The sequence below is a fragment of the Lepidochelys kempii genome, chromosome 1, assembly GCF_965140285.1.
Source record: "Lepidochelys kempii isolate rLepKem1 chromosome 1, rLepKem1.hap1, whole genome shotgun sequence".
Classification (NCBI taxonomy): domain Eukaryota; kingdom Metazoa; phylum Chordata; order Testudines; family Cheloniidae; genus Lepidochelys; species Lepidochelys kempii.
Genome location: NC_136380.1, coordinates 218,090,938 through 218,233,590, shown reverse-complemented (window position 1 = coordinate 218,233,590; position 142,653 = coordinate 218,090,938). Strand labels below are relative to the sequence as shown.

Here is a 142,653-nt window from a genome sequence, read left to right as displayed (position 1 = left end):
GTTGCTACTAATTATGAAGAATTAGATGATATTTTACTCTTACTTTACATAAATGACCTGTCCCAGGTGAATAAGTCAGGGAAATATTGCAAGGCAGGTTTAATGAGGCCTCCCCTGGACAGAAAGATGGAAAAAGCCAGGAGAACATGAGTTCCAAATGCTAGTGTATCCTTGGCTTCCGTCAGCTGGTTCTTCCTAAGGGTGATGTGTCTCCATGGCAGAAGCCCAATGCATGGCCTTGCTCCCTTGTGCCTGACTGATCTCTGAGTGGGCTGAGTCCACTGATGTCTCCTTCAGCTCATAAGTGAATAGGTCCATTTTCCCAGATTATGATGACTGTTGGAGAACATTTGTCGATGATGAGGACAAGTATGAAGATGATTATTGGCCCAGGCACTTCGCTCCATGGATAATGCTGTATTCTCTCGAACTCCAGTCCATCCTTCAGGTCAGTGGAACTTTAGGGAGGGGGAAAGTGCATCCAGAAATGATCCACAGTCGCATGCAGAACCCATTTTCTGACCTGGATGTTTCCTTGACCTCCTTCGAAATCTCCTTGGTTCTGTGAGAGTTTTTCCTGCAGCTGAGCTATAACGTACAGTGATTCCCAAATGAGGTCATGGGGTTGCTAAAAGGACAGGAAAAGGTTCTTCACATCTTTTGTCGCATTTAAAAAACACCTCTGTGGTTTGCTTTATTGCAAAGCTGTATAAATGTAAAAAGTGTCCAGTCCTTTTAAGAGACAAACACCAGCAGGGTTTTCCTCAGCCAAAGTATAAAGCAAAGGTCTAGAGCAGGGTTTGGCAACCTTTCAGAAGTGGTGTGCCGAGTCTTCATTTATTCACTTTAATTTAAGGTTTCACGTGCCAGTAATACATTTTAACGTTTATTAGAAGGTCTCTCTCTATGTCTTTATATTATATAACTAAACTATTGTCGTATGTAAAGTAAACTAGGTTTTCAAAATGTTTAAGAAGCTTCATTTAAAATTAAATTAAAATCCTGATCTTACGCCACCGGCCCGCTCAGCCCGCTGCCAGCCTGGGGTTCCGTTCACCTAGGCCGGCAGCAGGCTGAGCAGGGCCTGTGGCCGGGACCCTGGCTGGCAAGGGGCCAGCAGTGGGCTGAGCGGAGCCAGCAGCCGGGACCCCAGACCGGCAGTGGGCTGAGCGTCTCAGCCCGCTGCCACTCAGCCTGCTGCCGGTCTGGGGTTCCGTCCGCCGGCTCCTGACAGCCAGGGCCCCACTCAGCCTACTGCCGGTCTGGGATCCTGGCCCTGCCCACATAGAGTGGGTACCTACCTTCTTCCTGGTTCTAGCCCATTCTCTTCCTCTCTCTCTCTCTGCACTGAGCTGAGGCTGGGAATGCACTGAGCACAGGGTTGGGGGTGAAGGAATAGGTTGGAGGTTGGGGTGTAGGGTCTGGCCAGGAGCTAGAATGAGGGAGGGGGCTCAGGGTTGGGGCAGGAGGTTTGGGTGTGGAGTGCTTACCTGGGCAGCTCCCATTTGGTGCGAGGGGTGCAGGTGGGAATGTGGGGTGGGGGTAGGGGGGTGCAGGAGCTCCTATTTGGTGCTCAGGGTGGGAGTGGGAATGTGGGGGATGCAAGAGTCAAGACATCGGGTGTGAGGGGGCTGGGTATGTGAGGGGGGTGCAGGAGTCAGGGCATTGGGTGTGGGGGAGCTTGGTATGTGTAGGGGTACTGGAGTCAGGACTGGGGTCATGGGGGGTGCAGGGGTCAGGGCAGGAGGCTGGGGTGTGTGGGAGGTGCAGGGGTCAGGGCAGAGGGCTGGGTGTGTGGGAGGGGGGTGCAGGGATCAGGACAGAGAGCTAAGGTGTGGGGGGGTGCAGGGATCAGGGCAGAGGGCTGGGTGTGTGTGAGGGGGTGAGGGGGGAGGAGAAGAGCGGGCCGGGGCAGGCAGGACTTTTAATGGCACGCTGCTGCTGCCTGCCGGGGTCCCGGCCTGGGTTCGGCAACGGGCTGAGCGGGGCCGGTGGCTGGGACTCGGCAGGCAGCAGCGTGCCATTAAAAATCGGCTTGTGTGCCGTCTTTGGCACGCGTGCCATAGATTGCCAACCCCTGGTCTAGAGCATGGCTAGGCAAGTTCCAGAGAGGGAAACCCCCCAGTTCTTCTCTCAGATCCTGTCCTCAACCTAGAGACCTTTCTTCCTGACCCTCCCTTGCATACTCGACTTCCAGCTGTACACTGCACATCCTTCTCTCAGGGCCCATCGACACTAGCAAAACTGTTGTCAGGCCTCCCATCCCCCAACCAGAGCTGGTTAACCCCTTTCCTTGCCAATGTCTGGATGGGGTTTATATATTCCCTCCCAGTAACGGGGCCATTGAATGTTTCATTGAACTCCCCTAAAGTCTCCTCCATTTCCAAATCACCAGTGTCAGCAGTTGATATGTAATCTATAATCAGTGCATGATGAGTAGAGCTGGTCAAAGAATGGAATTTCTGTTCTGTGGGAAATAACAAGATTTCCTTTCATTCTACTTTGGAACAATCCTGAGGCCTTTTGAAATTTTTTTATAACCACTCCCAGGAGGTGAAAGCAAGCAAGCACACCCTCTGCAAAAAGACAATGGCCTGGTGACTAGAGCACACCTGTGGAAGACCTAGGTTCAAGTCCCCACTCAGCATTAGACAGAGTAGGGAGTTGGACCTCAGTCCGCTATATCCCAGGTGAATGCCCAAACCACCAGGCTATTGGCTATTCTAGAAGGGCATCCTCTCTCTGTCTTTCCCTCTTTAAATGACATTCTGGCCTTGAGAAAACCTTCCTGGCAAAAGCTTAATCATAATTGATATATTTCTCCAACACATTTTGGTTTTGATGAATCTGCATGTTCTGATGAAAAATGTTTAGTTGGAAAACTCCCAACCAGTACTAATGACTCCCTGTGACCATTAAGCGTGCCATGGAACTCCTTTCAACTCACCCTGGTTCTGAATGAGATTTGAAGCATGGTGATTGCATTTACAGTGAGTTCCTGCCATGTCCATTAAATCCCAGAGTGAGTCTAGAGTGCAAATGTTAAACTGCCAACCTCCCGAAAAGAAATTAACTTCAGCTCCCATTTTTCTCACCAGGACATTCCCTCTTGCTTAACAATTTCATCAGGTAGGAACCAGCCTCCAGTTTTCAGCCTACATGTAAATAAGAAACAGAAAAGAGCGCTCGCATCAGCCAATCCCTATTAGCCGCCAGTATCCTGGCCTGGGCAGCCAGCCAGTCTCTGGAAGCCGTGAGTGTCTTGAACCAGCCATCAGCTGCTAAGCAACAGAAACCAGTTGACAGGAAACATCACCCACATTAAAACTCCAGAACTGGGGGAGGGGAAGAGGATGCAGCGAGGATGGGTGCAAGAGAGTGACTGTTTTGCGATCACAGCATGTTTTCTCAGTTGGTGGGTTGCTCTTGCATGAGCTGAAAGCCCATTAGAATGTTTAATCATTTCAATTTGATTTAGTTACTCGTAGCCATTTCCTTGCCATTGCTTCAGCTTGTAGCCTTTTGAAAAGTGAATCCTGTTTAAATGTGTAATGCTGTACAGGTTTCAGAGCGATAGCCGTGTTAGTCTGTATCCGCAAAAAGAACGAGGAGTAAATTTGTTAGTCTCTAAAGTGCCACCAGTACTCCTCGTTCCTAATTCTGCACAGTGACTGAGTCGTGTTAGCACCTTTGTACGTGTTTATTCCATCACAGCTAACACAAGAGTATCTTGCTTATTCTGCAGCCGATGCTGTTTCACCAAGGGAACATAAAACTATAAGATTTGCTTTGTGTAAGCAGTTTATAAGGAACTAACTCGTTATGCAATAACATATATAGAGATCTTAGAGAGGATTTATTTTCTGCGGTTATTTCTTTGAATTATGTTTCTCTTGTAGATTTCTAGATATTACTTTGTGTCATTTGTCAACATAACATTTGAATAAAATATCTATAAGGAAGCACTGCCTTTGTTTGTTTGTTTTTTTACATTTTCAAAATGTAAATCATATGGTACTCCTTAATAATCTCTGGTCAGTGCTAACATAAGAATGGTCCAATGTATGGCATCACAGATTGTTCTAAGAGTTGATTAAGTGGTGGGGGCAGTTCTTTAAATGAATTGACATTCCAGAAATTGGCTTTACCAGTGTTTAAATTTTCCTCTAGGCTTTCCCGTGGTCCTCACACTCCATATATTGTGTTCCTTTGTGAGATCATGGAAGGCTGACCGCATCCTACAAATAAGAACTTCATATATATGCAGACATTAACATGTATTTACATAAAGAAGATATGGCAGTGTACAAGGACAGCAAATTGTTGCAGAGAATCTCTGCAGCTATTGTAATTGTAGCATCTCCCAGCAGACTGATGCTGGGGTTAGGGAGCTCCCAGTTATTCCATTCTTGGCCTCTCCCAGCGGAAGGTGATGTGGAGAAAAGAGCAGGAGACTCAGAGCAACTCTATTTCCTGCTCTTGCAGCTACAGGTGCTGTAGGGCCCAGTGTTTTGAAGTGGATTTGCCATGGAAGCTATGGCTGAAAAAACAAGCTACAAGTTTCAAGTGAAATTTTCCCCCTCTATATGTCTGTCTGTGTCTTTCTCCCCTCTCTGTCTCCTTTATCCGTCCTCCCTCTCTTTTCATTCCCTACAATATCTCTGTCTCTCACTCAGTTACGCACCCATGAGAATTTTGGGAGATTCCCACATCCCTAACGAGAGATCATCAAGACTCTACAGTGTCCTCTGTGTGCCTAAGTTACCTCCGCAGGAGTCCCTATATAGAACTCTGATATATTTCTCATTTCACCTCCCTTACATTCCAGATGACACACTGGGCAGATATGAGGCAGTTCCCTTTGATCCCTGAAGTTTTAGTGACCAGGAATAGAAACAGAAAGAATAACATTTAATAAAATCATCCCACAGTTCCAAAGCCTGGCAAGATAGTGAGAGGAACTCATGACAACAGTGTCTGTGTGTGTGTGTTTGTGTGTGAGAGAGAGAGAGAGAGAGAGAGAGAATCACTCCCTTGGGAGTCAGCTAAATTGAAAAGCATTTGTAGTGGCTTTTACTGACCAAGTGATGTTTAATTTTTAAGAGTTAATTTTCTAGTGCTAAATTTATCAGTGAACATGAATTAATATTCAGTGTGCCCATAACTGAGAATTTCCATACTGTTTCACATTTCAATATAATGCTATTTTATAGTGTTTCTGTAAGTGGGGAATAACATGTATTAAATAGTAATGATATCTGAATTTTTTTCTGGTCATAACTAGGGCTGTCGATTAATCGCAGTTCACTCAAACGATTAACTCAAAAAATTAATTGCAATTAAAAAAATCAATCACGATTAATCGCAGTTTTAATTGCACTGTTAACCATAGAATACCTATTGAAACGTACTAAATATTTTGGCTGTTTTTCTACATTTTTATATACATTGTATTCTGTGTTGTAATTGAAATCAAAGTGTATATTATTTTTGATTACAAATATTTGCACTGTAAAAATGATAAACAGAAGAAATAGTATTTTTCAATTCACCTCATAAAAGTACTGTAGTGCAATCTCTTTGTCATGAAAGTGCAGAACAGGCATTTGCACGGCACTTTTGTAGCTGGCATTGCAAGGTATTTACGTGCCAGATATGCTAAACAATTGTATGGCCCTTCATGCTTTGGCCACCATTCCAGAGGACATGCCTCCGTGCTCATGACACTCGTTAAAAAAATAATGCCTTAATTAAATTTGTGACTGAACTCCTTGGCGGAGAATTGTATGTCCCCCTACTCCGTTTTACCCGCATTTTGCCATATATTTCATGTTATAGCAGTCTCAGATGATGACCCAGCACATGTTCAGTTTAAGAGCACTTTCAGTGTAGATTTCACAAAATGCAATGTGGGATTTTTAACCGACCCAAGGTTTAAGAATCTGAAGTACCTTCCAAAATCTGAGAAGTCTTAAAAGAGCAACAACTCCAATGCGGAAACTACAGAACCCAAAACCACCACAAAGAAAATCAACCTTCTGCTGGTGGCATCTGACTTAGATGATGGAAATGAACATACATTGGTCTGCACTGCTTTGGATTGTTATCGAGCAGAACCCATCATCAGCATGGATGCATGTCCACTGGAATGGTGGTTGAAGCATGAAGGGACATATGAATCTTTAGTGCATCTAGCACGTAAATATCTTGTGATGCCGGCTACACCAGGGCCATGCGAACACCTGTTCTCACTTTTAAATGACATTGTAAACAAGAAGCGGGCAGCATTATCTCCTGCAAATGTAAAGAAACTTGTTTGTCTTAGCGATTGGCTGAATAAGAAGTACCACTGAGTAGACTGGCAAGCTCTAAAATTTTATATTGTTTTATTTTTGAATGCAGTTTTTTTGTACATAATTCTACATTTGTAAGTTCAACTTTCATGATAAAAAAATTGCACTACAGTACTTGTATAAGGTGAATTGAAAAATACATAAATACAAAGTGAGCACTGTACACTTTTTATTCTGTGTTGTAATTGAAATCAGTATATTTGAAAACATCCAAAAATATTTAAATAAATGATATTCTATTTTTGCTGAACAGTGCGATTAATCATACGATTAATTGTGATTTTTTTAATTGCTTGACAGCGCTAGTCATAACCAGCGGAACAGAGTTAAGTGTAGAGAGGTAACCTGTAAAATGTAAAAATAACATATATAAATTCAGTGTCAGCACAACGTAGGTACTATAAACCACATGCTACTGACATAAATGGGCCTTACATTTGGTATCTTCAAGAAACAGAATCATATGATAAGTGCATGTATTATTCACTGTAACAAATGTACAGTGTAATTAGGGCAGCGGATTTTATGGTAGGTGTATGTATTGTGATACAGCATGGCCAGAGGGCAAAAGGAGAATGTTAGAAGGGAACCTTATTCCCTGTAGAGGGAAGAAAGTTTGCTATAGATTAATTAAAGCACCTGAAGCCAATTGGAGCACCTGAAGCCAGTCACATGATAAACCCCCCGGCTTCAACTGGACAGGAGGAGGAGTTGAAGCAGAGTGGATTGGTGTTGGAGCAGAGAGGAGTTTGGAGGGAAGCAGAGGAGAGTTTGGAGAAGTGCTGTGGTGGGCTAAGAAGACCAAGACCCTAGGTAAAGGGACACCTGGTTTGTGCAGAAGGAGGGCAGGAAGCCCCACAAGCTGAAGGACAGGAGAGGGAAGTAGCCCATGGGAAGGAACTGCTAGTTTAAGCTGTTTACCGCTATCCCTAGGGCCCCTGGGCTGCGACCTGGAGTAGAGAGCGGGCCCCAGTCCCTCCCTCTCCACTCCCCTCTTCTAGGACACTAGTGGGGCAGTTAATACCCCAGTGCCCTGAACCCCCCCAAGAAGAGAAAGCGTGAGACTAATCAAAGTAGTGCCGGCAATTTGCCACACGTGGTGTTAGCAGTGGGATCTACGTGCTTGGGACTTAAACTAGGATAATCAAGTTGTCTGATAATCAAGTTGGGCCATTTCCAGCACAAATCCAGGTTTTCTCACCCCCCCCCCCAACTTGATTATCATACACATTGTAAGAAGAATGATCACTTTAGATAAGCTATTACCAGCAGGAGAGTGAAGTGGAAGAAGGTATTTTTTCATGTTTTGTGTGTATATAAAAAGATCTTCTACACTTTCCATAGTATGCATTCGATGAAGTAAGCTGTAGCTCACGAAAGCTTATGCTCAAATAAATTGGTTAGTCTCTAAGGTGCCACAAGTACTCCTTTTCTTTTTACGAATACAGACTAACACGGCTGTTACTCTGAAACCACACAAAACTATGGTGCTGAGGGTCAGACTGAAAGCTGGTGGCTTCCTGCCCTCCCTTATAGTGGTACTGACAGTTTTAACCACTATTCAAGCATGCTCCTGTTAAATTTTCAGAACTATATGAAAACTGCAGGTAACAATTATAATGTAATCCAGTAAGTGTTATTTACACATTTTTACCAGTTATCCCTGCTATTCAAGTATACCAATGGACACTGCCAGTTTGCTATAGCTCAGCCATGGAACAGACTCACTCTGAATGAGGGGAGAATTGAGGGGAGACCCATGAGAAGTTAAATGGCATCATGAAGCCACCAGACCCAGAATGCATTACAGATCAGCTACGGAACCGTGGGGGTGGAGGGGTGGCTGTTGGGAAATGTATTTCTCTGAGGTTGGCTCTGAAATATTCTCTTTGGCTGCCAAGGGTGGAATCAGTGATGAGTGACCGTGCTGCTGTCAGGGACAAGGAACTGGGGTCTGCTCCTGGCTATTCCTCCCATACCCATTGTCATCCTCCATGATCCACAGAGAAGAGTGTCAAAGGAAACAAGGCTGTGCCTGAAAAAACAAACCACAGGTTTCAAGTAAATTCTTTCGCTTCTCCCACCCATGAGTATCCTTCTGTTATACAAAGAAACCTCCCTAGAGGTTGCTGGAGGATCCCTGTCCCAATTATAGATGACGGAGTCTCTACCCAGTTGCCTAGGTCAGCTGACAAGTGCCCTCTGCAGGGTGCTCTCTACACAAGTACCCTCCATGGTGCCTCCTTTCTGTGTGTTCTGGGGGTGGGGGGAAATTTCAAGGGCAGTTCTGGGCCTACACTGCCTTACCACGCAGGGAGCAATGCCCAGTATTGTGGCAAAGGATATATTTCTTCCCTTGCACTAAATATTACTAATCTCCCTTCCATTCCTGCCACACCTCTGGGTGCCTATGATAAGTCCAATTTGTCACAGTGGGGTAAAAGGGCTGTTTCAAGCTGGTGAGCCATAAGTACATTTATTCCCAAAATGACTAAACTGCACAATCTAAAGAAACAAGAAATGGAGGGGTCACATCTTAATAACTGTCTCTCTTGATGTCTCCCTTAATAACTGTCTCTCCCCCATTCAGGGACATGACTCCCACTTTTTAAATCATGGGTTTCCCTTAAAGTTACATGAAGACTTCAGAGAGTTTAACCACGGAATCAATTTTTGATAGGAATACTGTTGGAATTCTTTGTGTGAGCTTAGAACCGACATTTTGCTCTAGAAAGAGAGAAGGGTTAAAAGAAGAGGCTCCTGGCTCAGCTTTTGCGGTCAGATGCTTTGTACACCACTTCTCTTTGAGAGCCTAGAAAAAGAATATCTTCACATTCCTTAACAAGGGGTAGACGTTCCCTTCCAGCTTTTCATGCCTGTGTCTTACCGACAGAAAGCACAAATTTCCTAGGTTTCTTTCATTAGCCAGAATATTTCATTTAATAAAACAAGCAACTAAAACATCAATACGGAAGCTATTATTCTCCAAGCCCCATGTATATCTAATAAGTAAAAAGAAAAGGAGTACTTGTGGCACCTTAGCGACTAACCAATTTATTTGAGCATAAGCTTTCGTGAGATGCATCCGATGAAGTGAGCTGTAGCTCACGAAAGCTTATGCTCAAATAAATTGGTTAGTCTCTAAGGTGCCACAAGTCCTCCTTTTCTTTTTGCGAATACAGACTAACACGGCTGCTACTCTGAAACCTGTCATTACTTATAAGTAGTTCTTTAAATTGAATAAACATGCAGGCAAATCTGTAATGACCAAATATAAGAATACATTATAATAATTTTATTTATAAAATGTTTTTATTTATTTATTTATTTATTTATTTTGCATCGGTATTGAGGTCTAGCCTCTACGAAATACTGTGAGCCTAACTTCACAGAGCTGAGCCTAACCTCAATGGCTATGTACAACTTGCTTCCGCACAATCCATGTCTCTCAGCTTGTCAGGGAGTCTCAAAATGTTCTTAGGTTTCTGTTCTGAGGAATAGAAACTGAAAGGGAGAAAATGCACCAGTAAAACAAACAGTCTCAGAGGCTGTAGTGAGAGAAAGCCATGGCTGCCGGTTGGAACAGAGGTAAAGGTGCAGGATTAGTGTATATGTGTGTGTATGTGTTTGCAAGTATACGTGTGTGTGTGTATACAGTATTTTAGTGCATTTACGTGTGCAAATGTCTATATCAATTTATGGGTGAATATATGTATGTGCAGCTCTATGGGCGTCTATATGTATGCCTATCTGTGTGGCTATTATGGCTCTATGTATATGAGATATACATAGATGGTAAACAAGTTGGAGCTGTCTATCTCTGTTTTACATCTAAAATGTGTTTTTAGTTTCTAACTTAGCAAAGATAAACAAAATCACTGACAGTAAAATGATTTTCTTACATAAGTACTAAAAGAATACTTCTTACAAAGACAAATGGTGAGCTAAAGCTGTGGTAGATTGTACTGTGTTGTAGTGGAAACATATCCTGGTTTTATCAAAGTTATAACAAAGATTTGGTTTTTATTAGTACATCCCATTGGCCCCCTCTTTCTATAAACAGTTCAGATTTTTCTGTGTGTCTATGAATATGTGTTTGTGTGTGTCTGTATAGGCTTGTCTGTATTTGAAAACTTACCTCAGTGTAACTACGTAGTATACGTATGTGTATAATATATGCATATGTGTTCTTTATGGGACTGAACCAGTGCCTAATTTGTACTGGGGCTTGGCCCTGGCACCTCTAGACATGGCAGTTCATAGCCCTGGCACCTCTGGACTCCTGGCCATCAACCGCTGCTCTCTGGCCACCCAGCCAGTGCTTAATTTGTGCTGGGGCTTGCCGGTGTAATGATAGGGAGAAAATTGTGGATGTTTTCGACCACAAAACCCCATCCCTCCTAATTCGCAACCCCTGGACCAGGCGGTAGCAAGTCCTGAGAAGTAGCCAAGAAGGTCATGTTTGCCTGATGGAAACTGCAACTAGCAGCAAAACAGGAGGGTTTCTTTGTGTGACGCTACACCTGGCTGAGCCCCAGCATCTCATTCATTACAAATTAAACACTGGATTGAACCACATTCCATGGAAGTCAAGGGGAGTCTTTTCACTGATTTCAATAGACTTTGGTCCAGGCTGTAGTTGAGTATGTGTTTGTGCATGTCTTGAACTTCCCTGCGTGCCACTATCTTAGCTTTCAGGTTTGAGCTGAAAATGATTGTGGCATGAAAATGGTGGCAGAAAAAAGCGCTGATCTAGGAATTTCAAAGACATGGGGATTTGTTATTAAGTCCTGGCACATAGGTTGTAATGAAAATTTTAAATGTGTCCTACATTTTAAAAAGTTTGTTCTCAATGGTCTTGAGCCATATTTCTCTAGTTTTGTTTTCCAAGGTTCCTAAAGAAAATAACAAGGGACTGTTATTTTTTACCAAAACAGAAATAACATAACTATATCTCCTGGGAAATATCAAATTAAAAATTTAAATTAATAATGATTATTAAGTTTATTTTAAAATATTAATCAGAAAATCCACATTTAAAGTAAAATAAAATAAAAATAAATGAAAGAACAGTTCTTTGGACATTGGTAGGCTCTTACAGTTATACATAGAATTGAGAGCCTGAGTCTGATTGATTTTAATGAGCTTTTGAAAATGTCCTAGATATTTATTATTACTTATTAATATGATTATTTTTATTTTATTTATTTATTTCACTGTTACTTAACAAGTAATGGGCATTCTCCCTCATGTGCACATGGTAAAATTAATGGCCATATTTGGGACCAGGATGATCACTTATCACCTTCACTATCCTCAGGATACTGCACATTAGCAAGGAACTTCTTCAATATTCAGCAGTACTGAATAGGAATTGTCCATTGAGAAGGAACAATTGTAGGCCACATGGTCCCAGGGAGGATGCATTGAGAGGCCTCCCTTTCTCTGTCTTCCCCTATGTTTCTCTCAGTGCACCAGGTGACTCTATTCTCTTTCCCACAGATCATGTATGCAGAGGCATCACAGATGGGTGAGAATGAAAACTCCATACCCACATCCTCCACAAGATTTACAGAGAACGTGGGAGCTGGGAAGGTTCAGATCTCATTCCCCTCTCTTCAGTGTGATACTAGATTTAACTCTCCATCTTCCCCACTCTCTTTCTTTTCTCCCATCACTATCTCTAAGTCTCCCTCTATCCTTCTGGGAGTTCCCTTTCCATTTATCTGTGCCTCCTTCCCATCCCTCTCATTTTTAACTTTCGGTGACTGGCAAGCTCTTAGCGATAAAGCTGCAGTCAATTACTCTTTGGAATCTCTCTCATGTTTCAGGGGGAAGATACTCCAGGAGACATTTATAGACAGTTATGACCCAAGTGTCCTTCGAAGGGTGCAATACATGCTCTACGAAATCAAGTGGAGCACTAGCAAAAGGCTCTGGCAGAGATGTTGCCATAGCACTCGCATGGAGCATGCTGAAATCCACTTTATAGAAGATGTCTTTCAGGAGCAAAGATCTCATCCTTCTGTCCACTACTCCATCACCTGGTACATGTCCTGGAGTCCCTGTGGGGATTGCTGCAAGCAAATCAGGGATTTCCTGAAGGAACAGCCTAATGTGAATCTAGTTATTTATGTAGCACGGATCTATTGGCACAAAGAGGAAAACAATCGTCAGGGTCTACGGAGCCTGATGAACATTGGAGTATCCATCCAAGTCATGGACCTCCCAGGTAATGACTCATGGAGTTATGTGGACTAGATGGGATAGAAATGGGACATGGGGCATTTTTCTTCTAGGTCTCTGGTTCCAATTCAGCCCTGGTCAGTGGCCATGGATGACTCCATGGAAGTTGTAGAATGGATTATGGAATCTTTTCCCTTCTAGGTCTGTGGTTCCAGCCTGGCCCCAAGTCTTGGGGGATAGTGCAGTGGGATACAGAGCTTTTGTCCTTTAGGTCTCTGGTTTCAAACCTTCCCCTGAGTGTCAGTGACTGAAATGCAGTAGCTGACAGCCATTTTTTGACCTATGTGAAATGTGCTGGTGTTTGCAGTCCAGTTCCTAGCAGTACAGATAAAAATCACTAAAATCTCCATCCCTGCTGGCACTTGCTGATCCCTTTGTCCCAGCAGAGAGGCTGAGGCATAAATGAGCCATGAAGAATCAAGGCCCCTTTTCCTGCTAGGGGTGGGAACTCAGAGCTGAGGCACACTGGTGAGCCGTGTGTGTGGGTGAAGCTGGTATGATACTGCCACTGTCTCTAGGGTTCTAGTCAGGGAATAAACAGAGAACACCAGCCTCCTTCCCGGCGCAGTCCATCTCCCATCTTTCACTTTCATTTGAGAACACAGTATTGTATTTAAATGTAAAGGGGATGTCTTTGCAGCTTTTTTCTAATCTACCCCCAGAGTAAAATCAGCTCACGCATGGAGAGTATCCTCCTGCTGCTACTAATCAAGAAGAAATAGATGATATTTTACTCTCCCCTCAATACATAAATGATTTGTCCCAGGTGAATAAGTGAATGAAATGTTGCAAGGCTGGTTTAATGCGACCTTCCCTGGACAGAAAGATGGACAAGGCCAGGAGAACATGAGGCCCAAATGCTGTAGTCTCCTCAGCTGGTCCTGTCTAGCAGAAGCATTCTGCATGGCTCAGATTAGTCTTGCTCCCTTGAGATTGACTGACCTTTGTGTATACTGAGTCCACTGATACCTCCTTCAGCACATGACTGATTTGCTCCATTTTCTCAGTTTATAGCTACTGTTGGAGAACATTTGTCAATGATGAGGACAAGGATGAATATGATTATTGGCCCAGGCACTTCGCTCCATGGATAATGCTATATTCTCTCGAACTCCAGTCCATCCTTCAGGTCAGTAGAACTTTAGGGATTAGGAAATTGCATGCAGAAATGATCCATAGTCACATGCAGAACCAGAGGAGGATTAAGATTTATTGGGGCCCTCCCCGACACCATAGGGCCCCATGCCCTGCTCCTCCCCTTCCCTCAAGGCCCTGCCCCGTGGCCTGGCCAGAAGTTGGGCCCTGGTAAGAGCTGCCATGGGAACCTGGACTGCTGTGGGGAGCCCCAGACCCTCCACCTGTCCTGGGTGGTGTACCTTGAGGAGCGCAGGGACATGGGCTGTGGGCTGCTCTCAGGCACACCCCCACCTGCCCAGGACAGGTGGCAGGCCCAGGACTCCACACAGCTGCCCAGGCTCCCTGGGAGGCTCTTACCACAGCTTAAGGCAGTGGTCCCGTAAGGGGGACACACAGGAACACTTGGGGAGATGTGGTGGGGCCTAGGGTCAGCCCCAAAGGGGGTGGGCAGGGAGCACCACCCAGCCCTGCTGTGCCCCCAGGTCCACTCTAGCCCTCCGCAGCCCTGCCTCCGGCCCCAGCTATTGCTCTGCTCCCAGCCATGGCTCTGCTCCTAGCTGTGGCCCCAGCTGTGCCTTCAGCCCCGATCCCAACTGCAGCCCCTGGTTCTACCTCGACCCAGGCTCCTGCACGCTTCTCTGGCTCTGTTCCTGGCCCCAGCTCCCAGGGGGACACAGACTGGGTAAAGGGGGGGTGACTGAAAAAGTTTGGGAACCCCTGGCCTAGGGTAACCATACATCCCCTTTTGGCCCTGGACATCATGACTTTTTTGGCAAAACTGGGCATTTGTCCCATTTGCTCTTGTCAATTGATCATCAGCTGGCAAGAGCAAACAGGACAAATGCCCAGTTTTGCCAAAGGAGGGGTCGGGGTGTGTGGCAGGGCTCAGGCCAGCCATGCACAGGGGAGGAGGGGGCTTAGATGAGTGGCTTGGGCCAGCTCCGTATGGGGTGAGGGAGAGGTTTGAGCCAGCAACATGAGGGGCAGAGGACAGGAGCTTCAGCCAGCTCTGCGCAGGGACGCAGCAGGGGGAAGGGAGAGGGACTCTGGTGAGCAGCTTGCCTACCTCCGCATGGGGGACTCCCTACCTCATGCTCCGTCTTCTGGCCTGGCCAAGGGCAGGGGCTCAGGGAGAAGAAAAGCAGGGAGGGAAGGAGCATCAGGGGGTGGAACCAGAGTTCCAGTGTGCCTGTGGGGGCCCCCAAATTGGCCGGGGCTTCTGGGCACAGGCCCCATTGGCTTGTGCGGTAATCCGCCACTGTGCAGAACCCAGTGTCTGAGCGGGACAGTTCCTTGACCTCCTTGGAAAGCTCAGTGATTCCAAGAGCTGAGCTGTAACACACGGTGACTACCACATGAGCTCATGGGGACACTAAAAATGTGTTGGAAAACTCTCAGCACCTGAGGAGATCAAAGAGCTGGTTGGTTGGAGGAGAAAAATGGGTCTTCACACCTTGGTGGAGTTTAAACACCTCTGTGGTTTGCTTTACTGCAAAACAGCATACATGTAAACAGTGTCCTGTCCCTTTCAGGGACAAAAACAACAGGGTTTTTCCTCAGCCCAAGTACAAAGCGAGTTCTAGAGCATGGCTAGACAAGTTCCAGACAGAGAACCCCCCCAGTTCTTCTCTCCCCTTTCATCCCGTCCTCGATCTAGAGACCCTTCTTCCTGACCCTCCCTTGCAGACACAGCTTCCAACTCTACACTGCACATCCTTCTCTCAGAGCCCATTGACACTTGCAAAACTGTTGTCAGGCCTTCCATCCCCCCACCCAGAGCTGGTTAACCCCTTTCCTTGCCAACATCTGGATGGGGTTTATATATTCCCTCCCAGTAATGGGGCCACTGAATGTTTCATTGAACTCCCCTGAAATCTCCCCCATTTCCAAATCACCCGTGTCGCAGGGTGATCTGTAACACGCAGTCAGGGCGTGAAAGGAAGAGCTGGCCAGTAAATGATATTTCCGTCCCATGGGAAATTCCAAGATGTGTTTTCAGTCTGCATTGGAACAAACCCGAGACCTTTTCAGTTTTTGTGTGAAAACCACAAGGAGGTGGAAGAGAGTGAGTGAGAGCACCCTCCCGAGAGTAGCCACCAGCCCGGTGTGTAGGGCACTCACACACTCCTCTGGGACACCCAGGCTATGTCTACACTACAAGCGATGCAGCGGCGGTACTGCAAATACGTCGCTGTAGCTCTGTAGCATAGACACTATGGTGACGGAAGAAGGGTTTCTGTTGCTGTGGTAAATCCACTCCCTCAAGAGGAAGTAGCTATGGCAACAAGAGAGTTGGTTAACCCACTGCGCTGCATCTACAGTGGGGGATAGGTTGACCTGAGTACATCACGCATGTTATGAAATTTTTCACAGTTTTCGATGTAGTCTAGGCCCCAGGTTCAAATCTCTGGTCCTGATTGAGACATAGCAGAAACTTGAACCTGAGTCTCACATATCCCAGGGGAATGGCTATTTTGAGGTGGGGTCGCTCGCTCTCTCTCTTTCCCTCTCCTTTTCTCCCCTCCCCTCCCCCCCCCCCTCCGCCATAGTGGACCTGAGAGATGTTCCCAGCAAAAGTTTCTTCACAACCGATATATTTCCACAAGACATTTTGGATCTGACGAATCAGCATTTTCTGATGAATAACCGTTTAGTTGGAATACTCCCAACCAGATCTAATGATGAGTCCCTGTGACCATTAAGCATGCTTGGGAACCCGTTTGTAATTTGCCCTGGTTCTGAATGAGATTTGAAGCAATGAATATTATAGGTGATTGCAGTTATAGGGAGTTCCTCCCCTGTCCATTAAATCCCAGAGTGAGTCTAGAGTGCAAAGGTTAAGCTGCCAACCTCCCGAAAAGAAATTAACTTCAGCTGTTGCTTTTCTCACCAGAACATTCCCTCTTGCTTAGAGATTTCAACAGATGAGAACCAGACTCCAATTTTCAGCCTATGTGTAGAAGATGAGGAACAGAAAAGAGCACTCACATCAGCCAATCCCTGATAGCCGCCAGTATCCTAGCCTGGGCAGCCAACCAGTCTCTGGAAGCCATGAGTTTATTGAACCAGGCCATCATTGGGGAGGGATGTTGATAGGACACTAGAATGTTTAATCATTTCCATTTGATTTAGTTACTCATAGCCATTTCCTTCCCATTGGTTCAGCTTGTAGCCTTTTGAAAAGTGAATCATGTTTACATGTTTAATGCTGTACAGGGACTGGGTCATGTTAACACCTGTGACTCAGTGTACAGGTTTATTCCATCACAGTTAACACAAGAGTATCTTGCTTATTCTGCAGCCAATGCTGTTTCACCAAATAAACATAACGCTATACGGTTTGCTTTGTGTAAGCAGTTTATAAGGAATGAATTCATTATTCAATAACATATATAAAGACCTTAGAGAGGATTTATTCTCCAGGATTATTTTTCTGAATAGTTTTTTTCTTAATAGATTTCTAGGTTTTACTTTCTCTGTCTTTTGTCAACATAACATTTGAATAAAATATATATAATCTAAGGAAGCACTGCTTTTGTTTGTTTGTCTGTTCATTTTCAAAACGTAATTCATGTGGCACTGCTTAATAAACCCTTGTCGGTGCTAATATAAGAATGGTCTAATGTATGACATCACAAACTGTTCTAAGAGTTCATTAAGTGGGAGGAGGAAGAGTCTGGTGATCACTCTTAAAATGAACTGACATTCCAAACTTTAGCTTTTCAAGCCCATAATTTTCCTCTAGGCCCTCACCTGGTCCTCATACTCCCTATATTGCCTTTCTTTGCAAGATCATAGAAGGCTGCTCTCATCCCACACACATCACATAAATGCAGACTTTAACATGCATTTATACAGAGAAGACACAGCACTGGGCAAGGACAGCAAATCTTTGCAGAGAATTTTCCCTGCTATTGTAAACCTAGGCTGTGGCGGTTCAATACAAGACAGGACACGGCTTTAGGCAAGCAAGCAGGCTGGTCTGCTGACAGGATTGCCCCTGTCAGCTTTTCCACCTCTCTTTTATTTCTCTCCTCCCTGCGCATTACATACTCCGACCACAAAAGGCATCAACAAAGGAAATAATATGACTTTGATTAATATTCTTATTTACCAGCCTCTATCTACTATAATCTTTGTTCTCAGGCCTTGAGCCCAGGCCAAGGAAGCTTCCCACGGTTGATGTCCTTTAATTGACTTCCCAATGGTCCATGTTCCCAAGGTCCATGTCCTTGGATAGAGCAATGTGTGCATCGCTCCTACACAATAGTCAGGGTGTGCCCTGACTGTTCCTAGGTGCATGAACGCTACATGAACCCTTCATCCCCCCTTTTTTTGTTATTTGTGCTCGGCCATCTCATGGTAGCCATCAATTTGCTTTTGCAAGCTATTTAACTCCCGGACAGACAAGGACATAACTCAGGGAGCCTGCCAGGGCGGGTCTCTACAAAGCCTTAGCAAAGAGGGAATACATTGTATACAGCAGCAGCAAAATATAAGCCCAACAATTACAAACACAGCATAACCAAAAAATTGTCGCAGCCATCCTAGAGAGGGCAGCCAACCTGTAAGCCAATTCCAAAAGCCCTCAAATCCCAAATCTTGGCGTATGTGTGCCGTAAGATTGGCCAATTCAGCCAGTCTAGTTTCTATGGAGCGACTATTATCAGTTAAATTAAAACAACACATATGCCGAAACGTGGAACAGCCTAGATGGTGTTTCAAGAGTAGAAAATCAATGGCTGCTCTGTTATCTAAAATTGCATCCCTTAATTCGTGTTGCTCTGTGTTAAGTAGGGCAATCGCCTGGGATGTTGTATTAATTGCCTTTGCCGCAAAACACGCCAGGGTATTCAAAGTTCTGGCTGTATAAGTGGCAAGCCCGGGACTCCAATAATAGAGGCCGCTAAGGCGCTATACTCAGTGCGGCTGAAAAGATCGACATCTGCAACACAGTCTTCTGAAAGGGGTACACCTCTTTTACTGCGCTTTTGGCCGGCAAAAGGTAGAATGAGTGTCATTCTACTGAGGCAGCAAAGGGTGCCATCGCTTAAATTTGCGGGAATATAACTAAAGGTGTGTGAGCCGCAGGTAAAAAACCACCCTGATGGTAGGATGATATGGCCATAATTGTACGAAACATTCACAACGTGGGAACAATTTAAAAAGGGTTGAGATATTTGCCGACAGCCCAAGGGCACCTTTGTACTAGTGCAGTTAACCACATGTGCACAGGTGACATTGTTGGCCCCGGCCGGATACAGTGTGTGGAGGGATATGGCCGTGTGAGGCAAAGTATAGTTGGCCGGGCCCCAATTAGCCATGCCAGAGTACTGGGAAGATAGATTCGCGTAAGCAGCGAGCATCGTCTCATTCCCTATTTCCTCAGGGTATGTCTACACTACGGAATAAGGTCGAATTTATAGAAGTCGGTTTTTTAGAAATCGGTTTTATATATTCGAGTGTGTGTGTCCCCACAGAAAATGCTCTAAGTGCATTAAGTGCATTAACTTGGCGGAGCGCTTCCACAGTACCGAGGCTAGAGTCGACTTCCGGAGCGTTGCACTGTGGGTAGCTATCCCACAGTTCCCGCAGTCTCCGCTGCCCATTGGAATTCTGGGTTGAGATCCCAATGCCTGATGGGGCTAAAACATTGTCGCGGGTGGTTCTGGGTACATATCGTCAGGGCCCCGTTCCCTCCCTCCCTCCGTGAAAGCAAGGGCAGACAATCGTTTCGCGCCTTTTTTCCTGAGTTACCTGTGCAGACGCCATACCACTGCAAGCATGGAGCCCGCTCAGGTAACCGTCACCCTATGTCTCCTGGGTGCTGGCAGATGCGGTACGGCATTGCTACACAGTAGCAGCAACCCCTTGCCTTGTGGCAGCAGATGGTACAGTACGACTGGTAGCCTTCATTGTCATGTCCGAGGTGCTCCTGGCCTCGTCGGCTGGGAACGCCTGGGCAGACATGGGCGCAGGGACTAAATTTGGAGTGACTTGACCAGGTCATTCTCTTTAGTCCTGCAGTCAGTCCTATTGAACCGTCTTATGGTGAGCGGGCAGGCGATACGGACTGCTAGCAGTTGTACTGTACCATCTTCTGCCAGGCAGGCAAGAGATGAGGATTGCTAGCAGTCGTATTGTACCATCTTCTGCCAGGCAGGCAAGAGATGAGGATGGCTAGCAGTCGTACTGTACCATCTTCTGCTGAGCAGCCATGAGATGTGGATGGCATGCAGTCCTTCTGCACCATCTGCTGCCAGCCAAAGATGTAAAAGATAGATGGAGTGGGTCAAAACAAGAAATAGACCAGATTTGTTTTGTACTCATTTGCCTCCTCCCCTGTCTAGGGGACTCATTCCTCTAGGTCACACTGCAGTCACTCACAGAGAAGGTGCAGCGAGGTAAATCTAGCCATGTATCAATCAGAGGCCAGGCTAACCTCCTTGTTCCAATAAGAACGATAACTTAGGTGCACCATTTCTTATTGGAACCCTCCGTGAAGTCCTGCCTGAAATACTCCTTGATGTACAGGCACACCCTTTGTTGATTTTAGCTCCCTGAAGCCAACCCTGTAAGCCATGTCGTCAGTCGCCCCTCCCTCCGTCAGAGCAACGGCAGACAATCGTTCCGCGCCTTTTTTCTGTGCGGACGCCATACCAAGGCAAGCATGGAGGCCGCTCAGCTCACTTTGGCAATTAGGAGCACATTAAACACCACACGCATTATCCAGCAGTATATGCAGCACCAGAACCTGGCAAAGCGATACCGGGCGAGGAGGCGACGTCAGCGCAGTCACGTGAGTGATCAGGACATGGACACAGATTTCTCTGAAAGCATGGGCCCTGACAATGCATGCATCATGGTGCTAATGGGGCAGGTTCATGCTGTGGAATGCCGATTCTGGGCTCGGGAAACAAGCACAGACTGGTGGGACCGCATAGTGTTGCAGGTCTGGGACGATTCCCAGTGGCTGCGAAACTTTCGCATGCGTAAGGGCACTTTCATGGAACTTTGTGACTTGCTTTCCCCTGCCCTGAGGCGCATGAATACCAAGATGAGAGCAGCCCTCACAGTTGAGAAGCGAGTGGCGATAGCCCTGTGGAAGCTTGCAACGCCAAACAGCTACCGGTCAGTTGGGAATCAATTTGGAGTGGGCAAATCTACTGTGGGGGCTGCTGTGATGCAAGTAGCCCACGCAATCAAAGATCTGCTGATATCAAAGGTAGTGACCCTGGGAAATGTGCAGGTCATAGTGGATGGCTTTGCTGCAATGGGATTCCCTAACTGTGGTGGGGCCATAGACGGAACCCATATCCCTATCTTGGCACCGGAGCACCAAGCCGCCGAGTACATAAACCGCAAGGGGTACTTTTCGATAGTGCGGCAAGCTCTGGTGGATCACAAGGGATGTTTCACCAACATCAACGTGGGATGGCCGGGAAAGGTGCATGATGCTCGCATCTTCAGGAACTCTGGTCTGTTTCAAAAGCTGCAGGAAGGGACTTTATTCCCAGACCAGAAAATAACTGTTGGGGATGTTGAAATGCCTATATGTATCCTTGGGGACCCAGCCTACCCCTTAATGCCATGGCTCATGAAGCCGTACACAGGCAGCCTGGACAGTAGTCAGGAGCTGTTCAACTACAGGCTGAGCAAGTGCAGAATGGTGGTAGAATGTGCATTTGGACGTTTAAAGGCGCGCTGGCGCAGTTTACTGACTCGCTTAGACCTCAGCGAAACCAATATTCCCACTGTTATTACTGCTTGCTGTGTGCTCCACAATATCTGTGAGAGTAAGGGGGAGACGTTTATGGCGGGGTGGGAGGTTGAGGCAAATCGCCTGGCTGCTGGTTATGCGCAGCCAGACACCAGGGCGGTTAGAAGAGCACAGGAGGGCGCGGTACGCATCAGAGAAGCTTTGAAAACCAGTTTCATGACTGGCCAGGCTACGGTGTGAAAGTTCTGTTTGTTTCTCCTTGATGAAACCCCCCGCCCCTTGGTTCACTCTACTTCCCTGTAAGCTAACCACCCGCCCCTCCTCCCTTCAATCACCGCTTGCAGAGGCAATAAAGTCATTGTTGCTTCACATTCATGCATTCTTTATTCAGTCATCACACAAATAGGGGGATGACTACCAAGGTAGCCCAGGAGGGGTGGTGGAGGAGGGAAGGAAAATGCCACACAGCACTTTAAGCACAGCACTTTAAAAGTTTACAACTTTAACATTTATTGAATGACAGCCTTCTTTTTTTTGGGCAATCCTCTGTGGTGGAGTGGCTGGTTGGCCGGAGGCCCCCCCACCGCGTTCTTGGGCGTCTGGGTGTGGAGGCTATGGAACTTGGGGAGGAGGGCGGTTGGTTACAGAGGGGCTGCAGTGGCAGTCTGTGCTCCAGCTGCCTTTGCTGCAGCTCAACCATACACTGGAGCATACTGGTTTGGTCCTGCAGCAGCCTCAGCATTGAATCCTGCCTCCTCTCATCACGCTGCCACCACATTTGAGCTTCAGCCCTGTCTTCAGCCCGCCACTTACTCTCTTCAGCCCGCCACTTACTCTCTTCAGCCCGCCACCTCTCCTCCCGGTCATTTTGTGCTTTCCTGCACTCTGACATTATTTGCCTCCACGCATTCGTCTGTGCTCTGTCAGTGTGGGAGGACAGCATGAGCTCGGAGAACATTTCATCGCGAGTGCGTTTTTTTTTCTTTCTAAGCTTCACTAGCCTCTGGGAAGGAGAAGATCCTGTGATCATTGAAACACATGCAGCTGGTGGAGAAAAAAAAGGGACAGCGGTATTTAAAAAGACACATTTTATAAAACAGTGGCTACACTCTTTCAGGGTAAACCTTGCTGTTAACATTACATACATAGCACATGTGCTTTCGTTACAAGGTCGCATTTTGCCTCCTCCCACCGCGTGACTACCCCCTCAACCTTCCCCCCTCCCTGTGGCTAACAGCGGGGAACATTTCTGTTTAGCCACAGGCAAACAGCCCTGCAGGAATGGGCTCCTCTGAGTGTCCCCTGAAGAAAAGCACTCTATTTCAACCAGGTGACCATGAATTAGATCTCACTCTCCTGAGGATAACACAGAGAGATAAAGAACGGATGTTGTTTGAATGCCAGCAAACATACACTGCAATGCTTTGTTCTACAATGATTCCCGAGTACGTGTTACTGGCCTGGAGTGGTAAAGTGTCCTACCATGAAGGACGCAATAAGGCTGCCCTCCCCAGAAACCTTTTGCAAAGGCTTTAGGACTACATCTAGGAGAACCGCAAATGCCAGGGCAAAGTAATCCTTTCACATGCTTGCTTTTAAACCATGTATAGTATTTTAAAAGGTACACTCACCAGAGGTCCCTTCTCCGCCTGCCGGGTCCAGGAGTCAGCCTTGGGTGGGTTCGGGGGGTACTGGCTCCAGGTCTAGGGTGAGAAACAGTTCCTGGCTGTCGGGAAAACCGGTTTCTCCGCTTGCTTGCTGTGAGCTATCTACAACCTCCTCCTCATCATCATCTTCTTCGTCCCCAAAACCTGCTTCCGTATTGCCTCCATCTCCATTGAAGGAGTCAAACAACACGGCTGGGGTAGTGGTGGCTGAACCCCCTAAAATGGCATGCAGCTCATCATAGAAGCGGCATGTTTGGGGCTCTGACCCAGAGCGGCTGTTCACCTCTCTGGTTTTCTGGTAGGCTTGCCTCAGCTCCTTCAGTTTCACGCGGCACTGCTTCGGGTCCCTGTTATGGCCTCTGTCCTTCATGCCCTGGGAGATTTTGACAAAGGTTTTGGCATTTTGAAAACTGGAACGGAGTTCTGATAGCACGGATTCCTCTCCCCAAACAGCGATCAGATCCCGTACCTCCCGTTCAGTCCATGCTGGAGCTCTTTTGCGATTCTGGGACTCCATCATGGTCACCTGTGCTGATGAGCTCTGCATGGTCACCTGCAGCTTGCCACGCTGGCCAAACAGGAAATGAGATTCAAAAGTTCGAGGTTCTTTTCCTGTCTACCTGGCCAGTGCATCTGAGTTGAGAGTGCTGTCCAGAGCGGTCATAATGGAGCACTCTGGGATAGCTCCCGGAGGCCAATACCATCGAATTGTGTCCACAGTGCCCCAAATTCGAGCCGGCAACGTCGATTTAAGCGCTAATCCACTTGTCAGGGGTGGAGTAAGGAAATCGATTTTAAGAGCTCTTTAAGTCGAAATAAAGGGCTTCATTGTGTGGACGGGTGCAGGTTTACATCGATTTAACGCTGCTAAATTCGACCTAAAGTCCTAGTGTAGACCAGGGCTCAGGGTGATGACATACTAGAATAAAGCATGTACCTAACAATTCTCCGGCTGCTACAGAATCAGATAAGTAAAAGTGGGTAACATTTGCTATTGAAGCCAATCTTTCCCATAGGTTATACGTCATTCGGGCCCGTAACGGAGAAAGCACTTCCAAGCCAACCCCTACAGAAAATAGCAGGCACAAAAGGCATACAATCAATACAGAATTAGCAGTAATTTGGGCGAGAATTGCCACAAACAAAGTCTCAGGAGTCTCTGGCTGTTGGTTTGCTGCCAGTCGTCGTTGAGCCGCGGCGACCAATGCTTTTACTGCTCCCCATGTCATGGGCTGGCTTGGGACGCTACGCCTCTTCTGTTTCCGTCCCGTCGTTGTCGACCCGGGAGGCACTGCGCTCTCCTCCAGGGTCAGCTGAAACTCCGGTATGGGGTTCGATAGTCCCTGGAGCCACGCCATGCTGCTTCAGTGCCGGTCGCACACACCGGGCCGGAACCCACAACGGTCCTGCAGGGAGAGACACAGCAGCATATCCCCGACCCCAAGTGATTACAGGTACTGGGCCCAGCCATTGCGGATCGGGCAGCTGACGGTAATAGACACGTGGTCTTTCCAGTACCTCGGATTTATGAAAATGCCGATCCATGGGGGTCTGCTGATCTGCGTTCAGTGTTAAATTATTTAAAGTGAACAAAAGGATATGCAATTGTTGCTGAATGTCTCCTAAGGTTCGGAGACGCAGCTCCCCTTGTTTTAATTGTTTGTCAAGTAAGGTTTTTAGCGTGCAATTTGCACGTTCAACAATGGCTTGGCCCGTGGAATTATAAGGGATCCCGTGTGTGAGACGGACGTCCCATTGGGCACAAAAGGTGGAAAGGGCTGTGGAGCAATAGGCTGGGGCATTATCTGTTTTTATCTGGCTCGAGCGACCCATAACAGCAAAACAGGCTAGCAAATGGTGAATAACTTTGGGAGTGGCTTCCCCACGCTGTGGGGTCGCCCAGAGGAATCCTGAATAGGTATCAATGGAAACATGTAAAAACGAATAGGGGCGAAATTGTGGCACGTGAGTGACATCCATTTGCCACAGCTGATTCGCTGCGGTACCTCTGGGGTTAACGGCATAAGAAAAGGTGGGGGCAGCAGGGGCACAGTGGCGGCAGGAACGAACAATAGAACGTGCATGATCAGCAGGAATGTAAAACTGCCGGGCCAAAACAGAGGCAGACTGATGAAAAAAGGCATGGCTTTCAATGGGGTCAGAAAAAAGGGAATTTACCTCACCACGTAACGCGCGATCAGCGCGCGCATTGCCCTCAGTGAGTAGCCCAGACAGAGGGGTATGACTGCGAATATGAGCAACAAAATAAGGGAAATTACGAGTGGTGATGAGAAAAGGAGTACTTGTGGCACCTTAGAGACTAAGCAATTTATTTGAGCATGAGCTTTCGTGAGCTACAGTGGTGATGAGGACTGTAAGGACAAAAACAGGCGAAGGAGGTCTGCATCGACCTGAGGGGTAATGAGGGCTAGGGGTAAATGATCAATTACCTGATAAGCATAATGGGTGTCCACAATCAAATTAAAGGGACAATCAGCAAAAAGTTGAAAGGCCAAAACAACAGCAGCTAGTTCTGAGCGCTGCGTGGAACGCTGAGGCAGCGTAAAACGAGAATGCCAACGAGGGGGGTCACCTAATTGATAGGTGACCACACCTCGACGTGGAGAGCCATCAGTAAAAAGAGTGACAGCTGAAACAATGGGTTGAGAGTGGCTAAAACGATGTACGATTAGGGGCACCTGTTGGGTAATTACCAATCGGGGATCTTTTGAGGGATTATAAGAGATCTCTCCCACATAATCACAAAGTGCAACCTGCCAGACCAAAGAGGTGTGGCACAAGAAATCAAATTCACTACGGGACAAGGGGAACACAGTGGCAACTAAATCAGTGCCCGTGAGTTGTACTGCATGGTGGCGGGCTTTACAAACAAGATCGGATAAGGCTTCTAAATAAGGATAAATGTTCCGAGGAGGAGTGGATGACAAATATATCCACTCTATGATAGAGATGGCTGTGTCCGTACGAGGTACAAACAGAGCTGCAGTGGGCGTATGAGGGGTGGCGAGGAGAACCAACCCCAGGGGACGGACCTAGGTGAGTCTATCCACAAACTGCTGACTCAACACTGCATTGAGCTGTTGAATGCAGGCAATGTGCTCCTCAGTGATGGCAATAACTGCGCCTGGTGCCTGAGCTCCACGTAGGAGCTCGAACAACGGCTGCAGCATTGATGTGGGGAGACGGAAGTAGGGTCGAATCCAATTTAAATGACCCCAAATCTGTTGTAATTTAACAAGGGTTAGGGGTTGAGGTAGAACCAATTCTGGGCGAACAGGGGCAGCATAGGTTTGTAAAACCTTATGCCTGAGGTAGTGGTAGGGATAAGAGCATTGGATTTTTTCTGGTGCCACTAATAGGCCATTTTGGCTGAGAATCTGGGACAAAGATTCAAGCTGTTCTGCCGTGACCTGGGGACCACTAAGCAAAATGTCATCCATATAATGGTAGACCTTTAGTGTGGGGTACCGGGCACGAAAAGGGGCGAGGGCCCGATCCACAAAGAGCTGACACAAGGTCGGACTATTTTGCATTCCCTGGGGCAAGACTTTCCATTGATACCTATGAGAGGGTTGCTCATTATTATATTGTGGCACTGTAAACGCGAATTTTTCGCGATCTTGTGGGCAAAGGGGGATGGTGAAAAAACAATCCTTTAAATCTAACACACAAAGCTGATCGGTTTGAGGAATTAAATTTGGGTTCGGTAAGCCAAATTGTAAGGGGCCCATGGGTTGGATGCGTTTATTTATTTCCCTTAGATCATGTAACAGCCGCCATGCACCCGATTTTTTCTTAATAACGAACACCGGGGTGTTCCAGGGACTAGTGGAGCGTTCCAAGCGCTGTGCTTGCAAATGTTGCTGCACAAGCGACTGAAGCGCTTTCAGCTTCTCTAGAGGGAGGGGCCACTGGTCAATCCATACAGGCTCTAAGGATTGCCACACCAAGGGTAATGCTGAAGGCAAGGTGGGTGCGGGAGGGTTTTGGGCCATTAGATATTAATATCGAGGGTGGTGTCCAGCTTTGTAAGCAAGTCACGGCCCCAAATATTGAGGTGGACAGGGAGCACAAAAGGGCGGATTGTAGCAAGGGCACGGCCTCCTGGCTTGGAGACCGTGACCCAAGACAAAACTTTGGCACCCGGGTTTACTACCCCCGATCCCCCACAACTCTTTAGAAGGAACAGTTGGCCAACTGACCGGCCACTCCAGATAGTAAATCACCATAACGTCAGCTCCAGTGTCCACCAGCCCTGTAAAAGGAACATTATTTAAGAGAAGCGTTAACTGAGGTTTCGAGGGGCGGACCGACATTGTTAGAGCAACAAGTGGAGAGGACGTGTTGAGAGGCGGCGACTGAGCCAGCGTCGATCCAAAGCCGCCTCCGCCCCGGGCTCGAGCCTCTGCAGCTGGTACCTGATAGGGGACTAAAATCAATTGCGCAATTGACCGTCCACGCGGGAGCGACTGTGGAAGATGGGTCCATACCTGAACCTTAATAAGTAGTCGGCATCAATGACCCCTGGGATGACAAAAAAAACCTGTTTCCCAGCGTGTGAGCGAGGGAGAACCAGACCCACAAATCCGGCAGGGAGAGATCCCGTCACCTGGGTAGGTATGGCGCAAACCTCCCCCGGCAACCAAAAGTCAGCGTCCTCCTGCATAATCAAATCAAGCCCTGCACTTCCGGCAGGCGCCGCCTTCATGGAGTCTATGGGTTTTAAAGCAGAGGAACAGTTGTCTGAGTGGGAAACACCCCCGTTTGGCCCTGGGTTCAGGGGGGACCCGTCGTGCGGTTTCCCGACCCGCTACGACACGGATTAGCCCAGTGATAGCCCTTCTGACACTTGGGGCACTTCTTTGAGGGGCGAGCTGGCGCCGCCGAGGAGCAGCACTCCCACTGAAAGTGATCCTCCTTACCACAGTGGTAACAACGCTTCCCCTCCTTCCTGCTTCTCCGCAGGGCGGCAGCCAGAACTCCAGCCTTATGGGCTTGGGTGCCGATGTTTTGGCACGCCCGCAGCATGTCTGACAGCTCTAGAATTCCAGAGGCTTGTGCCGCCTGGAGGGCACGGCGGCAATCCTCGTTCGCATTTTCAACTGCCATTTTTAACAGGATCTCCTGAGCTGCTGCAGGGCTATCCACCTGTCGCAGGATAGCCTCCTGCAATCTGTTGGTAAAATCCATAAAGGACTCTGATGCACCCTGACGGATACTGGCAAAGCTTTTGGTAGGCTTGCCTGAATCCGGGACCTTCCAGAAAGCATGCTGGGCGCAGGTGGAAATAATGGGGAAGACAGCCTGAGGGAGTTGAGACTGCAGCTGGACAGTAGCAAACTGGCCCTCCCCTGCCAAGTGCTCATAAATGACACCTTGCTCTCTATACACCTGGGCTTGGCGTTCCGCCATCTGCCGAAATTCACTAAGCCAAATAACATACTGACTAGGTGTCAGCATCATGCACAACAGCGCCTTCCAGTCTTCAGGGACCAGGGAGTACCCAGAACCGAGCCCTTCAATGAGACCACGCACATACGTGCTAGTCAGGCCGAACTCGCGAATCAAGTTCTTTACCTCTCTGATCACCGAGTACGGCAAACTGACCCAGTTTGCAACCTGGTTGCCCTGGCCATCATCCTGCCAGGTCACCGGACAGACTGAGACCAGCTCAGCCAGCTCCTCTGCTGTAAGATCTGAGCGAGTCTTCGCTGTGTGAACCATTTGTTGCACCAGCGAAAGCCCCTGAGCAGACGCGGACGACCCCCCGGGGGGCCCCGGAGCATGGGGCCCCACGAGAGGACGGTAATCACACACTGATTCCGGTGGGGAAGGCAAGGGAGGTGGTGGTAATAGAGGCACTGGGGGCGAAGTCGGGGGAGGGATGGTTGCAGGAGCGGACGGGGGTGGCGAGATCGGCAGCCCCTCTGTTGGTGCGGGAGAGGGCCTTTCCGAGGTGACACACTGTGTCACATCGCTAGGAGGGGGGACGGCTGCAGGAGCGGACGGGAGTGGCGAGAGCATCAGCTCCACGAGGGAGGGCCTGTCTGAAGCGACACGCTGTATCGCGTCGCGGCAGAGGTGCCGGGCATGTAAAGCCTGCACGGGCGCCCGAGGCTCCTTGTGCAATGTCTGGCCCAACCGCTCCCAGTCCGCCAGCTTAAGGGTTCCAGCTTCAGGGTACCACGGGCATTGGGCACTCACCTCCTGTAGCAGGAGAGTGAGTTCTCGAGTGGGGCAGTCATGCTGAGCCTTACGCAGCAAATACTGTAGCTCACAGGGGTGTTGCACTTGCAAAGCAGAGAGGGAGCTTCCCATAGCTCAGTGGTTTGAGCATTGGCCTGCTAAACCCAGGGTTGTGAGTTCAATCCTTGAAGGGGCCATTTAGGGATCTGGGGCAAAAATTGGGGATTGGTCCTGCTTCAAGCAGGGGGTTGGACTAGATGACCTCCTGCGGTCCCTTCCAACCCTAACCTTCTATGACTGAATTTCCATACTTACCACAATGAAAAATACTCACCGGGATCCACGAAGCAGATGAGTGACGCGTCTGAAACCCTTGCCAGGCGAGGTGAGTGCTGAGGGCCCCAAGTTTGGGTGCCAGCTGTGGCGGTTCAATACAAGACAGGACACGGCTTTAGGCAAGCAAGCAGGCTGGTCTGCTGACGGGATTGCCCCTGTCAGCTTTTCCACCTCTCTTTTATTTCTCTCCTCCCTGTGCATTACATAGTCCGACCGCAAAAGGCATCAACAAAGGAAATAATATGACTTTGATTAATATTCTTATTTACCAGCCTCTATCTACTACAATCTTTGTTCTCAGGCCTTGAGCCCAGGCCAAGGAAGCTTCCCACGGTTGATGTCCTTTAATTGACTTCCCAATGGTCCATGTTCCCAAGGTCCATGTCCTTGGACAGAGCAGTGTGTGCATCGCTCCTACACAACAGTCAGGGTGTGCCCTGACTGTTTCCAGGTGCATGAACGCTACATGAACCCTTCACTAGGCTCTTCGACCAGACAGATGCTGTGTTTAGGGAGCTCCCAGTTATTCCATTCCTGCCCCCACTCAGCAGAAGGTAAAGTGGAGAAAAGAGCAGGAGGCTCAGATCAACTCCATTTCCAGCTCTTGCAGCTACCGACACTATAGGGCGGGGTGGCCAACCTGAGCCTGAGAAGGAGCCAGAATTTACCAATGTACATTGCCAAAGAGCCACAGTAATACGTCAGCAGCCTCCCATCAGCTCCCGCCCCCGCTCCCAGTGCCTCCTGCCCACCAGGAGCCCTGCCGATCAGCGCCTCCCCTTCCCTCCCCGCACCTCCTGATCAGCTGTTTCGTGATATGCAGGAGGCTTTGGTGGGAAGGGGGAGGAGCGAGGGCACTACAGGCTCAGGGGAGGGGGCGGGAAGGGGTGGAGTGGGGGCAGGGCCTGTGGCAAAGCCAGGGGTTGAGCAGTGAGCACCCCCGGCCCATTGGAAAGTTGGCACCTGTAGCTCCAGCCCCAGAGTCGGTGCCTGTACAAGGAGACGCCTACTAATTTCTGAAGAGCCGCATGCGGCTCTGGAGCCACAGGTTGGCCACCCCTGCTATAGGGCCCAGTGTTTTGAAGTGGATTTGCCAAGGAAGCTATGGCTGAAAAACAAACTACAAGATCCAAGTGAAACTTTTCCTTTCTCTATATGTCTATGTGTTCCTTTCCTCCTATCCCCCGTCTCCCTTACCACTACACACACACACTTTTCTCTCTTTGGCTATCCCTCAATGTGAGGATGATGTCTGCCAAGGGGGTTCATTGGTGGGTTTTTAAGTAGCTGAGAAGCCCAATTTGTGCCTTGGAGGTTTTCCCACAGAAGTGACAGGTGTAAACTTGGAGAAGACATAGTTAGTTGTTGGCTGGAGTGTTGTGCCCTTTCTTTCCTCCGTTGTCGCTTCTCTGTCTCATGAGCACGTCTGTTCTCCTCAAAGTGAGCGGTGGCTTGGTGTATGGTGTGGTGCCACTGTGTTCTGTTCTGTGTCAAGTCCTCCCAGTTTGTTACGTTGATACCTCCCTTTTTAAGATGTTCTTTCAGTATGTCTTTGAAATGCTTCTGCTGCCATCCACAAGCCCTTCTTCGCTGACTTAACTGAGAGAAGAGTACTTGCTTTGGGAGGCGAGTGTCAGACGTACATACACAATGGCCAGGCCAGCGGAGTTGGTGTTTCATGACCTGCACTTCTATACTGCTGATTTTGGCTGTAGAGAGAACGCTGATGTTAGTGTGTCGGTCTTCCCAGCTGATCCTGAGAATCCTCCTGAGGCAGCGCTTTTGAGATGTTGTCTGTAGGTTACCCAGGTCTCACACCCATAGAAAAGGGTGGGGATGACAACTGCCTTGTAAACCAAGATCTTGGTGCCTGTTTGTAGATCCCTATAATTGAAGACTCGTTTGAATAGTCTTTCAAAGGATGTGCTGGCATAGTGGATCCTGTATTCAATTTCTGAGTCAATGCTGGCTATTTGGGAGAGGTGGCTACCAAGATATGAAAAACGGTCCACATTTTCCAGGGGTTCTCCACTGATGGTGATTTGTGGTGAAGAATAGTTTGTGCAGATGAGGGCTGGTAGAATACCTTGCTTTTCCCGATGTTGAGAGAGAGACCCAGGTTGTGATAGGCATCTGCAAAAAGTTTTAGAGTACTTTACAGGTCGGCTTCTGTGTGTGCTATAATGACGCAGTCATCTGCATACTGAAGGTCAGAGTGATACCAATTCTTATGATCTTAGATTTTGTTTGGAGATGTCGGAGATTGAGGAGTTGACAATCCATACGATACTCAATCACGATTCCATCAGGAAGGTGGTCACAGATGAGAATCAGGATCAAGGCAAGGTAAATGGAGAAGAGTGCTGGAGCAAAGACACAGCCCTGCTTGACACCGGTGCGAATGGTGAATGGTTTGGTCTCTGAGCCGTTGCACAGAATGGTGGCAGTCATCCCATCATGTATGTGTAGAGGCTTGTAGGGGCTTTGTGCTGGGAGAGAAGCTGAGCCCTGATTAGGGGGCGGGGCTTCACTGACTAGGGGTCCTATAAAGGTAGCAGCCAGTCAGGCAGCAGCACAGACAGCTGCAGCAGCACAGGAGCTAGCAAACAGAGCTGTAAACAGGGGAGTTTGAGTGGGAGTTCTGTTGGAGGAGAAGGTATTTGTGTTTGTTTGGCTTTGTATTGGTAGTATTTGTATGTGTAGAGGCTTGTAGGGGCTTTGTGCTGGGAGAGAAGCTGAGCCCTGATTAGGGGGCGGGGCTTCACTGACTAGGGGTCCTATAAAGGTAGCAGCCAGTCAGGCAGCAGCACAGACAGCTGCAGCAGCACAGGAGCTAGCAAACAGAGCTGTAAACAGGGGAGTTTGAAAGGGGAGTTTGTCTTGTGGTGCTTGTGTGGGGTTTGGTTTTGCTGTGGGTGGTGGTGTTTTGGTGTGGTTTGTGTTTCCCAGATTAACAGGATTTAGGTGGGAAGGCTATGACAGATTCAGAGGTGGCAGTGGGAGTGACCCATGTAGCAGATGACACAATGAAGATGACTGGATGTGGAAGCTGTGGTATGTACATGATCCTGGAGGGGGCACCTGGTAAGAGTTTTGTCTGCATGAAATGCCGTCTGATAGAGCTGATGGAGGAAAAGATCAGAGGTTTGGAGATGCAGGTGGAAAGTCTGGTAGAGTTTAGGAAGGGGTTTGAGCAGATTATGGAGCAAAGACATGAGGTATCTGAAGGGAAAAGCTCAGACTTGCAGATGGAAGCAGGACTAGGGAATTCTGAGGGGAGACTGGGTGAGGAAAGTGGTCAGTGGAAGCATGTGACTAAAAGAACTAGGCAGAGGAAAAGACGGGCTAGTGAAGGAGAAATAGAGCTTCAGAATAGGTTTGCAGAGTTGGAAAATGAAGAAGGGGCTCAGCAGGTAGTCACTGAAGGTGACAGGGCAAGGAAGAAGAGAAGAGCGGTTAGTCCTATAGGAAAAGGGGAAGAGTTAATGGAGATTACACCAAATATGAGCCCCAGGAGGATACAGGATGGGTTAAAAAGGATTACAAGGGAGAATGGGAATGGAAAAAACTTGCAGCCAGAGGGAACAGGGAATAGACTGGAGAATAGCACCGTCACTAGGAAAAGGCAGGTCTATGTGATTGGGGACTCTTTACTGAGAAGAATAGATAGGCCTGTAACCAGAGCTGATCCAGAAAATAGGAGGGTGTGCTGTCTTCCAGGTGCTAAGATACGGGATGTAGACCTGAGGTTAAAAAGGATTCTAAAGGGAGCGGGAAAGAATCCCCTAATTATCCTTCATGTGGGAACAAATGATACGGCTAGATTCTCACTGGAAAGTATTAAGGGAGACTATGTTAGGCTGGGGAGGACGCTTAAGGAAATTGAGGCTCAGGTGATCTTTAGTGGGATTCTGCCTGTTCCTAGAGAAGGGCAACAAAGGTGTGACAAGATTATGACTATCAATAGATGGCTTAGGCAGTGGTGCTATAAGGAGGGCTTTGGGATGTATGGCCATTGGGAGGCATTCATGGATAGAGGACAGTTCTCTCGGGATGGACTTCATCTGAGTAGGGAAGGAAATAGACTTCTAGGATGGAGGCTGGCACAACTGATTAAGAGAGCTTTAAACTAGGAATTTGGGGGAGATGGTTGGGAGATGTCCAGGTAATCTCCACGCCAGAATTTAGCATAGAGTGGAAAGAAAATGAAGTAAGAGTGGATACAGCTGTAGGTAGGAGGAAGGGCAGTGTAGATACAAGTCTAATAGGTTATACTGGTAGTAAAATAACCGTGCCTAATAGGGTACAGAATGTGAGTGAGGCCAAACAGCAAAAATTAAGCTGTTTGTACACTAATGCAAGGAGCCTAGGTAACAAAATGGAGGAACTAGAGTTACTGGTGCAGGAAGTGAAACCAGATATTATAGGTATAACAGAGACCTGGTGGAATAGTAGTCATGACTGGGCTACAGGTATTGAAGGGTATGTGCTGTTTAGGAAAGATCGAAATAAAGGTAAAGGTGGTGGAGTAGCACTGTATATCAATGATGAGATAGAATGTAAAGAAATAAGAAGCGATGAAATGGATATGACTGAGTCTGTCTGGGCAATAATTAAATTGGGGAAGAAAGCTATTAGAGCCTCCCCTGGGATAGTGCTTGGGGTGTGCTATAGACGGCCGGGATCTAATTTGGATATGGATAGAGCCCTTTTTAATGTTTTTAATAAAGTAAATACTAATGGAAACTGTGTGATCATGGGAGACTTTAACTTCCCAGATATAGACTGGAGGATGAGTGCTAGTAATAATAATAGGGCTCAGATTTTCCTAGATGCGATAGCTGATGGATTCCTTCAACAAGTAGTTGCTGAACCGACTAGAGGGGATGCCATTTTAGATTTGGTCTTGGTGAGTAATGAGGATCTCATAGAGGAAATGGTTGTAGGGGATAATCTTGGCTCAAGTGATCATGAGCTAATTCAGTTCAAACTGAATGGAAGGATTAACAAAAATAAATCTGCAACTAGGGTTTTTGATTTCAAAAGGGCTGACTTTCAAAAATTAAGGAAATTAGTTAGGGAAGTGGATTGGACTGAAGAATTTATGGGTTTAAAGGTAGAGGAGGCCTGGGATTATTTTAAATTAAAGCTGCAGAAGCTATCGGAAGCCTGCATCCCAAGAAAGGGGAAAAAATTCATAGGCAGGAGTTGTAGACCAAGCTGGATGAGCAAGCATCTTAGAGAGGTAATTAAGAAAAAGCAGAAAGCATATAGGGAGTGGAAGAAGGGAGGGATCAGTAAGGAAAGCTACCTTATTGAGGTCAGAATATGTAGGGATAAAGCGAGACAGGCTAAAAGTCAAGTAGAGTTGGACCTTGCAAAGGGAATTAAAACCAATAGTAAAAGGTTCTATAGTCATATAAATAGGAAGAAAACAAAGAAAGAAGAAGTGGGACCGCTAAAAACTGAGGATGGAGTGGAGGTCAAGGATAATCTAGGCATGGCCCAATATCTAAACAAATACTTTGCCTCAGTCTTTAATAAGACTAAAGAGGATCTTAGGGATAATGGTAGCATGATAAATGGGAATGAGGATATGGAGGTAGACATCACCATATCTGAGGTAGAAGCGAAACTCAAACAGCTTAATGGGGCTAAATCGGGGGGCCCAGATAATCTTCATCCAAGAATATTAAAAGAATTGGCACAAGAAATTGCAAGCCCATTAGCAAGAATTTTTAATGAATCTGTAAATTCAGGGGTTGTACCATATGATTGGAGAATTGCTAACATAGTTCCTATTTTTAAGAAAGGGAAAAAAAGTGATCCAAGTAATTATAGGCCTGTTAGTTTGACATCTGTAGTATGCAAGGTCTTGGAAAAAATTTTGAAGGAGAAGGTAGTTAAGGACATTGAAGTCAATGGTAAATGGGACAAAATACAACATGGTTTTACAAAAGGTAGATCGTGCCAAACCAACCTGATTTCCTTCTTTGAGAGAGTAACAGATTTTTTAGATAAAGGAAACGCAGTGGATCTAATTTATTTAGATTTTAGTAAGGCGTTTGATACTGTGCCACATGGGGAATTATTAGTTAAATTGGATAAGATGGGCATCAATAGGAAAATTGAAAGGTGGATAGGGAATTGGTTAAAGGGGAGACTACAACGGGTCCTACTGAAAGGTGAACTGTCAAGTTGGAGGGAGGTTACCAGTGGAGTTCCTCAAGGATCAGTTTTGGGACCAATCTTATTTAATCTTTTTATTACTGACCTGGGCACAAAAAGTGGGAGTGTGCTAATAAAGTTTGCAGATGATACAAAGCTGGGAGGTATTGCTAATTTAGAGAAGGACAGGGATACCCTACAGGAGGATCTGGATGACCTTGTAAACTGGAGTAATAGGAATAGGATGAAATTTAATAGTGAGAAGTGTAAGGTCATGCATTTAGGGATTAATAACAAGAATTTTAGTTATAAGCTAGGGACGCATCAACTAGAAGTAACGGAGGAGGAAAAGGACCTTGGAGTATTGGTTGATCATAGGTTGACTATGAGCTGCCAATGTGATATGGCTGTGAAAAAAGCTAATGTCGTCTTGGGATGCATCAGGAGAGGTATTTCCAGTAGGGATAAGGAGGTTTTAGTACCGTTATATAAGGCACTGGTGAGACCTCACCTGGAATACTGTGTGCAGTTCTGGTCTCCCATGTTTAAGAAGGATGAATTCAAACTGGAACAGGTACAGAGAAGGGCTACTAGGATGATCCGAGGAATGGAAAACTTGTCTTATGAAAGGAGACTCAGGGAGCTTGGCTTGTTTAGCCTAACTAAAAGAAGGTTGAGGGGAGATATGATTGCTCTCTATAAATATATCAGAGGGATAAATACCAGAGAGGGAGAGGAATTATTTAAACTCAGTACCAATGTGGACACAAGAACAAATGGATATAAACTGGCCACTAGGAAATTTAGATTAGAAATTAGACGAAGGTTTCTAACCATCAGAGGAGTGAAGTTTTGGAATAGCCTTCCGAGGGAAGTAGTGGGGGCAAAAGATCTATCTTGCTTTAAGATTAAACTCGATAAGTTTATGGAGGAGATGGTATGATGGGATAACATGGTTTTGGTAATTAAATATTCATGGTAAATAGGCCCAATGGCCTGTGATGGGTTTTTAGATGGGGTAAGATCCAAGTTACCCGGGAAAGAATTTTCTGTAGTATCTGGCTGATGAATCTTGCCCATATGCTCAGGGTTTAGCTGATCGCCATATTTGGGGTCGGGAAGGAATTTTCCTCCAGGGCAGATTGGAAGGCCCTGGAGGTTTTTCGCCTTCCTCTGTAGCATGGGGCATGGGTCACTTGCTGGAGGATTCTCTGCTCCTTGAGGTCTTCAAACTACAATTTGAGGACTTCAATAGCACAGATATAGGTGTGAGGTCTTTTTTTGGAGTGGTGGGTGAAGTTCTGTGGCCTGCATTGTGCAGGAGGTCAGACTAGATGATCATAATGGTCCTTTCTGACCTAAATATCTATGAATCTATGAATCATGGAGTAGTCAGATGATGGAAATGAATTTCTGTGGACAGCCAAACGTACACAGCACCTTCCACAGGGCATCATGATTGATAGAGTCAAAGGCCTTGGTTAGATAGATGAATGCTATGAACAGTTCTTGGTGTTGCTCTCTGCACTTCTTCTGAAACTGTCATGCCACAAAGATCACGTAAGTTGTGCCTCGGGATGGCCTGAAGACACACTGTGATTCGGGGAGGAGTTCCTCGACAAGGGGAGAAGATGGTTTAGTCGGATCCGGGCAAGGATTTTCCCTGCCATGGAGAGGAGAGCAGTACCTCTGTAGTTCCTGCACAAAGATTTGTCCCCTTTCTTGAATATTGTAACAATGTTGGTGTTGTTAAAGTCAGGTGGAATTTCTTCGCAGGTCCAGATTTTGTTGAGAAGTTGGCAAAGTTTGTGCTGGAGCATTGTTCCACCAGCTTTAAAAACCTTAGCTGGGATGCCATCTGGGCCTGGTGCCTTGTGATTTTTTGTCTGGGTGATGGCATGCCGGACTTCCTCAGAAGATGGGGGATCAGCAAGGTGTTCCATTGCTGAGTGTTGAGGAATAGACTCGATGGTGTCTTCAGAGACTGTGGATTCACGATTTAGTAGGCTCTCAAAGTGCTCCTTCCAGCATTGTTTAATTGCCCCATTGTCCATGAAGAGGGTGGAGCCATCCTGGGAACGTAAGGGGGTTGGACCTTTGGAGCTTGGCTCATATATAGCTTTTGTTGCTTGAAAGAAGCTTCTCATGTCATCCTGGTCTATGAAACCCTGGATCTCAGAGGACTTCTCTTGCCACCACTTATTTTTGATGTCATGTAGCCTCCTTCGGACTTCATCTCTGAGCAGGTGATAAGCCTCATGTTTTCATTGGTGAGAGGAATCATTTTGCCAGTTACAGAATGCAGTTCTTTTCTGTTGAAGATTTCCTTGTTGTTTTTGTCAAACCAGTCTTGGTGCCAATGAGTGGAATATCCTATAGTTTCAGCACATACACTGTTGTTGGATCATATTAAAGAAGTTCTGTATTAAAATCACAAATGAGTTTGATTCCCCATAGTTTAAATTCCAGAGTATTACTAATTAAGAGGTCTCTTGGTTTTTGGTACTGTTTCTCTCCCTCTATGTGTGAAACTTGCAAGTTGCTAATTGCGTTAGTACATTCTAAGACAGAGTCTGTTCTCAAAGCAATTCACACAGAAAGAGACTCAAAGCAATACTCTGTAACAACAGAAACAGCACCCAGCATCCCCGCCCTTTTGTTGTATTAACAATTATGATTAAAATAGAGAGAGAGGATGTATGTGGATGGATCCTTGGTGTGGATAATAACTGAATGATCAGGGAGGTGCCAGCCTAAGAATCCAGTGTCCTTCGGCCGAAGAAGGCATCAAGTGGAAATAACCAGAGGACCCCCGGAGGACAGACTGGAATCCACCCAACAGCCTCAAGAATGGGAGAACCAAAGAACAAGATAACATCTAGCAGCACGGAGCCATCAGGAATGTGCTCTCTGCTGATTGATTCAGCAACAACATGATGAAGCAATTCCCACAGACTGGCCTAGGAATAACTTCCTATAAAAATAGATTCTAGAAAGTGAGAACTTTGGGGGAGATCTGATTCTGCAAACCAACTTCCAGGAGCATCAGATGAGCATCTGACAAGGCCCTGCTCCCTCCTCATGTCCAGGCCACCTGGCCAGTGGCTTGGTATGAGCAACTCTAAGGCTGGTAACTATGATAACAACCTTGCAGAACCTCTGTGTGTGTGTGTGTGTGTGTAAGAATGAATGAATGTGTGAATAAATATGAGATTGAATGGAATGTTCTAACTATAACTAACCGCTTACTATGATTCTTTCTGTATTCACAATAAATGTGGTATTTTGCCTTTTCCCCTTTAATAAGATCCTGCTGGTTTTTATTTTATTGGTACAACATTTTGGTGGAGAATTGCAAAAGGGGGAATATTGGTAAAAAACTTCAGTTATTGTAAATATTGGTGTGCACACCGCCAGCTCTATTGAGCTAGGCATTTCTATTAGATTAAACCAGACCTCCTGGCCTCCAGGAAGGTAGCAGGGGACCTGCAGGCCTCTGAGAAGGTAGCAGGGAAAACAGATTAAACTAGACCTGCTGGCCTCCGAGAAAGTAGCAGGGAAGAACAGGTTAACCAGACCTGCTGGCCTCTGAGAAGGTAGCAGGGAGAAACAGGTTAACTGGACCTGCTGACCTCCGGGAAGGTAGCAGGGGACCTGCTGGCTCCAAGAAGGTAGCAGGGAAAACAGATTGAACCAGACCTGCTGGCCTCCAGGAAGGTAGCAGGGGATCTGCTAGCCTCCGAGAAGATAGTAGGGAAAACAGATTAAACCGGACCTGCTGGCCTCCAAGAAGGTAGCAGGGAGAAATAGGTTAACCGAACCTGCTGACCTCCGGGAAGGTAGCAGGGGACCTGCTGGCCTCCGGGAAGGTAGCAGGGGAAAAATGCATAGATTAAGCTATGATTTCAGAACCTAGGCTGTGTCACTTGCTAAGTAATACTAGCAGTGACAAAGAGATTGAAATATCCATGTTAAGATGTTTAAAAGAAAACAGGGTAAGCCAGTACCAGAGGGAGGAATGGAGTCAGAAGGAACTCCAACCTCACCTTTTGTTAAAGAAATTACACCTCTTAAACAAATCCTTCAAAAATTTGGGCACAGTCCTTGGACTAAACAAGCCCTAGCTGATGTCTGCACTATTTCGGACCTAGAGGATAGATTGGCTCAGTATATCCTCATATACAAACCTTCTAGTGCTGCCAAAAGAGATGCAGCAGCAATTTGGTTGTTGTGGGAGGCATGTAAGGATTCTTCCCTCCGCTTGTCCTCATGTAAAGAGGAAAAGGCACAAACGGAAAAGGGAGCAGACAATTGGAAGGTGCTGTCTACAAATACCAGAAGCCAGCTGAAAATAGTGAAAGAGGCACTCCAGGAATACAAAAAGAGTGAAAAAGTTAACTCTGCAGAGGCTGGAGGGAGGCAGGTAAAGGGGGAGAAGGTCCTATGTACGGCACCCCCAGGCATAATTACAAAGAGAAAAGAGAGTAAAAAAAAGGTAACTCTGCAGAGGCTGGAGGGAATTAAGCAGCTAACTTTGTGAAAATGTTAAAAAGGAAAAGTGTTAGAGGAAGAGCATTCTTGGTTTCTTTGCAGCCATTCTGAAGGAAGAATGAGCCCTTTTCCAAAGGAATGTCTGTAAATTAGCCAGGCAAAAATAAACTATCTGATTAAAATAATTTGACTGGACAATTTAGTCAAATTTGCTAAAAGAACATAAGGGAGTTCTATTGGAACTTAACTGCCTCAGATGTATAGAGGGAATGTAAGATGTAAAAAACAGAGCAGTTTGGAAGGGATGTTAAGGAAAAGAAAATGTGTATGTATCTATCTGTGTGTGTGTAAATATGTAAAGTTCTAAGGACCAGTTGGTTTTGTTTTTGTTTTAAATAATGCCACTAAAAATCCATTTGACTCTTTAATTCAAAGTTGCAAAACTGACAGACCTTTTTGCTAGACACAGGTAATTAGTGTTGTTTGGCTTTGGGATTTGGCATTTAACCCTTAAAAGGTAACTCAATGCTTTACAAAATTTAAAATGTTTTTAAGTTGTGGCTGCAGCAGGGCAGTCAAAATCAGGAGAATAGAAAAAAAAATTCTGGATTCTTTTTGTTTGTTTGTTTTTTGTTCGTTTTTGTAACAAAATAGCAGATGAGAGTTGTAGTAAAAAAAAAAATTAAAAAAAGACAGTGCCCTTCTGAAGCAACAGCAGGGCTGAGGTGCACAAAACAAAAAGAAGCAATGTTAGAAACACTGAGTCTTAAAATGGCTCTGAGTAATCAGACTGTCACTTTGATAAAGGTACATGAAAACTCTGTAAGCAAAAAAAGAAATAGTGACACCTTATGTAAAAATTGATATGGATAATGTTATAGAAGTTAAACCTATGGAAGGAATGTGCATTTGCCCCAGAACATGTGCAGGGTATATTGTAGAAGGGGAAAAGAAATGCAAACATACCATGCTACTTAATTAAAGTGCTATTAGGGCTCCAAAGGGAGCCACAGTAGGTTGGGTTTTCTTTTTCAGATTGCTGTGTGTTTTGGAAGCAGAAGTTAAAAGTAATCAAAACTCTGGTGAAAGTTGATTGTGTCCCTTTTAAGATAGAGTCTCCGAGCTGCTGATGGCTTTAAATCCAAAAGCAGGAAGTGTCTGTGAAAATGCAAATGACCTAAATGATAAAGGAAGGAAAGAACTAGCAGCACAAAGGAGCTACAGATAAAGGACACACCTGGTCAGCAAACAAATTGTCTAAATAAAAGGCATGATATAACAAGATAATTTTAATAAATTTAATGTTAATAAGTACCCCTGTAGCAATGTATAGTGTGTATGATTTTTGGAAAAATCTTTTAAGGTCATATGGTAATGATGCTTCTCAGCTATTACCTGTAAATAAACTTAAAGCTTAACACAGCAGGAAAAACATTATAAACTTGGTCTGCTATATAAGAAGGAAAACTGAGGTACCCCACCTCAGGGATTTAACGACTAAACAGTGGGATAATTTCCCCATAACCCTTAAAAGATAGAAGCCATTGAAACCTGGCCTGCCTATAGAACAAAAACAGGAAAATGTGAGGGCAATTCCTCCGTTTTGCCTGCAATCAGCAAGGGTATTTGTAAAAGAAATATTTTAAGCAATAATCTGCCACCCCAAAGGGTTAGAAACATGTTCCTTTTGTCTTTAAGAAAATCAGGAAAAGCTGATGTCAGCTGAAGAGCAACCCAATACCATGAATCTACTGTCACAATAGAAATTGTGTTTTGTGTTCTATGTTTTGTCTTGTGTTTTGTCTTGTTGCTAGCACTGTTGTGTGTTTAAAAAAAAATACTGAAAACCTGCAGGTACTTAAAAATAAATTAAGCTCTCTGTCCCAGCTACAGGACAGCCTGATACAAAAACAAGTACATGCCAATGTAGACTTGGTCCAAATTGGTCTGGGTAACCTAAAAGGCCGATGGAATCTTTGGTAATGGCTTAATACGACCACATGGCTTATCCATAAGAAAAAAAAATTTAGAAATAGGAAACTACACAGCCATAGCTATGGGATGCACTGAAATGCAGATACTTGCACTAGCTACTTTGGAACACAAAATGTTCTGGGTCATATTGGGAAATATTAGGGGTTTGATGCATTTGTTAAAACAAAGAAAGAGATCATTGTTTGACATTTATCAATATGAATGAATGCAATATGTTTCCAGTATTGTAAAACCAGACTTGTTAATCGGAGAAACTGTTGTCAAAATTGCACACCAACAGTCCCTGGAGGCAAAGGTATTGAAGGTTAGCCCACTCCCCATATTACACCTGGGATCCTTCTGGCTACCCTGGACCTCAAGCCAGCGGGCTGGGGAGGGAGGGAAGCTATTGGACACTAGAGGTTGTACTGAATGGACTCCTCAAAAGTAGGTGTGCCTCACCTTGCCTGTTGCCCCAGAACCTTGTAGTAAAGACACATCACTAGGATCATGTATGTGGGATAAATTGGAATCACAAACTCAAATTGCCTCACAGTACCTTCTCTTGAATAGGCTACATAGAAAGTGACACTGACGATTATAAATCTTAGTGTCAAAAGGGGGATTATGTTGGATCATATTAAAGAAGTTCTGTATTAAAATCACAAATGAGTTTGATTCCCCATAGTTTAAATTCCAGAGTATTACTAATTAAGAGGTCTCTTGGCTTTTGGTACTGTTTCTCTCCCTCTATGTGTGAAACTTGCAAGTTGCTAATTGCGTTAGTACATTCTAAGACAGAGTCTGTTCTCAAAGCAATTCACACAGAAAGAGACTCAAAGCAATGCTCTGTAACAACAGAAACAGCACCCAGCATCCCCACCCTTTTGTTGTATTAACAATTGTGATTAAAATAGAGAGAGAGGATGTATGTGGATGGATCCTTGGTGTGGATAATAACTGAATGATCAGGGAGGTGCCAGCCTAAGAATCCAGTGTCCATCGGCTGAAGAAGGCGTCAAGTGGAAATAACCAGACGACGCCCGGCGGGCAGACTGGAATCCACCCAACAGCCTCAAGAATGGGAGAACCAAAGAACAAGATAACATCTAGCAGCACGGAGCCGTCAGGAATGTGCTATCTGCTATCTGCTATCTGCTGATTCAGCAACAGCATGATGAAGCAATTCCCACAGACTGGCCTAGGAATAACTTCCTATAAAAATAGATTCTAGAAAGTGAGAACTTTGGGGGGGGGGGTCTGATTCTGCAAACCAACTTCCAGGAGCATCAGATGAGCATCTGACAAGGCCCTGCTCCCTCCTCATGTCCAGGCCACCTGGCCAGTGGCTTGGCATGAGCAACTCTAAGGCTGGTAACTATGATAACAACCTTGCAGAACCTGTGTGTGTGTGTGTGTGTATGAATGAATGTGTGAATAAATATGAGATTGAATGGAATGTTCTAACTATAACTAACTGCTTACTATGATTCTTTCTGTATTCACAATAAATGTGGTATTTTGCCTTTTCCCCTTTAATAAGATCCTGCTGGTTTTTATTTTATTGGTACAACACTGTGAATGGTATTTTCTCTCTCTTTCACACACACACACACACGCACACACACACAAAACCTGCCTAGAGATTTCTGGAAGAGTCCCTCATCCCTAACTACAGATTATTAAAGCTCCATGCAGTTTGTAGAGCAGCTGACCAGTGCCCTTTGTGCATCCAAGGTGCCTCCTAAGGCTTCCCTGTATCGAAGTCTGATGTATTTCTCATTTCTCCTCCCTTACATCCCAGATAACACCCTGGGCAGAAAGGAAGCAGTGTCCTTTGAGCCCTGACATTTCAGTGACCAGGAATAGGAACTCAAAAAACAGCATTTAATAAACAGCCCAAGTTAGCCAAAGGAATTCATGGCTTCTGACACAGAGACAGATAACAATGCACTCATGCGCGTGCATGTATGTGAGAGAGAAAGAGAGAGAGAGAGACGTGTGTTACTGTGTTGGTGTGCTTTTGTGTGTGTCACCAGTCCTTGATGTGGTCTTTCAAAGGTTCCCTACTGCCCCCGACTGGCTTTTTCTGTTTGGCCCCTGGCCTTTCTTTAGGCCAGTTGGTCTGCTTCAGCCTCTTTGGGCTGTGTGTCTAGAGACAGCCTGGTACAGCGCTATTACCCCTTCACTCTCTCAGACCTTTCTGCCTCACATCCCTCGCTGAGCTCTCTCCTTTCATAGCAGGCCTTGTTTCCCCTATTGGTCGCAGCTGGAAAGAGTTTATTTCTAGCATAGGACAGATTGAGCATTTAAACTGAGATGAAGGATTTGCATATTCAAGGAAATAAGACTGAGTGGCAAGCCCTCTGCAATGCTTTGCTCTCCATTCCCTGCAAATCAAGTTACCAAGAAAATTATGATTAGTGGAGAGTAATCCTGCACTGCTCCAAGGAGATGAAATGGATAATCTATTAGGGCTTTCCCCTTTCTATTAGATGTGATCATATGATACATTTCATTATGACAGTATTGGGGAGATGCTTTCATTGGTGTTTCTGTGTGATGAGGTTAAAATGTCAACTGCAAAAACTGATATAATTTGTAAAGCAGAAAAAGAAATATTAAGCCATCAAAAAGCAGAATGCGGTAACATCAAATGATACAAGTCATGTCTGACAGAGTGCCCAGTCATGGGAGGTCCTCATTTTCCTCCATAAGATGGAAGGCACCAGCTCTGCCCCTTCTTTCAATTGTGTTTCCTCAGTGTTACAGTGGATAGAGCTTTGGCAACCACCTGGATGAGGATCATAGCCCATGGCAGTCAGAGCTAATCATTAATTACACAATTAGTATTCAGGTATATCTTTAACAGAATCCACTCTCCGGGGATTAAAGTAAAAATAAAAACAGATAGTTCCTTGGACAACAAGGCCCAAATTCTCAAAGGTATTTAGACAGCTAACTCCCACTGATTTCCATCAGAGTGAAGTGCCCAAATATCTTTGAGAAATTGAGCCTAACTGCATCCCTGGTTATAAAGAGGATTAGATACTTCACTAGAGGCTTAACATACAGGATTAAACTGATTACCAGAACTGGAGATAAGAATTATTTCCCCTTCCCTAAGGAGTATATCAGATTGTATGTCAGAGGTACATTCTATTTAGCAGCATTGAACATAGGTCATCCGTTAGAACCATGCAACTGATTTATCTGATCACAAAAAGGCAAAGTTGTGGGACCTTTGTTCTTCCTCTCTGTTTCTGCCATCACGCAATAGATGACTTTCTAAAGATCTTTTCTAATAGGTCACTTGGCTGAAGATGCCATGTAGAGGTAAGAATGACAATTCTATATCCCTAAATCTGACCAATCCCATTAAGGGTTCCAGAAAGAGTGGAGGATGGAATACTCCAGATAGCCTTCCTCATTCACTTTTATTCCAAATCTGTCTCTCTCTCTCTCAGTGTCTCTCTCTCTCTCTCTCTCTGTGGGTCTCCGTCTCTCTGTTTAGTCCCTGGATTTAGCTATGTGGGAAAGGGCTAGTGAAAATGCCATTGGTGGACAGAACATTTTCTCAGTGACTCACTAGACTATTTTTCATGTTTCAGGTGGAAGATATAACCAAAGGTGTATCAAGAAGGTTTATGACCCGAGTGCACGTTCCAGGGTGACTTATCTGCTCCATGAAAACAGCTGGGGCAGCAGCAGCAAGATACAGAGAAACTGTTGCCAAAACACCTGCATCCAGCATGCTGAAATCAACTTCCTGGAACCAGCCTTCAAGGGAAGATCTCTCAGTCCTTGCCCCACTGCTCCATCACCTGGCTCCTCTCCTGGAGGCCTTGCTGGGAATGCTCCTGATCTGTGGTAGAGTTCCTAAAGACATATTCTGAACTTAGAAATGCATGTTGTATGGCTCTTTAGGCATGAAGACAGAAACAACCGTCATGGTCTTTGTGACCTGGTGATGAATGGAACCACCATTAGAGTCATGGTCTTCTCAGGTAACTGTTCATTTAGTTTCCAAGGAGACTGAAAGAATGAAGTGGTTTGGGGGACTGCACTATGGAGCCTTTCACTTCTATGTCATTGGTTATAACAAGGACATGTCTTTGTAATGAGCAAACGCCATTTTCCTCAGAGAAACCAGCACTGCACTGGCATTAAGGGTCCCCTGTGTCAGCCTAGATTCACAGAGGTACTCTGAGCATCACAACAACTAACTTTTAGGTTCCTAGAAAATCACAGGAACACACTGTGATTCACCAAGCCTGAGTTAGGCACCTAGGTTTCCTATACAATGAAGAGAGACAGGCACCTTAGTCTGTGATTCCCAAAACCAGCATGTTATGGGGAGAGATGTCTAAGCTAGCCAATGGGGGATGCCAAAGAGGGGGGTCAAGGTGCTATGCCCTGCCCCTCTCTCGGAGATAGGTGCCTAAGTCTGGGCTGCAGGGAAGTGCCTCTCTCTGCTAGTGACTATCAGCTGTGAGCCCTCTCTCGGTGTCTGCGAGAGCTGGGGGAGGGAAGTGAGGAGGCGGAAGCCCACTCAGAACTTTGAGCCCAGTGGTAATACATTATACAATACATTAACTTCCTCCAGAGGGCCTAGCTCTGACCCAGGTATCTCGTGGTGCCAACTGGCAGAGGGCACAGGGGGGCATAAGGGTGCAAGGAATCCCCTGGGTCTGGTATTTACATCTCAGTTCACCAAAAAATGTCATGTAAGGGTCTCTACTGAGTCACACCACTCATCATAATCCTTGTGAAATGTATGTGCGACTAATATGGAAGGAGCTGTGTACCGATATAGGAAGTTATGTTCTTAAAGTTATGTTCTTGAAGTTAAAGGCAGGTCACCCAGAAGAAGGGAAGTCCTTTGGCTTGGCTGTATCTTACTAGACAAGAGGGCATCTTGTTAGTTTGCTTTAGGCTCTTGAATGTGTGTTATGATTTTATTTGATCTGTAACCCTTTTGTTCCAATATTTCTGCTTCCTATCACTGCAATCTCTGGGCTTTGTTAAATACACGTACGCTTGCTTTCTCTATAACCAAAGTGAAGTGCTGTGTCTACGAGGAGCTGTAGTGGCCTATGGGGTAGCTGGTAAGCTGTGCAGCACTGTTCCTTTGGGAATGGCAGATCTGGGAATTCTGTGAGTGTCCAGTGGATCAGGGACTGGGCACTCCAGGGAGATGCTCGGAGGATTCAGCGGTTGGTGTGTACCAATTGCTGACCTGCAGAGGGACAGTGGAGCCTGTCTGAGCTGAGCTGGGAGCTGACCCCTGGCAGCCACAGAGTGGGCTTCCTCATGCTAAGGGACGGAGGTGGTGAGGTGCCTCACAAACCTGGGTACCTCTGGGCAGCATCACACTAGCTCATGTCACCTGCAGATCTCTCGGTGCTTTACAAAGGTAAGTGTCATTACTCTTATTTTACAGATGGGTAAACTGAGTCACAGAGTCATTCAGGACCCACAGTGTCACTCAGTTATAGTGGCACAACAGGGATTTCTGATTCCCAGAGTCATATCTTAACCACAACGCAGACTTCCCTTATAGGCTTCCCATCAGCCTTGAAAGAGTTATGCTCCACTGTATACTATGGAGACAAGTGACCTCTGCTGGTGTATAGAGCCATCTGAAGGGTTCCTATATGTACATTACACAGGTTAGGATCTTTTTGGATGAAAGAGTCAAGAGAAATGTACAGTAGTTGTCTCACTGTAGTACAGCAGCTCAGTTTTGCAGACCATTTATGGGTGTGCTGCCCAGCATTGGAGCTCCCTGAAAGCCACCCTCCAAGAAAACTGATAGATTAAATTCCTGGGGATGAAATGTGCTCTTGGTGACCAAAACCAAGTGTCATACAGAACCTGTTCTTCAGCATTGAGATTGGGTGTATTCCTCATTAAATGTCCCTATAAATGTCCCTAACTAGCCAGATGTGAATGAAAAAAAATATTTAGGGCACAACTGCTACTTGATTTTCCAAAATTAGCTGAGTATGCAACAGAACCCACAAATATACACCTTATTTACAGAAAATGGAAGCTAGCCTTCTCCACCAGAGGGGCAGATTCATACATACTGTTTTCTCTTGATGCTTCCCCCGGCATCACTTCTGTCTTCTCGGGGCTGAGCTTTAGCCAGCTGGGCCTCATCCAGACCCCCGTCTCCACTAGATGCTGAAAGAAAGAAGAGACCTCACTGGTCTGATTAAAAAGAAATGTCATGATGAGTTCCAGACACATACTGATGGTGTCATCATCCAAACTGTTTCACGGTCTCTTTTCACAGCCTCACGCTGGACAGAAGGAGTGACAGGATGGAGCCTGGTGGCGGCCCACAGATAGCTTCTGCAGAGCAAAGGCAACAAACACAAACCTGTGCTGGCTTAGGCTATGTCTACACTAGCACTTTTGTCGTTAAAATTAGGGACAACTACAGTGCTATGATGATGATGATAGTAATGATAATAATAATAATCGTAACAACAACAATAATTAATAATGTAATAAAATTAATATGTAATAATTAATTAATATTCATAATAATTTCTCATTGATCATCTCCAAAAATAGGATGGTGAGAGAGGTGGTGATAACTGATGCAATGATCAGCTTAAAGAGCAAGGGCCTAAATATTGCTTTTAAAGACACCTACAAATACAATGGTGATGATAGATCGATAGATAGATACTGTCATCTTGCCCTCCACCAGAGGGGCATTGACAGTTTCTATCAGTAAGGCACACAGCATCTCCCTGTTTCATTTTCAGAAACTGCACATGAAAACTATGGTACAGTAGGTGCTGGTTACATGTTTTCAGCACTTAACTGCACTATTCAAGTATATCTCCAATGGACACTACCTGTTTCTTCTAGCTCAGCCAGGACCTGAGTCACTCAGAACACAGGGACAATTTAGAGGAGAGACTCCAAGAAATGTTCAACAGTGTCATGAAGTCACCAGGCACAGACTGTATTGTAGATCAGCCCTGGAAAGAGATCACTCAGACCCACATGGGGATGTTGGGAAAGGTTTTCTAATATTTCCCTCTGATAGCCTAGTGACCAGGAATCAGTGACCAGTGACTGTGTTGATGCCAGGGACAAGGAACTGGGTTTTTTCCTGGATATTGCTCCCATACCCATTGCCATCCTCCATGATCCTCAGAGAAGAGTGTCAAAGGAAACAAGGCTGTTCTTGAAATAACAAACCACAGGTTTCAAGTAAATTCTTTCGCTTCTCCCACCCATGAGTATCCTTCTGTCACACAAAGAAACCTCCCTAGAGGCTGCTGGAGGATCCCTGTCCCAATTATAGATGACAGAGTCTCTGCCCAGTTGCCTAGGCCAACTGACAAGTGCCCTCTGCAGGTTGCTCTCTACACAAATGCCCTCCATGGTGCCTCCTTTCTGTGTGTTCTGGGGGTGGGGGAGAATTTCAAGGGCAGTTCTGGGCCTACACTGCCTTACCACGCAGGGAGCAATGCCAGTATTGTGGCAAAGGATATATGATTCCCCTGCACTAAATATTGCCCATCTCCCTTCCATTTCTGCCACACCTCTGGGTGCCTGTGGTAACTCCAAGTTGTCACTGCGAGCTGAAAGGGCTGTTTCAAGTCGTGAGCAACAAGCACATGTATTTCCAAAATTACTACATTTTATAGTCTAGAGAAACGAGAAATGGAGGGGCCACATCTTAATAATTGTCTCTCTTGATGCCCATTGAGGGATGTGACTCTGTATTAGTCACATGGATTCTTAATGACACAAAGACTTCAGAGTGTTTAACGGCGGAATCAGTTTTTGATAGGAATACTGCTGGAATTCCTTGTGTGAGCTTAGAACTGAAGTTTTGCTCTAGAAAGGGAGAAGAAGGGTTAAAAGAAGAGGCTTCTAGCTCAGCCAAGAAAAAGAATTTCTTCACACTCCTTTAGGAGGAGAGACAACCCCTTCCAGCTTTTTGTGCCTGTGTCTTGCTGGGAGAAAGCAGGCATTTCCTAGGAGTTTCTTGGATTAGCCTGAACACTTCATTTAATAAAACAAGCAACTCAAATATCAACAGAGAAGCTATTATTCTCCAAGCCCCATGTAACAGCCAAGTTTGTAACAACCTAACACAACAAGAATACATTAAAATAGTTTCATTAAGCACAATTTTGCATCAGTGCTGAGGTTCATCCCCCACATCACTCAGAGCCTCACCTCCCAGAGCTGAATCACCAATCACTGGCTGGTTTCACTAATCTCTTAGGTTTCTTCTTCTCAGGAATAGAAACTCAAAAGTGCACCAGTAACACAAGATAGCCTCGGAGGCTGTTGTGAGAGAAAGCCATGGCTGCTGGCTGGAATGGAGGTAAAGATGGAGCAGTTGTGCATATGTCTGTGTACAGGTTTGCAAGTGTATACATATATCTGTGCATTTGTGGTTTTATGTCTATACAGTATATGTGTACATTTATGTGTGTTCATGCCCTTATGAATTTAGGGGCATATATATGTATGTGCATCTGTATAGCTGTTGATCTATATATATAAGATATGTATATTTAATAGCTATCTCTGGTTTGTTTAGCTCTCTGAGTGTATTTATAAACATATAGTGTTTTTAGTTTCTAACCTGTCAGTAAAGACAGACAAAATCACTGACAGTAAAATGGTTTTCTTACATCAGTACTAAACAGGTATTTCTTACAAAGACAAAAGGTGAGAGAATACAGTAGAGCAGAGGCACTCTTGGTTCCAAGTTATAGCAGATGGCCATACTGGTTTTATCAGAGTTAAAGCAATGGTTTTTCTTTGTAATTAGTACATCCCATGGGGTCCATCTTTCCTCAGACAGGTCTGATTTTTGTGTGTGTCTACACATATATGTTTGGTTTCAGAGTAGCAGCCGTGTTAGTCTGTATTCGCAAAAAGAAAAGGAGGACTTGTGGCACCTTAGAGACTAACCAATTTGTTAGTACTCCCTTTCTTTTTACATATATGTTTGTGTCTGTCTGTCTGGGTTTACCTATGTTAAAAAAACCTGCACCAGTGTCACTGAATAGTGATATTGGTGCAAAACCCCCACTCCGGTCTCTGCTCATAAATGTACCTTATGGCCCTGATCCAAAGTCCATCGACGTCAAGGGGAGGCTTTTCACAGTTTCAGTGGGCTTTGGATCAGGCCCGAGCTGACTGTGTGTCTGTGCATGGCTGAGCATGTTTCGAAATTCTCTGTGGGCCCCTGTGTGGGCTCTCAGATTTGAGTTGAAAATGTAAAGTGTCCTGAAACCAGCGCACAAAGAAACTGCTGATCAAGGAATTTTAATGACACGGGTTTTGTTTTGTTTTTATTAAATGTTAACTCCCGATGATTAGGAGGAAATGAACATTTTCAGTGTCTCCTAGATTTTTAAATATTTGTTCTCAGTGGTCCTGAGCCCTGTTTATCTAGTTTTGCTTTCCAGGTTCTCAGTGCAAATAACAAGGGACTCTTATTTTTTTTCCAGAATAGAAATAACCTGAATATATATCCTGAAAAATCTCCAGTTAAAAAAAAATTAAATTAATAATGATTATTAATTTTATATTCAAATACCTATATGGGACAATCCACATTTAAAATAAAAAGAAAGGAAATAACAGTTCATTAAATATTGGTAGGGTCTTACACTTATAAATGGGAACAGATGGCCAGAGTCTGATTGATTTTAATGAGCTATGCAGGTGTACTAGATATAATAATAATTAATAATAATTTGGGCAGAGGAATAGCTCAGTGGTTTGAGCATTGGCCTGCTAAACCCAGGGTTTGTGAGTTCAATCCTTGAGGAAGCCATTTAGAGATCTGGGGCAAAAATTGGGGATTGGTCCTGCTTTGAGCCAGGGGGTTGGACTAGATGACCTCCTGAAGTCCCTTCCAACCCTGAGATTCTATGAATATGTAATAATTATTATTTCACTGTTCCATGGCAAGAAATGGGCATTCTCCCCCCCACATACATGGTTAAATTAATGGCCATATATGGGGCCAGGAAGAACCTTTCTCACCCCCACTCTCCTCAGGACACTGCACCTTACCAGGGAGTTTCTTTCCTAAGCAGTATTGTACAGGAATTGTCCATTGAGAATGAACAATTGTAGGCCATGTGGTCTTGGGGAGGAGGCATTGGGGGGACCTCAGTTTGTCTGCCTTCCCTATGTCTCTCTCTGTGCACCAGGTGACTCTATTCTCTTTCCCACAGATCATGTATCCAGAGGCATCAGGCAGGGGTGAGAATGAAAGCATCATACCCACATTTTCCCAAGATTACAGACAAATAGGGAGCTGGAAAGAGTCAGATCTCCTTCCCCGCTCATCAGTGTGATACCAGATTTAACTCTCCTTTTTCCCTGCCTCTGTCTCTTTTCCCCCACTGCTCTCTCTGAGTCTCCCTCTATCCTTCTGTGAGTTCCCCTTTCCATCTATCTCTCCCTCTACTCCATTGCTCTCACTTTGAACTTTTTTTTGACTGGCAAGCTCTTAGTGATAAAGCTGCAGTCAGTAAATCCTTGGGATCTCTTTCATGTTTCAGGGGGAAGATATCCCAGGAGGCATTTATGGAGAATTATGACCCAAGTGTCCTTCCCAATGAGACTTACCTGCTCTATGAAATAAAATGGAGCAGTAGCAAAAGGTCCTGGCAGAACTGTTGCCATAACACCCTCTCAGAGCATGCTGAAATCTACTTTCTGGAAGATGTCTTTAAAAAGCAAAGATCTGATCCTTCTGACCACTGCTCCATCACCTGGTACATGTCCTGGAGTCCCTGTGGAGACTGCTGCAGGGCAATCAGGGGTTTCCTGATGGAACAGCCTAATATGAACCTAGTTATTTATTTAGCACGGATCTACTTGCACAAAGAGGAAAACAATCGTCAGGGTCTACGGAGCCTGATGAATATCGGAGTGTCCATCCGAATCATGGACCTCCCAGGTAATGACTCATGGAGTTACAGGGGCTGGATGGGATAGAGATGGGACATGGGGCATTTTCCCTCTAGAGCACTAGTTCCAATTCAACCCTGGTCACAGATGGCTCCACTGAGGTTGTTGAATGGATTATGGAATCTTTTCCCTTCTAGGTCAGTGGCTCCAGTCTGGCCCCAAGTCTTGGGGGGATAGTGCAAAGGGATACAGAGCTTTTCCCCTTTAGGTCTCTGGTTTCAGACTTGAGTGTCAGTGACCGAAATGCAGTAGCTGACAGCCATTTTTTGACCTATGTGAAATGTGCTGGTGTTTGCAGTCCAGTTCCTAGCAGTACAGATAAAAATCACTAAAATCTCCATCCCTGCTGGCACTTGCTGATCCCCTTGTCCCAGCAGAGAGGCTGAGACATAAATGAGCCATGAAGAGTCAAGGCCCCTTTTCCTGCTAGGGGCAGGAACTCAGAGCTGAGGCACACTGGTGAGCCGTGTGTGTGGGTGAAGCTGGTATGATACTGCCACTGTCTCTAGTCAGGGAATAAACAGAGAACACCAGCCTCCTTCCCGGCGCAGTCCATCTCCCATCTTTCACTTTCATTTGAGAACACAGTATTGTATTTAAATGTAAAGGGGATGTTGCCGGCACCCAGTGCCGAGAGGCTGAACAACAGCTTGAGTGGTTCGTTACCCGGTGTGCTACACCCAATAATCACAACGGGGTGGAGAAGCAGAAAAGTTTATTTGCAGCTGCAAAAAGGTACAGGGAGAATAAAATCTCAAATCCTGCACACCAGAGCAGGAAGTTACACAGGCTTTTATACATCCTTTTTTCCAGCATACTTATCCAATAGCAAGCTGCTCCAAGTATCCATATAGCCAGCCAATCCAGTTCCCAGCTAGTTCCCTGATTCTCTGTATCATTTGTTAAACTATACATAAAGCTGCTTTATTCAGCATTGTTCTTCCATATCTCCCCTGTTTGGCCTTGCTTAGTTTCAGGCAGTCTGACTCTGCAACATACTGTTGCAGATTCTCAGCATAACTGCTGTGTGTGCCTCCAGGCGGGGGGGCCAAGGACACTTGGGCCTAGCACACAGAGCTGCGGCGAGTGCCTCCAGGCAGGAGGGGGGGGGGGCAAGGACACAGGGGCCTAGTGTGAGGGGGCTTCATCGACACTCGTGGTCTTCCATCCCCTCGAGTTACCTAGTGGCCATGCCCCAGTGTTCCCAACAACTCCCACCTTTGAGAACACTCAACAGCCTTGGCTCTGAGTTTTCTCACTTGGGCTTGCTACATTGGAGATATTAACTGGACGGCAAGTTACATTTTCAAACCCCTTTTTTGTGGTAAGATTATTTGTAAGTGTTTCCCTAAAAGGGGAGGAACCATTACACCCACACCGTTGGCCTCCCCTGTTGGTCTTTATTCAATACCCATCAGCCCACTGTGTAATAACACAGGAGCTCTTTCCCACAGGATGCCCATAGGGATCAGATTGGTTTCGGGTAAAACATAACACTCCCTCAGTGAGTACTGCAACTGAATACTCCTGGTCCTGATAGGTGGCTTGCTGTAAAGAGGTCTTGTTTCAGAACGGCGAGTCCGTTCTTTTCTGCTCTTTGGTGGTGGCTAATTCTGCTAGGGTCAAGGGCAGCATGTCAAGGGGCAGTCCCGTTTTGTGGGACAGTGGAGTTGGAGCACACACCCAACAATCAGTCTGGTTTGTTAAAGTAGCAACATGGTGCGCAAGCAAAACAAAGGAGTTATGCTCCCAATATGCACAATTTGGAAATACCAATACAAAGAATAACAATGTTACCCAATTAATTATTACCAGAGTCTTCCCAACCCAGGGTCTTTAGTCCCTGGGTGGGCCCATTTTAGCATTAAGGTGCCCGCTATTTGTGTCTTTTAAACAGTAGCTTTAGCCCGAGATCGTCACTAGATGAGGAGTCAGCAGCTTGGACGGTCCACTGTTCTGCTGACGAGGGGGCAGGTACTGCCTTCAGACGAGAGTGATGGATCCAGTTCTTGTGTCCCTCGATCTTTGCCGCTGTATGGGAGATCAGCAGGACGGTATAGGGTCCTTTCCACTTTTCCTGGAGAGGCTTGTCTTTCCAGGTGCGAACAAGCACAGAGTCACCGGGCTGTAAGGAGTGAACGGGAGAGTCCAAGGGGAGAGGCTGGGAATCCTTGGTATACCTGTGAAGAGACAAGAGAACAGCAGACAGGGAACACATATACTGTGACAAAAAACTTACCCAACTCCCATTCCCCTTTGCTTCCATAGGCCAGCATGAGCATGCAGCACACCAAAAGCATACTTTGAATCAGTAAAAATGTTGACCCGCTTTCCTTTTGACAGTTCAAGTGCACGGGTCAGGGCTATTAGTTCGGCAAGCTGGGCAGAGGTCCCAGCAGGCAAACCTTCAGCTTCCACAGTGTCATGGAGGGTCACAACAGCATAACCCACCCTCCTTTGCCCATCTATTACAGTACTGCTACCATCAGTGTACCACTCATAATCTGCATTTGGGAGAGGTACATCCTTTAAATCCGGACGGCTGGAGTACTGGACATCTATGATCTCTAAACAGTCATGTTTCTGTTCCTCTGTTTCTGGCAAGAGAGTGGCTGGGTTAAGGGAGGGGCAAGGCTGTAGGGTGACTTTAGAGTTCTCTAACAGCTTAGCCTGGTACCGAGCAATCCGAGCCTGGGTGAGCCAAAGCCCTCCCTTTGCAGCCAATAAGGCTCGGACCATATGGGGAGTATAGATTTGCATAACCCCTCCCAATGTTAGCTTCTCGGCTTCCTCAAGCAATAGGGCAGTAGCTGCGACCGCCCGTAAACATGCCGGCCAACCCTTTGCAACCTGATCCAATTGCTTAGAAAAATAAGCCACAGGACGCTTCCATGCTCCTAACAGCTGTGTGAGCACTCCTAGGGCCACCCCCCTTCGTTCATGTACATACAACTGAAACGGCTTAGAGAGATCTGGCAGGCCCAGAGCCGGGGCTTCCATCAATTTTCTTTTCAGGATTTTAAATGCCCTGTTAGCCTCTGGGGTCCAATAGAAGGGGTCATGATCTGCTCCTTTTACACAGTCGTACAGGGGTTTAGCCCACAGTCCAAACTCTGGGATCCATATCCTGCAAAAGCCTGCCATACCCAGAAATGCCCTGAGCCGCTCACGGTTATTTGGAGAGGAACTTGACAGATAGCTTCCTTTCTTTCTTTTCGCTTGAACGCTGACGCTCCCCTTGCCTTAGCTGTAACCTGATCCCTCTCCACCTCAGACAACAGGGTTCTCAGGAGGATATTACAGTCGTCTCAATCGGCTTGTGACTACTGAGGCACCCCTCAAAGACTGAAATAAACCTGCTTGCGTTCGTTGAGAATTCCCCAGCCTATGTTTTAAAAGCTGCTTAGTCTATTGGATTGAATGGCACATGGGTGTAAACTTGCATAGTGGTAGCCTGACGTCCGTCTGCCCCTGGGCAAGCCACAACAGTCTCAGTAAGCAAAGGATAGAGTCCCACTGAGGGGGCAATCTCTGTAACCCGAGGCATCCTACCCTTATACGGTGGGGGTGTGGGGGCCGAAGGGGACACCGGCTCTGCCATTACAGTGGGGGTGGGGGTCTGGGGACTAACATTAGCTGCTACCAAACCAGTCGGAGTCAGATTACAGTGCTGTAAAATATCTGGTCAAGTACATAAAGTCAGAAACAAATGCGCATACATATGTTCATTCCATTTACCCATTCACTGACAAAACAAAACTAATTGGAGGATCGTGTTGTAATTAATTGACCCTCCAGGTGGCCACCACTCCTGGTCCTCTAGTTGATATTGAGGCCAGTCAACTGTACAGAATCGTTTTAATTGGCTCTTAGTCATCGGATCCGCACCAAATACCTTCCAGTTTGCTAGAATGCACTCTAGGGGCGTACACCGTGCCCTAACCTCTGAGCTCTGTCCCTGTCCCATACCTACAGGGTAACTCTGGGCGTCCCCAGGTTCCAACAGAGCATATAATCCGGATTTTAAAAGGATCCTACCTGATCCAAGGGACCGGTTCTTCACCGTGGCCCTGCAGCTGCTCCTCCCCCACGTCTAAGGGACCGGTTCTTCACCGTGGTCCACAACAGCTTCTCCACTATATGAGTGCGTTGCACCGTTGTGCCCTCTGGGGTCGATCAAATTGCGTCTCCTCCGAGGCCCCCGATGAACTCACCGGTGCGCGCTGGGCGTCGGTTCTCGCCGCAATCCTTGACCTTCAGGAGGGGTCCGGGCAAGGCTAAATTGCAGCCTCGTCGCCCACCCAGGGACGCCAAAAGCTGTTGCCGGCACCCAGTGCCGAGAGGCTGAACAACAGCTTGAGTGGTTCGTTACCCGGTGTGCTACACCCAATAATCACAACGGGGTGGAGAAGCAGAAAAGTTTATTTGCAGCTGCAAAAAGGTACAGGGAGAATAAAATCTCAAATCCTGCACACCAGAGCAGGAAGTTACACAGGCTTTTATACATCCTTTTTTCCAGCATACTTATCCAATAGCAAGCTGCTCCAAGTATCCATATAGCCAGCCAATCCAGTTCCCAGCTAGTTCCCTGATTCTCTGTATCATTTGTTAAACTATACATAAAGCTGCTTTATTCAGCATTGTTCTTCCATATCTCCCCTGTTTGGCCTTGCTTAGTTTCAGGCAGTCTGACTCTGCAACATACTGTTGCAGATTCTCAGCATAACTGCTGTGTGTGCCTCCAGGCGGGGGGGCCAAGGACACTTGGGCCTAGTACGCAGAGCTGCGGCGAGTGCCTCCAGGCAGGAGGGGGGGGGGCAAGGACACAGGGGCCTAGTGCGAGGGGGCTTCATCGACACTCGTGGTCTTCCATCCCCTCGAGTTACCTAGTGGCCATGCCCCAGTGTTCCCAACAGGGATGTCTTTGCAGCTTTTTTCTAATCTACCCCCAGAGTAAAATCAGCTCACCCACGGAGAGTGTCCAGCTGCTGCTACTAATCATGAAGAAATAGGTGATATTTTACTCTCCCTTCGATACATAAATGACTTGTCCCAGGTGAATAAGTGAATGAAACGTTGCAAGGCTGGTTTAATGCGACCTTCCCTGGACAGAAAGATGGAAAAGTCCTGGAGAACATGAGGCCCAAGTGCTGTAGTCTCCTCAGCTGGTCCAGCCTAAGAGTGACCTAGCAGAAGCATTCTGCACAGTACTGGGTTTACCATGGTGCCATGGCGCCAGGCCCAGGCTCCAAAGGGGCCCCAGCCCTCTCTGCTTGGGCTGTGGTAAGGTCCCGCCAGCTCTTCTCCGCCCCCTGCCCACTGCTCTCTCCTGCAGGGGCAGAAGCTAGGTCCTGCTGGCTCCTGGGGCTCCTGCTACAGGGCAGGCTCTGACTGCACCCACCGGCAGCCACGCTCCTCCCTCCCCCAACTCTTCCCCCAGCGCTTCCCCTGCTGCTGAACAGCTGTTTGCCGGCGCAAGGGAGGGGGAGGAGTGGGGCCGCAGCACACTCGGGGGAGGAGACGGAGAAGAGGCAGGGGCGGGGTGGGGCCCTGGGGAAGGGGGTGGAATCGGGGCAGGGCGGAGCAAAGGCAGGGCCCCAACACTCCCCTACACATACCCCCCCACAGCCTGCTGCCATGAGCCGCTCAGGGCAGGGGACTGGGAGCACCCCCAAGAACCCAGCCCATACCCCCAGCCCTCTGCCCTGACTCCTGCACCACCCTCACACACTTCCAGCCATGACTCCCGCACCCCCTCATACAACCCCAGCCACCTGACCTCCCTGACTCCTGCAACCCCCCCACCCCTGCCCTCCACACACCCCTCAGCCCCCTGCCCTCCCTGACTACTGCACCCCCCCACATCCCCACCTGCACCCCTCGTACCAAATGGGAGCTGCCCCAGGTAAGTGCTCCACACCCCAACCTTCTGTTCCAACCCTGAGCCCCCTCCCTCACCCTAACTCCTAGCCAGACCCTGCACCCTAACCCGCAGCCCACTCCTGCACCCTAACTCCCTCCCAGACCCGGCACCCCCAGCCCTGAGCCCCCTCCCGCACCCTAAGTCCTGGCCAGACCCCGCACCCCAATGTTTTTTTACATTATTTTTTATAAAGCACTCTCATCCAAAGAACTTTACAATAGTTAGCTAATGGTACAAACAATATTTGGAAAGATCATTAAGTGGTCTGCCAAGATCCCCAGCAATTTTCAAGTGGCCTGTGGAAAAATAAGTTAGACTACAAAAACAATCAAGGTACCTCACTTTATTTTCATTAACTTGCTATTACTTATAGGAGGAGGATGAAGAAAAAAGAATGAAAAACAGGGGCAGGGAGGAGATAAGAGAGAATGTCCTTTTTCTTGGCTGGGTCCCAAGGAGGGGCCCCAAAAATGAAGCTGAGCACAGGGCCGCACTAACTCTAAATCCCCCACTGTGGCTGACCCGTCCCCCACAGCTCCCCACACCACAGCCAGGGGCTGACCCCCCCACTCCCCGAGCTCTGCATGCTGCTGCCAGGACAGGGCTGACACCCTCCCCACACAGCTGCCAGGGGCTGGGGCTGGCCCCTAACCCCTCCCCCCAGATCCATTCTGCCTGGGGTTGACCCCCCAAGTCCAGCTGCCTGACACCTCGCGTCAGCACCCCCCTCACACACATTCCTCCACGCCCCGCTAGGGACTTTTTTGGGCATTTGTTCAATTGCTCTTGCCAAAGCAAATGGGATAAATGCCCGTTTTTGTCAAAAAAGTCAGGATGGCCAGGACATAACTTAAAAAGGGAACTGCCCCGGCCAAACAGGGACGTATGGTCACCCTATCTCCAGGCAAGTGAGTCCTGAGGGAGTCTGGCCAGGGTGGGGGCAGACCCTGACCTGGCTAATCGCGCCAGTCCCGAAAGGCCGGAGTGATTCCCCGCCCTGGCACTGGACCGGCCCTGGCCGTGCTGCCAGCTCAGCCTGGCAGATGCTGTCACCTTCCAGCAGGGCCGGTGAGTGTGGCCAGGGGGCAGGGTGTGAGGGAGTGGGTCCCTGGAGGTGTATGGGGGAGGGCTGCTGGCCAGTGGGGGATCTGTTGGGGGGCGGTGGGGGAGCTCTGTGTGTTGGGATACTGGGCAGTGGGAGGTCTGAGTGGGGTGCTGTGTAGTTGTGGTGGTGGGCTGTGGGGAAGTGCATTGGGCAGTAGTGGTGTGGCTGTGTGTGGGGGGGTGCTGGGCAGGGGTGGTGTGCAGGCCACTGTGATTTGTGGTGAAGGGTCTGTGTGGGAGGCTGCTGGGCATAGCAGGTCCAGGGGACGCTGGGAATAGGCAGTCAGGGGCTGTGTGGCACAACATGGCCCCACTCCCAAGGGGAAGGGGCACGCTGGCAGCACAGGGCTGGGCAGGCCAGTGTGCGCCTGGCAACTGCCTGTTTGTATACAGTGCCCTTGCACTGGGCTAGGTGGAGCGGGGCTGGCCCCACCATGCTAAGCCCCATTGCTCCTGGCTGGCCCCTTGCTCTGGAGACTGACCTCCCCACTCCATGCTCCTTTGCCTCCATGGGGGCCAACAGATATGTTTGGCGCCAGGCCCACAAAAGGTTAATCTGGCCCTGATTCTTCCTGCATGGCTCAAATTAGTCTTGCTCCCTTGAGATTGACTGACCTTTGTGTATACTGAGTCCACTGATACCTCCTTTGGCACATGACTGATTTGTTCCATTTTCCTAGTTTATAGCTACTGTTGGAAAACATTTGTTGATGATGAGGACAAGTATAAAGATGATTATTGGCCCAGGCACTTCGCTCCATGGATAATGCTATATTCTCTTGAACTCCAGTCCATCCTTCAGGTCAGTAGAACTGTAGGGAGAGGGATACTGCATACCGAAATGATCCATAGTCACATGCAGAACCGTGTCTGAGCGGGACAGTTCCTTGACCTCCTTAGAAAGCTCAGTGATCCCAAGAGCTGAGCTGTAACACACGGTGACTCCCACATGAGCTCATGGGGACACTAAAAGTTTCTTGGAAAACTCTCAGTGCCTGAGGAGATCAAAGGGCTGGATGGTTGGAGGAGAAAAAAGGCTCTTCACACCTTGGTGGAGTTTAAACACCTTTGTGGTTTGCTTTACTGCAAAACAGCATACATGTAAAACGTGTCCTGTCCCTTTCAGGGACAAAAACAGCAGGGTTTTTCCTCAGCCCAAGTACAAAGTGAGTTCTAGAGCATGGCTAGACAAGTTCCAGACAGAGAAACGCCCCAGTTCTTCTCTTCCCTTACATCCCGTCCTCGAACTAGAGACCCCTCTTCCTGACCTCCCTTTCAGACACAGCTTCCAACTCTATACCGCACATCCTTCCCTCAGAGCCCATTGACACTTGCAAAACTGTTGTCAGGCCTTCCATCCCCCCAACCAGAGCTTTCCTTGCCACTGTCTGGATGGGATTCATAGGCGCCGACTCCATGGGTGCTCCGCGGTTGGAGCACCCATGGGGAAAAATTCATGGGTGCTCTGCACCCACCGGCAGCCAATCTCCCCACCTTGCCCCACCTCGCCCCACCTCACCTCCTCTGCCTCTGCCTCCTCCCCTGAGCGTGCCGCATCCCTGCTCCTCCACCTACCTCCCAGTGCTTGCTGTCGCCAAACAGCTGTAGCAAGCTGAGGGGGGGAGAAGCGGGAACGTGGTGCGCTCAGGGGAGGAGGCAGGGAAGAGTTGGGGCCGGGGCGGGGGATTTGGGGAAGGAGTCGAATAGGGGCAGGCAGGGGGCAGAGACTTTGGGGAAGGGGTTGGAATGGGGTGGGAGGGGGCTGGGTAGGGGTGGAGTCGGGATGGGGCCGGGGGCAGAGGGGGTCAACCACCCACCAGTGCCAGTAGAATTCGGCGCCTATGATGCGGTTTATATATTCCCTCCCAGTAACGGGGCCATTGAATGTTTCATTGAACTCCCCTGAAGTCTCTCCCCTTTCCAAATCACCCGTGTCGCAGGGTGATCTGTAACACGCAGTCAGGGCGTGAAGGGAAGAGCTGGCCAATAAATGATATTTCCGTCCCATGGGAAATTCCAAGATGTGTTTTCAGTCTGCATTGGAACAAACCCGAGACCTTTTCAGTTTTTGTGTGAAAACCACAAGGAGGTGGAAGAGAGTGAGTGAGAGCACCCTCCCGAGAGTAGCCACCAGCCCGGTGTGTAGGGCACTCACACACTCCTCTGGGACACCCAGGCTATGTCTACACTACAAGCGATGCAGCGGCGGTACTGCAAATACGTCGCTGTAGCTCTGTAGCATAGACACTATGGTGACGGAAGAAGGGTTTCTGTTGCTGTGGTAAATTTACCCCCACGAGAGGCAGTAGCTATGTTGTTTCAAGTATAAAGGGGGATAGTTTCACCTGAGCACATCACGCATGTTATGAAATTTATCGCAGTTTTAGGTGTAATCTCGGCCCTAGGTTCAAATCCCCGATCCTGAATGAGACATAGCATGGACTTGAACCTGAGTCTCACATATCCCAGGGGAATGTCTAAACCACCAGGCCATTGGCTATTCTGGGGTGGGGTCGCGGTCTCCCTCTCCAGCCCCATCCTTCCCCCACTTTTGTTTTCTTTTCCCATGGTGGTCCTGAGAGACTTTCCCAACAAAAGTTTCTTCACAACCGATATGTTTCCACAAAATGTTTTGGATTTCACGAATCAGCATTTTCTAATGAAAAACCATTTAGCTGGAATACTCCCAACCAGATCTAAAGATGAGTCCCTGTGACCATGAAACATGCCTGAGAACCCCTTTGTAATTTGCCCTGGTTCTGAATGAGATTTGAAGCAATTAATATTATAGGTGATTGCTGTTACAGGGAGTTCCTCCCCTGTCCATTAAATACCAGAATGAGTCTAAGAGTGCAAATGTTAAGCTGCCAACCTCCAGAAAAGAAATTAACTTCAACTGTTGCTTTTCTCACCAGAACATTCCCTCTTGCTTAGAGATTTCACCAGGTGAGAATCAGACTCCAATTTTCAGCCTATGTGTAGAAGACAAGGAACAGAAAAGAGCACTCACATCAGCCAATCCCTGATAGCCGCCAGTATCCTGGCCTGGGCAGCCAACGAGACTCTGGAAGTGTATTGAACCAGGCCATCATGGGGGAGGAATGTTGATAGGACACTAGGATGTTTAATCATTCCAATTTGATTTAGTTACTCGTAGCCATTTCCTTCCCATTAGTTCAGCTTGTAGCCTTTTGAAAAGTGAATCATGTTTAAATGTTTAACGTTGTACAGTGACTGGGTCATGTTAACACCTGTGACTCAGTGTACAGGTTTATTCCATCACAGTTAACACAAAAGTATCTTGCTTATTCTGCAGCCAATGCTGTTTCACCAAATGAACATAACGCTACATGGTTTGCTTTGTGTAATGCAGTTTATAAAGAACTAATTCATTATTCATTTACATATATAGCGATCTTAGAGAGGATTTATTCTCTTGGGTTATTTGTTTGAATTATTTTTCTCTTGGTAGATTTCTAGGTTTTACTTTCTCTGTCTTTTGTCAACTTAATATTTGAATAAAATATCTATAATCAAAGGAAGCACTGCCTTTGTTTGTCTGTTCATTTTCAAAACGTAATTCATGTGGCACTGCTTAATAAATCCTAATTGGTGCTAACATAAAAATGGTCCAGTGTATGACATCACAAACTGTTCTAAGAGTTCATTAAGTGGGAGGAGGAAGAGTCTGGTGATCACTCTTAAAATGAACTGACATTCCAAACTTTAGCTTTTCAAGCCCATAATTTTCCTCTAGGCCCTCACCTGGTCCTCATACTCCCTATATTGCCTTTCTTTGCAAGGTCATAGAAGGCTGCTCTCATCCCACATCATCATATAAATGCAGACTTTAACATGCATTTATACAGAGAAGACACAGCACTGGGCAAGGACAGCAAATCTTTGCAGAGAATTTTCCCTGCTATTGTAAACCTAGGCTCTTCGACCAGACAGATGCTGTGTTTAGGGAGCTCCCAGTTATTCCATTCCTGGCCTCTCCCAGCAGAAGGTGATGTGGAGAAAAGAGCAGGAGGCCCAGAGCAACTTCATTTCCAGCTGTTGCAGCTACAGGTGCTGTAGGGCCTGGTGTTTTGAAGTGCATTTGCCAAGGAAGCTGTAGCTGAAAAACAAACTACAAGATCCAAGTGAAACGTTTCCCTTCTCTATATGTCTGTGCGTGCCTCTCCTCATCTCTTCAATTCCCCACATGTCTCTCTCTATTATGCACACAAACATACACACAATGAAACCTCCCTCAAGGTTTAGGGGAGATTCTCCCATCCCTTACTAGAGATCATCAAAGCTCCACACACTTTTTAGTGCAGTTGACCAGTTCCCTCTATGTGTCTGAGATGCCTCGTATGGTGTCCCTATATCGAAGTCTGAGATATGTCTCACTTCACCTCCCTTACGTCCCAGGTAACACATGGAGCAGAAAGGAGGAAATGCCCTTTGAGCCTGACGCTTCAGTGACCAGGAATAGGAACTGAAAGAACAATATTTAATAAACAGTCCAAAAGGCTGGAGAGATAGCCAAAAGAACTCAGGGCTTCTGACACAGATAGATAACAATGTGTGTGTGTGTGTGTGTGTGTGTGTGTGTGTGTGTGTGTGTGTGTGTGTGTGTGTGTGTGAGAGAGAGAGAGAGAGAGAGAGAGAGAGAGAGAGAGAGATTATGCATATGTTACTGGGTGAGTGTGCTTCTGTGCATGTGTGTGTTTATATACAATGGTGTTTACAGTTACATGTGTGTTTGTATTTGCTGCATAGGGTTATAGCAGTGAGTGTGTTTCTGGTTGTATAGTTGCGTGCACCTCTCCATGTGCTTTTGTATGAAATACAAATATGCATAGTGTGACGGGTTAGGGATGCCACCTGATGTACTGGGATTTCACTGAGCCCGCCTGCTTCACTAGCCTGGGCTCCCTCTTCCTGTTTTGCTGAATCAGGCTCTCCAGCTTCTGGCAGCACACACACGCAGGTAGGGATGCACCAGCTATAGAATCACACAGAGTCTGTAAACAGCTGTCTATGAGAAGGCTCAGCTAGGAAATTGCCCAGCACCCAAGTGCAGGTTCCCTCTGGAAAGTACACCCAAAATAATATTGTCTTGTGCTGTAGTGAAATCTATACAACGTAAGCTCATAAATTCACCCCTCCCTCAATGTGGAGAAAGGTATCATCAGAAACTTCTTGCACAACTTCTTGCGCCCCCCCCCGTTAGAAATTGCACAAACTGGGTTTAATAATAAACAAAACCAAGTTTATTAACTATAAAAGGCAGATTTTAAGTGATTATAAGGGATAGCAAACAGAACAAAGCAGATTACCAAACCAATAAAACAAAACATGCATACTAAGCTTAAGATCTTAAAGAGACTGGTTTCAAGAAGTAAGTTCTCACCCTAAATGTTGTTTTAGGCAAGTGCAGAGTTTCTGTAGCTTAGAGTTCCAGTTATTTCTCTTTACAGACTAGACTCCTGTCTTAGTCTGGACTCAGCCCTTGCCTTTCCCACCACAGAGTTCCTTTGTCTCTTCAGGTACATTCAGCAGACTTTCTTCTTGGGCAGGAAGGCAATGGAGAAGAGTTTGCCTGTTTGCCTTACTCCTCAGCCTTAAATAAAATTTACATAAGGTGGGAATCTTTTGTTTCTAGTCTTGACCTCTCGTTCCTTTTAGTGGAAAATTACTAGAAGTCAAAGATGGGGTTTAGTACCAGGTGAGAGGACCACCTGACCTAGTAGTGTCACAGCTACAACCCAGGACTCTCAGAAAGGAGAGAGATTAGTATCTTCAAAGTCTTATTGTTTCTTCCTAATGGCCCATCAAAGCTGATGGCCTGTTGTCTGGTTGGTTTCTCTCAAATACACACACTGTTGTAATTGTTACATAGTCAATATTCCTAACTTTAGATACAGAAATGATACATGTGTAATGCTGACAAACCCTGGTCATCAGAGGGCAGGATCGAACCTGGGGCCTCTAGAGCTTAAAGCATAAGCCTCTACCGCATGAGCTAAAACTCAACTGCCTCTTAGCTAAGAGCAGACTCATTTTATCTCTCTCTCTCTAAGTGGTCTCGGTGCCACTAGATGGGACAGAACATCATACCCAGGAGGTGTGTGGGTTACCTACTTCCCCAAGCTGAGGTAGAGCGTCCTGAGCTTCAGAGACTTCCCAGTTGAAATCCCAGACAAGCCCCCATTTGTAATACCCACAGACTCCAGTTGTCAGTGAGCAGGATTGAACCTGGGGCCTCTGGAGCTTAGTGCATGAGCCTCTACTGCATGAGCTAAAAGCAAACTGGCTCTTAATTAAGGCTGTGGAGCAGACTCATTTAACTCTCTCTCTAAGTGGTCTCGGTGCCACTAGATGGGACAGAGCACCACATTCAGGAGGTGTGTGGGTTACATAGGCATACAAATTGGATAATCACATTCAGTAAATTATAACCTTTCTGATGATACCTTACAAGACCCATCATGCATAAAGTATATCTCATTTATGCCATATCCATATCATAAGCATATTTCCATAAAGAATATGGGTTGTAACATCACACATAGTATGTACATATATAGTTGGGTGGGTTTGTAGTTGTATGTGTGTATGTCTGCAAATGCACTGGACATCACTGCTCTCATGCTTCTCTCGCTTCCACCAGTGTAAATCAGGAATAACTCCATTGCAGTCCATAGAGATACACTGGTGTAAAACAGGGATAATTAAAAGGAAAATGCGAGTGGGGGCTGGAGGTGTGAAACACTCCCTGAGCAGCCAACTAAGCCTTTTTTTGTGAATACATGGAAAAGTATTTGCAGTGGTTTTTACTGATGAAGTTTCTCGTGTGAAATTTATCAGTAAATATGAATTAATATTCAGAGGGCACTGTGGACAGATCGGGGTGCACCACCTAGTGGTGGCGGTCTCTGGTGGTCACTCCACCTACTGGTCATAATGGGAGAGGTAGGAGATCCCAGGCCCTCCCACGCTACTGGGTTCTGACGCAGGGCCCTATGAGTTCTGTCCAATGTCTTTCATTCTGGAGTGCCCTGGGTCAACCTCCCTGGGTCACTTCCTACCTCCCTCTTTCCTACAGTAGGCTTCAGTTTAACTCAGTAAGCGCTACCCAATAGGGAAGGATGTTCATGGGAAGGATGTTCCTTGCTGTCTGTTTTCATTTGTTTGAGCTTCCTTTGTTTTCCCTTCCTGCTTAATGACTCTGTTTACTACTTAATTGAAAATTAAAGCAAACATACACTCCCTTGTTCAAAACAGGCTGGTTTGACTAGTTTGGTGCTACATGAGTTTTGAACATGCACTCTTAACATCAACCAGGGGAATCATATAACTTCACGTAAAGCTTGCCACACGTGTTTTATCAGGATAATTCTGATCAGCAAGTTATGAGTTTTCAAATGATACCTCACAAGGCATACCTGGTACGTAGATCATTACACTAGTGTGTGGGATGTGAATACAGGGGTATATTACATCACAGCCCCCAAGGAGTTATTTGTGAGAAGCTGGGGGAGGGAAGTGAGGAGGCGGAAGCCCACTCAGAACTTTGAGCCCAGTGGTAATACATTATACAATACATTAACTTCCTCCAGGGGGCCTAGCTCTGACCCAGGTATCTCGTGGTGCCAACTGGCAGAGGGCACAGGGGGGCATAAGGGTGCAAGGAATCCCCTGGGTCTGGTATTTACATCTCAGTTCACCAAAGAATGTCATGTAAGGGTCTCTACTGAGTCACACCGCTCATCATAATCCTTGTGAAATGTATGTGCGACTAATATGGAAGGAGCTGTGTACCGATATAGGAAGTTATGTTCTTAAAGCCTTGAAGTTAAAGGCAGGTCACCCAGAAGGGCATCTTGTTAGTTTGCTTTAGGCTCTTGAATGTGTGTTATGATTTTATTTGATCTGTAACCCTTTTGTTCCAATATTTCTGCTTCCTATCACTGCAATCTCTGGGCTTTGTTAAATACACGTATGCTTGCTTTCTCTATAACCAAAGTGAAGTGCTGTGTCTACGTGGAGCTGTAGTGGCCTATGGGGTAGCTGGTAAGCTGTGCAGCACTGTTCCTTTGGGAATGGCAGAACTGGGAATTCTGTGAGTGTCCAGTGGATCAGGGACTGGGCACTCCAGGGAGATGCTCGGAGGACTCAGCAGTTGGTGTGTACCAATTGCTGACCTGCAGAGGGACAGTGGAGTCCATGTGAGCAGAGAATGGAGGGCTTGTGTTCCTTATGAATTGGTGGAGCTGGGAGCTGATCCCTGGCAGCAGTGCTTAACTTGTAATGAAAGATGTGCAGGGGTTCAAGCAATGTTTTAAAATTCATAACTGATGCAGCAAGTTCAGAGATGCCAGGCTATGAACTGCTAAGTCCAGAGGTGCCGGTGCTCAGCCCTGGCAAGCCCTGCTGGCACAAATTAAACATTACCTTGCAGGTACAGACCAGGCTTGCTCATGCTAAGGACCAGTGGTGGTGAGGTGACTCACAAACCTGGGTACCTCCAGGCAGCATCACACTAGCTCATAGAATCATAGGACTGGAAGGGATCTCGATAAGTCATCTAGTCCAATTCCCTGCACTCAAGACAGGACTAAGTATTATCTAGACCAGGGATCAGTAACCTTTGGCATGCGGCCCGTCAGGGAAATCTGCTGGCGGGCCAGGACGGTTTGTTTACTAGCACCGTCCGTAGGTTTGGTCGATCGCAGCTCCCACTGGCCGTGGTTTGCCATTCCAGGCCAATGGGGCCTGCGGGAAGTGGCGGTCAGCACATCTCAAGGCCAGCGCTGCTTCCCGCAGCCCACATTGGCCTGGAAGGGAGAACTGCAGCCAGTGGGAGCTGCGATCAGTGGAACCTGCAGACGCTGCAGGTAAACAAATCGTCCCGGCCCACCAGTGGATTTCCCTGATGGGCCACGTGCCAAAGGGAGCCGATCCCTGATCTAGACCATCCCTGACAGGGGTTTGTCTAAACTGCTCTGAACAATCTACAATAATGGAGATTTCACAACCTCCCTAGGCAATTCATTCCAGTGCTTGAACTACCCTGATAGTTAGGAGGTTTTTCCTAATGTCCAACCTAAACCACCCTTGCTGCAATTTAAACGCATTGCTTCTTGTCCTACTCTCAGAGGTTAACGAGGACAATGTTTCTCCCTTCTCCTTGTAATAACCTTTTATGTACTTGAAAACTGTTATCCTGTCCCCTCTAGTCTTCTCTTCTCCACACTGAACAAACCCAATTTTTTACAATCTTCCCTCAAAGGTCATGTTTTCTAGACCTTTAATCATGTTTGTTGCTCTAGTTTGGATTTTCTCCAAGTTGTCCACATCTTTCCTGAAATGTGGCATCCAAAACTGGACACAGTACTCCAGTTGAGACCTAATCAACATTGGAATAGCACGGAAGAATTACTTCTTGTGTCTTGCTTACAATACTCCTGCTAATACATCCCAGAATATTTGCTTGTTTTGCAACAATGTTACCCTGTTGTCTCATATTTAGCTTGCAATGTACTATGATCCCCAGATCCCTTACCGCAGTATTCCTTCCTAGGCAGTCATTTCCCATTTTGTATGTGTGCAACTGATTGTTCCTTCCTAAGTGGAGTATTTTGCATTTGTCCTTATTGAATTTCATCCTGTTTACTTCAAACCATTTCTCCAGTTTGTCCAGATCATTTTGAATTTTAATCCTATCCTCCAAAGCACATGCAACCCATCCCAGCTTGGTATCATCCACAAACTTTATAAGTGTACTCTCTATGCCGTTATCTAAACCATTGATGATGATAAGAAAAGGAGTACTTGTGGCACCTTAGAGACTAACAAATTTATTTGACCATAAGCTTTCATGAGCTACAGCTCACTTCAACCAATGCATCATGTAGCTCATGAAAGCTTATGCTCAAATAAATTTGTTAGTCTCGAAGATGCCACAAGTCCTCCTTTTCTTTTTACGAATACAGACTAACACGGCTGCTACTGTGAAACCTGTCATTGATGAAGATATTGAACAGAATCGATCCCTGCAGGACCCAACTCATTATGCCCTTCCAGCTTGACTCTGCACCACTGATAACTACTCTCTGGGAATGGTTTTCCAACCAGTTCTGCACCCACCTTATAGTAGCTCCATCTAGGTTGCATTTCCCTAGTTTGTTTATGAGACAGTCAAGTAAGTCAGTATCAAAAGCCTTACTAAAGACAAGATATGCCATATCTACCGCCTCCCTGCCATGAGTGGTGAGTGACTCTGCCATCTGGGGAGGCTGGGTGTGCCTGGACCGTGGCCCCACCCTGTGGCCCACCCCCACTCGGTATCTTCCCCCCCAAAGCCCCACCCATGCTCCACCCCTGGCCCCACTAGGCTCCCTCCCTCAAGACGTCTCCACCCAACACTTGCACCTCTTTGCCCGCTCCGTTGAGGCCTCTCCCCCGTCCACCTGCCAGCTAGGTGGCTGGCCACTCACCACTTATACGTGCCTCTTCACCCCCTTCCCTGAGGCCCCCATGCAGATGGAGTGGAGAGGGAAGAGGCAGAGCAAGGGCAGGGCCTCAAGAGGAAAGAGGATGAATGGGAGTGGGGTCTCGAGGTGGAGTGTGGGTGGGCCATGGCCTGGGTGCTCCTTCTGTGGCAGCACACTCCAAAGGCAGTGGGCTGGCTGTTTGGGGAGACTTAGCCTCCCCTGGCCTCTTATACTGCCGTCCGTGTTCCCCAATATCCACAAGACTTGTTACTCTGTCAAAGAAAGTTATTAGGTTGGTTTGACACGATTTTTTTTTGACAAATCCATTCTTATCATCTTATTATCTTATAGTTGTTTGCAAATTGACTGATAATTATTTGCTCCATTATCTTTCTGGGTACTGAAGTGAAGCTGACTGGTCTGTAATTCCCTGGGTTGTCCTTATTTCCCTTTTTATAGATTGGTACCATATTTGCCCTTTTCCAGTCCTCTAGAATCTCTCCCATCTTTCATGACTTTTCAAAGACAATTGCTCATGGCTCTGATATCTCTTCAGTCAGCTCCTTGAGTATTCTAGGATGTATTTCTGTGGGGAAGACAACATGTGAGAGAAAAGGTCACGACCTTCTAACCAGATGTGAAGGATAAAAAGATTTTGGGCTTCAGCTGCTACCTGATTTTCCAAAATGAGCTGAATATTCAACAGAACCCCCAAATAAACACTTTTCTTTCAGAAAACAAAAGCAATTCTTCTCCACCAGTGGGACAGATTTAACTGTTTTCTCTTAATATTTATCCCAGCATCACTTCTGTCTTCTCTGAGCTGAGCCTTAGCCAGCTTGGCCACATCCAGACCCCAGTCTCAGCTAGGCACTGAGACAAACAAGAGACCTATTGGTCTGATTAAAAAGAAATGTTATGATGAGTTCCAGACACATACTGATGGTGTCATCATCCAAACTATTTCACAGTCTCTTTTCGTGGCCTCACGCTGGACAGAAGGAGTGACAGGATGGAGCCTGGTGGTGGCCCACAGATAGCTTCTGCAGAGCAGAGGCAACCAACACAAACCTGTGCTATCTTAGAGACAAAAGAATGGAGTCACACTCCACTCGGGACCCACAGATCTTGTGATCCATGATATCAAAGGCAGCTGAGAGAATGAAGAAAATCAGCCTGGATGGACACTTGCATGCCAGTTGAGTTCAGTGGAGCCAGAATGTCACCTTTGATCTTTGTTCATTACCAGGAACGGGTTATCAGCCAAGTAGACCAGAGTTGTCTGTACCAAAAGCCAGCCAGCTGTTCAGAAAAACTGAGAATTCCAGATAATGCCACAGTTATTTTCCCACGTATTGAAGTGCAGAACTGAGAGTCAGTGGATATGAGTTGTATTCCTGGTTTTGTCACTGACTCACTGTGTGGTCTTGGGCAAGTCCTTAAACCTCCTTATACCTCATTTTCCACATCTGTAAAACAGGGATAATACTCCCCTACATTCTATTTTCTACAGGTTCTGCTACCACATTCATCACTGCAGTCTCTGAGCGTCTTCCAGTAACATGATAAATATGAAGTAACATGATAAACATCTGTCATATATATGTTGTTCTCTCATATACACGTTGGTATGTGTTTATGTTAGAGGAGGTAAGATCAAATGCACCTTAACACATGAAGCAGAATTTGGTGAGATTTGCTGTCATAGTTCCTAGGACAGTTAATTCTGCAGTCTTGGGAAATCCCCCCCAAAATCTCTGCCTCTTGCAACACAGCAGAGTGTGTGGGAATAAATGCATTAACGCATGAGAGGTGCTCAGGTCCTATGTTGATGGGATCCACACAAATGCCTATGAATTCAGCACCTAGCACAATGGGGTCCGATAGCATATCTGAGACAACGAGGTGCTATGGAACCAGCATAATAATAATGAATCCTCATTATGATTTATCATTAATCTTCCCCAAAAATAGGATGGTGAGAGAGATGGTAGTAACTGATGCAATGATGAGCTTCAAGAGCAGGGGCCTAACTATCGCTTTTTAAGAATCCTACAAATACTAGAGATGGAGTGAGAGAGAGAAAGAGAGAGACAGAGAGTTACTGTCATTCTGCCCTCCCTCCCACAGTGGGGCATTGACAGTTTCTATCAGTAATGTACACAGCATCTCCCTGTTACATTTTCCTAACTACACAGGAACTGCACATGAAAACTATGGTACAGTACAGTAGGTGTTGGTTACATATTTTCAGCAGTTAACCTTGCTATTCAAGTATATCTCTAATGGACACTGCCTGTTTGCTCTAGCTCAGCCATGGAACTGAGTCACTCAGAACACAGGGACAATTTAGGGGACACTCCAGGAAATGTTCAACAGTGTCATGAACTCCTCAGGCACAGACTGTATTGTAGATCAGCCGTGGCAACAGATCACTCAGACCCACGTGGGGATGTTGGGAAAGGTGTTTCTCTAAGCATGGTTCTGGAATATTTCCCTCTGGTAGCACAGCGACCAGGAATCAGTGACCAGTGACCGTGCTGACATCAGGGACAAGGAACTGGGTTTTTTCCTGGATATTGTTCCCATACCCATTGTCATCCTCCATGATCCTCAGAGAAGAGTGTCAAAGGAAACAAGGCTGTGCCTGAAAAAACAAACCACAGGTTTCAAGTAAATTCTTTCGCTTCTCCCACCCATGAGTATCCTTCTGTCACACAAAGAAACCTCCCTAGAGGCTGCTGGAGGATCCCTGTCCCAATTATAGATGACAGAGTCTCTGCCCAGTTGCCTAGGCCAACTGACAAGTGCCCTCTGCAGGTTGCTCTCTACACAAATGCCCTCCATGGTGCCTCCTTTCTGTGTGTTCTGGGGGTGGGGGAGAATTTCAAGGGCAGTTCTGGGCCTACACTGCCTTACCACGCAGGGAGCAATGCCAGTATTGTGGCAAAGGATATATGATTCCCCTGCACTAAATATTGCCCATCTCCCTTCCATTTCTGCCACACCTCTGGGTGCCTGTGGTAACTCCAAGTTGTCACTGCGAGCTGAAAGGGCTGTTTCAAGTCGTGAGCAACAAGCACATGTATTTCCAAAATTACTACATTTTATAGTCTAGAGAAACAAGAAATGGAGGGGCCACATCTTAATAACTGTCTCTCTTGATGCCCATTCAGAAATGTGACTCCCACTGTGTTCGTCACATGGATTCTTAATGACACAAAGACTTCAGAGTGTTTAACCGCGGAATCAGTTTTTGATAGGAATACTGCTGGAATTCCTTGTGTGAGCTTAGAACTGACGTTTTGCTCCAGAAAGGGAGAAGGGTTAAAAGAAGAGGCTCCTGGCTCAGCCCAGAAAAAGAATTTCTTCACATTCCTTAACGGGGGGGGGGGGGGCGGGGCGGCAGGGGGGGAGAAGTGATGTTCCCTTCCAGCAGAAATAGCCTAGGAGTTTCTTGGATTAGCCTGAACACTTCATTTAATAAAACAAGCAATTAAAATATCAACAGAGAAGCTATTATTCTCCAAGCCCCATGTATATCAAATAACTTTTATGTAGTTTTTCAAATATAGTAAAGGTGCAGCCAAATTTGTAACAACCTAATGTTATCAGAATACAGTAAAATAGTTTTATTAAGAACAATTTTGCATCAGTGCTGAGGTCCATCCCCCACATCACTCAGAGCCTAACGTCAGCAAAGAGCTGAATAATCAGTCGCTGGCTGGTGCTACTTGTTTCTGTAATCTCCTAAATTTCTGTCATCACGAATAGAAACTGAAAGGGAGAAAAGCACCCTACTAAAAGAAGGTAGCACTGGATGCTGTAGTTAGGGAAAACCATGGCTTCTGGCTGGAAGGGAGGTAAAGATTCAGCATTAGTGCAAGTGTGTGTGTGCACATTTGAAATATATACATATAAGTGTGCATTTATGTGTCTTCATGGCTATATGAATTGATGAGTGTATACATGTATGTGCATCTGTATGACTGTTGTGGATCTATGTATGTAAGATGTGTCTATTTGGTAGATAAATCCAGTCTATCGCTCTGTGTGTTTTCATACATCTACAGTGTTTTTAGTTACTATCTTTTCAGTAAAGACAAACAAAATCACTGACAGTAAATGATTTTCTTACATCAGTACTAAACGAGTACAACTTACAAAGAAAAAGGTGAGAGAATACAGCAAAGCTGAGGCAGTCTAGGTTACAAGTTATAGTAGATAGACATATTGGTTTTATGAAAGTTAAAGCAACAATTATTTTACTTAGTACATCCCATTGGGCCCATCTTTCCTCAGACAGTTCCGATTTTTGTGTGTGTCTATGCGTATGGGTTTGTGCCTGTCTGTCTGGGCTTAAAAAATTTGCACCCGTGTAACTAAGTAGGTATATTGGTGCAAAAACCCCACTCCTGTGTCTGGAAGTCCTTTGAAGTCAAGTGAAGTATTTTCACTGATTTCAATTGTAGCCCATAGGGCCAGCCTGCTGACTTGTTTTATTATTATTCTGCCTTTATTTGCTGGTATGCTTGTTTGATTTATTGTATTTTGTATTAGATTACTTTATGTTTGGCTGTAATGCAAGGAACCTACAGGCCTGTGTCCTGTATGATTAGCTTAAGCAAGTTAGCATAGTATTGTTAAGTCGGCTATCTTTGGCATAGATAAATGGCCTAACAATCACCCTCTTAGATTTTCGGGGAACTAGACATGTTTACCTAAGAAAGTTGGACCTTGACAGTGGCCATCTCACTTCCACTGATTTCCATTGGAGTGAGATGCCTGAATACCTTTGAGGATCTGGGCCTGACTGTATCTTGGGTAATAAAGAGGATTTGATGCTTCACTAGAGGCTTAACATGCAAAGTTAAACAGATCACCGGAAATGGGGTTCAGAAAGATTTCCCCTTCCCTAAGCAGTATAACAGGTGGCATGTCAGAGTTACATCCTATTCAGCAACATTGAACGTGGGTCATCTGTTAGGACCAGGTGGTTATGAGACTCATGCAATTGATTTCTGTGAACACAAAAAAGCAGAGTTGCGGGATTTTGGTTATTCCTGTCTTCCTCTGTATTTCCGCTGCCAGAAGATAGATGATTTATAATTATCTTTTCTAATAGGTCACTTGACTGACTATACCATTGAAAGGTGAGAATGACCATTCTATATCCCCAAACCTGACCACTTCCATCAAGGGTTCCAGAAAGGGGGATGGAGAACTCCAGATAGTCTTTCTCATTCACTTTTATTCCAAATCTCCTCTCTCTCTCTCTCTCTCTCTCTCCCTCTCTCTCTCTCATTGTCCCCCTGTCTATGTCTCTGTGGGTCTATGTGTCTCTCTTTGGCCCCAGGATTTAGCTATGTGGAACAGGGCTAGAGAAAGTGCCATCAGTGGACATTACATTTTCACAGTGACTTGATCTGGTTTCAGGTGGAAGATACAACCAAAGCAGTTCAAGGACATTTATGATCCGAGTGTACTTCCCAGAGTGATTTATCTGCTCTATGAAATTAAATGGGGCAACAGCACCAAGATTTGGAGAAACTGGTGCCGAAACAACAGGACCCAGCATGCTGAAATCAACTTCCTGGAAAATTCCTTCAAGGAAAGATCTCTCAATCATTTGACCCATTGCTCCATCACCTGGTTCCTCTCCTGGAGTCCTTGCTGGAAATTCTCCCAATCTGTGGTATAGTTCCTGAAGACATACCCCAAAGTGAACCTAGAAATTTATGTAGCGCGGCTCTTTAGGCATAAAGACAGACGCAACCAACTAGGCCTGCGTGACCTGGTGATGAATGGAGTCACCCTTAGAGTCATGGACCTCTCAGGTAATTATTCATTTGATTTCAAAGAAGGTGGAAGAATCAACAGGTTTGGAGGACTGAGCTATGGAGCTTTTCATTTCTATGTCATTGATTTTAGCAGGGACACTGGTATGTAGTGACCAAAAGTCATTTTCATCACAGACACCAGCCCTCCATTGAACATTAATTGTCTCCTTTGTCAGGCTCAGCTGAGATGGCAAGGGCTGACTGCAACATGGAGATTGAACTTCTTTCACTATTATTTGTGGTCTCCTGGTAAATCACACTAATGGGGAGGGCATGAGAGGCTTACTTACACACTCACTGTGGCCCGTCCTGTTCCTGTTCTGAGGATAAATTGCAAATTTCATTCTCAGGTGCCATCAATTCAGCATCTTTTATCAATATCAACATTTATCTCAGCTCTAAACTGTAGCTTTACAATAGTCTGACAAAGTATATTCACCTGCATAACCCCGCAGCGCACTTGTCCAATTTTTTAGAATATGAACATTGAACAGATGTGCCCGGTTTGTTAGCCACATGGTGTATGTGCTGTAAAGTTGCTGACTCTGTAATATGGTAGCACTCTGTTCAATAAAGAGATCTGGTGATTCCAATACTGTATAACATTTCTCTAAACAAAAGCTCACTGTTACAATGCGTATTATTTTGTCTCTGATATTTACCTGTTAAAACTTCCTCAGTAAATAAAAAGGAAAAAAAAATGCTCTGTCTTAATAGCAGTTACATAACAACTTAATCTTTCTTGAACCATACTGATCTCTCATAGTTGCACAGACAGCCTCTTGACGTATCTTTTAATTTATGTGACTGGATATTTCTATTTCCTCAGCTTACAACTATTGTTGGAGAACATTTGTCAGCCATCAAAATGGAAAAGACTACTTGCCTTGACACCTCACCCCATGGATAATGTTCTTTTTTTTTTAACTCCAGCTTATCCTTCAAGTTAGTAGATCTTTGGGAGGAAAATTTGATCCAGAAGTTATCCAGAGTCATGTACAGATGAGGTATCCAGAGTGCACCACTGTGATATTTCATGGATCTCCTCTGAAGCCCTTGAAATCTTTCCTGGTTCTGAATGGCCAAGTTCCATGGCTGAGCTACATCAGTCAGGTTTCAGAGTAGCAGCCATGTTAGTCTGTATTCACAAAAAGAAAAGGAGTACTAGTGGAACCTTAGAGACTAACCAATTTATTTGAGCATAAGCATCCGATGAAGTGAGCTGTAGCTCACGAAAGCTTATGCTCAAATAAATTGGTTAGTCTCTAAGGTGCCACGAGTACCCCTTTTCTTTCTACATCAGTCAGTGACTGATGAGTTCATAGGGCTATTAATATTCCATGGGTCTCCCCTGAATTCTCCCTGGTTCTGAGTGACACGGTTCCATGGCTGGGCTATAACTTGTGGGCAGTGCCAGATGTGTTTATGGTTCCTTTGGACATGCTGGGTCTGTGTTACATGTGAAATGCTCATGGACCTGACATACGTTTGTTGAAATGTTGCAGGTGTTTGTATGTTTATAAAGAAATTTCCTATTGTGGACCCTACCCATTAAATATCTGAATGATTCTAAAGTCATTATGTTTAGTTGTTAACCTCCACATATTTTTTAAATTCATATTTCGCCTCTCCCACCAGGGCTCCGCAGCCAGTTTACAGATCTGGCCGGCAAGTAGCAATCAGATTCCGAGTTTCAGTCTTATTCGACCAGAATATTGTCATCTAATGCCTCTGCAAAGGGTTGGCACAGAAGCTAGTCATGTGAAGTCATCACATTACTGGCCTGAATCAAACAGCCAATCACCAGCAACTGCTAGTGTTTGGGCCTGGACTATCCGCCAGTCACCAGCAACAGCCAATGTTTAGGCCTGGACCAGCAGTCAGTAATCATCAGCCACTAATGTTTGGATGTGGACCAGTAGCCAATCATCTGCAACAGCCAATATTTAGGCCTGGACCAGCAGTCAGTCATCATCAGTCACTAGTGTTTGGACCTGGACCAGTAGCCAATCACCTGCAACAGCCAATGTTTAGGCCTGGACCAGCAGTCAGTCATCATCAGCCACTAGTGTTTGGGCCAGGACTATCGACTAGTTGCCATCTGCAACCTGTGTTTAGGCCAGAACTACCAGCCAATCAGCGACAGCAACAGGATTCAGGCCTAGACCATTAGCCAATCAACAGCAACAACAAAGTAACAGGTTCTGGAATAGATCCCCTTGGATCTCCATAGGAAATAAACCTCTGGGAGCCCCCTCATAGTTTGCACTTACGTAAACAAGGGGAAACACATTTTAACATACTTCAGGCAATACCCTTGTTATGAATAACCCTAAACATTTATTGCTCCTATGAACAGTTTTGTGAGGAAATAATTGGTGATACTGTGACGCTCTGTACCTCGGGGGAACACCCTACACCCCCATGTTCATCTTTATAAAATGATTGTGTGGTATCCAATGCAAAGTTTGTCATGTTGGATGTCTTCGGAAGGCTCATAATGCACTAAGCATGGTTGTTATAGTGATGTTATAGTAATTGTTACAGTAATGTTATAGTAAGTTTATAGGTTATAATTTCATGTATATAGTTATGAGGATGAAAATGTATCCTCATGGCTTAAAGCAAGCCCATGCAAAAACTCTCCAAGAACAGAGAGGCAGTTCACACCTCGTCAGGGCACGGTTGGGACAAACCCAGCCCAGCCTCACAGGAACAATGGACACTGGCTTAGGCAACAACAAAAGAATCTGTTAGACCCTCGAGGGAGTCACCCCCATCCTTTGGTCACTTTGGAACTGTGATGAGGTAATGCTCACCTGACTCTGAAGGGGGGAAGTGGGGTGGCAAAGCCAAGAGGAAAGAAAGGACGTAATAAAGGGGAGAGATATTTTGCCATGCTCTCTCTCTTCCACCTACATCTACAGACACCACCACCACCAAGCGATTGAAACACTGATCAAAGGGGAGAACATGACTGAAAAGTAACCAGCCAGCCTGTGGTGAGAAGCATTTAAGTTTTTAAGGGCATTGAAAGTGTTAAGATCAGCTTACAATGTGTTTTGCTTTTATTTCATTTGACCAAATCTGACTTGTAATGCTTTAACTTATAATCACTTAAAATCTATCTTTATAGCTAATAAATCTGTTTGTTTATTCTACCTGAAGCAGTGTGTTCAGTCTGAAGTGTGTCAGAGGCTCCCTTTGGAAGAACAAGCCTGGTACATATCAATTTCTTTGTTAAATTGACAAACTTATATAAGCTTGCAGTGTCCAGCAGGCATAATTGGACACTGCAAGCTAGAGGTTCCCAGGGTTGCATCTGGAAGTGGAGATATTGGCTAGTGTCATTCGGTTGCAAGAAGCTGGGAGCAGCTTACATGCCAGAGGCTGTGCGTGAACAGCCCAGGAGTGGGGGTTCTCACAGCAGAGCAGGGAAAGGCTGGCTCCCAGAGTCAAGGATTGGGGTGACCTAGCAGATCACTGATCCAGACAACACCAAAGAGGAATGTCACTGATGCATATTGATATTCCAAGGCCTGGAAGATTCTTTACTCTTCCAAACTTATTTCTTAGTGTTATTTTTCAGTTGGGGTGTCCTAGATTTTATTGTCCATTTTATTTGTAAAGTTACCTTTTGAATAAAATAAATCAAACATTTATTTTAATGAGCTGCTGCTCTTGTTGTCTAATTTTGCTGTTATTTTTAAGAGTGTGCATTTTTCTGAGCCCTCATAATGACCCTGGCAGTGATAACTAGCTAATGACCTAATGTGTGACAAAAGTATCATATGGGTGGAATTGAAACTATAGATAGAGGCCCAGTACTTGGATTTTTTTAAACATATTCATTAATTATTAGTACATTTTTTAATTTTTATTTGTACAGCGCTAACGTTGGCTACAGCCAAATTCTTCTCTCTGAGCCTGACCCAAATCACACTGAACTCAGTGGAAGCCCTTCCACTGATTTTCAGTGGGCTTTGGATCAGGCTCTCTGCTACACCAGTGTCAAACAATTGAAATCAGTGGATTTAAACGAGTGCAATCAAGAGCAGGATTTGGCCCAAAGTCCCTACTCTGAAGAGTTTACAGTCTAGATACAATCTATGGGCCAGGCCCCAAGACATGCTGAGCACCTCTAGCTCTCATTGACTCCAGCACAGGTGTTCAGTACCACTTAGAACTGCAAGCCCAGCAGATGGAACTCCACTAACTGAATTTGGTCCAACAAGCCTCTTGTTACAAGAGGTAATTCACCCTAGTCGAGAGGGCCGTCATGAGATCTATGCCCCACTGCAGTCCCACTTAAGCACTCAAAACAGATCTTAAGGGAGTCTTACATGGTGTTTAGGCTTCTGCTCAGGGATGAATTTCATTCACACTCAGTTAAGGTTAGAATAGAAAATCCAAGAGAGAAGTAATGGGTCAGATCTTATCTCAGTTATAGCAGTCTAAGCCTGGAGTAACTCCTGTGAAGTCAAGGGAGTTACTCTGGAGCCTCCCAGGTGTAACTGAGAACATAATCTGTTTCCGTGGATCCATTCTTTCCATACCTGCATGTCTACCATTGTGATATATGCCATCATGTGCCAGCAATGCCCATCTGCCATGTACATTGGCCAAACCGGACAGTCTCTACGCAAAAGAATAAATGGACACCAATCTGACATCAAGAATTATAACATTCAAAAACCAGTAGGAGAACACTTCCGTCTCCCTGGACACTCAATAACAGACTTAAAAGTGGCAATTCTTCAACAAAAAAAAAAAACCTTCAAAAACAGACTCCAACAAGAAACTGCAGAACTGGAATTAATTTGCAAACTGGACACCATCAAATCTTTTAAAAAAGGGAAGAAGGAAGATCCTGGGAACTACAGGCCAGTCAGCCTCACCTCAGTCCCTGGAAAAATCATGGAGCAGGTCCTCAAAGAATCAATCCTGAAGCACTTGCATGAGAGGAAAGTGATCAGGAACAGCCAGCATGGATTCACCAAGGGAAGGTCATGCCTGACTAATCTAATCGCCTTTTATGATGAGATTACTGGTTCTGTGGATGAAGGGAAAGCAGTGGATGTATTGTTTCTTGACTTTAGCAAAGCTTTTGACACGGTCTCCCATAGTATTCTTGTCAGCAAGTTAAGGAAGTATGGGCTGGATGAATGCACTATAAGGTGGGTAGAAAGCTGGCTAAATTGTCGGGCTCAACGGGTAGTGATCAATGGCTCCATGTCTAGTTGGCAGCCGGTATCAAGTGGAGTGCCCCAAGGGTCGGTCCTGGGGCCGGTTTTATTCAATATCTTCATAAATGATCTGGAGGATGGTGTGGATTGCACTCTCAGCAAATTTGCGGATGATACTAAACTGGGAGGAGTGGTAGATACGCTGGAGGGGAGGGATAGGATACAGAAGGACCTAGACCAATTGGAAGATTGGGCCAAAAGGAATCTGATGAGGTTCAATAAGGATAAGTGCAGGGTCCTGCACTTAGGACGGAAGAACCCAATGCACAGCTACAGACTAGGGACCGAATGGCTAGGCAGCAGTTCTGCAGAGAAGGACCTAGGGGTGACAGTGGACGAGAAGCTGGATATGAGTCAGCAGTGTGCCCTTGTTGCCAAGAAGGCCAATGGCATTTTGGGATGTATAAGTAGGGGCATAGCGAGCAGATCGAGGGACGTGATCGTTCCCCTCTATTCGACATTGGTGAGGCCTCATCTGGAGTACTGTGTCCAGTTTTGGGCCCCACACTTCAAGAAGGATGTGGATAAATTGGAGAGAGTCCAGCGAAGGGCAACAAAAATGATTAGGGGACTGGAACACATGAGTTATGAGGAGAGGCTGAGGGAGCTGGGATTGTTTAGCCTGCAGAAGAGAAGAATGAGGGGGGATTTGATAGCTGCTTTCAACTACCTGAAAGGGGGTTCCAAAGAGGATGGCTCTAGACTGTTCTCAATGGTAGCAGATGACAGAACGAGGAGTAATGGTCTCAAGTTGCAGTGGGGGAGGTTTAGATTGGATATTAGGAAAAACTTTTTCACTAAGAGGGTGGTGAAACACTGGAATGCGTTACCTAGGGAGGTGGTAGAATCTCCTTCCTTAGAGGTTTTTAAGGTCAGGCTTGACAAAGCCCTGGCTGGGATGATTTAACTGGGAATTGGTCCTGCTTTGAGCAGGGGGTTGGACTAGATGACCTTCTGGGGTCCCTTCCAACCCTGATATTCTATGATTCTATGATTCTATGAAATTAGGCCTGAATAAAGACTGGAAGTGGAAGGGTCACTACAAAAATTAATTTTCCCCTGCTGATACTCACACCTTCTTGTCAACTGTTTGAAATGGGCCACCTTGTTTACATTGGCTTCATTAGCACTACAAAAGAGATTTCCACCCCTTCTTGTCAACTGTTGAGAATAGCCCACTTCCACCTTAACTGAATTGGTTCATTAGCACTGACCCCCCCACTTGGTAAGGCAACTCCCATCTTTTCAGATGCTGTGTATTTATAACTCCCTACTGTATGTTCCACTCCATGCATTTGATGAAGTGGGTCTTAGCCCACGAAAGCTAATGCCCAAATAAATTTGTTAGTCTCTAAGGTGCCACAAAGACACCTTGTTGTTTTTCCATACACTGACACCTAGTGGACTACACAGGGAGAGTTTAATTCCTTTCTAGAGGACTGATTAAATATTGGCACTGTGCTGCCCAGGGACCCTCAGCCCCATGGAACAACATTTAGGGACTATAAATCCTGATCAAGTATGCAATAATACTCCTATATCATGCCCAGATCTACCTTCCCTCAACCTGGACTCTGGATAACTTCTGGATCAAATTTTCTTCCCAAAGATCTACTAACCTGAAGGATAAGCTCTGTTATAGTCTCTGTTGGACCAGCCTCTCCCATCCCTCTGAAGGTACCTTTGTCCTCCTCCCACTCCCAGTTCCTCTCCACTGTTGTAACTGCAAAGTTAGGTAAGTTGCTAAGGGCTCTGTCTTCTACCTCCAAAAGAAACCCTTCCTAAGGGCTTCTACACCCTATGGCTTGTGAATCACCTGCATGTGTTTTGTCCTTGCAGGTAACCTATCATCTCAGGAAGAATAAAACACTGAGGGTGCATCTACATTGTAAAGAAAAACCTGCCACTGACCCATGTCAGCTGACTTGGGCTGCGGGACTGTTTCATTGCAGCATAGATTTCTGGGCTTGGGCTCCAGCCTGACCTCTGGGACCCTCCCACCTTGCAGGGTCCTAGAGACCAGACCCGAGCCTGAGCCTGGAGATCTACACTGCAATTAAACATCCCCTTAGCCTGAGCCCCACAAGCCCAAGTCAGCTGGCACAGGCCAGCTGTGGGTGTCTAATTGCAGAATAGACACACCCTAAAAAAACTGGTTCTTCAGAGTAGCAGCCATGTTAGTCTGTATCCGCAAAAAGAACAAGAGTACTTATGACACCTTAGAGACTAATAAATTTATTTGAGCATAAGCTTTCGTGGGCTACAGCTCACTTCATTGGATGCAAGCAGTGGAAAATACAGTAGGATGATTTTATATACACAGAGAACATGAAACAATAAACTGTCATTATAGTGTGCATGGTAACACCCATTGTTTCATGTTCTCTGTGTACATAAAATCATCCTACCGTATTTTCCACTGCATGCATCCGATGAAGTGGGCTGTAGCCAACAAAAGCTTATGCTCAAATAAATTTGTTAGTCTAGAAGGTGCCACAAGTCATCCTTTTCTTTTTTCCTAAAAAAACCTTGCTCTCAAATACATACAGGTGGAGTGAATTCCCCTGTTATTTTTCAATACTGTGAGCCAAACTTGGCCCTGATGTGAGTGCATGGAACTCCCACTGATCTCAGAAGGAGTATACATATTTATGCTAGGGCTGAACAGGTTTTCATTCATTCATAGTATATCACGGTACACAATGGTTTAATGAAAGTGGAGACCTCCTAAAACTCCCACTTGGTGAACCATAGAGACGAGATCAGCAAATCCATCCCTCTGTTAAACCACCCAACAAATCGTTTCATAATCCTCTTGTCTTCCATGCTGCTAAGTGGTGTTTTGATCTGGGAAGAAGCTTCTGGCTAATATGTTAATTACCAGCAATCCCAAGTCTTTGTCATTAAATACGGAATGCTACAGGCCATGTCATCCCTTCTAATTTTAGCCATGGAGAGGACGTAGTGAGGAGAAAACCCAAGTCAGAAGGCCTGATAGACCTCAATGGGAGCAGAAGCAGGCCCTGTTACCACTTTCTTCCCACTTCTCAGGGTCCTTCCTGCATAAATTAGGGCCTGATCCCAATGGAGTGCTGAGCACCCTCCACTGCACTAACTACAGTAGAGCTGAGGGTGCTAACACTGCACCTTTCAGGAGGTACTCAGTACATATCAGGAGCAGACTCTGAATGCTAATGTAAATCATGGGATTTCTACACCATTCCTTCTCCAACAATCCTCCCGATGAGGCTTGAACCTAAGAATGGAAGGGAAGCCAGTGAAGTACTGCAGAGAGGTTATCCCTCTTCCCAGATGGGGCATATCTCCACTGATGTCCTGAATGGCCCACTAATCCCACAGAATTTCCCCAGGGGCTTTAAAACCTCAGTGGGATTAGTGGGTCATGGTCCCTCCACAGCCAAAAACTGGTGGACAATGCCATCCTCAAATAACACACATGCTGATCACAGCAGTGTCTCCAGAAAGTGAGAAGAGACCTATCGGCAGGACTTTGCTCTTGTTGACAGACTGGTTGTGCATCACTGTAGCATGCGCACTGAAGTGTTCCTATCTTTACACCACAGCAGCACACAGATTGACAGGCATGCTTCCAGGACCACAGTTAGTGGCCAAAATAATATTAACGGAGGGCCTGGTGTTTTCCGTGCTGGCTCCCAAGTGTCAGGTGCCTATATATATGAGTGGCTGCTGCATTTGTATTATTATTTATTCTTTGTATTACCATAGTGTAGTGGTCCTCAAACTGTGGGGCATGACCCCCAAGGGGGGGTGCCGAAGAACATTGGGGGTGGGGGCGTGGTGGGCTGGGCCAGCCCCGACAGGAGGCGGGGAAGGAGCTCCAGCCCTGCCCCACCCTGCCCTCATTTCTGCTCCAGCCCCACCCCCAGCTGCAGCCCTCAGCCTCGGCATGGCTCTGCAAGTGGCCAGGGGACCGACTGCTGGCCCTGCCTCCACACCCGGCTTTGCCCTGCCACCAGTTTTGGCCCCCATTACAGCTGTCCATCCCCAATCCTGGCCCTGGCTCTGGGAGGGGCATAGAGAGGGGGAAAGGGGGTTTTGACCCTCAAAAGTTTGGGGACCACTGCCCTATATGCTACTGCAATAATATGTGTACATAATATGCCTTGTGAGGTATCATATGAAAGCTAATAACATGCTGGTTATTAATATCATTGTAAAATGCATGTGTTAATGTTATATGTGACATTATGAATTTCCTCTGTATGGTGTTACGAAAACATGTGTAAGACCAGACAGAGTAGCCTAGGTAAAGGTGGTAAACATGCGAATGTGGGTTTACCTCAATTTACATGTTAGCAATAAATAAAGCCATTGAGCTAAACTATCTAGGGTTATCCTGATCCTGAACTGGAAAGACAGAGAATTAACATGGCTCCAACACCCCAGAGAGACACATGAGACTGATTCCACAGGAGGTCTTCCTGACTTGTAAGACAAAGACATCCCTTTGAGAATATAAGGACCAGTGAGAGACTTCATCTTTATCCTTCACCTTCACTAGACAAAGAAACCAAGCTCTTTGATCTCTATGATGAGCCCTGGCCAGGCTGAGAGGTAAATAGCTGAAAAGAAGACTGTGGGTAAAATAAACCATTTGAACAAGTACTGTATCTGGTTAGATTGTTTTAGACTTTTATATGCGTGTTTTCATTTTTATTTGCTTGCAACCACTTCTACCTTTATGTTTTTTACTTGTTATCCCTCAATCCCTGCTCATTTATTAATAAATTTGTTTTACTTTTACTAGTATTAACCAACTCAGTGCTGCATTTCAAGGGAAGAACATAAGAACGGACATACTAGGTCAGACCAAAGGTCCATCTAGCCTAGTATCCTGTCTGCCAACAGTAGTCAATGCCAGGGAATGAACAGAACAGGCACTCATCAAGTTATCCATCCTCTGTCGCCTATTCCCAGCTTCTGGCAAACAGAGGCTAGGGACACCATCCCTGCCCATCCTGGCTAATAGCAACTGATGGACCTATCCTCCATGAACTTAGCTAGTTCTTTTTTGAACCCTGTTATTATCTTGGCCTTCACAACATCCCCTGGCAAAGAGTTCCACAGGTTGACTGTGCATTGTGTGAAGAAATGCTTCCTTTTGTTTGTTTTAAACCTGATGCCTATTAATTTTATTTGGTGACCCCTAGTTCTTGTGTTATGAGAAGGAATAAATAACACTTCCTTATTTACTTTCTCCACACCAGTCATGATTTTATAGACCTCTATCATATCCCCCCTTAGTCATCTTCAAAGCTTAGTAATTTTCAAAGCTAAAAACTCCCAATCTTATTAATGACTCCTCATATGGAAGCCGTTCCATATTCCTAATAATTTTTGTTGCCTTTCTCTGAACCTTTTTCAATTCCAATATATGTTTTTTGAGATGGGGTGACCAGATCTGCACACAGTATTCAAGATGTAGGCGTACCATGGATATATATAGAGGCAATAAGATATTTTCTGTCCTATTATCTATCCCTTTCTTAATGATTCCCAACATTCTGTTCGTTTTCTTGACTGCCGCTGTACATTGAGTGGATGTTTTCAGAGAACCATCCACAATGACTCCAAGATCTCTTTCTTGAGTGGTAACAGCTAATTTAGACCCCATCATTTTATATGTATAGTTGGGATTATGCTTTCCAATGTGCATTATTTTGCATTTATCAACACTGAATTTTATCTGCCATTTTGTTGCCCAGTCACCCAGTTTTCTGAGATCCTTTTGTAGCTCTTTGCAGTCTGCTTTGGACTTAACTACATTGAGTAGTTTTGTATCATCTGCAAATTTTGCTGCCTCACTGTTTACCCTTTTTCCAGTTCCTTTATGAATATGTTGAATAGGACTGGTCCCAGTACAGACCCCTGGGGACAGCACTATTTACCTCTTTCCATTCTGAAAACTGACCATTTATGCCGACCCTTTGTTTCCCATCAGTTACCAATCCATGAGAGGACCTTCCCTCTTATCCCATGACTGATTACAGTACTTAAGAGCTTTTGGTGAGGGACCTTGTCAAAGGCTTTCTGAAAATCTAAGTACACTATATCCACGGGATCCCCCTTGTCCACATGCTTGTTGACCCCCTCAAAGAATTCAAGTAGATTGGTGAGGCATGATTTCCCTTTACAAAAAACATGTTGACTCTTCCCCAACAAATTATGTTCATCTATTTGTCTGATAATTCTGTTCTTTGCTATAGTTTCAGCCAGTTTGCCCGGTACTGAAGTCAGGCTTACCAGCCTGTAATTGCCGGGATCACCACTGGAGCCCTTTTTAAAAATTAGCATCACATTAGCTATCCTCCAGTCATTTGGTACAGAAGCTGATTTAAATGATAGGTTACAAACCACAGTTGGTAGTTCTGCAGTTTCATATTTGAGTTCCTTCAGAACTCTTGGGTGAATACCAACTGGTCCTGGTGACTTATTGCTGTTTAATTTATCAGTTTGTTCCAAAACCTCCTCTAATCACACCTCAATGTGGGACAGTTCCTCAGATTTGTCACCTAAAAAGAATGGCTCAGGTTTGGAAATCTCCCTCACATCCTCGGCCATGAAGACAGATGCAAAGAATTCATTTAGTTTCTCTGCAATGGCCTTATCGTCCTTGAGTTCTCCTTTAGCATCCTCGATCATCCAGTGGCCCCATTGGTTGTTTAGCAGGCTTCCTGCTTCTGATGTAGTTAAATAATTTTTTGCTATTATTTTTTGAGACTTTGGCTAGCTGTTCTTCAAATTCTTTTTTGGCCTTCCTAATTATATTTTTACACTTCATTTGCCAGAGTTTATGCTCCTTTCTGTTTTCTTCATTAGGATTTAACTTGCACTTTTTAAAGGATGCCTTTTTGCCTCTGACTGCATCTTCTACTTTGTTGTTTAGCCATGGTGGCACTTTTTTGATTCTCTCACTGTTTTTTAATTTTTTACATTTAAATTTAGCCTCTAATATGGTGTCTTTAAAAAGTTTCCATGCAGCTTGCAAGGTTTTCACTTTTGGCGCTTTTAATTTCTGTTTAATTAACTTCTTCATTTTTGTGTAGTCCCCCTTTCTGTAATTAAATGCTACAGTGTTGGGCCGCTATGGTGTTTCCCCCGCCACACGGATATTAAATTTAATTATATTATGGTCACTATTACCTAGTGGTCCAGCTATAATCACCTCTTGGACCAGATCCTGTGTTCCACTTAGGACTAAATGAAGAATTGCCTCTCCTCAGGTGGATTCCAGGACTAGCTGCTCCAAGAAGCAGTCATTTAAGGTGTCAAGAAAATTTATCTCTGCATCCCATCCTGAGGTGACACGTACCCAATCAATATGGAGATAGTTGAAATCCCCCATTATTATTGAGGTTTTTTTATTTTTATAGCCTCTCTAATCTCTCTCAGCATTTCACAGTCAGTATCACGATCCTGGTCAGGTGGTCAGTAATATATCCCTACTGCTATATTCTTATTATTCAAGCATGGAATTTCTAGCCATAGAGATTCTATCGTACAGTTTTGTTCCTTTAAGATTTTTACTTCATTTGATTCTACGCTTTCTTTCACATATATTGCCACTCCTCCACCAGCACAACATGTTCTGTCCTTCCGATATATTTTGTACCCTGGTATTACTGTGTCCCATTGATTATCCTCAATTCTACCAAGTTTCTGTGATTTCTGTTATATCAATATCCTCATTTAATACGAGGCACTCCAGTTCACCCATCTTATTATTGAGACTTCTAGCATTTATATATAAGCACTTTAAAAAATTGTCACTTTTTAGCTGTCTGCATGATGTCATTTGACTGTTTCTCATCAGATCCTACCTGTATTTTATCATCTTCCATCCTCTCCTTCTTACTAGGACATAGATAATCTCCATTAATAGATCCTCCCCTAAGGGATATCTCTGTCAAACCATGTGCTCCTCCGCACCTGTCAGCTTTCCCCCCAGCCCTTAGTTTTAAAACTGCTCTACGACCTTTTTAATTTTAAGTGCCAGCAATCTGGTTCCATTTTGGTTTAAGTGGAGCCCATCCTACCTGTATAGGTTCCCGCTTTCCCAAAAGTTTCCCCAGTTCCTAATCAATCTAAACCTCTTCTCCCTACACCATTGTCTCATCCACGCATTGAGACCCTGCAGTTCTGTTTGTCTAACTGGCCCTGCACATGGAACTGGAAGCATTTCAGAGAATGCTACTGTGGATGTCCTGGACTTCAATCTCCTACCTAGCAGCCTAAATTTGGCCTTCAGGACCTCTCTCTTATCATTCCCTATGTCATGGGTATCTACATGTACCATGACCACTGGCTCTTCCCCAGCACTACACATAAGTCTATCTAGGTGTCTCAAGAGATCCGTAACCTTCGCATCAGGCAGGCAAGTCACCATGAGGTTCTCCCAGTCATCACAAACCCAGCTGTCTATGTTTCTAATGATCAAATCATCCATTACTAATACCTGTCTCTTCCTAAAAACTGGAGTTCCCTTACCTGAAGAGGTATCCTCAGTGCGAGAGGATACCACAACATCATCTGGAAGTAGGATCCCAACTATGGGATCATTCCCCTCTGCTCCAGTTAGATGCTCTCCTTCCCTGAGACTTTCATCCTCCTCAACAGCACAGAGGCTGTCAGACTGCAGGTGGAACCATTCTACTGTGTCCCAGAAAGTCTCATCTATGTACCTCTCTGTCTCCCTCAGCTCCTCCAGTTTAGCCACTCTGGTCTCCAAAGCCCGTACATGGTGACTGAGGGCCAGGAGCTACTTGCACTGAATGCACACATAGGTCATCCACCAATAGGGCAGGTAATCATACATGGTGCATTGAGTGCAATAAACTGGATAACCCCCACTCTGTTGCTGGACTTCTGCCTGTATTCTCTTTTTACTCCTGCAGCTCATTCCTTTGTTGATGTTTTGTTTTTATTGGAGGGTGGTTTTGGCCTGAAGTTTAAAGAATGTTAAGTGTATCTAGTCCCCCTTGCACTCCCCCTCCAAACTCCCTCACAAAACTCCCCTGTTAGCTGCTCCTGTTCGCTAGCTCCAGTTACCCCAGTTAAGTTACCCCGGTTACATTAATGAGCTGTGATGTACTGACTCTTTAACAGAGCCGTGAACTTATTATTTTTTGTGAATGTACAGGAGTAGAGGCTGTGCATTGCAGAGAAACATCTCCAAGTAGCTCGGGGCTGGAGCTCACAGATTGTTACTTCGTGGCAAGGTTTGGGCCGGGAGAGCCTTGAGGAGTTTGCTGTTGAGGCAGACAGACTGGTGTGGCAGGGAGCTGTCGCTTGCTGAGACAAAGGGGTAACACAGTGGTTCAGAGCTCTGGGTATCCCCAGCAGTGTGTTACAGTGGTGTAATCTCATGGTATTTACACACAGATTGTTTTTTTGACTGAGGTTCACACTATAAGCCTGGGTAAAATAGATTTAAATGATTCTCAAGTGATAAGGCTGGGAACAATCAAAGAAAGGTTACCGTTTTATTATTTTGTTTGTTTATTTTGGGCAAGGGAAATAGAACAAAAGACATTTAAAATGAATGGCAATCACTAAATTAGAACTGGCTAAATTGGATAAGGAGTAAAAAGCCCTAAAAAGAGTCCGAGAAAGCAGCACAAATGGGAAGCAGAACCTAATGAGAGAGAGATCGTGAATACCAAAAATAGGGAATGGAGAGACAACCCAAAGAGCAAGAAGAAGCACACAAGTGGACCCTAGAAGTAAAAGCAACTGCCCACCAATGCGCCATGGAGCTGAAAGACAAAGAAGCTCTTGAAAAAGAGAAGGAGAGGCTATGTGATGGGATGTTAGATGGGGTGGGATATGAGTTACTACAGAGAATTCTTTCCTGGGTATCTGGCTGGTGAATCTTGCCCATATGCTCAGGGTTCAGCTGATCGCCATATTTGGGGTCAGGAAGGAATTTTCCTTCAGGGCAGATTGGAAGAGGCCCTGGAGGTTTTTCACCTTCCTCTGTAGCATGGGGCACGGGTCACTTGCTGGAGGATTCTCTGCTCCTTGAAATCTTTAAACCATGATTTGAGGACTTCAATAGCTTAGACATAGGTGAGAGGTTTATCGCAGGAGTGGGTGGGTGAGATTCTGTGGCCTGCATTGTGCAGGAGGTCAGACTAGATGATCCTAATGGTCCCTTCTGACCTTAATATCTATGAATCTATGAATCTATATAACCTGGACATGATGCAAAGCTGTGGATAGACCCCACTGGTGCTCTATTTCCCCAAGGGACTCCCAGCTGGATTCACAAGCTGGGCCCTGCATAAAAAGAAGCAGACTGTACTGAAGAATACACACCCCTTTTGAAAGGTTATGTGAGGTGCAGAAAGATCCAGAGGATAAGAAATTCTCAACTTTGGAGACTAAGCTCTCAGGAAAAACTTTACATTTATTTAATGAAATGGAAATTGAACAAGCGTTGACATATGGTGAACTTACAAAGGCTATATTGCCAAGGTTCCAGATTGCCCTGGAGGTCCATAGAACAAAATTTAGAACCTTCAAACTGAATGACAAAATGAGTCATGGAGAAAATGTGTATACATTGTGTGATGAAAAAATGGGTCAAGGGGAAGGGGACAGAGAGTTATGAACAGTTGTTTTATCTTTTTGCACTGGAGTGGTTCCTGAGCATATCTTCTGAAGAAGTCAAACACGCTATTTGGGATGCATCCCTAGGCTCTCTCCAAAAAGCAGCAGATGTGACTGATTCCAGTGCATACCGTGGGCACAAGCCATGGAGGGGAGGGAAGAAGCCCAGCATAAGAAGGCGGGAGAGTTCTGGTTTGTCCCTGGGAAGAGAAAGGGTAGTTGAGAGCCCAGGCACCTACTTCTCCAGAATGGAATCCCATCCTAGAAATCATGCTCACAGACCCCCCTGTACAGGAGAATGGTCCAAGAAGGTGTTTCATGTGTGATTCCACTGAACACCTGAGGAATAATTGCCCTACAATAAGGGAAGTTAAGCCCACCCCCCACAATACAATGGACCTGTCATTAGCACAAAGTACCTCTGGGACCCTGATTAATTCTGTGAGGTCTGACCCATTGGAGAAAGACACCGAATTTATTAAAGTTGCCAATGTGGATGGCAAAGAATGTCTAAGATGCAGAGATACTGGTCCCCAGATCTCTCTGGTCAGGGAAAGCATGGTCAAAGATGTTACCTGGCTAGGAGGTAAAACTCCTGACATTGGAAAGATCATAAAATTCCTCTACCTTTGGTTAAGGTACAGTTGGAATGGGAAGGTTTTAGTGGGTACCTTAAAAGTTGGGGTGCTGCATTATATTCCAGCAATTCTTGTGGGAAATGATATTTTGTCTTTGTTTAAAGCGGTGAGTGGAGTAACTCACACCAAAACAGAATACTGTGCTGTGATCTCAGGAGAGAACGGTGCAGACAAAAAGGGAGTTGTGGGGGGAGAGGACAGCCCCAGCTCAGAAGGAAAAAGCAAAGTGCTTACAGGTGTGGGAGGGGCCTGTAGTCTATAGGTATAGGTATTTGCTAGGTGTGGCATAGGTATAAGACAAGTTAAGGCAGTAATGTAATGAGCCAACATGGCTACACGGTCTGTAAGACAATAGCTTAGCTAAACAAGGCATAAGACCTCAAAAGCCTTGGCATAATCAACTAACCAGGATTCAGAGTAGCAGCCATGTTAGTCTGTATCCGCAAAAAGAAAAGGAGGACTTGTGACACCTTAGAGACTAACCAATTTATTTGAGCATAAGCTTTCGTGAGCTACAGCTCACTTCATTGGCTAACCAGGAGTAACCCTAGATCATAACATATGACAAGATAGAATGCTGTAATGACTAAACTGCTGGCAGTGAATCACAAGATGCTAGTTTATACCAGCCTGGGGTATTTTAAGTTAGGAATGTCAGCTGATGTCTGACCACAAGAGTGCATAGTAACTAACTGGCATATATACTAATAAGCTTGAGGTAAACAGACTAGTAACCTATAGAAGGGCACCCCAACACTAGTAGCGTATGGAAATACAGATAAGGAAACCTCTCTGAAGCGCTTGGGGGCTGCAGTTCACTGATTGTTACAGCAAGGCAAGGTTTGGGCTGGGAGAGAGTGAAGGAGGTGGACAGAGTGGTGTGACAGGGATCTTACACAGCCTAATTGCCAGCAATACTCCCTGTTGCTGAGGCAGAGAACCCCAGCCGCGTGTTACAGGGGTATACAAATCTGTCTTGTCACTGGAGGGACTGGAGATCAGGGACTTGTGAACAGGGACAGGGTGCTTGTGCCACCTAGAACAAGGAACTGGGTGCTGTCCTCCAAGCACTCCCTTTTCAATATGACTTGATCTGGAAATGACAACACCCGTCATCACTCTCTGAGATCCACAGAGAAAAAGGTATTTTCCAGATGACAAATTTGTGGCTGAGAAATAAAACGCAAGTTTCAATTCTCTGTCTCTCCTCCCCAGTCTGCCCCACAAGATGAATCCTCTTTGGAAGCCACTGGAGGATTAACTTCCCGGTTATAATTGCTTAATCTCTGCTCATTTGCCAAGACTGTGAGTGCAGGGCCCTGTGCATGGCGCTGTCTGAATGAGCGCTCTGTATGGTTCCCCTGGAGAGGTTCCTCTCTGTGGCTGGGTGCATGTCCCTACCTGGGTTAGCTAACGTAGGTTAAAATAGCAGTGAAGACACAGCATCCTGGGTTTTAGCTCACTTTAGCAGCTCACGTTAAAACCTACAGGGCAGCTTGGGGTTGAACTGGAGCTGCGAACGCAAGTTAAAACCAGAGTTGCCGGGTCTTGAACGCTATTTTGACCCAAGTTAGCTAACCTGAGTTAGCACCAGTTTCTGGGGTTGTGTCTTCTTTTACTGGGATGCTTTTCCTCCTCTTTGCTTAAGGGCTTGTCTACACATAAACCACGACACTAGCACTGCTGGAGCTATGCGCTTCAGTGAAGATGCTACCTGCACCGGCAGGAGAAGTTTTCCTGTCGGCGTAAATAATCTGCCTCCCAGAGAGATGGTAGTTAGGTCGACAGGAGAATTCTCCTGTCAGTGTAGTGGTGTCTTCTTCAGGGGTTAGGTCAGTTTACCTGCGTCACTCGGGGGTGGTGGTGGATTTTTCACACCCCTCAGTGACATAGTTATACCAACCTAATTTCATAGTGTGGGCCAGGCGTGAGTTAAGAACGTGCTCTTTTTTTTTCCCCTGTGAAGACATATGCTGCTTGTTCTGATGGGTGGAGAAGGATTGCATGAGCATTTCTGGTGCTGGGCGGTTCTCTGCAAGCAGGGAAGAATGTTAACAAGGTAGCAAGAGCTGTATATCTAACCCTGCCAGAGCCTAGACTCAAGGGTTTAGTCACTCACTGCAGAGTAGCGACTGTAATCTCTGAGGGCCAGAACCACGTTACTCTGCTCTGAGAGCGTAATTCTGCCACCTTGTTTACAATGAGTAGTACTGTACCCTGTGAGTAGTCCCACCTAAAGGTATGTCTACACTTAAACCGCTATAGCAGCACAACTGCACCGCTGTAACACGTCAGTGTAGGCACTCCCTACACTGACAGGATGGGTTCTCCCATCAGCGTAGTTAATCCACCTCCCCGAGAGGCAGTAGCTAGGTCGATGGAAGAATTCAGGGGCTGTGGATTTTTCATCCCCTGAGAGACATAGCTATGCTGAGGTAAGTTCCCAGTGTAGATCAGCCCTTGGACAATTGGACTAATTGCTCAGAGTAAGGTCTGGTGTACACTACAGACCTATATGGGTATAACCACCTCGCACAGAGGTGTGAAAAATCCATACCCCTGAGTAACGTAGTTATACTGACCTAACCCCCCCCCCCGGTATAGACAAAACTATGTCAGCGGGAGAGTTTCTCCCATCGTCATAGCTACCGCCTCTTGGGGAGGTGGATTAACTACACTGACGGGAGAGCTCTCTCTTGTTTGCTTAGGTCATGTCTACACTACCACTTATGTCGACAAAACCTATGTCGCTCAGCAGAGTGACCCTCCACCCCCAGTGACATAAGTTTCACCGACAGAAGCTCTGGTGTGGGTGGAAGAGCTTCTCCCGCCGACGAGGCTACTGCCGCTCCTGGATCTGGTTTTATGATGTTGACAGGAAAGCTCTCTCCTGCCGCATAGAGCGGCTACACGACAGACCTTACAGCGGCACACTTGCATCAGTACAGCCGTGCTGCGGTAGGCTCCCCAGTGTAGACCTCACCTTGGAGCATCTTCATTAAAGCACTCTAGCGGCGCTTTAAGTGTAGACTTGCCCCGAGACACCGTAGCCCCACCTAAATCAATGGGACTAATTCAGTGGTGCGCAAACCTTTCAAGTCACGCCCCCCCCTTTACCGGTCATGGAATTTGTCCCACTCACCCGCGCCCACAGCGCTGTCCACACCAGTGTCGGTGTCACTTGTGTCTGTCAGGGGGGGTGGTTATTTTACTTGTAATCCAGAGGTTCACAAACATTTTTTGCTGAGCCCCACTTCAGAGCTTCATGTCCCAATCACACCCCTCTTTTTGACAGGGTTATGTACTCACAGGGAACAGGGGTGGGGTGCCCAGTACCCCAGGGGGTGGAAGGTACTAATCATGGGGCAGTTGAGGAAACCTTCCACTCCCTGCAGCAGTCAGGCAGTCTTGGGTGCTTGGACCTAGCTCCCTACCCATCTCGCTCCCTATCTGAACAGGGCATCACTGAAGGGCCAGGATGTGCAGGGAAGTGAAAAGGTGCACTGGCCTCCTGCTGAACAGGGCCCCCTGCTGATTCCAGCCTTTCAGCATGGTCCCATCAGGGCTATGTGCCCCCCATAACCTTATCACACCCTCCCAGGGGGCTATGCCCCAGAGTTTGGGAATTTCTGGACTAATTGCTCAGAGTAAGGTGCTACTCAGCATGAGTAAGCATGGTCTAAAAGTTTCAATGCTCAGGAATAGAAACTGAAAGAGGGAAAGCATCTTAATAAAAGAAGACAGCCCCAGATGCTGGAAGTGTAAGAAGAAGAAGCCATGGCTGCTGGCACAGAGAAAGGTAAACAGACAAGATTAGTTTGTGTATATTTCTATGCACATATTATTATATGTGTGTGCAGCTGTGTATATATGCATGTATCTTTGTGTGGGTATAGCTGTGTGTATTTCTGTGGGGTTTTTCATTATCTATCAGTTAATATATTTTGAGATTTCCCATACTGTTTTTAACTTACGATATTAAATTAAAAAATGGTAGGTAATGGCTTTCGGGAAGGTGAGGGAGGTGTTAAACATTATTTAGAAATATTCAGGACACATTCAGCTTCCCAAGATCTTCTCAGAGATTTCTATAAAAACAGAACAAGGATTTGATTTATCTTTGATCCATCAAGAAATCTAAATGTGTTTTATTTAATTTGTTAATTTGAGAGGATGAGGGGGTAGGTGGCTGTCTGGCTGACTTCTGGTGGAACAGATGATTTCGCAGCTGCGGAAATGTATTTTAATTATATGTTTGGTATATAATTCATTATGTTAGGATGCCTAGGACCTTGGACAGCCAGTTTTCTAATTTTAATTCTAAATAAATAAATAGAATTTTTCTCTGTGAAGTGAATTGGGGAATGTGAGACAACTCCTGTCTCAACCATAGAGGTTGGCCCCCCAAGTCAGGGTTAAGGCCTATTGGTGGAGTAATTTGAGGGGGTCTGCCCAACGTGAACATGTCAGTCATTAAAGGGCCATGAGTCCGGAGCTTTTTGTCAGCACTAAATTGATACCAACAATTTTTAAAAAGTTGTGAATGGTCAAACTCGGTTGAAAAAAAAACAAACAAAAAATCAATGGAGAAAACAAAAGGCTTGATTCTCAATTCTACTTCTGTCTGTCTCCTTATTACTGCGACCAAGGAAAAGACAGACCAATCCCTGGCTACCATTTGTCTCTTCGACTATAAACAGGGGTTGAAGACCAGATTCTGCTTTCCAATATGCTAGTGTAAATCAGAAATAATGCCACTGAAGTCAATGAAGGTCCATAGATACAAAACTGGTCTTAGATCAAAACCATGTCAATGCGTATAAGTAGCTGAGATTAAACTCACACATAGTTAAACTGATAATCAATTTTAAGCTCAGCAAGGTATTTCTCCCCCAAGGGATTCTGGGTATTAACAGGGACCTGGAAGCTCCATTCTTTCCAGGCCTGAACAAGGATCATCTGTTAGGACCATGTGGATGATTAATAAATAGATTTGGTGTGATGCGCTCCTGAGATCAAAAGGGTTAAAAATGAGAAGTAGGTGGGTTCCTGTCTTGTTCTGAGTTTCTGGCTCTACCCGATGAGAGGTGACTATCTCATTTTTCCCAACAGGTGACTCAGCCAGAGGCACCAACCCAGGGTGAGAATGACAGTTCCATAACCCCGCACTGGCTGACCTCCCAATGATTTCCAGAGACAGTCGGAGCTGGGAAGTTTTGAAGCTCCTTTCCCTTTCAGCATTTCTACCCTAGATCTGTCTCTCTCTCTTTCTCTGTTGCCCAGTTTCATTGCTTTAATCAGTACGGACCTCAGTGCCACAGCGTGGTGCCGGGGACACTGTGCTACAGAGAGTGGGGTGGGTGACTCAGTGGGAGGGACTCTCCCCTCTGAGTCAGTGCTGACCCCTAATGCCGTAGTGTGGTGCTAGGACAGGAGCGGGAAAACTTTTTGGCCTAAGGGCCACACTGGGTTTCCGAAATTGTATGGAGGGCAGGTTAGGGGAGGCTGTGCCTCCCCAAACAGCCAGGCGTGGCCCGGCCCCCACTCCCATCTGACCCCCTCCGCTTCTTGCCCCCTGACTGCCACCCCCCCAGGACCCCTGCCCCATCCAACCACCCCTTCTCCCTGTCCCCTGACCCCCCCAGACCTCCCACCCCTGACTGCCCCCCGCCACGCCATCCAACCCCTCCTCTCATTCCTGACTGCCCCCCCCCAGGACCCCTGCCCCATCCAACCACCCCTTCTCCCTGTCCCCTGACCGCCCCCGGAACCCCTGCCCCTCACTGCCCCCCACTGCCCCATCCAACCCCCCTCTCCTTCCTGACTGCCTCCCCCAGGACCCCTGCCCCCATTCAACCCCCCTGTTCCCTGCCCTCTGACTTCCCTGACCCCTAACCACACCCCCGCCCCCTGACCACCACCCTGAACTCCCCTGCCCTCTATCCAACCCCCCCGCTCCCTGCCCCCTTTCCGCGCTGCCTGGAGCACCGGTGGCTGGCAGCACTACAGTTGCACCACCCAGAGCATTGAGCTGGCGGTGCAGTGAGCTGAGGCTGCGGGGAGGAGGAATAGGGGGGAGACGGTGGAACCTAGCCTCCCGGGCCAGGAGCTCAGGGGCTGGGCAGGAGGGTCCCGTGGGCCGGATGTGGCCCGCAGGCCATAGTTTACCCACCTCTGTGCTAGGGAATGCTGTGCTGGAGGGATGGGTGACTCATTAAGGAGTGTGGCGTTCAGCAATCACTCGGAGCCCAACATGCTTGAGGGAAATCCACTGAATTCAGGCTCCTCTGCATGACAGGTCATGGACTTCTGCAGCATCCCTCTTCCAGACTGCCTGTCTGGGAAGCTAAAACTCTTCTAGGTACAATTCCCAATAGCATGGCTTCTTTTCCCAAACTAATTTAATAATAATAATAACAACAACAACACTTAACAAACCACATTGCAATAACACACAACTCCAAAAACTTATAATCAACCTACTAACTGAACTTAAAAAGTGCTCAATTAACCTCTGATGTTCCCTGCACCATTGCTGTGAAATACCAGTGCTGCTGCTGTCAGGAGGCAATGAGTCCATCTGTTCTGGCGGTGTTATGTCTGGGGTTCAGTTGTCTTAACCTCTTCTGGTTGTTGCCTAACTGAGGCCTTCACCATAGCAAACTCAGGGCCCCGTATCTCCCTTCCTTCTGCAAGTTGGAGAAAGTGTCACCTATTCCGCCTCCGTATGTGTCTGTCTCCTCATACGACTGCAGGGCAACCTCTTGTGACATCGTTGCTGTTTGTGACCACTGATTCCCATCAGAGATGCATCGTGTTCCTGAAGTGGTGGCAGCTCCTGGGACCCCAAATCATATTGATTTTTGTTTAGCGTTACCTGTCTCTTTATATGTTTTTTGCAAATCCCCAGTTCTTCTGACATCAGCTTCTCTCATTCCAGGCATTTTAGTTCTCAGCTTTCTGTTAAACAAAGTGTCTGCAGGTGGCCACGCGTGAGTCACTGGTGGAGTTCTGTAGTTTAACAGTGCTAAGTACGGATCAGAGTCTGACTCTGCAGCCTCTTCCAATAACCACTCCATTATTTCAATGCCGTTTTCCACCAACCCATTGGATAAGGCCCAGCTTGACAAAGCGCTGGCTGGGATGATTTAGTTGGGGTTGCTCCTGCTTTGAGCAGGGGGTTGGACTAGATGACCTCCAGATTCTATGATTTGGGATAATAGGAGCTGACGGTTACATGTCTCAACCCAAATCCCACTGCAACCTGCTTAAACTCATGCTTAATAAACTGTGGCCCATTGTCAGACATTACTATGGCAGGTACACCGTGCCTAGCAAAAATAGATTTGAAATTCACAATCAGCTGTTTAGCAGTAGTATCTTCTAGAAAGGCTATCTCAGGGAAGTTAGAGTACACAAGTTTTTCCAGACAATGTAAATATTGCTCCCCGGGGCAGAGGGGATGGGAAGGGGCAATTTTTCCTGTGCCACCAACATGGGCTCTTTTGCTTGACTTGGTCTGTATTCTTAAATATGTGTCAAGACTTGACAGCTTCATTTACTGTAAAGGCATATGTGAACTAGATGTACAGGTAAATAATACACGGGGAAAGGTACATTTTGTAATAAAGAGCCCCTGATCTTGGGTCAAAAACATGTCTAGTTCTGGGTTTCATCAAGCGGTGCACTCATTGGAGGGCAGGGGACCAAAATAATTGAGAAAGAGTTTGAGGATGTCTTCCAGGGGACAGGGAAATTCTCAACAGAATACAGAATAGACTTACAGTGTCAAGACTTGACAGCTTCCTCAATATTGTTGTTCATTTACTATTCATCCACCAGGTGACACTGTGTGTGAAAATGCCTTATTTAAATGAACCTCAGCCATCCCTGGCAGAGCATTAAAGGATCCTATGATGATCACACCTGGTGTGTATAAGCGAGCTCTGCAGCCAGTCCATAGTTGGTATAGAAGTACATGACAAGGATCGCTCAGGTGTCTTTGTCTAATTCCAGACTGAGCTCATTAGATTCCAACTCTGCTAAAATTCCTTCCAGAGTTTCAACTGGATTTTGTACCTATTATTTCTTTCCAGAGAGTGATACCTGTATATGCAGCCTGGAGAGCATTTTGGGTTCCTCTGGGATGAGGAGCACTTGTGAATTGTGAGGACTTTGCATATGATACACAGGATGAAAAGGGGGCAGTAAAAGGCATCTGTGCCCATCATGACATTTGTGTTTCAGGTGGAAGATACAACCAAACGATTTTAAGGTGAATTACATCCCAGGTACATGTCCAAGAGTGACGTACCTGCTCTACGAAATCAGGTGGGGCAGAAGTACCAAGTTCTGGAGGCACTGGTGTCGAAACACCCCAACCCAGCACACCGAAATCGCCTGCCTGGAACATGACTTCAAGAAGTTAAACTTCAGGCCATCAGTGCGCTGCTCCATCACCTGGTTCCTGTCCTGGAGCCCCTGTGGGAAATGTTGCCGGCGTATAGTGGAATTCCTGAGGGCACACCCCAGTGTGACTCTGAAAATAAAAGCAGCGTGGCTCTTCAGGCATATGGATGAACGCAACCGACAAGGCCTCAGGGACCTGATGGAGAATGGAGTAGCCCTATACATCATGAACCTGCCAGGTATCCTAACCACTTTTTGGCCCTGCCTAGGCTAGAATCAAAGGTGTGATGCTAGAATAGGTTAGCAGATGGATGCTAACACATTTGAAAAGCCTAGTGCAGAAAAGACAAGCCTTTAACATGTGCTAATCTGGTCCAGATGAGGTCTCGGAGGGAGCCAAGGCATTAACTTGACCAGTTTTCCACGTGTTAAAGTGTACATTGCTGTGGCTACACTAGACTTCTAGAACATGTTACTGAGCACATATTAGCAGAGACATTACATCGTCACAACTTTTATCCCAGTCTAGACAAGTAGGGTTGCCAGGTGTCCAGTGTTTAACCAGAACACCCGGTCAAAAAGGGACCTGGCGGCAGTGCCAATTGGGCCATTAAACGTCCATTTGGCGGCACAGCAGGGGTCTGGGGCTAAGGCAGGCTCCATACCTGCCCTGGTTCCGCATAGTTCCCAGAAACGGACTCCAGGTCCCTGTGGCTCCTAGGCGCATGGGCGGCCAGGGAGGCTCCTTGTGCTGCCCCCGCCCGAGTACCGGCTCCACAGCTTCTATTGGCTGGGAACCATGACCAATGGGAGCTGTGCGGACAGTGCCTGCAGGCACAAGGGCAGCATGCCCCACATCCTGAACCCCCTCCTGTACCACAACCTCCTGCCCCAGCCCAGTGAAAGTGAGTGAGGGTGGGGGAGAGCAAGTGACAGAGGGAGTGGGGATGGAGCGAGTGGGGTTGGGGCCTCAGAGAAGGGGTGGGGCAGGGGTGTTCGGTTTTGTGTGATTAGAAAGTTGGCAACCCTATAGACAAGGCCTTTGCTATAGCTGGGGACTGCATGGCTCACGGGTGTCAGAGAATGGCATATGCAGCCTGTAACTTACAGGGCACGATTTCCAAACTAATTCCAGGCCAGGGAGGCTGGCTGAGTGGAGGGAATCAGGGAATGGAACATGGAGCCTTTAATCTATAGGGCAGCAGTTCCAGTTCAATTCCTGGGCTGTAGTGACCAAAAGTTCACGTCAGCAAGGAGCCAATCAGAACAGTTCTATGAACTGGGTTGAAAAACCAGCAAGTCAGCAGCAGCCACTTGTTAACAGAACTGAAAACTAACCAATCACAGACACTGCTGAGTTCCTAGTGTTACCAGCAATAGCCACTCTCTGTGGGTGGGTTGTGTGACATGAGCTGGTGGTTGGGTGTGGACAGGACAAGTATCCAGTGTCACGCCCTTATTGGCAATCTGACTGAAGAGGCCTAAGCTTGGCAGGAGCACAGAGAATCTCTCCCCCCTTGCCCAAGATGCCAGCTGTAGTGGCATGGCACGGTGCCAGGCCGACAGCCTCTGCACCTCTCTACTGTATCCCCTGCTGCATCAAGCTGCATTGCTGCAGGGGGCAAGCAAGTAAACTGGCCAACACCAGTGTGGTGGATACCTGGCCTACCACATTCCTGTGGGAGGGTGAGGTGTGCAGTGAAGGCCTGGGGAGTGACAACGTTAGCCCCCAAGCAACCCCCTCCCTGCAGCAGAAGGGCTCATTGGCAAGCTGATAGCAGGGAGTGGGGAGGCGTTGGGAGCTGCACCAGCAAAGCTCCCCTCTGTCTGCTTTCCTTTCCTCCCCCTAACCGAGCCACAAGAGCAGCGCAGCTGCCTATCATCCCAGCTCCTTCTGTCCGCTCCGCAGGGCAGTGGGGCAGCATGTGCTCAGAGGAGCAACCTCTCTCTAAAGCCGGGCCCCTCCCATCTACATGTAAGTGGGGGAATGGTCCCGCTTATACACTACCCTGGTGAAAGGGGCTAGTGAAAGGATCTGAGTCCTCGCTCCCACTTCCTTTACCCAGAGGCCTGCCTGACCTCAAGGGCTCCCCTTCCACTCTCCTGTCTGGCAGAGTCCTCGTAACCCCAACAAGGCTGGGCCCAGGATTCCTGGGGGGCTCGACCCCCAACCTTGCCGTGGTCACTTAGGGCAGGGGCTAGGGTGCCCCCACTGGACGCTTCCCTGACCCACTGATCATTACATACAGTTCCAAGCAAATACAATTTATTAAACAGCAATCAATTTAAAAAAATAAGGGAAAAATGGGAAAGGTTAAAGGAAAACACGACACCCCACTCTGTGGCACGGGGACATCACAGCCAACGTCTCTGCACTGTAAGGGAAGTTCAGTCTGTTCCTCACAAGTCCCAGGCCCCTTCTCAGGCCCTGGCTGTGCTGCAAGGATGCCGACGGTCAGACACTTGCTCTGGCGGTGGCCACACGCTCTCAGGCTTTAGGTGGCAGGACCCTTCTTCCCAGCGTCGCCCCCGCCCCGTCGAGGTTACAATCCCCCTCCAAGTCTGGCCTGCAACGTGTCTTGGCTGGGGGTGTTTCCCTGCATTGGGCCTGCTGCCCAGGGTCCCCCTCGCTCTCTGGATTGGTCCAGCCCCAGCTCCACCACTCTGCCTCAGCTCCAGCTCCTCTCTGCCTCAGCACTGCTGCTGCTGCTCTGCCTCCAGCTCCCTGGGCTGCTTCTCTGGCGCTGGTTGCTGCAGCTCTGCTCCCAAGACAGGTCTGCTCTGCAGGCTGCTTCTGTGACTCTGCTCCCAGCACTGACTTACTTCTTGGGATGTTTTTCTGGCCCCTGTGGCTGGCACAGCTCTGCTCCCCAACTCAGCTTGGGCCCCTGCTTTCTCCTTAGCTCACATGGAGGACGGGACCCCGCTGGCCTCCTGACTCCCTGATTACCCTGCCCACCCTGTCAGTTAGGCTGACCTGGAGCATTGGCCTCTCTCCCCATTGTTCCTGGGGTCTGTCAGTCTCAGGGTCCTGATTTCCCATGAACCCTTCCCCTTTTAGTACTGCGAGCTAGCCAACCAAAACACCCCCACTGAGTGTTAATAATAGGACAACAGTCCCCTTACATACAGCCTCTTTGGCTCCAGCAAAAAACCCCAAGCATATCCGTCCTCTCCCCATTCCCTCCCCATCTTGTAAGCGGCAGAATGACGGAGGAGTAAGTGGAACAACCCAAACTGGGCCTTTCCCAGGATGTAACTGCTATTCTCTCAGGCTGATAATGAATGAGGGGCTTGCACAGTTCTTTGCTGAAACTAGCCTTTCCTTCAGACAGAGTGCAGAACCCTGATGCATCAATTCCACTCTTGCTGTATGGTGATTACGCCTTCCAGACATGTGAGCTTAGACATGTGAGCTTAGACGAGATCACAGCTTACATGAACAATGTGACTAACTGATTACTGATTGACAGCTTGGACCCTTTGGCCAACACTGAGTTCAGTGTAAAACTCAGACTCTGCCACGATCTTTACTGACCTCTGACTGAGCAAGGAGGGGCTCACTGATCCCTTGGACGCGTCCCTCAACAGGCGTGACGGGCTATTTATTTCATCAGATTACAGATACTGCTGGAGAACATTTGTTGCCCATCAAGATGAAGAAGAAGATGACTATTGCCCCTTGTTGCGCTCTCTGTGGATCATTTTCTATTGTCAAGAACTCCAGCGTGTCCTTTGGGTGAGTAGACATTTTGGAGAAAATGTTGGATCCAAGAACAAACCTAAATCATATGAGAGTTAGGTTTCGAGTGACCCAGCTGTGTCATCTCCACTTAGCCTATGGCTACACTACAGAGCTTACAGCAATGCAGCTGCGCCTCTGTGGCCCTGCTAATGCAGACACTTTAAGCTGATGGGAGAGAGCTCTCCTGTCAATTTAATTACTCCAGTCCCCGCGAGCGGCAGTACTATGTTAGCAGGAGAAGCTGTCCCGCAGACTTAACGCTGTCCACAGCGGCGCTTAGGTCAGTGTAATGTCGCGGGGGGTGGGCTATTCATACTCCTGGGCGACATAACTTATACTGACGTAAGCTGTAGTGTGCACATAGCCTGATATTAGCAGCAGTACCAGGCAGGGCTCCAGTCAGGATTGGGGCCTCCATTGTACAAGGTCAATTTCAAAACACGAGAGGCAGGGCAGTCCAGTAGAACTGGAATGTCCCACTCTGCTCTGAGCAGTGCAGGGGCAGCCCAGAGAATTAATTGCGGTCCCACCTCACTCTAGGGAGGGAGTAAGTTATCTCACCCATTCTCATGGAAGAGCTTACTGGCCCATGTGCCCAGCCTGCCACTCTATCCAATCACCCTGCCTCTCACTCCTTGCCCCCTGGTCTGTCTCCACCCACTTGCTGGCAGGAGGGAGTATCAGGAGCGAGCTCTCCCCCTATGCCATATAGCTGGAGACACAATCTGAGCAGGGGAGTACAGACTGTGATAATCTACATCCGCCGTGGATGTGGCACATGGTCTGTACACAACCAAAGAACCGAGAAAGTGCAGAGTTAAAGGAGATACTGTCACTTAGCATCCCCTGATCATGCCATAGTCACAGCAAACTTCACCCCATCCCGTAGGTTAAAGTCTCCCTCTAGACCATTTGTTCTATTATTATTCTGTTCACTTATTTGCTCCCAGTCGCACCCACAGCGTGCTAGGCACTGCACAAAATGTAAGAAGACAGGGTTCTTGTCCGACAGGCAAGCAAAAGAGACTAGACATGCAAACCAATGAAAGGTAAGAGAAAGAAGTACAGCATAAAAGAGGTCAGGGTGGTGACTGACCATGTCTAGGTAAAACAATAGTTGAGAATTCAACTGGGGATAATGTTTTAGGGTTTCTGTTAAGTAATATAAGTAATATAATTCTGATTTACACCCAAATAACTCTACTGGCTTCAGTGGAACTAAACCAATTTACAGCAACGTATGTGCGTGTGTGTGTGAGAGAGATGCTTTTGGTTCCTGCTCCCTGAACTCAGGGTTCCAGTTCCTCTGTGTTTTTGTGTATGTGTGCACAGGGTTGGGTGTGCGTAGTTATTCAGGGCCTGCTGCTACATACCTGCCATTTGGACTGTTGTTATGTTTTGTTCAGACTGTTACTGACTTAGTCGGTCCATGGTTATTACATGCTTTGATTGACCACCTACCTGCATGGCCTGCTTCGGTTTCCTTGTGTTTTGGGAGTGCTGTTCCGGGGCGCAACAAAGGATAGCATCATTGTTGTGGCATGTTCGTATAATTCAAGCTGAATATATTTATGGGCAGTCTCAAATGGGTCAAAGGATAAGCCCCCCCAGCCTTATCTTCCAATGGTTTATTACAGTCTGTGTGGCCACTTATGAATGTGGCACTAAGAAATGGCTGTCCTCTGCACGCATTTGAAATCAATACCTGACAAGCCTTTGCTGTAGAATGGTGAAACCCAATAGCTGACTTGTTACCTATTCATTTTTTCCTACTTATTATATCTTTGTCAAGAATATTTGTAACAGTCACTGCTTAACCCCCCAAAACTCAGGGGGCCACTGTGGATAACTTAATAAATACTGGATGAAATCCTGGCCCGATGGAAGTCAATGGCCAAGTTTTCCCATTGGCTTTGATGCGGGCTAGGATTTCATACATTGTAAACCTATTGCTTCTGTTGGTAACATAAATATTTGTTAGGTAGAAACACTGGGCAAAATCCTAAGGTATTTATCAAGTCAATGGTAATTTTGCCTGACTAAGGACTGAGTGAAAGCCTCAAGATCTGGCTCAGTTTTGTTATGAATGATCAAGGACAAACTCCAGTCGGGCTATTCACATGAACAAAGGTCACAGGATTCAGCTGCATATGTTTTACAGAGTGATGATGACAACCAAAACTTTTGATTTGTGTTTCTGAAATGTTCACAACAATACCGAAAATGTAGGGTCTATAGAAAGTTCATGGATTTTCCCACTTTATTGACTACATTTCATAAAACGCACAAGACCTGGTAAGATCAGGCAATTTAAATGTACATTTCAATGGATTCATTACGTATGTCATGTATATCTATATATTGGACTGCTCTGCTATCCCACTAATACGTTGTAGAGGGTGATACCCACAGAGAATATTTATTTAGTCTAGATTTTGTCTAGATGCCTTTCTAATCACTGAATTGTGCATTTTTTGTCAATCAGACGCTCCTCCATAAGATTTTCTAATGGAGTTTCAAAAGAACACTATGGGTAAAATGTAACCAGAGTAGATTTTTAATTTCCTTTTAGACAAGAAGCGCTATAAATGGCAATTTACTCCCATCAGGAATCTGTTCAGATTTTTCCTTTTCTTTCTATGATTTTGTGTTCACTATACTTTTGGCTGGCTGAATTCTGCTCTATTCCATATCGGTACTTATGCTGTGCTCATCACTATAACATCTGGCATGCATATAACTCTTCAGAATTAACTGTGGGTGATATAAACATCAAGTATTATATGAGAGCCTTTTTCTAGCCCTTATCAGAATAACGTAACTGTGTCCCCCTCCCCAAGATTGTTCACAGGAAGTGCTCAGAGAGTGGCCTATTCAGGATGAGGGTGGGGATATGTGCACTATGGAGGGTGGGAGGAAGTGGAGTTTGATACAGGTAACTGATGAGTGGAGTTGTGACTTTCCCCTCTGGTGTTATTTGGACTGGTGATCTGCTAGGTCACTCCGATCCTTGACTCTGGGAGCCAGCCTTACCCTGCTCTGCTGTGAGAACCCCCACTCCTGGGCTGTTCACGCACAGCCTCTGGCATGTAAGCTGCTCCCAGCTACTTGCAACCGAATGACACTAGCCAATATCTCCGGTCCCAGACGCAACCCTGGGAACCTCCGTCTTGCAGTGTCCAGCTATGCCTGCTGGATGCTGCAAACTTATATAAGTTCGTCAATTTAACAAAGAAATTGATATGTACCAGGCTTGTTCTCCAAAGGGGAGTCTCTGACACGCTTCAAACGAAACACACTGCTTCAGGTAGAATAAACAGACAGATTTAATAACTATAAAGATAGATTTTAAGTGATTATAAGTCAAAACATCACAAGTCAGATTTGGTCAAATGAAATAAAAGCAAAACGCATTGTAAGCTGATCTTAACACTTTCACTGCCCTTACAAACTTAGATGCTTCTCACCACAGGCTGGCTGGTTGCTCTTCAGTCAGGCTCTCCCCTTTGATCAGCGCTTCAGTTGCTTGGTGTGTGGTGTCTGGAGATGTAGGTGGAAGAGAGACAAAGAGCATGGCAAACGTCTCTCCCTTTTATCGTGCCCTTTCCTCCCTCTTGGCTCCCCCCCCCACGCCCTTCAGAGTCAGGTGAGCATTACTGAATCTCTCCAAGCAAGGTTGAGCAATTCCCCTGGTGTGGCCTCATGCAGGTGAGTCATTGCATTGTAGCTCCCTTGCTGGACAATGGCTGTTGATGGGTTGTTTGACACCCCGCCCGGTCGCTGGTTACTTTCCTTGCAGTTGCCTCTGGGGAGCTAATATCTGGCTGATGCCCGCAACTTACATCATGTTTTAGTGACAACCATACTACACAATTGTCATAACTTCACATGCATTAATGATACACATATATGAATAGAGAAATGACTTTCAGCCGATCATAACCTTTCCCCTGTTACTTTACAAGGCATGCTTTATACATAAGATCACAATTATATGAAAATGAGGAATATGGGGATTACAGCGCGCTCCCACAAGGTATAGAATGTCACGGGAGTGGAGATGGGATATTAAATGACTTAACTGCTTATTCCTTTGCTCTTTGGGGTCTGCGCTGGTGGGATGTGCAGACTAGGAACATTAACTGAATTAACCAAACTTTGTGTGTGGAGACAAACGGCACCTACTGCATTAATCTGTCTGCTGTGAAAACGTGCTCTTAGTCCCTTTTCCTTTAAGGGCCAGACCCTACAACTCAATCAGCATGGGCAGACCCCTATGCCTGCAGGTAGCCCCTTGTCCCCTCTCTTGAAAGGCTGAAAGGGGTGTTTTGCAATTGTGTTAGCTCATTCATGGTAGCTTAGCATGATTGACAAGCCCTGTTCAACTGCAGGCTAACACATATGAAGCTGTATTAATTGGCTCTGGTGTAGCCTGAGGAATACAGCTTCAAGTGTGTTAGTCTACAGCTTACTGGGGCTTTCCAGTCATATTAAGGTAACTCCACCAAGCTAGCACAATGGAGAAAAGCACCCTTATTGCCCCTCACAACAGGGCCATTGACTTCAGTGGGGCTCTGAGCATTTGGCTAAGTTCAGCTGGGCACATCCAGTTGCACAATCATGCCCTAAGGATACAAGACTTAAAACTTACCTGCCCTAATAATTGATTGTTTCACACGTTCTGGGCAAATCACAGTGAGTCTCTTGATGCTCTGTTCTTATTCTGTTTGCCCTCGGTAAGTGTAAGGGAGGGTGTAAAGTGAATAGGAGAGCAGAGTGCAGCTCAGGAGACCAGGGTTTGGTTCCTGACACAGCCAGACTGCATGGGTCACCTTGGACAAGTTTCCTAATCCTTAGTGTGATGCAGCTCCCCATCTGTAAGATGGGGGTAGTGCTTCCCTAACTGACAAGGGTGTTCCAAGGATAAAATCCCATTAATGATTATGAAGCTCTTGTGGTTAGATGTTGATAGATGTTTGTCTAAGTGTGTGTGCCCTCTGTGTGCTGCCCCAGCCCTGTGCAGAGAGCTGGCACAGCAGGCCTCAAGCAAAGCGCCCAATGACCACAAGATCCGTTAAGGGATGAAGGCACCCAGCCAGGTTTATTGTCGACACAGTAAGGTACTAGTATCCCACAGACTCTACCAGACCATTAATACATGTATGCCCATAACAATGGACCAGCTCAGTGAACGGCGGGACTTTCCGATCCTCCCTAGGCCAGACAAAGATACTCCCTCTGAGATACATCTTTATACCCTGATACAAACATGTTACGTACTGCCTCTGGCATGGTTAGTTACTGCCCCCTGGCGTGGCTAGTTATCACCTATCACCTTTGTGGCAAAATACCTTGTTCGCCTCAGCAGGCTCTGTCCTTTTTAGCCTTGGAGACTCAGGTTTGGGGCAAGATGAATCCTTATAGGTGGCACAGGTTCCTGCTACTCCTCTCCTCAGTCAGTTCCTTGTGTTTGTTTTCCTTCCCTTCTGGGGAGCGAGGGCAGCCACCCTACTGGGAAGGTTTGGTGTCTTGCTGCAAACAGCATACTGGCAGCTTCCCTACTCCCTCACTCTTCTCCTTCTTCTACCCAGGGGAGGGTTTAAAAAGGTCCCAAGTAGTTGGAGTCAGCTGAACCTAACTGATTCCCAAGCAACCCCTTTTCCAGCTGAACCTTATTGCCCCGTGGTTATCTGTCCTCAGTGGATAGGGAGGGGCCTTTTAATCCCCTGGGACTAATTATTACCCCCCCTTTTGTAACTGTTTGTCCTGGGTTTACCACACCTTGTACATGTTGGTTTGATAGGTATAAATATAATTCTTGCGCCATTTGTTTTTAACTGTAAATTTGTCCTGTACATCATGTATATTTTTTTAACAAAGGTATAAAACTGACTTTTGATGCTAAAAAATAAAAATAATTTAAAAATAATCATGTGACACACACAACATACAACACAGGACAACATACATGACATACAGGACAAACTTACAATTAAAAACAAATGGCGCAAGAATTATATTTATGACTGTACAAAATAAGGTAAACAAAAATAAATAATGAAAAAGGGTTAAACATTTAAATAAACAAGTTATTACCTTTTTATTTAAAACTTTTATTAAAAATTGATAAAAATTATATTATTATTATTTTGCTAGCAACCCAGCATGTTCATACCTTATTATACTCTGTGTGGATTTGCAGGGAAGGGCTAAGGTGGTTCCCTAGCTTACGGTTTTCTGTCATATTAGATCGCTATTTCTACAGAGGACAGCTCACTTACTTACCAGATTAGGAGTTGGAGGTCACCGGTATGGTTAGATGTTGATGGATGTTTGGCTGTTTGTGCATGTTCCCTTTGTGTGCCACCCCAGCCCTGCACAGACGGCTGGCACAGCAGACCTTGAGCAAACCACCCAATGACCACAAGGGACAAAGGCACCCAGCCAGGTTTATTGTCAACAAAGCACGGTACTAGTATCCCACAGACTCTACCGGACCACTAATACATGTATGCCTGTAACAATGGACCAGCTCAGTGAATGGCGGGACTTTCCGTTCCTCCCTAAGCCAGACAAAAATACTCCCTCTAAGATACATCTTTATATCCTGATAGAAACCAGTTAGTACTGCCTCTGATATAATTAGTTACTGCCCCCTGATGTGGCTAGTTATTACCCATCACCTTGTACATGTTGATTTGATCAAAAAATCTCTATTACATACTGTCATCCTGACCTTATCTTTTAGGAGGGGTCAATGTGTTCCTGTTATCCTTGGGGAATGTTTTTGTACCATCCTTGATATTGGGATGTTTTGGTACCACTTAATATCAGGATGTGTTTGCATGCGCACTCTGTGCCTAGCACTTCTTAGGAATGTGTATTTCTGCAATACCCGCCTTGTTCTTGCCAGATTCTGTGAGCAGGGTCCTGCCTCATACCAGGCCTCTGATACAAGGGCTTATGTCTCAGGCTTGCTTCCTACTACAGCTGTCAGATGCAGTCAGGATGGGGGAGGGCATATATGCACCTAGACAGATAGAAACCACATATAAACAAGGAGAATAAGAGTACATTTGAGGGGACTTTGTAATTGATTTGTTTAATTTCTGATCAACGAACAGGTAAATGCAGGACCTTCCATTTCAGTCCCAGTTACCTCCATGTTTATCTAGGCCTGTATGATAGACTCAGAATGGATCTTGAATATAGGATGTCAGGTCTCAAAATCCCAGCTTGCTAATTCTATGTGAATGTGAATTCCATGAAGAGAATTGCAGTATCAGTTGTCCAAACCGACCAGTTAATCTAACATACCATTTTGGTTCAACAGTCTCACCTTGCTTTTCGACTAGCTGAGACTTGCTAATGCCTGGTATTAAATAATGTATTAGATCAATCGCTGCAAAATATATAGTATGAAAGTCATTGGACAGCATTAAAAAAGAGTTATTATACACACACACACACATATACGTTATGTGTGTATGTATATACAGAGAAAGAGTTGTCTGGGGAAAAGATTTTGGGGACACACACACACACACACATTCACATTTATGCCTTCCCTAGACAACTCTAAAGACTAAGTAAGAATTTCAGGCCTTGGCCCCAAGTGTCTGGCTAACAAGCAAGTGTGAATAATAAATCACCATATCTCAATTCCCCTCCTCCCCATACAAACCTATTCTCCTCCATGGAGTGTAAATTGGGACCATGAGGTTTTGCCTACAGTGGGACTACTCATGTGCTTAATGTTAAGCATGTGCTTAAGTGTTTTGCAGAGTCAGGGGCCTAAGAAAATGGAAAATTAACACAGGAGCCAAGATATCCAAAAACGGGGCCCTAAAGTGAGGCTCCGAGATCCTGTTTAGGACTTGAAAGCGTCTTAGTTTGAAAATCTTAGTCACCTCACGTCATTCTCAGTGCAGTATGTGTCCACCTGGGTGCATATAAGTTATTAAGGAAGTAAGAAATTCTGAACACATCTGTTGAAAATATGTCCCAGATAGAAGTGCAAAATATGAGGCCGTATCCTGCTTTCCTTGGAGACAACTGGGAGTTTTCCTGCCTTGAAATCATCCCTGCTTCTGAGAGGCCTGTCTGTTTCCACAGCTGAGTTATAATGCACAGTAAGCCCAATGATTGCAGGTGACCACTGATCTCCCTTACAATCTCACAGGGCTGCTCACACTTCCTGCGGGAAGGAGTTAAGAATGATTTCCTGTGAAAGACACTTCATTTTAAACCTCTGATTGATGCTAAAGATAAAACAATTGGCTTTTGGCCTTTCATTTTTAACACCCAGCTTTCTCTTTTCCCACCAGGGTCTCCCTTCATTGTTAGCAAGACATGCACACCCATGAGTATCAGCAGCACACCTTCAATCTCGTCCTGCAAGACAGCTAGTGCCAAATGCTTTTACAAGAGTACTGTGCAGCAGCCAAAGACTGGCAGCCTTTACATTAGAATCCCGACTCGCCAGTCCCACACCCACATCTATTGACCTACTAACCTGAAGCACCAGCCAACCATCGCCAGGCAACAGGGCTGCAAAGGAGCCACTCAGAAACAGCCAGCAAGAAGTTCTGAAAAAGCAGCCAATCAATATTTAACCGGACCTTGGGTCTCCATATGCAACACACCCTGGAGGATCGAGTCTCCTCATCAGCTCTGCATGCCCTAGGGAAGCAGGGACTGGAGCAGATCCCTTTGTACCTGCAGTTGGACATGTCTCTGTGCCTTCCACCTTGGTGAGCAGGACAATCGAACAGTACTTATGTTTGCAGTGTTGTTGCAGCCATGTTGGTCACAGGATATGATTGAGACGAGGTGGGTGAGTTAATATCTTTTATTGGACCAATTTATGTTGGTAGAAGGGACAAGCTTTCAGGCTACACAGAGCTCTGTGACCTGAAGAAGAGCTCTGTGTAGCTCAAAAGCTGGTCTCTCTAACCAACAGAAGTTGGGTTCAATAAAAGAGATTACCTCACCCACCTTGTCGCAATCATATTTATTGCACCTTGAGAAACTACCATTATCAAGTCAAAGCAATGAACTGTTTGCATCAGGAATTCACAAGCAGATCATTTTTATATGGAGTTGTATGTTGGAGAGAATTTTTCCAGCTATTTTATTACTTGAGTTTATTTGTCTATCATTGAATTTCTTGGTTTTATTTTCTGTATTATTTCTGACCATTAAAAAAAGAACAGAATGAAACAGAAAATGTTCCTTCAAAGGAAGCGCTGCTTTTCGTGCTTAGATTTTACCGACGTGTTAATGTGTCGTTTGCCTTCATCCCAATGTAATCCTGTCCTGTGTAGGCCTGTGTCACAAGTATAAAGGGAAGGGTAACCACCTGCTGCATACAGTGCTATAAAATCCCTCCTGGCCAGAGGCAAAACCCTTTCACCTGAAAAGGGTTAAAAAGCTACGGTAACCTCGCTAGCACCTGACCCAAAATGACCAATGAGAGGACAAGATACTTCCAAATATGGAGGGGGGGAACAAAGGGTTGGTCTGTCTGTGTGATGCTTTTGCCGGGAACAGATCAGGAATGCAGCCTCACAACTCCTGTTAAGTTAATAAGTAATCTAGCTAGAAATGCGTTAGGATTTCCTTTTGTTTAATGGCTGGTAAAATAAGCTGTGCTGGAGGGAATATATATTCCTGTTTTTGTGTCTTTTTGTAACTTAAGGTTTTGCCTAGAGGAATTCTCTCTGTTTTGAATCTGATTACCCTGTAAGGTATTTACCATCCTGATTTTACAGAGGTGATTCTTTTACCTTTTCTTTAATTAAAATTCTTCTTTTAAAAACCTGATTGATTTTTCATTGTTCTTAAGATCCAAGGGTTTGGGTCTGTGTGGTGAGGATTCTTATCAAGCCTTCCCCAGGAAAGGGGGTGTAGGGCTTGGTTGGGATTTGGGGGAAAGACGTCTCTAAGTGGGCTCTTTCCCTGTTCTTTGTTTAAAACGCTTGGTGGTGGCAGCATACGGTTCAAGGACAAGGCAAAGTTTGTACCTTGGGGAAGTTTTTAACCTAAGCTGGTAAGAATAAGCTTAGGGGGTCTTTCATGCAGGTCCCCACATCTGTACCCAAGAGTTCAGAGTGGGGAAGGAACCTTGACAGCCTGGTTTGTCCTGCGAGAGGCACCACAGCAAACAGTGTAAGAACTCTAAAGACCTCAGTGCTACTGAAGTCTCATGCTTTCCCCGGAGGAGGCACAGAAGGGAATGATGCAGGAATAGAGGCAGTGGGCAGCTCCTAGCTACCTGCTCCCAGCCTCTCTCAACAGGAAGGGAAGGCACAGGAGTGCCGGCTGTTTTGGGAGCTTCCAGCTATTCCACTCCCAGCCTCTTGCTGTTGGCAATGGGGAAAGACTGCTGACTGGGAGTCGATGGGAGCACCAACCTATGTGATTCCCAGCCATTCTGGGCCGGGGGCCCTGTCTAGCACTGCGACTGTATAACATGGAAAATTCACTTGTTCTTCTGGGTCTGCAGACAGCAGTAGCAGGAAATACAAAGCTTTGGCTGAAAAATGTGGGGCGGGGGGAGTTTCCAGTGACTATTCCTTCCTCCCCTCCTCTACCCCAGTGATTTATGGTTGTGGCATTCCTGGCACTGTGTGGGAGAGAGAGCCACACCAAGGTCTCCAATCTGCAGACCAAGGTCGATAATGTATCACTGTATGTTGACCAAATGACCCTGGAAACCAGCAAACCCCCAGGCAGGAGGGGAGGGCAGATGCAGCACCCAGAGCTGGGGAGCTCTGGAATGTCTAGAGCCAGCGAACGACTGATTTAGAAAGGGTGGGAGAGACTCCCCTCCTTGCCAAATAAATCACTGCTCTTCTCTCTCAGGGAGTAAAGCCTCCCTACAGCTTTGCTGGAGCAGTTCTCCCCAATGCACAAGCCATAAAGGCACCAAGACCAGATGGCAGGTACCCTTTGTGTGGCCACAGCAACCTCTGTGTTCAGGAGGGAAGGCAGGTGCTTGTGAATGGATCTGGTCCCAGGCTGCCTTCACTGGAAAGGGGGCAAAGAAAGAGAACAGGCTGACAAATACTTCTCTGCTTGTATAAAGAAAGCCTTCTGTGGCCCTGCCCTGTCCTTCATCACTTGGCAAAACTCCCCACCCTCCAGGACAGCCAAAGAGGTTAGAAATGGGGAAGACTTCTCAGGTCACCTATCCATTCCCTTTTCCCACTCCCTCCCATGCTCCTCCCACTAGCCCCCAGCCCCTCCGCTGCTAGGGAAAGATTGTTCCCTGCAGTCTAGTCTCCAGGGCACTGAGTGGTTACCGTCCCTTCGCTCTGAGCAAGGCCAGCTCTCATGAACAGGAACTGAAAGAGATAAAGGGTCTCAGTTAAGAGAGAAAAAGACCATCCCAGAGACTAGGAGGCTAGAAAAAAGGGAGAGGAAGCCATGACTGCTTCCACAGAGACAGGTATGTGTGTAGGTGAAAGAGAGAATGTATGTGTGTGTCTGTCTATGTGTACCCGTGTTATGTGATTGTTTGAGGTGAGTGATTGTGTATGTGTGTGCATGTTGTATGTTTACATGTGTTTGTGAGCACTTGTGATCACGCAGGGATGTGTAGGAGTGGATGTTTGGATGTGGGGTTCTTTGTATAATGCAAACATTTTATCGGTGTGTATTTTTATCTCTGTGTATGTGTTTCTGGGTGCAGGGGTGTATGTATGTATCTATGCTTGCATGCCTAGGTATAAAATGTGTGATAAGATTTGTCCCTAAAGGATGCAAATTATTGAAAACACAAGTCTCAAGGGGAGGGTGGCAGAGTGGCTGACTCAGGGGAACTGAGATTGGAATAGTGCAGAGATCATCTCTGGGGTATGAAATGCAAGCCAGCTCCAGGTAGTAGTGGGAGGTGGCAGGGTTACCAGCTGATCCAAGAGGGTCAAGGAATGGGATAGCAGGCCTGTCTGGAGCATTGGGCCTGAGCCAGCACTAGGTGAAGAAGATTGGACGGCCTGGGGATTGGGGGCTGGGATACAAAGACTTTCATTCCTAGGGCATTGCTTCTGATGCAGCCCCAGGCTGGTTATAACCATGTCATGGCTACGTGGCAGCCAGTGTTGAAAGAAAGGTATTTATTTTTGTATTCCTGTACAAGAGTGAACATAGTTCTACATCTGTGAATTAGCTGGTCCAGCTCCTAGCAGTCATGTACCCACATCATTGGGAGCACTGCTATTAAGTGTCCCTCTTGCAAGTAGGGTAGGGAAAACTGACTTTGGTCCGGGATAAAAAGGGTTAAAATCTGACACACCAAGAGCTTTCCTAAACTCCCTTTGAACTTTATCTAATCCCCTTGCAAAGGCGCCAAGATGTTTCATCCCAGGCCTGGGAACCAAGGTCACTAGGTCTATATTTTCATTCTTTCAGCTATCGCCTTCAAGGTTCCTACGAACCAAACTAGTTGCACAAGAGCAGGATGGCAGCTCCATTCTGGGAGCTCAGAGATGCGTGAGAGGTCCTGGAGAAAGGGACTCACAGAAAAATTACAGACAGCAAGGAGAGACTGAGAGCACGGGGAGGAGGAGCCGTGTCAGCAACGTGGGGCAATTTGGTAGGACCTAATATCACAAAGAACAAAGACAGGTTTCAGAGTAACAGCCGTGTTAGTCTGTATTTGCAAAAAGAAAAGGAGGACTTGTGGCACCTTAGAGACTAACCAATTTATTTGAGCATGAGCTTTCGTGAGCTACAGCTCACTTCATCGGATGCATACTGTGGAAACTGCAGCAGATATTATATACAAACAGAGATCATGAAACAATACCTCCTCCCACCCCACTGTCCTGCTGGTAATAGCTTATCTAAAGTGATCATCAAGTTGGGCCATTTCCAGCACAAATCCAGGTTTTCTCACCCTCCACCCCCCTACACACAAACTCACTCTCCTGCTGGTAATAGCCCATCCAAAGTGACAACTCTCTTCACAATGTGCATGATAATCAAGGTGGGCCATTTCCTGCACAAATCCAGGTTCTCTCACCCCCTCACCCCCCTCCAAAAACCACACACACAAACTCACTCTCCTGCTGGTAATAGCTCATCCAAACTGACCACTCTCCCTACAATGTGCATGGTAATCAAGGTGGGCCATGTCCAGCACAAAGCCAGGCTCTCTCACCCCCCCCTTCCCCCCTCCCAGGGGACACACACACACACACACAAACTCACTCTCCTGCTGGCAATAGCTCATCCAAACTGACCACTCTCCAAGTTTAAATCCAAGTTTAACCAGAACGTCTGGGGGGCGGGTAGGAAAAAACAAGGGGAAATAGGCTACCTTGCATAATGACTTAGCCAGTCGCAGTCTCTATTTACGCCTAAATTAATAGTATCCAATTTGCAAATGAATTCCAATTCAGCAGTTTCTCGCTGGAGTCTGGATTTGAAGTTTTTTTGTTTTAAGATAGCGACCTTCATGTCTGTAATTGCGTGACCAGAGAGATTGAAGTGTTCTCCGACTGGTTTATGAATGTTATAATTCTTGACATCTGATTTGTTGTCACTTTGGATGGGCTATTACCAGCAAGAGAGTGAGTTTGTGTGGAGGGTGAGAAAACCTGGATTTGTGCTGGAAATGGCCCAACTTGATGATCACTTTAGATAAGCTATTACCAGCAGGACAGTGGGGTGGGAGGAGGTATTGTTTCATATTCTCTGTGTGTATATAAAGTCTGCTGCAGTTTCCACGGTATGCATCTGATGAAGTGAGCTGTAGCTCACGAAAGCTCATGCTCAAATAAATTGGTTAGTCTCTAAGGTGCCACAAGTCCTCCTTTTCTTTTTACAAAGAACAAACATTTTCCCTAATGTCTTCCAGGCTGAGCCCTTCCAAAATGTTTCACAAGCTGATGCAAAGGGCCTGATTCTCCTCTTATACCACTGTAAATGAGGAGGGACTCCACTGAAATCAACGGAGTTGCACTGATGTACAAATGGTGTCAGAGGAGAACCTCTGGCCACTGTTTAGCAGGGCACAGCAATGCCACACAGCTGACTGCGAGTGAAGAAAAATCTAGTAGCCAGCTGAAACTACAGAGAGAAGTGTTGGGAGGCAAAGTGCCGTAACACAAATGAGAATTTAGCCAGGACACCAGGGTTAACACTCCTACTCCTACAAAGAGTGTCAAGGGATTCTAAGCACCCCATCCTTGGTTTTATATCTCGTCTAGAGCCATGCCCAGTACCACACTAGGGTTACAGGGTAGTGGTGACTCACAAGGGAGAGCATCCCCTACTGAACCAGCCACCCCACTCCCTGCAGCACAGCGCCCCCTAGTGCTATGCTAGAGTCAGTGCTGACTCAGAGGGAAGAGCACCCCCTACTGAGCCACCTACCCCACTGCTAATTCTGAGAGAAGAGCACCCCTACAAAGTCACTGCTTCCTGATATATTAACGCTGCCTGTGGTAGTCTCCCATCCAATTTCCAACCCAGTTAAACTCCTTATCTAGGTGTAAGGAGCATATACCCCAGGTGGCACCCCTGAGGTAAGAATGACAATACATGGCAGAAAGCTGGTGCAATTAGGAAGGAACAGGGTCACATTTCTCTGGACTTCCACTGTAAGGAATAGGTGGGTGTGAATGGTCACTGATTTCCTAAAATGCTGTCCTGGATCCCTGGGGTGAGAACTGGGATCCTAAAAATCACCTCCACCCCCAACCCACCCTGTATTTGTACCAGCTCATAGGTGACTCTCCGTTCTCTCTTCCAGTAGGTCATCCATCCAGAAGTGCTAGCCACAGGTAAGAATGACAGCTCTAGTCTGGTACGTGCCTGATGCCACAGAGAATTTCAGAGGGAGCGGGGGGGATTTTCTTCCCCTCAAACTTCTGCTATCTCAAAAGCATCTTGCTATTTTCCTTTCCATTCTCCTCTCTCTCTGTCCTTTTCATAACAATGTAGGTCCTGGTGCAGTACACTGCAGCCATGGTGCCTTGCTTTATTGTAGACAGAATTCTTGCCTTCCTTTACAATAAAGCTGCAGCTCAGACTGAACCCCTGATCCCAGAAGTCTCAGGTATCATATATCCCAGGGGTCATTAGAGACAGGACCTGGGGACACACAGTCATACAGGCAGCTTGTCTGACCATCTGCAAAGCGGTGGTACTAAGATCATACATACTGTGCCTCTCCCATCCTTACCACCGTCTCTGTCTCTTTTGGTATATGTGAGACAAGGGGGAGTCATTAAAGATGTTGGTTGGTGCCAGTGATGGAATCTGGGTTTCAGGTGGAAGATACAGCCAAAGGAATTTAGGGCGATCTTTGACCCCAGCGCATTTCCCAAGGTGACCTACCTACTCTATGAAATTAAGTGGGGCAGCAGCACCAAGTTCTGGAGGAAGTGGTGCCCGAACACCCCCACCCAGCATGCCGAAATCAACTGCCTGGAAAATGACTTCAGGGAGATACGCCACAGGCCTTCAGTGCACTGCTCCATCATCTGGTTCCTGTCCTGGAGCCCCTGTGGGCTGTGTTGCAGACTGATCGTTCACTTCCTACAGGCCCACCCCAAAGTGACCCTGCAAATCTACATAGGGCGGCTCTTCAGGCACAGAGATGAACGGAACCGACAAGGCCTCAGGGACCTGGTGAGCAGTGGAGTGAACGTTTACATCATGAGCCTGCCAGGTAACACTTCCCAAGGTTACAGGTACCTCAGTTCTGGACTCTGGGGAATGGGACATGAAGCCTTTCACTTCTAGGCCACTGGTGCCAGTTAGGTCCCAGGCTAGTAGTGAGTGAAAGTTATTCTGGTTTGATGGCCATGTGAAATGAGCTGGTGAGAGTCAATCCACAATCAAACACTGCCATATTGGCCAAACATTGATTCATTTCTAGGGAAATGCAGTTGGGATGGGGGGGTCAATGGGTTGGTTCAAATATTTCCACATGCTATTCCCTGCTCCCTGCAGAGAGAATGGAGTTTTAGCAGCTTCTCTTGCCCCCTGCTTTTTCTTTCTCTCCCCGCATCTCTCCCTGCTGGTTCTGCCTGTTCCCTTCGCAGAGGGTGGAGAAGCTCTTGGAGAGAACTGTTCCCCCACTAAGGCTATGTGGAGTCAGATAGATCCCTAACCATCACAGGTACAAGAGCCACCCTCATGAGGCACCCTCTTAGGGTACAGCGCTGTAGGCTACATCACTTATGCCTCAAACAAATCCCGTTAGGAGCTCGGTGTCATCTCCACACTGTCCCAGTTTCAGGAAGTCTTTGGTATATAGGCGTCCCCTCCACCTTTGAGCATGTGGGCATGTCTTTCTTTTCTCCTTCCTGGGTCACTGTATCCTGAGCAATAATGAGGACATCCCCCTTCAGCCTGAGATTGGAGCTTCATGCAGGGCAGCACAGCACATCAGGCATCTCCAGGTGCCAGTGTAACGCCAACAAACCGCAGTCATGGGCAGGCAGAATCAAACCTGGGGTCTCTGGAGCTTAGTGCACAAGCCTCTACTGCATGAGCTAAAATCCAACTGGCTGTTAGCTAAGGCTGTGGAGCAGACTCATTTTATCTCTCTCTCTAAGTGGTCTCGGTGCCACTAGATGGGACAGAACACCACACCCAGGAGATGTGTGGGTTACACCAGCAGTTCAAGTGTCCCTTCTATTAAGGCTTCTCCTCCCTTGCCTTGATCAAAGTCAGGGTGGGTGATGATTGGTGTATCAGTCACCTTGTTGTGTCCTTCACCGCATGACTAGTGATCTTGTTATTCACTCAGCTTACAACTACTGTTGGAGAACATTTGTCGACCACCGAGTCAGAAAAGATGATATTTACTGGCCCTGCTACTTCACTCCATGGATGATATTCTATATGCTTGAACTCCAGTGTATCCTACAGGTTGGTAGGTGCTTAATGCTGGGGTGGGGAGAGAATTGATCCAGCGTCACATGTAGGTAAAAGGAGATGGTCCTGTGGTTGAAGCATAGAACTGGTAGTCAAGAGACCAGAGCTCTCTTCCTGGCTCTTCCCAGAGGGAATCAAATTCAGCCATGGAGTAAATGGGCAGAACTCTACTGAAGTGAGGTTGCACCAGATTAAACTAGGAGGGTGGACTTTAGCCTAAGGAGAACTATGTCCCATCAGTGGCATTTCATGTCTCTCCTTCAACATCTCCTCTGGCTCTGATGACCCATTTTCATGGCTCAGCTCTAATACATGGAGAGTGCCATCTGGGTTCATGGGGCCATTGAGTATTTTGTCAGTTTCCTTTCAAATTTCTTCTCAGTAACACTGTTGAAAAGTGGCCAGTAACTACAGCTCAAGGGAGAGGTTCTTTATTGTTGCTGCTTCCCTTGAAATGCCCAAGTGACCCTATCATGATGCCATTGGACTGTTAGCTTCTAAAGTTCTTTTAATATCATTTTCTCTGTTTGTACCAGGGCCTACCTCCTTGTTTACAGATTTGGCTGAAGAATTACACTGGCTTACCTTTTTTCCGACTCGTTTTACAAGAATCTCATAGAAAAATACTCTGGCAAAGTCTCCACACAGCAAACAGTCACCAGCAGCCACTGATTTTCAGGCCCAGGCCATCAGCTGAACACTGGTACCCATCAATGTATTTTACTGGACCACCGGTCAGTCACAAGCAGTGACCTGTGCTCAAGCCTAGACACAAGTCAATCAACAGCCTACACCAACATACTAGCCTGGAGCACCAACCATTGTTCAAGCCTGAACCATCAACAAGGCAAAGGGTTGGCCCAGTCTTGTACCTTGGTGTGTAGCTATGATTGGCTGCTTGTATACAGGTAGTTATTTTTTTGGAATATCTCACAGTGCAAGTGAAGATTGTGATTGTAGCAAAGGTAGGCATGCCTGTGTTATCTCTAAACTGGTGAGAACAGGTACCAATAGTAGTGTAGATGTGGTGACATGGGCTTCAGTGCAGGTTAGCAACCACAGTATATACACAGGCTCCCTGAAGCACTTGTACTCTGGTTGCTAGCCCATGCTGAAGCCCATGCCATGACATCTACCCTACTATTGTTACCTGTACTCACTAGTTTAAAGCTAACATGGATATGCTTTGCCATGCTACAATCACACCTTCACTTGCAGTGTAGACATTCCAAAAAGTAACCACCTATCTACAAGCATCCAATTACAACTACACACCAAGCTACAAGACTTGGCCATCAACCAGTCAACAGGCATCATCGTTATACTGACCTGGACCATGGTCCAGTCTCATGGATAGATGACCCTAATGTCTTCAATTCAATTAACTGAAATGGGCTAGATTCTGTTTTCATCTACACTGGGGTAAATCCTGAGTAACTCCACTGAATTCAGTGGAGTCACTCTAGATTTCTACCAATGCAAATGAGATCACGGGAGGAGGAAGAGGTGTGTATTTCCTAAGGAGCAATCCTTGTACTAGGTACATTTAGGGAAGAGTGCTTTAGTAAATTACATTACTATAGATACAGCTCAGGTGGGCCTAGTGCCTTATCAACGATCCCTAATTAGTAATGATTTCAAGCTGGAGATGCAAAGTGGAGATTTTAAAATGAGTGCATTTGTGAATTGGAGTAACAGCCTGCAGAATTGCAAGTGGCTTTGGGTGACATCTAAATATTAGTCTTTTAGACTATGATGAATTTTTAGCCCCCATCTGCACTAAACATTCAGCCATGCCAGGGAACTGGCTACATGCTCAGTTGACCCCTGAACCAGTCACAATCATTGCTCCAATTTGTAGGGAAGGCCAGAACTTTCATAACCATGTTACAACTCTGACACAGTTAACTTCCCCTCTATAAGTAGGACCAGAAGCCCAATCCCACATACACAAGTAACTGTTGTTGAGTAACTGTTGAAGCCAATGGGATCTGAGTATATTTATTCACATGGTAAGTGGTTGGAAAACTGGGCCCAATGTTAAGGGGCAACCAGGTTAGGGGCAATGGTGTTGCAAACAGAGTCCCCAGGAGGGTTGTAGTTGTAATTTAGGCAGGGCCTTATTAGACTAGATCTTCACTTGCAGAGAACAAGGAGGTGAAGAGCATATGACTAATGGTGACGAGAATGACACATTCCGAAAACATTATTTCTCAGAGCTTTGAATGTGTGTTTTCAATGTTTAGCTGTAATTCAGCTCATATTGCTTCAATATGATCCCTAATGATATTCCACAATTGTGATAAATGAAGGGGGGGAGAGCTCCCTTTCATGGATCCAGCCAGCCAGTTAGCTATAAAATCCCTCTTGGTAGCTGTTCTCTACTTGCTTTACCTGTAAAGGGTTAAAAAGTCTCACTGCTATGCATAGGTAAAAGGAAGTGAGTGGGCACCTGGCCAAAAGAGCCGACAGGAAGGCTAGAACTTTTTAAAATTGAAACAAGACTCCCCTTTGGTCGGTCTGTGTTGTTCTCCTGGAGAGCAGGGGCAGGGCTGAAACTATGCTGTAAAAAGCTTTAAGCCAGGTATGAAAAATCATCAGATCATACCTAGAAGCTACTCATTTAAAACCCTAAATATGTAAGTAGATCAGGAAATGTCTAGGAAAACGTGATTAGGTTTATTTCTTTTATTTCTTTATGGCTTGTGGACTCCTCTGTGCTAACCACCAAATGTTTTTGTTTTGCTTGTAACCATTAAGCTGGACCTCAAGAAAACCAATCTTGATGCTTAATTATTATATTTGCTCTTTTTAAATCTAGCAATAGCGTAAATTTCAGATGTATTTTCTTTTTTTGTTTGTTTTTAATAAAATTTACCTTTTTTAAGAACAGGATTGTGTTTTTGTGTCCTAAGAGGTTTGTGCACATGTTGTTTAATTAGCTGGTGGCAACAGCTGATTTCCTTTCTTTTTTTTCTCAGCTCTTCCCCAGAGTGGGGGTGAAAGGGCTTGAGGGTACCCCACAGGGAGGAATTCCCAGGTGCGCCTTCCTGGGTTCAAAGGGGTTTTTTTGCATTTGGATGGTGGCAGCATCTACGCATCAAAGGTCAGAGAGAAGCTGTGACCTTGGGAGTTTAGTACAAGCCTGGAGTGGCCAGTATTAATTTTTAGAATCCTTGCGGGCCCTCACCTTCTGCACTCGAAGTGCCAGAGTGGGGAATCAGCCTTGACAACAATGACCAGGAGGAGTAATATGTGTGCAGCTCTTGAAAAGATGTGAATTCCCTGCTTTTTGATGACTGTGCTTTGATTACTCTTGTCTGACCAGATAACAAGTGTAAAAAAAAAACGGGATGGGGGTAGGGGGTAATAGGAGCCTATATAAGAAAAAGCCCCCAACAGGACTGTCCCTATAAAATTGGGACTTCTGGTCACCCTACTGTTGTCTTAAGTCAGGAAGCTATTTGCAGCTATTTAAATAACAACTTTATTTAACCTACAAATGTATGAACAATGCTAGATTTTTTTATGGGCCAGACAGTAGATGGCACTCTTTCTATTAGGTAGCTATACACATATATATACTGCTAGGTATATCCTTTATATAGCACTCCCCAAATAGTTGTTCTTTTCCTTTTTTCTTTCCTGAGGTGTTTCCTAAACATCCTTTTAGATTTAGCTATTTCTTGGAGGAGTTACGTCTCAGTTGGAAATGTAATAAAGCACGTCAGCTATGAAAATGATGTCAATGTGCCCAAAAGGCCTGATTTGCAAAATGTCAGTACCAAAATTGCATGCACAAAAATGCAGGCACACTTGTGTAAGTAACACATGAGTAATTACCATGATTGTGCAGGCAGGCTGGCTAATTACACCTACAAATGACAAGAGATGCGTCTAGCCTTTCACATGTGCATTTGTGGTAATGGAATATGCAATTTAAGCATGGAAATGTGTGTAAAATTTTGTATACATAATTGTATGACAGATTTTCTGGAAGCCAAGCCCAATAGGAGCACACGTGTGTATTTCAGGGTGGCACTGACAGCATACATATGCTGGATTTGAAAAAGGACTGGATACTTTATTGACCATGATCGATAATTATGCCTAAGCCAGCTAAAATGACAGTATCACTCATCAGCTGTCATGCATAGCAGAGAGTGGGATGAAGGGGTGTCAGGAAGGAATTTTTCTCCTACTTACAGCATTGTAGAGTTTTTCAGGTGCAACATGGGCACTTTTGCGTGATGTTGGCCACTGCAGCATGACGGCTACCAGACGAGGTGGAATGAGGACTTGATCTGACATTACAGGTTCAGTGCTCTGGCTTTCCCTGGGGATCTCCATAGGGAGCATACCTCTGGGATTCACCTACACAACACCAGCATCTTCCTTAACTCACAAACAAGGCCTGGGGTAGATCCCCTGGAATTTCCATTGAGAATTAATGCTTGATCCAAGTTATAAATAAGGAAGGAAGCCTAGGATCAATTCCCCGCTATCTCCATAGGGAATATCATCAGTGAAGTGACACCCATATTAGAATCATAGGGTTAGAAGGGACTGCAAGGGTCATCTAGTCTAACCCCCTGCCAAGACACAGGCTTTGTTGTGTATTTACAGTCTATAAAAGAGTTTGGGATCCTTGGGGATTAAATGCAAAGTTATTACATTATATTCACCTCTGTTTCTACTCTGGATGGAGTCACCCTGTGTCATCTTGCTTGGATGAGCTTATATAGCAAATTTAGTGCAGCCAGTGCCTTTGTGATAAATCACCTTACTGATGGATTGCTTGTATGAGACCCAGGTTGTTTGGTGCCTACCTACTACAGCACATGTTGGAAATGTGTGAACTAGATCAGATAGATTACTATAGCTTGATCAACTAGGTTAGATAAATGACCAAAGCTACTGTCAATACTATTGAAAGGAAATGACCTGTGATGGGGTTTGAACATTCAGTGCACATAGAGGAGCCTTTGTTGTCTACTGTAAGATTTCCTCTCTTTTCATTCCCCCCGGATTACTAGTGAATGCTACTTGGAATAAAATCCAGTGTCCCAACTTTTAGAAAGTGTTGCTTTAGGAATACTTCTATAGCTCATCACTCTACAGAGGAGTCCATCTTCCAAAAAGGGTAGTGGCGTTATGCGAGGCAGTGCTTTAAACCACGAGTTGAGGGCTTCAATAGCTCAGACATAGGTCAGGGGTTTATTACCGGAGGGGGTGGGTGAAATTCCGTGGCCTGCGTTGTGCAGGAGATCAGACTAGATGATCATAATGGTCCCTTCTGACCTTAAAGTCTCTGAGTCTATGAGAGAGTGCTCTCTGCTGACCAAGGCCCTGACCTATGCTCAAAATAGGAGACTGGGTTCGCTTCCCAGCTCTGCTACTTCCTTGTTTTGTGACCTTGTGCAAATCAGCATCTCAGTTTCCTCCTCTGTAAATTGTGGACAGTGAGGTTTACCTCCTTGTATGGGGAAGGGTTGTGGTCTATTTATTATAAGCCTTGCCTGCATGTTAAGTATCATCACTTTGCCTCTTTCCACTGATATTTCCAAAATGTAAGTTGCCTGACCACTCTAACGCTCTGTGTTTGATGTGTGACGCTGTAATGATTTAAAGGACAATTTGAGGGGATGCCATTAGTTTACCCCTAAAATAACCAGCATGTCTAGGATTCAGCTTCAACATCTGGATTATGCTCCAAGCCTTTCTCCCATCTTCATATCCTTTATATGGCTCATCTCTGGAACAGACCCAGCCAAAAGCTAGGGCTCATACGTAGGTTTGGAAGGATTCGCTTTTTATCAGTAAATATTGATTTCACTGTACACTCACAAACCCCGCAAGAAAATATCTCCAGTGATAATAATCAAAATTTGCAGCTAGGCAAAGTAAGGGAAATGCTGCTTGAGAACTCATTAGACTTTTATTTAAGGCTATATTTTGACATGTGATGAGGACCCTTCCCCATAATTTTGTGCAACTGTGACAATTTAAATCAATACAACTTTAAAAAGTGCTTCAAAATAAACATCAACTGTATCCATTGAAATTATTTTTAAAAAACCATATTCTGCCAAGCTTACTCATACACAAGAACTTTATTTATCGATATATATGTATTTATTTTTTTTATATATATATATATATATATATATATGTACAAACATTAACAGGCATCACATCAAGCACTTCTACAGCACCATGCATGGAAATTAATGCTTTGCAGAGAATTTTCATAGGTATTCCAGTTCCAGTTTCCTCAAGCAGGAGGTGCCATAGGAAACAGTGCAGGAGACTTGGGTGTGGAAAGCACATAATTAGTCCTCTTCCTACCTCTCCCATCAGGAGGCACTGTAGAGAATGGGGTGGGCAATGTAACAGTAGGACAGCTCTCAACCACTCTAGTTCGAGCTTCTCCCAAAAGGAAGCACTACTGGGAATGGTGCAGGACCTCTAACTGCTTAAGGAGATCTCAGATAGTGCAGTGTCAGCCCTTCCCAGAAGGAGGTGTTGTATGGCATCGTGCAGGGACACTGGTTATCGGGAACGTACAGCTGCTAATTGGCTATGGAATAGTCCCTCCCAAAAAGGAAATAATGGAAGCTCTATTGCTTAGGAGTGTTATATTTGATGAAGGCCTGGAGGTTAGACCACAGGGGACAATCCTGCCCTGACTGAGGGAGCTGTGTGAAGAAGATGAAATAGATTTAGGCCAGCATTTTCAAAAGTCTCCACTAAATCTAGATGTCTGGTTTTCACTGCCCAGTTTGAGAAGTCAAGGACCAATGAAGTCAATGAGAGCTATGGGTGCTCAGCACTTCTGCAAATTCGGTCCAAAGTATCTTGAGGTGGACACCCTTGAAACTTTCGGCCAGAGCGGCTCCACCTCAAATTTCTAGGGTTCTGTCTCCCAGTCTCAACCTCTCCAAGTGGGAGGCAGTGCAGAGAGCTGGACAAAAGGGCTGGCTAATGGGAGTCTCTCAGCTACTGCAGCCTCCACCTTTTCATAGCAGGGGCACAATGGGGATCAATGCAGGACAGCTGGCTTCATGGCAGTCTCACATGAACTCCAGTTGATGCCTCTCCCAGCAGGAGGCAGCATAAGGAGATAGGATGGGTGACTCACAATTAATCCAGTCCTGTCCTCTCTCAGCAGGAAATGTTAGAGGTCTGTCTTCACTGCAGAGTTAACTCAGGCTTTTATTCATGTATTGCCCCTAACCCAACTCCTGGCAAACCCTCTCAAGGTTGGTGCTGCTTTACACCTGACCTGGCTGGCACAGCTGGGGCTATAGGCTAAAGGCCGAGAGAGGCTTGCGCTTGATTGATAACACTCCCACTCTGCAGTGAGGGCACAGATTAAATCACTATTCATCCTCCAGTGCCTTCCCACAATTCCCCCCATGTGCCCAGAAGGACAGAGCAATTGTCCCACGATTCACTGGCAGAGAATCAGGAGGCAGTTCGGCTCACTGGAGCATAAAGAATCCTGGGATGTGCCCCAGGAGTCCTAGAGGCACACATGGGTGAGTGCAGCACCAGTGAGCGTATAGTAGCACAGATGGGACTTTGTAGTGTGGCCACCCACACCTGGGCTAGGCCAACCTGGATGCTCAGACCTGGGTATTGATCACTCGAATTAACTCTGTAGTGAAAACACACCCTACAGGCGTCAATGCAGGGCAGTGAGGGCTTTCACTCCAGTCCTGGCTTCCCCAAGCAAGGCAGTAGTGCTGGATGGAGTGGGAGTGGGAGTGCAGGGGAATTCTGTCTTTAGTGGGTCATCCTAATTTTCCTTGGAACGGAAGTAAGAAAGGTCTTTTCTCAGGACGTGAGGATTTAAGGCTGGAGGGAGGGAGGGAGGGAAAGAAGGAAGGGGAGAAAGTGTGAGTAGGAGAAAAAGAGAGACATTGTAGGACCAATGTGTTTCCAGAGTCTTCTGATTGTCTGTGACCTTCACTCCTGCCCACCTCAAAGTCCCAGGATTTTGAAGGCATCTCGTAAGTCTTCCACCTCATCCAGGGGCTGTGCAGAGCAGGAGAGACAAGATGAGTTATGCTGAATAACGGAAATGCTGAGAGGGGAGGAGAAGAGGAAGGGGACAAGAGGAGAGGAGGGTTGGTGAAGGGGGGAACCGAAGAAGGGTGGGGTGAAAATGAAAGGGAGATGGAATGGAGGAGAGCAGAGGTGAGGAAAGTGGACAGAGGACAGTCAAGAAGGGAAGATAGATGGGAGAGAAGGGACACACAGGAGCAGAGGAGAAGTGCAGAAGTGGAGGGAGAGGAGGCACTGGATGAACAGGGGAGAAGAAATGTCCCTCACCAAGAGGATCCGTCGGAGTCTCCTGGACAGACGGACAGAGTTTTCATGCAGCCCCTCCCAGGCTTTAAAGGTCCTCTCCCGGTTCTCCACGAAGGTGTTCCAGCAGTAGAAGTAATCTGCCAAGGAGCAGGAGACAGGATGAAGACATGGAGCAGAGTCAGGGTTTCCCAGAACAGGACTCAACTGTCCCCAAGAATCATTAGGGCTCCATATCCCTCTATATTTCTCCCCCATGACTCTGTCACCATCTCGCCCCCATCCCCTCTCTCCAGGCCTCTGTCTCCTCATGTCTGAGATATGTCTCCATCTCCTCATCTCACCTTTGAAAGTCATGATGGCAATCTGGACCCCAGCCCGGTGCAGGCGTCTCAGCCCCTCGGGCTCAGCATTGCGGTCCTCACAGAAGTATAGCCGGGCAGCGAAGATGCGCAGTGTCAGGTTGGGATAGGCACGCAGGAAGTCAGCCACATGCCTAGCGCAGTCATAGCAGGGGCTCCATGAGGTGAACCAGGTGACTCGGTAGCAGCGTCCAGGGTCCAGGTCCCAGGCGGAGATGTAACGCAGGAAGAGCATCTCCACATGGCAACCCGACTGAGCAAGAGAGAGACAGAGAGGGAGACAATGGGAGAGAGGATGGAGACATGCATGGATGGATATGTGGAGGAGTGGAGGAGTGTATGGGCAGATATAGGGTTGAACTGGTGGATGGATGGACAAATGGATATGGGGATGAGCTGATGGATGCATGGATAGCTAGGGGATGAGCTGGTGGGTGCATGGATGCATAGTGGGGTGAGTAGTTGGGTACACAGATGGCCTGATAGTTGAGTAAGTGAGCTGATAGGCGCTTGGCTGTATTGATAGGTGCCCAAGTCATGCCCATACTTTGTTGCGTAGATATCCGAAGTCCAAGGAGCAGGAGGTGGCGCTGTCCCGACGTTTCACCACATAGCAGAGGTAGGTCTCATGGCGGCCCCGGGCCCAGCGTAGGTTCTTGAAGTTGTAGAGGAATTTCTTCTGCTTCATCAGGAGGCTGCAGGGGAACATTTTAGGGGAAGATTAAACTATAATAGCACATCCCAGAGCAGGGAAGCAACAGCGTCTCTGTACAGGGCTCTGGTGTTTCTGAACTTAGAACATCCTCTTCATTCCTAGGCCCATCCATACCAGAACTGCACAGTGTTCAGAAAAGGGACACAGACAGGACAACGGGGCTGCAGGATGGGACTCTACAAGTGGAAATGGAAAGAACTTAATCTACAGAGTTTGGTTAAACAACAACTAAGGTGGGAGAGGATGAAACTGTGGGAAGGGCATAAAAGCAAGGAGGCAGAGCAGTTGGTTGGGAGTCTGAAGGAGGAGACCTGGGGTGTGATTGAGAAGATGGGACATTTTGGGCTGGGCAATCAAGGAATGTTTCCTCACAGTGTGAGACTGTGGCAGAGTCTCCAAGGGAAGGGGTGGCAGCCCCATCACTAGGGAGATTTAAAACTAGGATTGGACAAAGCTCTGGAGAGCAGGCTGTATGGAAGAACTTTGCCTTGGCCTCCAAGAGATAAACATGGTGGAATTACAAACATCAGTGGAATGCTGGAATAAACCACACAGGGAGGACAGAATGGGAGAGGGGAGAGACCAGCAATCTAGCTAAAAAATTCCATTCAGTGTAATGGAAGGACATTTCTGGATGGAGACCTTTATGGATACGAGCCCTAAGTCAAACAAATTCACACATGGGGCCCATTACTCTGCATAGGATCCTACTCTGGCCCAGGGGAATGCAGAAGTCATAGACCTTTTTCTAACAGGCTTCACCTCAATGCGGGGTTGCAGCAGGAGCTGTGAACAGCTGTGCTCACTGAGGTGAGACGCTAGCCACCTCCACAGCAATGCAAAACAGAAGTGAATGGGTTAAAAATAATCCTGGCATGTCACCTCCTCGCTCTGAAGGGCTGATGTGTGATGGAGGGACTCATAGCAGGTCAGTTGATATAGGGTCTGGGTCTATAGGGGGATGAGAGTGGAGTAAAGGTTGGGAGAGGGGAGCTTGTGTCTGTTGATTTATTGTAGCAGGTTTTTCTGACTTCAGTCTGAGGTCTGAGAGTTTCAGGAAAACACACATCTCTTCAACACACACACACACACTTGCACACACACACCCTCTGTGTGACACACACACATTGCTCCCTCACAGGTCTAGCTACCTATCACCACAGTATCTGAGTAACTCGGTATTTAAGATGGAAATTACAATCACATTCTCGCTACACACACATACACTCCTCCCTGTCACACAGCTTCGTACACATACATACTTTACACAACCTTGATTTGCACACACACACACACATGCACTCATTCAGACACATTCACACACATGCATACACCCCACCCCCCATTCATAGACACCTCCAGCTGTCACCCACATCTGCACATTCACACTCACATATCCGTCTGTCACATACCTTTATATACCCACAGCACACCCGCCTTCACATATGTAAAGCTTTCTACCATACACACATATGCCTCCCTCATGCACATTCACACAGAGATACAGAGACAGAACTCTCATTTTCACACAAGATACACACATCCCTCACTCACACACATCCTTTGTTCCAAACCCACAACTTAAGTGTACCTAAAGAACATTATATGCATATCATATTTCCTCCCAATGTCTACATTATAAACTTAAACTCATAGACATGTAACATCTGACTAAGTTGTGTCATGTCTTCTCCTTGCGGATGGTCCACATAAGGGTCAAGAGCCTACTACTGCTACCAGTTAATGGAGTTATTCCTTTAGTTCAAATGGCAGTCCTCTGCTTTTGATGCCACAGCATTCCTTCCCATGCTGGAGCATTAGTGTTGACCCAAAGGGCAGAGCACCCTTTCTGAATAACCTACACTTCTCCCCCCAACATAGCATCCACTGTGGCATTGGACTCTGTACTGACTCAGAGGGGAGAAAGCTCCCCGACTGAAGTACTCCTGCCACTCCCTGCAGCATCTGGGAATTTCTTGGAGGTCTCCCACCTGAGCACGGCTGCAGTCCAACCCTGCTTAGCATACAAGGTTGGCCAGAAGTACCATACAAATGAGCTGACCACACACGTCTCCCTGTTTCGATTTCTCTGTTTGTCTCACTCCACTTCTTAGTGGGTCTTTCTGACTTTTCATTTCTCTCTCTCCTCATCTATCCTTCCTTATCACGCTTGCTTTTTTTCACACTTGTACCTTGTGCACTCGGAACAGTCACATCCAGAGCCGGCGCTGGGCATAACCAGACTAAACAATTGCTTAGGGCCCCGAGCTGCTCAAGGGACCCCCCTATTCGCTTTTTATTATGTGTTGGGGGGGCAAAAATAGTCCTGCTTAGGGTCCCTAATGGGCTCGTACCGCTTTATTCCAACTCCAACCCGCCCTTGAACCACCCCACCCGTCCACCGACCCACAGAAGTGGCTCTGGCTCTAGTCCACAAAGCACGTATCTCCTGGCCAATGGTCCACTCTCACTTTCCAATGTGGCTTACCGCTGCAGGGGGCGGGGAAGGGAGGTGTGGCATTATCCCCCTTGAAAAGGGGACAGAAAGGGGGCGCCCCTTTTGCTCTTGCCTTCAGTATGACTGACCTCAGGGAGTTACAGTAGCACTACCTGCCCTGTTACGGGCTAAGGAGCAAGTGTAACATTTAGGGCCAAATACTGAGACCTTAGCTGGAGAAACAGGAGGGAAAAATCATGACAGATGTGACCACTTTGAAGCGTTTTCATTCCAAGGGATTGGAACAGGGAGAATTGTTCGTTTATTTGGAAATTTTTGTGAACATTTTCACCTTCAAATGTTTCATTTTTCATTTTTTCTCCCTCCTTCCCCTCTTTTTAAAAGTCTTTTTTAACAGTTTTGCCACTGGAAAAGGGCATTGGGAGAAAAGGAACAACCATAAACCCAACAAGCAAAACGACGCTCAACTTAGCATTTTCCAATGTCACCAGAAAAAAAACGGAAAATACAGAAAAAAACAAACAAAGCCATTTTCATGCAAACTTACGATGTCAAAAACAGGTCATTTTTTGACTGAGAATCTGTCACTCAAAACATTTCAACCCGCTCTAATGCTAACTCCACTTCTGGCTGCGTGCTTTCTCTGGCTTTGACTCTGCTGGGAGTTCTGCTATAGTAAGGACTTCAAAACATGTTTGGTAGGTGAGTATCAACAAGTCAACCCTGGGCAGATACGAGGAGGTTAAAGCGACTGAGCAGGTTCACACTGTATAGCTAGTTACCAATGACTGGGTGTTTGCACCCCATATAGCTCCTGCATAATTCGAGGGGATGCTGTTTGAGTCATGATTCTGTCCAGTCATTAAAGAAAGTGGTTAGGTGTGGAGCATCTCCTCTAATATAGATACACTCCCCAAATGTTCAAATCACAGGGCAGGTCCTTGCATGGGAGAATGGCATGCAATTGCATAAGAGTGATTAGGTGATCATTTGGACACCGTGTAACTGCAATGCAAGTAGAGCTACTGTAATCTGGAATGATCTGTACCTAGGAGCAAGTATATGAACGCCAGAGAGAAAATGAGAGACAGAAATTGATTGATAGATAGATAGATAGATAGATAGATAGATAGATAGATAGATAGATAGATAGATAGATAGATAGATAGATAGATAGATCACAGAAGCACTTGAATGTTTACCCCTCAGCTCTCTGTACCTATCCTAGTTCAAGAAAGAAAGAAAGAAAGAAAGAAAGAAAGAAAGAAAGAAAGAAAGAAAGAAAGAAAGAAAGAAAGAAAGAAAGAAAGAAAGATCTGAACAAGAATGGGCTAGACAGAGATGGGGGAAATGACAGAAAGAGATAGAGAGAGAGAAATTTGTAGTGAGAGACAGTCAGAGAGAGAACGAGATGGGAGGGAGAGCTGTGGAACTGAGTCAGATGGAGAAATGGAGAGGGACGGCGAGCAGCTGTGCAGAACAGATTCATACCAAGAGAGAAGCCCTGAGTTCTGGTAGGAGGGAGAGGGGTACCTGTCCATGGCCATGCCGGAGTCTCCTTTGTGGTGGCGGGGGTTACAGGGAGGTCCTCTGAGTCACCCTGCTCACTTGCTCCGTATGAATGGTCCTCTGACTTGATGTACAGAAATGAGAACTGCCCTGTACTCCCCTCCCCCATTTGTTGCCTCCACCCATCATCTCCCTCCAGGTTTCAGTCTGGTTTAGGTAGGGGAGGAGTTAGAGAGCTCTTTGGGGCCACAGGCACCAGAGAAGAAAGGGTTAAAATGTAAAGGGACTTCAGTTCTAAAAGATGCTTAGCCCTGATTGGCTACTCCCCTTTAGCCCCTGCACCTTTCATTGGTCCCCTCTTAGCTCTAAGATATATTTCTAAATTAATATCAATAATAAAATTCAACTAGACAGGAAATGTTGCCTAATGGTTAGAGCAGGGAACTGTGAGCTAGGACTCCTGGGTTCTTTTCCTAGCTTTGCCACTGATTCATTGTTTGACCTTAGGCAAAGTCACTTAGGCACATGTCCTCAAAGGTATTTAGGCACCTAACTTATTGATTTCAGTGGGCATTAGGCACCCAAATACCTTTGATAATCTGGACCTTAATCTCTCTGTGTCTCGGTTTCTCCATCTGTACAATGGGAGTAATAATGCTGACCAACTTCACAGGTGGATTGCAAAGCTTTTTTCATCAATGTCTGTAAAGTGTCTGGAATCCTTGGATAGAAGGAACATAGAAAACATCAGATTATTACTGTCATCTACATTGCTGTTGTCAGTTTCATCCTGCAGGGCTTTGCAGACTGTACAAAGGAGTTGCATCACTCACTGCAGAACAGCAGCCACCTCTGGGGTGGGACACAGCAGCTGTTTAAAAGCACACTGCAACACCACACAACAGCTCAGTACAGGAAATGGAGAAGAAAACTGTCTCCAGCTGAAAATGCAGGGAGAATTTAAAGAGGCAAATTGTAATGCTCAGTGATGGAATTTAGTCTCCAACTTGACACCTAAATATTATGGTGACAGGTGCTGAGCAAATATGAGAGAGATATAATGAGAGAGACTGAGAATCAGGCAGCCTCTTGCAGAAAGCCACATGGGATCTTTAATGATTCTCCTGTTTACAACGTGTGGGTGCAGTTGCTGCAGCGGTAGCAGTCTGCCCGCAGGTTGTAAATTGCCGGATCAGAGCCGAAGAGCCCCAGGTTTATGTCTTATGCAGAAGAGGTATTAAGCCATTCATTATGATAAGCCAGAATCAGCTCAGGATGGGTGCCAAAGGGGTGATGGGGAGATTTTCCACAACATCTCTCCCTCTTTCTTCTCTCCCTGGCAACCGTGTTCCTTGTACGAACAGCCACACGAACATGGACTGTGCATTATTAGCTCTAGGGCAAGAGGAGATAGGGAGGGGCTGCTGGGACAAGGCTGCGGTTGTTTTTATAGTATTGGAGGAAGTGCTCCACTTTTCTGTACTTGATTTATTTTCTGTATTTATTTAGCTGACTTTCAGAATGACTGATGGAGTCATATGAAACCAGGACATGCGAAAATATAAGGAACGTAGGAATTGCTGTACTGGAACAGACCTGAGGTCCATCTGGTCCAGTGCCCTGTCTCTGATAGTGGCTAATACCAGATGCTTCAGAGGAAGGTGCAAGAAATCCCATACTGGGGACCTTTCTTCCTGACTGCAAGCGAATAGGGGCAGATCCAGAGCTAGTGTAAATTGTCGTACATTCCATTGATTTCAGGAGTTATGACAATTCATACCAGCCGATCCCCTATCCCCTAGTGTTTGATTGATGTCCCAAAGCATGATGGTTTATATGCCTTTTAAATATGTACCCTAGCTAATAGAATTGCAGAGGACATTCTTATTATTTATATATATGACCATTTTGAATCTTTCTAAACTCTTGGCCCCTATAGTATCTTGTGTTAGTGAATTCAACAGGTGCACTAAAAATACTTTTTTTTCCCTTTTCAGTTTGGTGCCTTTTAACTGGGAAGGAGATAAAGACAGGAAAATCATTTCAGAGGACGTTAAAAAAGACCATATACCCCACAGAAATTGCTCCTTCTCAAGAACACACCTGCCAGTATTTCATCAGCTAAATTAAGGAAGCTGCAGTTCCATTCCTTTTCTGGTTCTTAATTTCCATAGCCAAGTGCTTACATCAAATTTTCCACACTGAAAGAAGTCCAAGCATGTTATCTGTTAGCCTAGCCATGTGTTTAAACAAAGGCTCAGTGCACGTATTTGCCTGAAGGTTTAACAAATATCACATTTCATATGATATTTAACCAGATTCTTCACCTAACACCCCCTCCGCCCCCAAAGGGGACATGTTCTCAGAGATTTAACACATTATCCCTACTACCTAAAAGCATGGCAGATTCTACCTGCTCTATATGGAACAGAGAGAAGCACAGTGGGAGAAAGAAAGAACAAAAGAAAGAAAGAAAGAATATTTCTATTGCATCTTCCATCGGAGAGTCTAAAGCCCTTTATAAACATTTAATTATTTTTCACTCCCTCTTCTCAGTATGGGCAGTATCTTGCCCCTTTTATAGATGGGGATACTGAGTCACAAGGAGATGACAAGGCTTGTTCAAGGTCACAGGGTGAGGCAACAGCAGAACCAGGGACTCGCAGACCTGTGCTCTTACCACTATAGCCCCTTCTGTAATCTGCAGAGTGTTTATCACACTTGGGATCCTTTTGGGTGGAAGATGCTTGAGAAATGTAAGAGATTATTTCCACTATCAATTATTTAATATCTCTAATGCATCTCTTCCCTGTGTTCCAATCATAGTTATTTAATTAAAATTGGAAGGGGCTAGCAATGGGTCATTTCCAGCGAAGGCTCCTCCATGTCTGTTTCTTTCTCCAGCACAGCTAGTTGACCATCAGGGCTCATTGCAAGACTCTTCCATTCCCCCCAGAGCTAGTAGAGAGGAAGCCGGGAGCATTTTGGTGGGTCAGGCTGTGTTGGGAGAGTATTTATCAACAAAGGGCACCGTTCCAATTTGTAATGGGATCTTGTATGTAAACCTGCACCTGTGCTTGAACTCAGAGCTTGGCACGTTCAAAATATAAAATGAGACAAGCAGAGAAGAGAAGGAGTCACAGAGAAAAATAACAAACTTATATTTGTTTTTAAAGATTCAGACAGCAAAAGTCTGAGAAATGAGAGATAACATTTAGTAAATATTTAAAAGCAATTATCCAGCCCAAAGCAGAGAGCAGGCTGCTTGTATAGTCAACAGGAAGTCGTGTGATCTGTGTGTATAGTTATAAATATCTATTTGTTTTTTCCATTCACCCCTTGCTCAGAAATCTCATTTTAAATCAAGCGCCGGTGGCTCTATTTGGCTAATTTTGTTGGCTGAGAGCTACGAACGCCACCACCTGCTTCCCCTCCCCTCAAGTGAAAACCTCAGAGATGCAGAAAAACTTTCTCTGCTCAGTGGGAGCAGAAGCTGAAACCACCAAGGCGATGTCTGTGCACTGAGACCTCAAGCCAAGAACAGCAGAGAAAAGAGGTCTCTTCACTACTAAACATGATGAATACATAAATACACTGATAATCTTGCTAACTTCATTGAGTGTATTTCTTCAGTACTCATAGTGCCTCGCTAGAATTAAATATAGGACAGTAAGACAATGTACAGATTTTCCCCACACAGCTCTGCCGATGCCCCTCAGTCCTGCTGTGCAGCCTCTGGCTATTCCAGTCCTGGGCTCCCCACCCAGCTCTGCCAATGCCCCTCAGTCCTACCCTGCAGCCCCCTGCTATTTCAGTCCTGGGCTCCCCACACAGCCCTGGCAATGCCCCAGTCCTTCTTCTCCTGCCCCTGCTTGTTTCTTTCTCTGGGTGTCTTCAGACAGTAAGGGTTTTGGCCCTCGAAATCTGATAGCTGACACATTATCTGTCATTGAGGAATTCCAAGCTCACATGCCAAGCTGGAGGGAAGAAGGGGACGGGGGAATTGAGGGCTGGAGAGTTACTTCTCCACCATGGACAGGTGTGGAGGATGTGGTTAGAGCCCAAGCAGCGTGCAGCGACTACCCTGCGTGTCTTTACCAGCACGTGGCTGCAGCATGCGGTTGACAGCACGTCTCATTTACAGTAAGAAAAATGCAGAGTCAGCAATCAAAGCTAAAACAGCGTCCCTGCACTGAGATGATTGATTGGGGAGCTGAAATGCTGCAATTCATTCCGTGCTGTTTTTACAGTGCTACTTCCAAGGGCTGTGCACAGGACCTCAGTCTCCAGCACTGTTCACCCATCTCCTTCCCACAGAGCCTCTGCAACCCTGTCCTGGACATACACAGAGAACTTTGGTCCCAGCACCCTCCACCTTTGCCCTTTCTCTGCTCAGACTCACACCTTCCTCATACACAGCAGGCTTCAGTCTGCACTCCCATGCCACCCACTCCTCCCAGAGCTCAAGACCAGCCATCCAATCATCATAGAGTGAACAAGCAGAGGCCTTCAATCTCCAGCATGGGATGTCATTCCTCTCCCCCATGCTGTCCTGCAACTGGGGCTACACAGCAGGCTTAGTCTCCAGCTCTACCCATCCTTCCTATTCCGCTGGCCCTGCTCCTCCATAGTCCCCAACCCAGGGATACTGTGACACTCGGTACCTCAAAGCATCACCTTGGAACCCTCACAATTCACCACTGTTATATAATTATGATATGTTCTGTACAAAGTATGCCTTGTGAGGTATCATTTTAAAAGTCTTGATCTGTTGAACATTAATTGTTGGATTGTATGTGCTATCATTGTAGGGGAACTTATGAAGTTTTCCTTTGTATGTGTTACTGAAACATGTTGTGAGCTTGGGAACACCCACAACCAGCCTTTCAGGTATAACAGTGGAGTAGCCAGACAGCTCATCAACACCCATCAAGGAAAGAATCCACCATCCCAGAGACTTCTCAGAGGGAGCACGTATACAGTGGAGACTGCTTGACCAATGGGAACTGACTGATCCCCATGTCACAGCAAAAGAGCTTTCCAGCAAGCTGGAAGAACATATAAAAGAGGAAAAGTGACATCACCACTTTGGCTCTCTCCCCCCACAACTCAACACCTGGCAGAACATCTGAAGGACAAAAACTTTGAATTGGGGAAGGGTGGTCCCAGGCTGGAAAAGAGTCCCAGCCTGTGTACTGAGGATCTGTGAATTGTTTGTAGTGCCAGGGTGAGACACTGCTTGATTCAAATCCTGTTTAGTTTGTAGAACTCAGACTGCAAATTCATTTTTGTTTCTAAAGTAACCAACTTTAATCTCTATTCTTGCTACTTATAGTCACTTAAAATCTACCTTTCTGTAGTTAATAAACCTGTTTTATATTTTACCTAAAACAGTGTGTTTTGGTTGAAGCGCTTGGGAAATCACAGCTCAGTTTACAAAGGCTAGTGTGCCCCCTCTCCACGTCGAGAGGTGGAGGACTGGGTAATGAACTTACACTGGTCAGGCTTCTGACCAGTGCAAAACAGTACAGTTCTGGGATGCAAGGCTGGGGAGCTGGGGGGGAATTGGCTGAAGCTTCCCTATTGATGGTTCATGAGTGTCTGGGAGATCATTTATGTAACTCTATTAGTAGGGCCCTACCAAATTCATGGTTCATTTTGATCAATTTCTTGGCCTCAGGGTTTTAAAATTGGTCAGTTTTACATTTTCAGATAAATATTGTAACCATGGGGGTCCTAACCCAAAAGGTACCCAGAAGTGGGTCTGATCTCCCTCCCTCCCCGAGCTGCCATGCAAGGCAAGGACAAGTCCTGTCACTCCCCAGGGACTCACAGCTAGGAGCCCCCTGGCTGGAGCACTTCCAGCAGCGGAGGGAGATCGGACCCACATTCACAAGTCTTCTCCAGTTGCAGGAACCTCCGGGGCTGGAGCTTCCTGCAGCAGAGGAAGGCACTCCTCCTGAAAGTGAGAATAGTTGTTCAGGGGAAGGAGAAGTCCTGTCCCTCCCCAGCCCAGCCAGGACTTGCAGCAAGGAGCCCCCTGGCTGAGGCGCTCCCAGCAGCAAGGGAGAAATCAGATTTCATGGGGAAGGGTTTATTTCATGATCTATGACATGTTTTTCATGGCCATGAAATTGGTTGGGCCCTATCTATTGGGTGTGTCCCTGCCTGTGGATGTCTGTGTAAGTGCAGTACCTGCCAGAGGTTTCTGGCTTGACACGGTATCCCGTTATGAGGGGGATACGCCAGGTTGATGGGACAGAGATCTGAGCAGTGCCACAGTCCAGGTTGAACCCCAAGGACCCCATCACAGGTACCTGAAAGGCTTTGCTGTGCTTCAGAGCCATCTGTCTCTCCCCTCTGCCTGGCCCTGCAGCCAGCTATATTTCCCTTGACCTGGCAGTACCTGGAGACCTGAGGTCACCAGTGCTGGCCTTCTGCAGTCAGCTACAAGACCTGGGAAGAAACTCAGCATTTCACCATGAAGTTATTTTTCAGAATGATAACAACCCAACTGTGGTTGTGATTTCACAGCCCAAACCTGCCTCCTACACACTTTGTTCTGTAGCTACACTGCCGCCAAGCTATTAACAGCACAAGAAGAAGCTTCACTCAGGGAAGTTCAGTATCTGCTGGAATTCCTGAATTCAGTTTCTTGTTTCTTAAGGAGCTCCATGCTGGGAGAGGCTGGGACTAAAGTAGCTGGGAGTCCTCCACAGCCCGCATTCCTAGGACATTCCTTATAATGCCTCCCACTAGGACCAGAGTAGCTGAGAACTACAGCAATAATTCCTGCAATATTCCATGCTCTGGCTGGGAGATACTGGGAATGGAGTAGCCATGAGCTCTTCAGAGGCAGTGTTACTGCATCTTACAATGCCTCCTACTATCAAATGGAGAGGCATTTTCTGAGGTTTCCAAATCTCCCCCCCACCCCCAATTAATTCAGCCAGGAGTAGCCATCCAGGGGCCTCCATGCTGGTCTATCAGCTGGGCTGGTAACATCACCACAGACTTGTGGAGGTTGTGGGATTCCCATCATTGGAGGTTTGTAAGAACAGGTTGGACAAACA

General features: G+C 46.1%; 6 protein-coding genes and 1 pseudogene across 7 annotated transcripts in view; 6 read left to right on the top strand and 1 right to left on the bottom strand.

The window, feature by feature from the left end:
* LOC140898998 (C->U-editing enzyme APOBEC-1) overlaps window positions 1-3,588 on the top strand; it is a 7,160-nt gene extending 3,572 nt beyond the window's left edge. The window contains exons 4-5 of the mRNA XM_073313710.2: window positions 327-448; window positions 3,099-3,588. Coding sequence (XP_073169811.1) covers window positions 327-448; window positions 3,099-3,209 — 233 coding nt within the window. The 3' untranslated portion in view covers window positions 3,210-3,588. The remainder of the gene's footprint in view (window positions 1-326; window positions 449-3,098) is intronic.
* A 6,293-nt stretch (window positions 3,589-9,881) lies between these two features.
* LOC140898991 (C->U-editing enzyme APOBEC-1) lies at window positions 9,882-17,258 on the top strand. Its single transcript, XM_073313697.2, has 5 exons — window positions 9,882-9,941; window positions 11,856-11,883; window positions 12,185-12,585; window positions 13,607-13,728; window positions 16,630-17,258. Exons 1-5 carry the CDS (start codon window positions 9,920-9,922, stop codon window positions 16,738-16,740), a joined length of 684 nt encoding a protein of 227 aa, XP_073169798.1. The 5' UTR covers window positions 9,882-9,919; the 3' UTR covers window positions 16,741-17,258.
* A 33,316-nt stretch (window positions 17,259-50,574) lies between these two features.
* Window positions 50,575-63,837, top strand: LOC140899002 (C->U-editing enzyme APOBEC-1). Its single transcript, XM_073313719.1, has 5 exons — window positions 50,575-50,664; window positions 52,538-52,565; window positions 52,868-53,268; window positions 60,987-61,108; window positions 63,222-63,837. Exons 1-5 carry the CDS (start codon window positions 50,643-50,645, stop codon window positions 63,330-63,332), a joined length of 684 nt encoding a protein of 227 aa, XP_073169820.1. The 5' UTR covers window positions 50,575-50,642; the 3' UTR covers window positions 63,333-63,837.
* Window positions 63,838-66,008: 2,171 nt separating this feature from the next.
* On the top strand, window positions 66,009-83,725 carry LOC140907521 (C->U-editing enzyme APOBEC-1-like; annotated as a pseudogene). The gene is made up of 4 exons (XR_013635442.1): window positions 66,009-66,025; window positions 76,233-76,633; window positions 77,466-77,643; window positions 83,722-83,725. The product of XR_013635442.1 is annotated as a C->U-editing enzyme APOBEC-1-like (transcript).
* Window positions 83,726-96,901: 13,176 nt separating this feature from the next.
* LOC140905872 (C->U-editing enzyme APOBEC-1) lies at window positions 96,902-115,067 on the top strand. Its single transcript, XM_073329369.2, has 5 exons — window positions 96,902-96,972; window positions 98,286-98,313; window positions 101,421-101,821; window positions 105,200-105,321; window positions 113,655-115,067. The coding sequence occupies exons 1-5, from the start codon at window positions 96,951-96,953 to the stop codon at window positions 113,691-113,693; spliced, it is 612 nt and encodes a 203-aa protein (XP_073185470.1). The 5' UTR covers window positions 96,902-96,950; the 3' UTR covers window positions 113,694-115,067.
* A 1,690-nt stretch (window positions 115,068-116,757) lies between these two features.
* LOC140905863 (C->U-editing enzyme APOBEC-1) lies at window positions 116,758-122,975 on the top strand. The gene is made up of 5 exons (XM_073329360.2): window positions 116,758-116,779; window positions 120,089-120,119; window positions 120,609-121,009; window positions 122,096-122,217; window positions 122,760-122,975. The coding sequence occupies exons 1-5, from the start codon at window positions 116,758-116,760 to the stop codon at window positions 122,973-122,975; spliced, it is 792 nt and encodes a 263-aa protein (XP_073185461.1).
* Window positions 122,976-130,209: 7,234 nt separating this feature from the next.
* AICDA (activation induced cytidine deaminase) lies at window positions 130,210-135,618 on the bottom strand. The gene is made up of 5 exons (XM_073329348.1): window positions 135,605-135,618; window positions 131,446-131,593; window positions 130,881-131,151; window positions 130,561-130,676; window positions 130,210-130,263 (listed from the first exon to the last, which is right to left on the bottom strand). Exons 1-5 carry the CDS (start codon window positions 135,616-135,618, stop codon window positions 130,210-130,212), a joined length of 603 nt encoding a protein of 200 aa, XP_073185449.1.
* Between the last annotated feature and the right edge of the window lie 7,035 nt (window positions 135,619-142,653).

What these genes read in the sequence shown, in the direction of transcription:
- AICDA (XM_073329348.1), bottom strand. An exon ending in TCGGATATCTACGCAACAAA is followed by an intron (nt 131,152 to 131,445) that starts GTATGGGCATGA and finishes TCTCTTGCTCAG; the next exon opens with TCGGGTTGCCATGTGGAGAT. An exon ending in GACTCCGACGGATCCTCTTG is followed by an intron (nt 130,264 to 130,560) that starts GTGAGGGACATT and finishes TGCTCTGCACAG; the next exon opens with CCCCTGGATGAGGTGGAAGA.
- LOC140905863 (XM_073329360.2), top strand. Translation starts at nt 116,758, where the DNA reads ATGACTGCTTCCACAGAGACAG. An exon ending in GACTGCTTCCACAGAGACAG is followed by an intron (nt 116,780 to 120,088) that starts GTATGTGTGTAG and finishes TCTCTCTTCCAG; the next exon opens with TAGGTCATCCATCCAGAAGT. An exon ending in TTACATCATGAGCCTGCCAG is followed by an intron (nt 121,010 to 122,095) that starts GTAACACTTCCC and finishes TTATTCACTCAG; the next exon opens with CTTACAACTACTGTTGGAGA.
- LOC140899002 (XM_073313719.1), top strand. Translation starts at nt 50,643, where the DNA reads ATGGCTGCTGGCTGGAATGGAG. An exon ending in GGCTGCTGGCTGGAATGGAG is followed by an intron (nt 50,665 to 52,537) that starts GTAAAGATGGAG and finishes TCTTTCCCACAG; the next exon opens with ATCATGTATCCAGAGGCATC. An exon ending in CCGAATCATGGACCTCCCAG is followed by an intron (nt 53,269 to 60,986) that starts GTAATGACTCAT and finishes CCATTTTCCTAG; the next exon opens with TTTATAGCTACTGTTGGAAA.
- LOC140898991 (XM_073313697.2), top strand. Translation starts at nt 9,920, where the DNA reads ATGGCTGCCGGTTGGAACAGAG. An exon ending in TGCAGAGGCATCACAGATGG is followed by an intron (nt 11,884 to 12,184) that starts GTGAGAATGAAA and finishes CTCATGTTTCAG; the next exon opens with GGGGAAGATACTCCAGGAGA. An exon ending in CCAAGTCATGGACCTCCCAG is followed by an intron (nt 12,586 to 13,606) that starts GTAATGACTCAT and finishes CCATTTTCTCAG; the next exon opens with TTTATAGCTACTGTTGGAGA.
- LOC140905872 (XM_073329369.2), top strand. Translation starts at nt 96,951, where the DNA reads ATGGCTGCTGGCACAGAGAAAG. An exon ending in GCCAGAGGCACCAACCCAGG is followed by an intron (nt 98,314 to 101,420) that starts GTGAGAATGACA and finishes TTTGTGTTTCAG; the next exon opens with GTGGAAGATACAACCAAACG. An exon ending in AACTCCAGCGTGTCCTTTGG is followed by an intron (nt 105,322 to 113,654) that starts GTGAGTAGACAT and finishes TTTTCCCACCAG; the next exon opens with GGTCTCCCTTCATTGTTAGC.